This window comes from Hevea brasiliensis, chromosome 9 (assembly GCF_030052815.1).
Source record: "Hevea brasiliensis isolate MT/VB/25A 57/8 chromosome 9, ASM3005281v1, whole genome shotgun sequence".
Lineage (NCBI taxonomy): Eukaryota > Viridiplantae > Streptophyta > Magnoliopsida > Malpighiales > Euphorbiaceae > Hevea > Hevea brasiliensis.
Window position 1 is genome coordinate 30,294,859 of NC_079501.1, and position 113,891 is coordinate 30,408,749.

At 32.4% G+C, this 113,891-nt stretch overlaps 9 protein-coding genes, 1 non-coding gene and 1 pseudogene across 12 annotated transcripts; 4 read left to right on the plus strand and 7 right to left on the minus strand.

The window, feature by feature from the left end:
* Nucleotides 1–2,588: 2,588 nt before the first annotated feature.
* Nucleotides 2,589–3,151, minus strand: LOC110658531 (kiwellin-1-like; annotated as a pseudogene).
* A 3,392-nt stretch (nt 3,152–6,543) lies between these two features.
* LOC110658482 (kiwellin-1) lies at nt 6,544–7,119 on the minus strand. Its single transcript, XM_021816107.2, has one exon. The coding sequence runs from the start codon at nt 7,117–7,119 to the stop codon at nt 6,544–6,546; it is 576 nt and encodes a 191-aa protein (XP_021671799.1).
* An 8,597-nt stretch (nt 7,120–15,716) lies between these two features.
* Nucleotides 15,717–21,643, minus strand: LOC110658515 (AT-hook motif nuclear-localized protein 5). The gene is made up of 5 exons (XM_058153670.1): nt 20,475–21,643; nt 19,826–19,893; nt 19,199–19,330; nt 16,655–16,813; nt 15,717–16,151 (listed from the first exon to the last, which is right to left on the minus strand). The coding sequence occupies exons 1-5, from the start codon at nt 20,920–20,922 to the stop codon at nt 15,915–15,917; spliced, it is 1,044 nt and encodes a 347-aa protein (XP_058009653.1). The 5' UTR covers nt 20,923–21,643; the 3' UTR covers nt 15,717–15,914.
* A 17,675-nt stretch (nt 21,644–39,318) lies between these two features.
* LOC110658516 (uncharacterized) lies at nt 39,319–43,491 on the minus strand. Its single transcript, XM_021816171.2, has 8 exons — nt 43,079–43,491; nt 42,199–42,261; nt 41,231–41,983; nt 40,946–41,080; nt 40,705–40,788; nt 40,539–40,598; nt 40,351–40,437; nt 39,319–40,009 (listed from the first exon to the last, which is right to left on the minus strand). The coding sequence occupies exons 1-8, from the start codon at nt 43,415–43,417 to the stop codon at nt 39,725–39,727; spliced, it is 1,806 nt and encodes a 601-aa protein (XP_021671863.2). The 5' UTR covers nt 43,418–43,491; the 3' UTR covers nt 39,319–39,724.
* Nucleotides 43,492–47,664: 4,173 nt separating this feature from the next.
* LOC110658517 (uncharacterized) lies at nt 47,665–50,126 on the minus strand. The gene is made up of 2 exons (XM_021816173.2): nt 49,632–50,126; nt 47,665–48,643 (listed from the first exon to the last, which is right to left on the minus strand). Exons 1-2 carry the CDS (start codon nt 49,907–49,909, stop codon nt 48,061–48,063), a joined length of 861 nt encoding a protein of 286 aa, XP_021671865.2. The 5' UTR covers nt 49,910–50,126; the 3' UTR covers nt 47,665–48,060.
* Nucleotides 50,127–53,038: 2,912 nt separating this feature from the next.
* On the plus strand, nt 53,039–55,089 carry LOC110658519 (5-amino-6-(5-phospho-D-ribitylamino)uracil phosphatase, chloroplastic). The gene is made up of 2 exons (XM_021816175.2): nt 53,039–53,190; nt 53,271–55,089. Exon 2 carries the CDS (start codon nt 53,705–53,707, stop codon nt 54,839–54,841), a length of 1,137 nt encoding a protein of 378 aa, XP_021671867.2. The 5' UTR covers nt 53,039–53,190; nt 53,271–53,704; the 3' UTR covers nt 54,842–55,089.
* Nucleotides 55,090–61,803: 6,714 nt separating this feature from the next.
* On the plus strand, nt 61,804–69,992 carry LOC110658520 (glutamate--cysteine ligase, chloroplastic). Of its 3 annotated transcripts, XR_002495596.2 has the most exons (17): nt 61,804–62,116; nt 62,996–63,320; nt 63,844–63,994; nt 64,234–64,341; nt 65,288–65,380; nt 66,114–66,197; nt 66,358–66,426; nt 66,503–66,573; nt 66,664–66,732; nt 66,881–66,974; nt 67,073–67,162; nt 67,256–67,336; nt 67,823–67,915; nt 68,542–68,622; nt 68,719–68,788; nt 69,141–69,268; nt 69,644–69,992. XR_002495596.2 is itself a non-coding variant. In XM_021816176.2 (16 exons), the coding sequence occupies exons 2-16, from the start codon at nt 62,998–63,000 to the stop codon at nt 69,730–69,732; spliced, it is 1,566 nt and encodes a 521-aa protein (XP_021671868.2). In that variant the 5' UTR covers nt 61,804–62,116; nt 62,996–62,997; the 3' UTR covers nt 69,733–69,992. The 3 variants fall into 3 exon arrangements, 2 of the variants coding, with proteins under 2 accessions (XP_021671868.2, XP_021671869.2); XM_021816176.2 differs by lacking the exon at nt 69,141–69,268; XM_021816177.2 differs by lacking the exon at nt 69,644–69,992 and having other exon boundaries at nt 69,088–69,141.
* Nucleotides 69,993–72,366: 2,374 nt separating this feature from the next.
* Nucleotides 72,367–74,391, plus strand: LOC110658521 (tubulin beta chain). The gene is made up of 3 exons (XM_021816178.2): nt 72,367–73,075; nt 73,165–73,434; nt 73,541–74,391. Exons 1-3 carry the CDS (start codon nt 72,682–72,684, stop codon nt 74,212–74,214), a joined length of 1,338 nt encoding a protein of 445 aa, XP_021671870.1. The 5' UTR covers nt 72,367–72,681; the 3' UTR covers nt 74,215–74,391.
* Nucleotides 74,392–74,458: 67 nt separating this feature from the next.
* Nucleotides 74,459–74,530, plus strand: TRNAC-GCA (transfer RNA cysteine (anticodon GCA)). The gene has a single exon. It is a non-coding gene; the product is annotated as a tRNA-Cys (tRNA).
* A 5,398-nt stretch (nt 74,531–79,928) lies between these two features.
* On the minus strand, nt 79,929–87,588 carry LOC110658522 (serine/threonine-protein kinase BSK7). The gene is made up of 12 exons (XM_021816179.2): nt 87,285–87,588; nt 87,136–87,192; nt 86,563–86,859; nt 86,257–86,477; nt 85,958–86,093; nt 85,444–85,577; nt 85,249–85,354; nt 84,895–84,980; nt 82,238–82,426; nt 81,903–82,055; nt 80,891–81,004; nt 79,929–80,730 (listed from the first exon to the last, which is right to left on the minus strand). Exons 3-12 carry the CDS (start codon nt 86,642–86,644, stop codon nt 80,485–80,487), a joined length of 1,467 nt encoding a protein of 488 aa, XP_021671871.2. The 5' UTR covers nt 86,645–86,859; nt 87,136–87,192; nt 87,285–87,588; the 3' UTR covers nt 79,929–80,484.
* Nucleotides 87,589–102,314: 14,726 nt separating this feature from the next.
* LOC131182872 (uncharacterized) lies at nt 102,315–103,077 on the minus strand. Its single transcript, XM_058152220.1, has 3 exons — nt 103,069–103,077; nt 102,830–102,904; nt 102,315–102,695 (listed from the first exon to the last, which is right to left on the minus strand). The coding sequence occupies exons 1-3, from the start codon at nt 103,075–103,077 to the stop codon at nt 102,315–102,317; spliced, it is 465 nt and encodes a 154-aa protein (XP_058008203.1).
* Between the last annotated feature and the right edge of the window lie 10,814 nt (nt 103,078–113,891).

Below are 113,891 nucleotides of genomic sequence, written 5' to 3' on the forward strand. Positions count from 1 at the left end.
TTAGTAAGGAAATTGTGAGAGAGGAGGTTAAGTAGGTAATATGACTATGTTAAATTAGACTAGATAATATTAATTTAATTGGTGAAAAAATAATAAGTACATAATAAAAATTTATAAGACAATTGAAAATTTTATCTCCAATACACAAATATATTTATTTCACAAAAAAATAATATATTTACAGATATATTCTGAGGAAACAAATTGAGATTTAATTAAGGAGGCAAATATATTATGTAACACCCTAACCCTTTAATAATACCTCTTTCACCTTTTACTTTCTTAGTATTGTGGAGTCTAGCCAATTGAAGCTATAAAATCTCAAACTAATAATCAATCAACATTTATTTTATATTACTTGCAAAAATGGTGAGTTGGGAGGAGTGAGTATAAACTCATTGAGTAAATAAATAAATAACAAGAGTGAATAAATAAGGTTTTAGTATTTGATAATACCAATCTATTATGTTAAAATAAGTCAGCTAAAGAAGCATCATTTAAATCAAATCACATAGCTAAGCAGAAATAAAATCCATAATGTAAAAATATTATTGAATTAAACTTGCTGAAATATTATAAAATCTAAAATACCCTCATACACTCGCAATATGTTTTTTGTGAATAGTGTTGACATCTCAAATATATAAAATAAACTTTAACAGCTTGAAAGTAATGCTAGTATATTGGGCTTTATGATGACTTTACTAACCCAAGAGCAATAAAAATATTGGTCATACACATGTATAGAGCTACACCCAAAAAGTGACTACTTAATATAAGCCCTAAAAGCTATGTGTATATTAAACACATTCCCAAAGATAGTATAATATAAGTTGAGCTAAAAATAAATCACCTATCATCAAGATTTTATCTATTTGGTTTATATCTTGAGTGTATTCGGCTATTTATTCAACTGTAATTGAAAATCTTATATCATTTAATAATAAACACATTACTACCATTCTTTGTTCCCATTTGTATAAGGAGAAAATAATATAAATATTTTTCATTTAATAAAATCTTTGTGTTATATATTTATCCACACACCTAGTATTACAAGATACCAACTCACAAATAATATTCTTCCATTCATATAAACCATACTCAAAGTTCCTCATAAAAATACCATGATATAATTATAATCAAGTTCAACTATAAACTTCAATTTCATATTAATATCAAAAAAAATTTTGACATCATTTCCTCTTAAATTTGACTGAACTCTTTGTCACAAAACACAATCCACAACTCAATAATTATATCAATATATCCGAATTCCTAACTCATATCTCCATATAAATATTATTTTCAACACTTCATGCTCAAATCTCAATTAAAATATGCAATAATATATCCATAACAATAAAAATCCAACTAAAACATATATATTTATTTCTTAAAAATATTTCACAATCAGTTGATAATTCAACAAACTTCATATCTTATCTCAAAATAATTTTAGTTCCATCAAAATAACTTATTCAACTTAACATAATTCTTAATACCAAATCTGGCAAATTATATACTCAAATTCATATATAATATTTCATCTATCGGATAAATTTTAAATTTTAACTATATGTTCAAGACATTCAAATACAACAATTTTAGTATCAAAATATCTCTACGTTATGAGATACCAAAATATCTATCTAATTCTTCAAATTCTAGATTTTTCAGAAATGATTCTTACTTAGACAATTCATACAAAACAATTTATATCTCACAAACCACAAGTTTAAAATTAACCAAATTTTTACACAATAGCCTCAACAACCTAAAGATCATCTCTGCTAAATTTTATAATTTTCTGAATATGTTAACTATTTATTTTTCTCACATTTCAATAGTCAAAAATCTAAAATTTCAATCCAGACAGCTTAAATTTAAAAATTTATTTCTCTAAATTCAATAGTTAAAAAATTATCAAATTTTAACTATCTTTTATTCATATAGGCTTTAAACATGTTCAAAAATCAATGGTGAAAAATCTGCTAAACTCACCAAAAACAATGAAAAAGTTGTTATCCTAAATAACTTCAACTTTTGCTTCAATTCTCCTTCTCTCTCCTTCTTCTCTCTTTCTCTCTCCTCTTCTCTTTTTCGGTACCCTCCCTCGCTGAAAAGGTAGATATTTTCGGTCATCCTCTTTGCCCTCTTTCTCTTCTTTCTTTTTTCTCTTCTTCTTCTCTTCTTTCTTCCTTTCGCTTTCCTCCCTTCACTTCTTCCCAATTCTTCCTCAGTTTTCTTTCTTTTTTTTTCCTTTTCTTTTCTTTCTTTTTTTTTATTTTTTATTTACAGGAGAAAGCCTTACGTGACATAAAAGAAATGATGAATGGGCTACCAACTGCCCGTTAAAAGAAAAATATCCCTTTGGTCCTTGAATTCTCTAAAAATTCTACTTTCCACCCTAAAACTTCTAAAGTTTTTTCTTTCAAGTCCAATTTCAAATTAATTTTTTCTCCCCAAAACTTTATAAAATATATTTCCATTCTAATGACAGCCATGTTTAATATTTCTTCAAAAATTGGGGTGTTCCATATTACCTAACCATTTTCATTGTACTTTCAAACTTTGATGAGTTGAAATCAAGTATCAAACCAGGTGATATTTATCCATCACCTTCAACCATCACTTTCTTTAAACCTAATGCCCTCCAAACTGCTTTTGGAATATCTATGATATTATATGAGCACGATGGCTAATAACTATTATTCACTACCACATCCTATGGTAGAGTCACATATTCATCCACCAACAAAGCCTTGACACTCATTCCATTCCCATGAATGTTAATGTAATAATTATGGCACCTCTTCTTGTTGTAGAGCCATATTGTTGACAAAGCTACCACAAGTGTGTCATGGTACTTGCCATCACAATATGATGGTGAGACGCCATCTCCACCATCTTCAAAGTTGTTAATGGTTAAAATCGCCTTTGTATATATATGCTTGGACATAGGCCATGAAAACTAATAGGTAGTGTAATACTTGCCTTCCTCTTAGCAATCAGCACCATTATACTGGTTACATTCACCCTTTGGATTGGAGGTTTCTTTCCCTTCACCTTCTGCAATCGACATAGTAGTTGTAGCAACAAGAAGAAAGAAGACTAGGATATAAGTAAAGACGATACGAAGTTGCTTCATTTTTTATTGAGGATTGATGCTGCTTAATGTTAATAGTTAGTGTTGAAAGGAAGTTTAAATCAAAGGCAAATCTAGGTACTGATGGGTGAGGTCAAATGACCCCACTCAATCTAAAAAGAAATTTTTTATGTATATGATATATTATATTATTTATATAATTCTATTAAAATAATTTTTTTTGCCCATTAAAATCTTTAAAATATTATTATATTTAACAATTTAGACTTGTAAGACTCTTCACCTTTAACGTCTATTATTTTAATCTTTTAAAATAAATGATAAAACCTAAAAAAAGTCAAAACCTATCTGCTAAACACTAAAATATGGAGCTCTCTTTTTCTTTCTAACTCTTTCCTTTCTAACTTTATTATTTTTGGCCAATAGATATAGAATTTCATTGATAAAAAAGGCTTGCTCAGCCCATTACAAACAAATTACAAATGCAATCACATGGTTTTAACCCAGGGATCCCAATTCAACACAACCTAAAGACCAGCTCCCTTACAGAAACCCTGACCCAAAAACCCAACTCGATCATCACAAGAAGGTAGCTGAGATTTTGATTAAGATTGAGCAACGTCCAATAACGACACTAGAGATGGCCAGAAGCTTGAAGATTAAGGAAGTCAAGAACCAAGTGTAGAAGCAAAGTGAAGCTCTAAAGCCAACTCAAACTGCAACTTAAATGAAAAGAGTCCGTCCAAAAGGGACCCCTCCTTCAGAGATTGACCGAGTAGCAAACAGAGCTACATAGGTTCACATGGCCACTTAAGAGACTAGATGTTCATAGATGGAACAAGAAACATCACTAGAAGACACCAACCCCCAGAAATCAAATCCAATAAACACAAATTGAAGGACAAATATCACAGTAGTAATCCATTCTTCACCAAAGCTGAGGGAGGCTGGAAGAAGTGCATGCTCGGCTCAAACACACGGCCAATCAACACAACAAGCTAGCAAGAAACAAACCTAAAGCTGCTAATAAGGAAGGCAAATTAAGATAAGTGCCTGCAAGCCTATCCAACTTTCATCTCTTCTCCTTCTCATATTCACATAATCACAATTTTTTTTCTCTCTATTTTTTTTTTAATTTTTTCTCTCATTCTCTATCAGTTGGCTTTGTCTTTTTTGCTTTTCATTTTTGTGTCAATAAAACTAGTGGAAAAACTTAATTTCATAAAATAAATTTAGAGAATTGTTGATCTCACTCAAAAGGCTAGTACCAAAAAGAAAGTATATCCATTGGTTTATTTGATTGTGAAATTAGTAATAACATTATCTATTGCAACTGAAAGTATTGAAAGAGTATTTTTTGCAATAAAAATTGAAAAAAAAACTCGATTGCGGAATTGAATTGGTGATCAATTGTTGAATGATTCTTTAATTATATATATTGAGAAAAATGTCTTTTAATAGTATTGATATGAAGTGATAATGCAAAGCTTTTAAAAAAAATGAAAACTCATTAAGGACAATTATAAATTAAAGATTATTGCTAGAATTTATTATTTTACTAAGTTATTTTTATATGCTCGTTTATTGTTACATATTAAAAATTTACATGTATTGTTATTATTTTTTTCTTTCAATAGATAGTAGTTTATTATTGAATACAATATTTCTTTTTCCTTTGAATTAAGTAAAATAATTTTTTTTTTCCCACGCACTGGCTCAATATCTTAGCTCCACCCATGGTTTAAATTGAGGTTACATAAATAGAAAGATGGGGATAAAAGTACATAAATGTTAAACTGAAAAGTGAAAACTGTAAGAACACTGCCTGGATTTATAATTTTTTAGTAATATGGGTCCCATGTGATCCCATTATAATCAACTATTAAATTTTAATTATTGTACATACAACGGTTATATAAAATAATTATAAACTTGGAACACAAACACGTGAGTCTTACCTATTTTATATATGAATACCATCGTACATATCTACATGTGAAAATGAGCAAAACACAAATTTATTTCTCGGTCTATGATTCCTTGAATGTTGGGTTTCCGTAAGTATACGAGTCGTATCAAGTAGTAAAGTAATAAGTTAAGTATTGTTTCTATGAGAGTTTGTATTTGAATACCAAATTATGAATGAGGAGATTATTTGGGCTAATGATAATGAAAATAAAATGTAATTGCAAGTAAACTTAATGAAATTAATAAATCTAAGCAAAATAAGCAAATAGCAAAGCAAATAAATTCTTAAAATATATGCAATTAAACTAAATTAATAATAGGTAATTAAAATCAAAGACTAATTGATGGGAAAAATGATTCTAAAGTTGGGATTTATCTTGGATCATCCAATTTTAAGATAAAATAGAGTTTGAATGTAATTGATTCTAAAATATTTTGATATCTTTTTCAGGCAAACCAAATAGTATTTTAAGAAAATCAAACTAATTTTCGTACAATATTTGATTTACTTAAAACCCAATAAGTTTTGTAACCAATCAATGAATCATCTTAAATCCCTAATTTATTTCTAAATCTAAGTGTTTTTAAGTTCTAATATTTGATTATTTATTAATAATTTTCACCTTTTACTCTTTCAATCAAAGACTAAAGTAATATCCAATAGGTACGAATATTAAGTAAGTAAAATAGGCATACAAGGAACAGATTGAAACTTATATTTATATAAAATCTGGAATAAACTAGTTCAAATCCACAAATTAATCTAAAATATAGTTCACAACTCTGAAATTTAAAGATTCTACTCACTCATGTTAATTTATGTAGTTATCCTCTCAAAAGTATATATACTGCAGACAATGATCAACACCTGCAACAGTTTAAAAGAAACTAACAGCTTATTGATTTGCCTAGTCTATAAGCTATATATATTATTGCTTGCTGGTTCTACTAACTGGTTAAGTTCTGTGCAGCTGTATACATTGACTCAGTACTTGAATGAAAAGTTGAAGACCAACTTGGCTAGGTATTCTAGGAAGATTCTCTGGGGAAACTGATGATGGAGCCCCATGGAATATATATATCTTGGGTAAATGGAATTTTCTTGGGGATGTACTGCAGTCTAGCTAGTAGCAAGAGGTTAACATGGTTCATCAGCAATTAAATGAAGATAATTTGGTACAAGGTAAGCTTGTTTATAAGAGTCAGATACTGATCTGTAAAATCTAAATTCAGTGGATTTGATTTGGAAGGCAGAATACCATTGTTTTTCATTGTGATTGAAGCATTGCACTTAGATGCAATGCATGAACAATCTTATTGACACTATCATCCCTCCAACTGGGTAGTGTAAAAAGTATAAAAATACAATGATCGATACTGCCTTGCTAAGAAGCAATCTTATTGAGGCAGTCGTTAACAAAAACATTCTTTTAAGAAGCAGAAGAAAGAAAACACAGTGTTTGAAATCAAGCATCAGACCAGGTGATATCCATATATCCCCATCTGTCATCACTTTCTTTAACACCTAAAGCTTTCCAAACTGCCTTAGAGGCATCAACGATATTATTTGAACATGGTGGCTGGTAGCCATGATCGCTATCACATCCCATAGATGAGTCACACTCATCCACTACCATAGCCTTCACACTCCTTCCATTTCCACGAACGGTGATGTAATTGTGACACCTCTTCTTGTTATTGAACCACCCCGTTGACAATGCCACCACCGGCTCGTCGTCGCTGTGGTACTTACCATCACATGCCGACGGTGCACCGCCCTCTCCACCCTTCTCAAAGCTGTTGATAGTTAAAGTCGCCTTTGTACGCTTGGATACAGGAGGCGAGCACTTGTAGATGGTGTAATACTTGCCTGCCTTACAGCAATCAGAATCACCTTGATTGCATTGACCGTTTGGAGGGTTCTTTCCCTTAATCTTGCCACTTGGCTTACACTTTTGCCCATCAACCAATACAATAGCGGTGGCAAGAAGAACAATGAATACCAGGAGATAAGTAGCAAAGCTAATGGGAGCTTGCTTCATTTTTGAACAATGGGTATTGCTTACTGAATATGGGTTAGAGAGGATGAGCAGAGGATGAACAAGTTCTAGGGGTATAAATAGAGAACAATATGTTGAGAAGGCACATAAGGACGTAAATCTTGAGCTGAAACTACGAGAAGATTGCCATGTCGTATTGTGGTTAATAAATAACATTTTGTAGTTAAAATTATAGTAGTTATTGTTTTTAAGATACTTCTTTTGTCATATATGTTTCCACCTAGAAAGATTCACTCGAGATGATTGGGATCTTAGAAAAATGAAATTGGAATTTGGAAACACAGGGGCGGCTTTCGTCGTGGCCATTAAAAATTCAAGACCAAATTAATAGCTCCAATCCATTTTCTTTAGGCGGTATTCATCAGAATTTTCCCGATTAATGTTTGAGTCTCTTATTAATGTTTCATGCTCTAAGTATTTAGTCTTCGGCATGAGCAGGTGCATTAAAATCCCGCATTGATATGGAATAGGATAATGTATCTCTTATATAGCCTTGAATACTCATTTTTATTTGAGTTAACTTTTATGCTAGTTATTTTTTTCTGCACTGAATAATATAAATTAATTTAATAGGTGAAGAAATAATAAGTAAACATAAAATATTAATATTAAAAATTTATAAGTTTTTCTAAATTCATTTATTTCATACAAAATAATTTATTTGCAAAAATATGTTCTGAGGAAACAAATTTTTGTCTATGTATTTTTTTAATGATGATATCGAAAAACAACTGAAAAGTATTTTCTAATAATAACAGTCAATTTTCTACCAGTAATTTTATATGAAGAGATGTATTGTTTATGTATTGATATATATTATCAAAATCATACTAAATTATTAGAACAAATAATATTTATTGTATACTTGAATAATAATATTAAAAATAATATTATTATTTGATTAATTGTTTAATTAATTAATTTGATAGATTTATTTATTATTATTGTTATAAAATAATTCATTTTATTATGAAAATAATTAATTTATTATAATTTTAAAAGATTTTATAAAAAAAATCATTTAATATAATCATTTTATGTATAATAAATATATTTTAGTTATTAATTATAATTACACTCACATGCATAAGATTCATAGTCTTAATAAAATCATTATATATATATATATATATATAATAGTTGTGTTGTAAAATTAGTCTTTATACAGTGATTTTTATCTTAAATATATGGTATGACAACCATGTGGCATAAATAGTAGGAGGCCACCTTGGTATCTCTTGTTGTTAGACACAACTACGGCCTAATTTAGTATTTGAGATTTGGTTGAATTTATAGTAGTTTATATCGTTAAAATTTTAATTAAATTATTGTTAATTCTATTAAAAATATTAAATATTATTAATTTTATTTTAAATTTAAAATTAATTTAATTTTTAAAATTTTATTTTGTAGATAATTTAGTACCTAAAATTTAATTAGACTTATAACTTGATGCATGTAGTTTTAAAATCAAATAAAACAATTTAGTTCTTGATATTTTAATAAATTTATAAGTTAATTAATACCGTTAAAATCACAATTAAGTTTAGCTATAATAACCAAAATACTTTTACCTTTATTTTTAATATGAAAACTATTTAGTCTCTAATATTTTATTTTATTAACAATTTGCTCCCATATTCATTTTTTCTTTTTTTTTATATATAAAAATATAATGTAATATATGAAAATATTATAAATTGATATATATATATATATATATGAAAATAATAATGACAAATAAAATTTTACAAAATTATAAGGGCTTATCTGTAAATACTTGTAATATTTAAGGATCCATTTAGAAAATATATGGATGATTTTGTAATTAATTAAACTTTTAAGGACCTTAAAATAAGTAATCCTTATTTTTATTATAACCCATATTTTAAAAATACAGATACTAAATTATTAATAAAATAAAACCTTATCGATTAAATTGTTAATAAAATAAAATTTCAATGGTTAAATTGTTTTCAAATTATAAATAGAATTAAAGGCATTTTGATATTTTTTATTAGAATTAGTGGTAATTTAATTAAAATTCTAATAGTAGAGACTACCTTGTAAGTTTATTAAAATGTCAGAGACTAAATTGTTTGATTTTAAAACTATAAAAACTAAGTTACAAGTTTAACCAAAACTGAAAGACTAATTCATAGTTTACCCTAAAATCATATTGAAATCTCATAATTGAAAATAAATCGAAATTGATAAAAATTGAATTAATCAAAATTAATGTTGAATCAAATCCAAATCGATTGATTTAAATCAATATTGAATCAAATCAAAACCGGCAGACTTAATTATAGGTCAAAACTATGTTTTTTTTCCTTTTAAAAAATTATAAAAAAAAATATTTGATCAAAACTAAATTAGAATCAAAATTAAAATCAAAATCAAAATCTAGTACCTAAACCTTGAACTGAATTGATTACATCTCATGAGACTCAAGCCATAGAAAATCATTTCTCATTTTCATGTCACCATGTCATGTTATTGTTAACAGAAACTTTTAATTGTTAGAGATATTTTGGTTTGTTAAAGTTCTTGGTTAATGCTTTGTGGTTTTCTCCTAATTTTTAGTATTCAGTTTACTTGAATGTTAGTGGGTTAAGTGCTACCTATTTTATAGGAGTTATTAGTTAGTTGGTTATTTTGTAATGCCTATTTATAGGCTATTTGATATCAATTTCAGATGTGGTGTTTTGTGTTCTCCTCTTGTCTTCCTCTGCTTTATATCAGTCCTATTTTTTCTGCAATTTTAAGTTAGTTAACAGTGGTATCAGAGCCTGGTTCGTGAAATTAAAGCATTAGCTTTCTATTGCACAACTAAGTATTATCAATGGCATCTGACAATTTGTGAAACCTGCAATTCCTCGCTTCGATGGTCACTATGATCATTGGAGCATGTTGATGGAAAATTTCCTCAGATCGAACGAGTACTGGCAAGTTGTTTTGGATGGAGTACCAGAACCAGCAAGTGGAACAGCTGTGTTTGATGTGCAGAAAACAGAAATTGAGGGGCTGAAGTTGAAGAGCCTCAAAGCAAAGCTATTGATCGTTCAATCTTGGAGACCATTCTATGCAAAGATACTTCCAAGAAAATTTGGGATACAATGAAAAAGAAATATCAAGGTTCAATAATAGTCAAGCGTGCACAGCTTCAAACTTTCAGACGGGATTTTGAGACTCTACAAATGAAGGATGGTGAGTCTATTACAAGTTATTTTGCAAGAACCATGGAAACAAGTAATAAAATGCGATTTCATGGTGAGAAGATGGAAGATGTCACCATTGTAGAGAAGATCATGCGTTCTTTGACACTAAAATTCGATTATGTTGTTTGCTTGATTGAAGAATCTAAAGACATAGATGCACTCTCTCTTGATGAATTATAAAGCTCTTTACTGGTGCATGAACAAAAAATGAACCGAAGTTCAACTATGGAAGAGCAAGCTTTAAAGGGTAGAGGAAGAGGAAGAGGAAGGGGAGATCGAGCCAACAGAAATGGCAGCAAGAATTTCAAAGCTGATGATTATCAACTCCAACACAAAGGAAGAGAATGGGATCAACATTTTGACCGATCCAAAATTGAGTGCCTCAGGTGTCATAAATTTGGTCACTATCACTGCGAATGTCATATCAAGCTGCCTAATGACAAAGAAAGGGGGATAAATCAAATTTTATAGAAAATTAGGAAGCAGAAACTATGTTGATGGCTGTTTAAACTAATGAAGAAGCTGAGCCTGATGTTTGGTATGTAGATACAGGGTCCAGTAATCACATGTGTGGTAGTAAGTCTCTTTTCTCCCATTTAGATGAAAGTTTTCATTCTACTGTGTGCTTTGGTGACTGTTCTAAAGCAAATGTAATGGGAAAATGTGATATTAATATAAAAACCAAGAATGGTTTTGTGGAGACTATTTCTAACGTATTTTATGTTCCTGACTTGAAAAGTAATTTGTTAAGTGCTAGTCAATTGCAAGAAAAGGGCTATGTGATAACCATTCAAAAGGGTGCTTGTGAAATATATGATCCTTCAAGAGGAGCTATTACTATTGTTCAAATGAGAGCAAACAGGCTGTTCCTATTAAAGATTCAAGCTACCTAGTCTTGCTTGTTGGCTAAATTGAAGAATTTTGCTTGGCTTTGGCATTTCCGCTATGGCCATTTGAATTTTGGTGGATTAAAAACTCTCCAGCAGAAAAATATGGTGACGGATCTTCCTCAAATTGTCATTCCATCTCAAGTTTGTGAAGAGTGTGTTGTTAGCAAACAACATCACTCTCAATTTCCACAAGGAAGGTCTTGGAGAGCAAAAGATGTGTTAGAGCTGGTTCAATCTAACATTTGCAGACCAATAAATCCATCTTCCAATGACGGATCTTCCTCAAATTGTCATTCCATCTCAAGTTTGTGAAGAGTGTGTTGTTAGCAAACAACATCACTCTCAATTTCCACAAGGAAGGTCTTGGAGAGCAAAAGATGTGTTAGAGCTGGTTCAATCTAACATTTGCAGACCAATAAATCCATCTTCCAATGGGAGTAAGAAATATTTAATTACTTTTATTGACGATTATACTCAAAAAACTTGGGTTTACTTCTTGTAGGAAAAATCAAAAGCTTTTAGTGCATTTAAAAGCTTCAAGGCACATGTTGAAAATGAGTCAGGAAAAGCCATTAAAACTCTACGAACTGATCATGGTGGAGAATACTGTTCAAAAGAATTTGAAGCCTTTTGTAATGAACAAGGCATTCGAAGGGAACTGACAGCTGCCTACTCACCACAACAAAACGGAGTATCGGAAAGAAAAAAACAGAACAATCCTCAACATGGTGAGAAGCTTGTTGGCAAAAGGTAATGTTCCAAAGAACTTTTGGCCTGAAGCAATAAACTAGAGCATTCATGTGTTGAACAGAAGCCCCACCTTTTTTGTGCAAAATATGACATCGGAGGAAGCTTGGAGTGAACGTAAACCAGCTATAGATCACTTTCGAATCTTTGGTTGTATTGCGTATGCACATGTACCAAATGAGAAAAGGAAGAAGCTACATGATAAGGGTGAAAAGTGTGTCTTTCTTGGCATAAGTGAAGTCTCCAAAGCATACAAATTATTCAATCCAGTCACTAAGAAGATAGTGATCAGTAGATACGTGATTTTTGATGAAGAAAATACATGAAACTAGACTGAAAATGAGTCAGGGAAGCAGCCCATACCAGTCACCTTTGAAGAAATTGACAACAAAGCTAACCAGCAAGTGCAACTTCCGGTTTCAGACCAGCAACTACAAACTTCTGGTGAAAATTCAATGGCATTTCATCCTATGGGAAGTGCTCAGCCGCATCCAAGAAAGAAACCAGCCTAGATGATGGATTACGTAAGTGGAGATGATTTAACTGATGATGATTCAATTGCTCATTTTGCGTTATTTGCAGATTGTGATCCACTTACATTCCAAGAAGCTGTCAAGGATTCAAAATGGCAAAATGCCATGCATGAAGAGATGAGATTCATAGAGAAAAACAATACATGGGAATTGGTAGAACTTCCCAAGGGGCAAGAATCCATTGGAGTTAAATGGATTTATAAAACAAAGCTGAAAAAAGATGGCAGCCTAGACAAGTACAAGGCTCGACTTGTTGTGAAGGGATACAAACAAAAACTTGGTGTTGACTACAAGGAGGTGTTTGCTCCAGTTGCAAGGCTGGACACTGTTTGATTGGTACTGTCCATGGCTACCCAGAATTCCTGGTCCATCTATCAATTGGATGTGAATTGGCATTTTTACATGATGTGCTGCAAGACGAAGTGTATGTTGACCAGCCTCTTGGATATGTGAAGAAAGGCAGTGAGGAAAATGTACACAGATTAAAAAAGGCTTTATACGGACAAAAGCAATCTCCAAGAGCTTGGTATAATCGTATAGATGCCTATTTTACTAGAGAAGGTTCTCTTAAATGTCCTCATGAACATACTCTTTTCACAAAGCCTGGTGATAATGGTTCAATGCTTGTAGTACGTCTGTTTGTTGATGACTTGATATATACTGGGAATGATAGTGTCATGATTGATACATTTAAAAAATATGATGGCTAAATTTCATGTGACTGATTTGGGACTGATGCATTATTTTCTCGGTATTGAAATTATGCAGTCACCAGCTGGTATTTTTATTTCACAGAAGAAGTATGTTCTTGAGATTTTGGACAGGTTCAAAATGAAGGATTGCAATTCCGTTTGTACTCCAATTGAATATGGCTTAAAGTTGATAAAAGATGAAGGAGGGAAGGAGATAAATGCCACCTTGTATAAGCAAATTGTTGGAAGTTTGACGTATCTAACTTCAACCAGACCTGATATCATGCATGGTGTTAGTTTAATAAGTCGATACACAGAGAATCCAACTGAGAATCATCTCTCTGCTGCAAAAAGAATTTTTCATTATTTAAAAGGCACAATTGATTTTGGAATTTTTTATGCAGCTGGAATAAAAGGAAATTTGATTGGCTTCTCAGATAGTGATTTTGCAGGTGATCTCAATGATAGGGAAAGTACATCTTGTGGGGCTGTATCATGGTCATCAAAGAAAAACAAATTGTTACCTTATCAAGTACTGAAGCGGAATTTATTGCAGCAGCAACATGTTCATGTCAAGCTATTTGGTTAAGAAGATTGCTTGAAACACTCCATAATCAGCAGCAAGGTTCAACAACAATCTTTTGTGACAATGTTTCAGCAATCAAGATTTCTAACAATCCAGTTTTACATGGAAGAAGTAAGTACATTGATGTTAGGTTCCATTTTGTGCGTGATCTTTGCAACAATGGAACAATTAATTTGAAGTTTTGTAGAAGTCAAGATCAGGGAGCAGATATTATGACTAAACCACTCAAGCAAGCTGTGTTTGTTAAGCTTCAAAGAATGCTTGGAGTATGCTCTTCAATGGAAGTTGTTCAAAAGCTGGCTTAGCTAGAGTTGTTAGAACTAATTCCAAAATTGATTTCTGCAGATATCAGTTTAAGGGAGGGTGTTAATAGTAACTTTTAATTGTTAGAGATATTTTTGTTTGTTAAAGTTCTTGGTTAATGCTTTGTGATTTTCTCCTAATTTTTAATATTCAGTTTACTTGAATGTTAGTGGGTTAATTGCTACCTAATTTAGAGGAGTTATTGGTTAGCTGGTTATTTTGCAATGCCTATTTATAAGCTATATGATATCAATTTCAGATGTGGTGTTTTATATTCTCCTCTTGTCTTCCTCTACTTTGCTTTATATCAGTCCTAATTTTTTCTGCAATTTTAATTTAGTTAACATTTTTCTCATATTAAAAAGGATGTTATTTTATTTAATTTTGAGAGCAAAAAATATTTTTTAAAAGAACTTTCTAGAAAATATTTTCTCTAGTCACTTATTATTTTCTCTCACACGATATGATTTGCTCTTGCTTACTTCATACATGCTCATTTGATACTAGCATTCTTTTTACATCAAAATCGTTGATGAGGAGACTGAATGCTTCTATCATCCTCCAGAGAAGGTGATGGATCGTCGTCATCGTCGTCTAAAATTTTAATCAAATTATGTCCTCCATTCTTACAGTGCTTCTTGTTCTTGTATTTGAGATGCTCCTTGTTCTTTTGAAAGGATTCTTGTTCTTGGCATGCATGAATAATGATAAGCTTCCTAGTTCCCACAGAGATTCAGTACAGATAGGCCCCATTGAGAATTTTGAGAAACGGCACCTCCAATTTGCAAACAAACAAAAGCTTTAAAACTGGACCCCAGTTGGTTCGGTTGCATACCTTTGGCTTAACCAGCCAGACTTAGCTGTTCAATGAAAGATATAGACGGCTACGTCCCACTTTAATTTTTTTTTTTTTTTTCATATATCGTGCATGATGATTTTAGATGACTCTTCAGGTGATAAAATAATGACCCCATTGGACGTTTGAGAAAATGGCACTTCCATGGGATACCTGTAAACAACTTGCTTAGATCTGGCCCTTGATCGGTTTTGAATTGAACCACCGTTCGATTGACCATCCAGTTTGAATCGATTCCAATTAAAGTGGTTCAAGTTCAAAAAGATTTCATTTCATAATAAATTAGTTCCGGTTTAATATGATTTTGACTTGACCCTACTATTATCAAATTATAGTAAATTTATAAACATCATTTATTCAATTTTTAATGTAAAAAAATTAAAGAAACCTAAATATAAACCCAATAATTTTTTTAGACAAAAAAAAAATTTTTTTGAATCAAACCAATTCAGTTCCTACTTCACCGCTTCAAATTAACAATTCCAAAAATTCCAATTCAGGTTCGAAGAGGACAGACCGAAACCAATCCCCTTATACCCCGATTCTGGGCCAATTCATGAACCAAAACCATTGACCCCATCCCGTCCCGAATTTAACTCAGTCCAATTCACCGTTGAAACCAACTGATAGCCGGTTCTAATAACAGTTATGGTAGCATAGTAGTAGGACGATGGTTATTGTATTGACCACAGGTCCAATGATCAACAGGCCATCCTGGCACAGTGATCATACTTTGCGACTACCAGAAAAATTTTCAACGAGTTTCAATTGTAAGTTTGCAGTCTTAAAATGATGACTTCTGTTACAAACTACGTTAGCACAATCACAATGGACATGGCCATTTAGCAAGGAGACAAGGTGGAACCCAAATTGTTCAAAATTATCACCAGATTCAGTACATATACAACAACATATGTACAAAAATTTTGCCACATGTCTGTTGCAGCAGTCATCCTTGCGTCAAGTCAATATCAGTGTGTGGGTTTCTCAGGTCACCTGATCGTGAAACCGGCCAAACGTTCATTGGAGAGGCAGTGAAATTTTGCGGTAGATTCATAGTGATAGCAGATTTTGGGGCAGCTGACTTATCACCAGGCTGGGATGTGGAGTCTTTATTAAGTCTCGGGCGGCCAACCTGTTTATCCTTGCTCTTAGAACCTCCATGCACAAAACTACACACCACCACCTGCAGCAAGCAATATCATTCTATTTACTGGAGCCCACCCATGCGCAGACTAATAAATATGCATGAAACTTGATTCTCTACCAGTATCACTAAATTTATTCGTGTCACCTGTGTCACGAAGTGACAATTAGTTTCAAGTATTATCCATGGGTACCAACGCATAGGACGGCCACAACTCACATGCATTAAACTAGTACCAATTCTTTCTTATAATAAACATTAATTAAACATTTGATATCATACGATAAGTTATACCTTTAAGCCATAGATATCAGTAAAAAAATATAATTGAATCTCATAGTCCTAACACAATACTAGATCACAGGGTACTTTTCTAAAACTTTTCCCTTGCATAAACGCTATCACATAATGCATGTTAATAAGCAGTTGTTCATGGTTTTTCAATTTTACATGATATTAAAAATAGTGTGCAATTGTGTTGCTGTGGATAAATTGACAAGTTGTCAAAAGTTTAAAAAAATATAAAAAAATAAAATAGGTACCTGAACTGGCCCTGCTGCAATAAGCATTCCAATTGCACCACCAATGACATGACCATCAGGACTAGAAAAAGAAGCACTAATACCACCAGTTCGATCACGAGGGCCACCATCTTCAGAAACCAAGAACGAACCAGACAAGCATAGTATCTCAAATCGGCCCTATACAAGTAAAATATACAATATAAGTTCCCTCTTAACCGCTCAAGAGATTGTTATCAAAATAATAATGCCTAGGCTAAAGTGATGGGAGAGTGAATTGATAATCCAAAAATTGAGGTTTTGAAGCAGTTACGCAGGTTAAAGCACATAACAAAAACAGGTTTGGCATTTGCTTGCAATGCAGCTTCTTGTGTCTTGTCATAATAGTCCATTTCTGTTTTTATCTTTTAATAAATGAAACTGAATGAGGATGAACAAGAAAGGGAAGCAAGTCAGAATACACAAGCCTATGTGTGGTTAAGTTGTTTAGGAAATCAAGAAGGGACATGGCAATAAATTCTTCAGAGAAACATGGGGAATCCAATCTCAAGTACAGCCTTCCATGAAACACAACTGGCATAGTACAAAACAACAAAAACTTAAAAAAAAATTAAAAAGAAAAAGAAAAAAGAAGGCGAGAATCAGGGTAAGCTCAAGTTTGATCTCAAAGGTTCCATGGATTAAAGACTCAAGTAAAGTATATTCCTTCCATTCCCAATACCAACCCGAGCTACACAATAGCAACTAATCTCTTACTGAAATAAACCAATTAATAGAAACTAGCCCTACCATTTCCCTAGGCAAGGTGCACTGCCTGAGTTGTGTCTACCAAGGCCAAAATTGGAACATGCAGCTTTATAACTAAGATAAACCAGGGAAAAACAATTATTTAACCAACCCCATTTCAGATCATCAACCTAAGCATCATCCCACTTGCTGTCTTTTCAAAGGGTCAATGATCACCATCAAAATTCATCATTTTCCCCTTCAAACCCACTTAAATTCACTACGTCATTCTTGAAACTCACCCAAACAGTTAATCAAACCATAAATTTATCACAAAGTCACAAACAACTCAAGCCAACAATTGTCAGAAGATGAAGCCACTTTCAATCACTATTTTCAGCACAAATAATTGGGTTAATTTCACTCGTGATCATTTAAAATGTCACTAAAATTCAGTTGGTATTCAGTTGGTCATTGAATTTCAAATTATATTAGCGAAATTACTTAAAAAGTTAAAACTTTGATTCTTTTCAATGAGGTCACTATTACTAAATGTTTGTACAAATTTAGCCAAATTATATATGTAAGTAAATAACACAAAGCTTATCCCAAAGAGCTCAATTAGAAAATTTTCAATCGGTCATCATGTCAAAAATCTGGCTAAAATTCTAGCAAAAGCGTTCTTATCGAAATAAAATTACAGTAGGGAGACTTTGTTGATACAAATTGAATTTGATACGCTGAAATCCACAATAAGTTCCATCACCATGGGTGAAATTAAGCCCATATAATTAATCATGAACTTCAAACATTAAACGAGAGCTCACTTCAGCTGAATCATGTCAATGACAGATGCCCATCCTCAATAAAGAGTGACATAGAAATGTCGCAATAAGCTCATTCACTCAAAGTATAGCTCTATGCTCTTTATCATGCTCTCAAAACCCAAATCCAATAATGAATCTGACTCTCAACTTTCCTAAAAAGACTATACGTCAATCCAAAGTCATGCCTTACGATATCACATTCTTGTGATACAAAATCCTATTATGTTCCATCTTGACACCATATCACTCAATATTCTGGTATACACATCAAAAATTTATCCTGAATATTGCAGATACATTGGTTGCATACAGCCAAACAAATTCTGCATGTTTGTGACATCATCCTATGTGCATGCATTCACATGTGAAGCAAGTAATAACACTCTATATTGCAAATAGAATTTGAGATCAACATTGACATCTACATTTTGTGGTACAAATTGATGTTCCATATTAAAGACATTGACATTAGAATCATTGTCCAGAACCCACATCTAATCCATCTTGTTGCAATACAGTGTTCCACTTGAGCTACAAATTACAGTATTTAATTGCACCCTAATTTATTAGACACCATTCTTTTTTTTCCCATGCATTAATTGTACGTCTGTTCAGCTCAGGAACTACCTTTAACTGATTCCATTCATGTAAAGGTTCTCGATGCACCAATTGAGCCAGAATGCCATATAACAAGTGTTACATTGATTAGACATAGCTCAAGCACCACCATTATTTTAACAACTAAAGAACTACACAACAATATTACCAAGCTAGATAAGCATAGATGCTCAACCACAATAGACAATAGTGCATATGGAATATGAGATCAAATAAGTAAAAAAAAAAATCAACTAATCTACAATCTTGGACGTGCAAGGTTCCCCATGAATTATCTCTAGGCAAAAAAAGAGTGAATTATATCTCAATTTCAGATATAAAAACAGGGAAGATAACTAATTGAAATGCAATAGTTTCATGAAAAGAACAAAAAAAGCTATTAGATTTCTTTAACCTCAAATGTGACAGCAGGCCCTGAAGATGCTGGCTGACGCAAGGTTACTGAAGAAACTGTACCAGATCCAGACAAGACGCAAACTGCTCTTGGCCTCTGTTGAGCAAATGACAGTATTTTTGCAACAATATCCTGCCAAGGGAAAAGTTGAAAATCAACATCCTTTTGGAAAATGATCCAAGTGCATATGCGCAGAAGCATGTCCAAGAGTTTGCATGCATAAATGTACCCAGCTACCTACTTAGATATGCATTTTCCTATCTGAAACATCTATTTACTTAACAATTTTAGTTGCAATCAACCAAGTAACAGGAAACCACATCTTAAAGTATTTCAGAAACCATAATGTGAATGTGAAGGCAGGTAAAGCACAAGTCTAACTGTCATAGCATTACTTTTTCCCCTCCAAAATTGAAGAGAACAACCCATGAAGTCAATTCCTACCATGTGGAACAAACTACCAAATTCTGAAAAGCAAAAAAATGGGGCCTGAAAATGTGTTTGCAAAGGTGAACCTTTTAACTTCATATTGTATCTATTGCAGGTCACTGAACGTACATGTTTACAAATGAACACGAACTTTACCTCAAAAAGTCACAGCATTGTAGTCAAAGTACAATATCATACCTCTCCTGCTCCAATGCATATCACATGCGGTGAAAAGGCTAGTCCAGCAGAACTATTCATCCAGTCACCTATCAAAATCAATTAAGCACTTAAGATGTTTAAAAAAAAAATATCTGAGACCTCATGTCTATTTAAGGGGGAAAAGGTCAAATCAAATTGTCAACAACTACAGAATTGCATGAAAAATCAGTCACTTGCTCCCCCTTCCTGTATATCCACACTAAGCGATTAAAAGAAGAGATTGAAGTCAAGTTTACATTTAACATCATCATTTCAATTAAGTTTTTTTTTTTTTACCAAATTCTGTTCTACTTTTATAGTAATTCATGGATCCATCATTAAACCAAGAGGAAGTTGGTATGAATTAACATCTGGCGTTCAAAAAAAGGAGCACTGGAAACAACGTTGAGGAATGCTCTCAAGAAATTATGACAACAGTAGCAATAAATTGAAAATCAAAAACTAAATAGTCAATAGAACATACAATGACTTCTAGAATACAACACATCACCACTTAATTGGACATGTGCAATTTCAAATACAGAAGATGTATAGCAGCTCATGAGCAGCAAAATAATATACATTTCACCAACTTCTTATTAAACACCGCACAAAGTTGAACATATCAAATTCCAAATGAAATGCTTACCAAGAAGAGCCAATTGCTGCTTCCTCCCAGTCCCAGGTGGACGCCCTCTGGCCCGTTTAGGGGTCAATGGATCCTGCCCTGAAGAAGGCTTAGGCTTTACTGGCATTGGAGACAATCCGAGAGAAACTTGCCCATCAGGAGCATATTTCCGGGGCCTCCCTCGCTTCTTCTTCACTGGTTCACCCACTGGCACCCCAGAGGGCACAGCGATGTTAATGCCATGACCGAAATTGGCATTTGATGGCTCTATTGAAAACGCTGGGCCAAATGAACCTGGCCTGGCATTTGATTGAGCTGCTAGATTGGGGTTTGACAAGGGTCTGAACCCAGGTGGGGTATGTAATGCACCAGTTTGAGATCCAGACCCAGACCCACCAATCCCACCTCCTCTATGAATGAAATATGGTGCTGACCCACTAGCTAATGCCATGGCTTCTCTTCCATCCATGCATTTAATGAGAGCTACAGTGCAAGATTACAATAGCAATACTTCACCCCTTTTCTTCTTCCCCTCTTCCTGGTTTGGCTAAAACTTGTGTCTTTAGACCCTTTAAGCCTAACTTCTAAACTGAATCATGGGTTACAAAAACTAAACAAAGTATAGAGCCAAAGGGGAAGTTCATGAAAAAGGTTTTGCAAGGGTTTTCCCTAAATAGAGGAAAAGCTATAAAAACAAGAAGAATTTCATATCTTTCATTTAAGACTGACAAGAGACAAGGAAATGAAAGCCCTAAATCTCCAAAATATGAACATAGGATTTTCAGAAAAAGGGTTTTACAGGGGTTTTTGTGTTTGAATAGAGGATCAAAACAACTCAACAAGAAATTCAACCTAAACCCACTAAAATAAAGACAGAAAATGATGTTAAACAGCTAGCAGTTTCACCTTCAGCATCCAACAAAAGAAGTTGTTTTGAGAACAAATGTGAAGGAGAATACAAAAAAAGGACAGCTACACAAAACCAGTAAGCTTAACAACCTAAAACTATGCCATAACACCTCAAAATGAAAAGAAAATAAAACCCCAGATTATTTTGAAATCTAGGGTTTTGAGAAGAAAATTCCAGGAGCAGCTGGAAAAGAAAAAGAAAGCATAGAAAAGACAAGCGGAGAGAGAGAGAGAGAGAATGAAAATATGCAAATGCGAGCTTTTGAATTAAAGGTTCCAAGTAAAGACCTTTCTTTTTGTTTCTTTATTGTTCAGTAGCCAGGAAGGTGTGTGAGCGTACGAGTTGCAAGTATTTTGACTAAAGAGTGGGAGCGAGTGACCCTTTGACAGCGTGGTGGCCTACAATGTACCAAAAGTACTCAGCCCTATACTAGATGTCCGTATCACATATTTTACCATGTCTTAGGGCAGCGAGCCCTTTTATTTTCATTTATATTTTTTTTTTTTCTTCTTCTCTACAGCTTCAACTTGGGTTCCATCTGATTCTTGAGCTTGCTTCAGTTATGCTCTCTCTATTTTCATGTAAATTATGAGAGAGCGAAGGATGGGAGAAACGAACAAAACAATGCTCTAACAAGGAAAGGTGTAGAAATAAAAATATGGCTATAATTTTTACTTAAAAATATGATAATATTTTAATTTTAAAAATGATAAATTATTATTTAATTTTTAAAATTTGATAAAAATATGATTATATATATATATAATTAAAATTGAATAATTAAATAAATGTTCCCACTACATAAAAATCTTTAACTCCAATACCATATTAATGCTATATATAAATTTAATTTTTAAAAATAATTAATTATACTCATTATTTATATATTTTTAAGTTAAAAAATATCATGATAAATTATAATTAAATTAAAAATTTTAAAATATCAATATTATAAAAATTTATTAAATAAATGATGAAATATTAAAAAATTCAAATGTTTCACATTATCTATATTATAATGAAGTAACAAAAACTATTTGAAGGGATCAATAATTAAAATAAAATAAATTGTTCATTAATAAAATAATTTCTGATGTGATGAAATTAATAATTTTAATTATTTTTAATTTTTAATTTAATAAATTAAAATTTACAAATTACATTCTAAAATTTTGAACATAATTAATATTTAATCTACAAAATAACTATTAATTATAAAATCCACCATTAAATAATAGTTGAAATTTTATAAAATTAATTATTAATAAATCTTAATTTTTTAATTGTTTTAAATTGTATTTGTGTTTTAATTTAATTATTAATTATAAGGAAAGAAAATGAAGACTCTGGACGCTATAGCGTCAAAACGGGAGGTTCCCCTCCCTCCCCTGTTTCGGTCCAGCTTTCGCCGTCCTTGTTGACCTTCTCCGGCCAGCATAGGGAGTGTATAGATCTCTTGGGAACAATTTGATTCCATGATGTGGCTGCGTGTTCCCTCCAATACCATAAAGTGAAGCATCTTAGCATATAGAAATGGTTGCCAAATGGGTTGATCCATGAACTCAATTTCTGCGGCCATGGTGTCCATCCCGCAGAGCATTTGATTAATTGAATTGAATTTTGAAGTAACTAAACTTTTAATCAATCTTTAAAAATATTAATAGAATCGGGTTAAAATTAATAAAAATTTAAAGTTAATTAATAATATTTGATGATTATTGATTATAACTAAATTAATTAAAAATATATATAATATATTATCAATTAATTATTAATAAAAAAAATATTTTAAATCACTTTTTATATGGTGCGCGGTATTAGTTTTGATTAAGAGTCTATGTAAAAATTAGAATAAAATCTAAATTTTAATACGATTGTCGTTTAGTTTTTCATTATTTAGATTTTGTGCTCAGTATGATTCTTAGTTTTTTAATTTTGATTCTGCTTGATACATTTCTAAATTCTCATTTTTGAAATAATTTTATATAATTATTTTCATAAAAAGTTATACTTGAATTAATATTTAAGTTTTGAGGTAGTTAGTAATGCATAATATATTTTTTAATTATTTTTAAATTATATAATTTTTAATTATAAGATACATATATAATTTAAGGTTAAACATATTATACAATATAGTAGTATAAATATATCATATAATATATATATTAGCTATTTATTAATTATATAATCTTTAACTACAAGATACTAATATATTTATGAATTAAGTACACTTATAATTAATAATTATAAGATAATTTAATATATTTATAACTAAAATTATTAAAAAAAATAAAGAAATGAAATGTAATATAAGTTTGTATTTACTTCATATATATATATATATATATATAATTTCTATTTTCAATTTGGTTCTAGTTCAATACAGTTCTAATTTATTTTTGGTATAGTTTTGATTTAATTTTTAGTAAAGATCAAAATAAAAAAATAAGTTTAGTTTGATACAGTTTTTCAGTTTGGTTCGAGACTCCAAAAATAGTGTACAGTCTTAAATTTTTATTATAAAAATAATAAATTATAAATACTCTCTCCATTCCATTTCAAAATTTTTTAAGATTTTTTTATAAAAATTAAAGAAATAATTAGATTTTTTTTTCAAAAATTAAAAAAAATAATTAGATAATCTCATTTTATAAGATAATACTAATAATGGCCTTAAATACTCTTACAAAAATTTAAAAAATAATTATATAATTTTTAACTATAAGAAACATATATAATTTAGAGTTAAGAATATTATATATAAAATAGTACAAATATATCATATAATGTAACACCCCTAATTTTTAAATTTATTATTTTTGAGTAAATATTGACATTTTATTTGAAATTTTTTGGATTTTGGAAATCGGGTTCGATTTTCCGAAAATATAAAATTTTGATGATTTTTAAAAATTAATTTAAAGACCACGTGGCAAAACTAAAAATATATTTGGAGTCTACGAATTTTTTTGAGTTTTCTGAAATTTTTTTGAAATTTTTGGACCTCGTTTTCGGTCACAAGGCAGAGTAAAAAATTCAAAATTTTGTATCCTGAATCGAACCGGCCGAATCAAACTGGACCGGATCGGACCGACCAAATCGGGCCGACTCCTTTTTCTTCTTTTTCTCCTCTTCCCGCGCGCGTTCTCCTCCTCTTTCTCTCCCATTTTCTCTCTCCTCTCACCTCCCTTCGCCGGTCAGCCGCCTCCCCAGCCAACCCAGCTCGCCGACCGTCGCCTGGAACTCCGGGAATCGTCGCGCAAAGCAACGCAAAACGCAGCTCACCGCTTCGTCTTCCCGGCTGAAATCCAGCCGATCCGGCCACCATTTGGGCTGGATCTTGTGTCAAACACTATCTACACCTCGAGAGCTTTCCATAGACACCAAGAACACTAAAATCAATCGAGCGGTTTGTTCAATTTTTGTCCAGGAAATTTTAGCCCATTTTGACTTTTGGGCTAGATTTCTCACAAATCGTAAACTCCACGAGAAAACCGAGAGTACCAAAGCGGTCCACTCGTTGAGAGCTTCGCGGGAATATAAATTTCAAAATTTTCCGACACCGTTTTTCGATGGATCCCACGAAACTTCGTAGTATTTTTTTGAATATTAAATGAGTTTAGAAAATTTCGTAAAATTTATGTACTAACCCCCGTGTTGTGGGCTTCGTGTAGGTATCTTCAATTCGGGAAAATTAGACAGTTGTCCGGGTCTGTGAATTTTCAGCCAGACAGACCTGCTACCGAAAAGGTCTCCGAATTAGATCGAGATTTTGGCTACCCCACCATTGTCAAACGTCCTGAGTGCGTCCCCAAAGTCGGAATCGGCATAGGTAAACCTGAACCTTACTTTTTCGTAATTTTCTAGTACTTAAATAGGATTAAAAATCCATAAAATACTTGTGGTAGCTCATAAAATTATGATTCTTTTTGCAATAGCCTAATAATATTGCTAAGGACCTCGGGAGAAAGTTTTAGAATTTTTAGAGCTTATTTGGGTAGTTTTTGCAAAAAAATCAATTATAAGGACTAAACTGTAAATTTACATATTGTGATTGAGGACTGTTTGGATGGGCCCAGGAGGGGCTGTGTGATGTGATTGAGTTGTGAGTGTATGATTTGTGAATATAGAAGTGTGTTTTGAGCCCTTTTGCAGGTTGAGTAGGTCCTAGGTATAGAGGAGACTCTGCTGGATTTTCGGCACGATTTAGGACGTATTTGGTATTTTCTTAGTTTGTATTGAGTCAAATTTATTAAATAATTGTAATAAAATTGTCAGGTGAGCCGAGACAGCCTTCTTCCTCCGCCCAGCCGCCACAGTGACCGCTGTCAAGTCTATGAGTAAAATATTAATTTTAATTGTAATTTCGATATTATTATATGTTCAAGCATGCCCATGCATCACTTATATGTATATATCTATGTAGTTAAACTCTAGGCACATTTTGTGTTGCATTCACAACTGTTAAAGTATCATTGATGTTGTTGTGGTAATTTGGAGCAGTGTGCGTGCGTTGGCGTGCGTGTAATGTGGTGTTGGCTATGAATAGGACGGGTAGTCACGGCTTGAGATCTTCACTGGGACCCGGTCCTTCGGGGTAGTCACGGCTTGAGTTCTTCGCTGGGGCCCCGATTTGGTTTATTAAGCGAAAGTCCGGCTTTAGTTCTTCGCTGGCACAGGTTGGATTTAAGAGAGCTGTATAGGGGATCAGCTCCCATATATTATGATTGATATTACTGGGTGTGTAAGTGCTCCAAATTACCTTTTTGTTGTTATGATGTGAAAATATTACTGATGTTGCATTTCACTCTACAGGGTGCATTAGCTTTAGATAGTTATAGAGATTATGGTTAAAATTGATATTTTACTCTCTGAGTCGAACGCATACTCCTGTTCAATATTTTTCCAGGCCACAGGAGGATATTTTTGAGGTTAACCTACTTTTCTCCCTCACAAGTCGTTTATTAATGTTTGTATAAACCTGTTAACTCTAGAATTTTCGCATGTGTTAGAAATATTTATTTGATTTGGGTCTGTAATATAAATTGTTATTTTAGACCTGTAAACTTATTATTCTATGCATGTTGATGGACTGGATGAGGGAGTAAAGCTCCCATTTATTTTATGTTGTTATGAGTATGTGGAGGGTGAGCTGAGCTCCCCAAATGATTATATATTGTGTTTACAGGTCGGGTGAGTCAAAAACTCCCCGTTGAAAGGTCCATTTTATGGCCAGAATCTGTCCGGTTGAATTCTTGAAATTGGGCCTAAATGGGCCTTAGAGTTGGGTTAAGGAATAGTTAGGCTTACTACGGGCCTCGGGGGCTTTAAGCTGGCCCAGGTCCTAGTGCCGGTCTGGCCCATAGGTTGGGTCGTGACAAATATGGTATCAGAGCTTAAACTCCAGATTCATAGGGAAACATTGTCTAAAGTGTTGGGAAGAGTCTAATAGGAGTCACATGCGAAAAATAGGGTCCACATTCGTCTTGCATTATCATCTTTGCTTCTAGTTTCTGCTTATATAATTATGTATAAATATGAGTCTATAGAGTTGCGTAACATGTTGTTTTGAATTTTGTGGGCTAATGCTGCTGAATTTCAGAAAAATGTGTAGAAGCAGGAGAGCTGCCACTGCACCAGAACCAGATGTGCCTGACGAGGTGTCAGCACAGGATGAGGCGCCTGCCCCGAGGAGGTGGGTAGGAGGCCTAGAGCTACTCAAGTAGAAGAGCAGCTGTCACCAGTTCAAGATCAGTCTTTTATGGCACAGGGTCCCATGGACCCAATGGCAGCTACTCTAGCTGGGTTGCAGAGAACCATCGACATGATGGCACAGTATATGGTCCACCCTCCACAGCAGCAGTAGTCTACCATACTAAGAGAGGAGCCTTACAAACAGATAATCAATTTCAAGAAGTTGGTGCCTGGTACTTATGATATGTCAGACGATGCATATCGATTTTTGGATTCCTGCAGACAGGCAGAATCTGATTGGTGATAGAAGACTTATAGAGTGTATGCAGCATGTCATGGGGCCTATGCCTAGACAATGGATGAATGACTATATATTACCTCGGATGGAGGGTTTGTCGTGGACTCAGTTTGTGGAACTGTTCATCAACAGGTTTGTACCAGAAAGTTTCAGAGATTAAAAGCAGTGGGCCTTTGAGGCCTTAAGGCAGAATGGCAGGTCTGTAGATGAATATGCTACAGAATTTTTGGAACTGAATAGGTATGCCCCTACAGTAGTAGCTACAGAAATCATGAAGGTGAAGAGATTCCTAAAGGGGCTTGACAGGAAGTATGCAAACCTAGCCATGATGTCTGATCAGTCTTTTGATGTGGTAGTTGATCGAGCCAGACAGATTGAGATTAGCTATGCTGTGGATGACAGCAGAAGGGCAAAGAAAAATAGAGCAGAGGGTTCTTCAGGTGTTCCCCACATGGGTGCTCCAGATAGTGGTGGCCAGAGTAATTACAGAGGAAGAAGTAGGAACAAAAAGAGTGGTTTTAGACAAAAACCTCAAGGGTTCAGACCAGGGTACGGATCCAGCAGTGGTCACAGTTCGGGGTACAGCAGTTCTGGGTCTAGTTCAGGATCCTCCTTTGCACCTTGTGCACAGTGCGAAAGAGGACATTCAGGAACTTGCATGATGGGTTCAGGAGTATGCTTCAGGTGTGGCCAACCAGGTCACTTTGCTAGGGAATGCCCCGTGTTCAGCGAGCCACAGATGGGGTCACAGGGTTCTGTTGCAAATGTTCCTCGTCAGTTGTATCCTGGTGCTTCCAGCATGGCAGGAAGTCAGTTCAGTGGCCAACAGGGCCGAGGACAAGGGGGACGTGGATTTGGAGGCAGATCAGGAGGTAGAAGTCAGTATCAGAGTTCTGCCACTGAGGGTAGGGGTCAAGCTCGGGTTTTCACCCTGACCCACTAGGAAGCTCAGGCTTCCAATGCAGTTATGGTAGGTATTCTTCTAGTCTATTCCTATGAGGCTCGTGTTTTGATAGATCCGGGTGCTACGCACTCATTTGTCTCCCCTGTGTTTGCCATGAGATTGGGTAGAAACCCTACAACCTTAGAATGTCCTTTGTCTGTAGCTACCTCGCTTAGTGACAACATAGATGTAGATATGGTTTTTTCGGGTAGCCCAGTAATAGTGGATGGAAGGATCCTCCCAGCAGACTTGGTTCCTCTACCAATAATGGATTTCGATGTAATTCTGGGAATGGATTGGTTGGCAACTCATTATGCCACTTTAGACTGCAGGAACAAAAAAGTGTGTTTCCACATACCTGGTGTGGAAGAATTTAGCTTTGATGGTGACAGGAGCGTGGCTCCATATAATTTAGTGTCAGCAATTAGAGCTAGAAAAATTTTGAGGCGTGGATGTCAAGGGTATTTGGTATTGGTGAGAGACACATCTGTAGAAGGTGTCAACATGGAAAATGTTCCTGTTGTCAGAGAATTCATGGATGTCTTCCCTAAGGAGCTTCCAGGGTTGCCACCAGAAAGGGAAATAGAGTTCTGCATTGATGTTGTTTCGGGTACAAAGCCCATATCAATGCCGCCTTACAGGATGGCACCAGTAAAATTGAAAGAGCTAAAGGAGCAATGACAGGAGCGTGGCTCCATATAATTTAGTGTCAGCAATTAGAGCTAGAAAAATGTTGAGGCGTGGATGTCAAGGGTATTTGGTATTGGTGAGAGATACATCTGTAGAAGGTGTCAACATGGAAAATGTTCCTGTTGTCAAAGAATTCATGGATGTCTTCCCTAAGGAGCTTCCAGGGTTGCCACCAGAAAGGGAAATAGAGTTCTGCATTGATGTTGTTCCGGGTACAAAGCCCATATCAATACCGCCTTACAGGATGGCACCAGCAGAATTGAAAGAGCTAAAGGAGCAACTACAGGAGCTTTTGGACAAGGGTTTTATATGTCCGAGCACCTCACCCTGGGGCGCTCCTGTGCTATTTGTAAGAAAGAAAGATGGGTCATTGAGGTTGTGTATTGACTACAGACAGCTAAACAAGGTGACTGTGAAAAACAAGTATCCATTTCGTCGGATCGATGATCTGTTTGATCAGCTCCAAGGGGCTAGATTCTTTTCCAAGATAGCCCTGCGATCAGGCTACCATCAGTTGAGAATCAGGAATGAGGATGTGTCCAAAACGGCATTCAGGACAAGATATGGTCATTATAAGTTCTTGGTGATGTCTTTTGGACTCACTAATGCACCAGCAGCCTTCATGGACTTGATGAACAGGGTGTTCAAGCAATTTTTAGAACATTTTGTCATCGTATTCATAGATGACATTTTGGTATACTCTCGGACCGAGGAAGAACACGTATGGCACTTGAGGATGGTGTTGCAGACTTTGAGGGAGCACCAGCTATATGCCAAATTTTCAAAATGTGAATTTTGGCTAGAAATCATCTCATTCTTGGGACACGTGGTTTCTAGTGAAGGCATTCAAGTAGATCCCAAGAAAATTGAAGCTGTAACTGATTGGCTTAGGCCTGCAACAGTCACTGAGGTGCGAAGTTTTCTGGGTCTAGCTGGCTACTATAGGCATTTTGTGCAAGATTTTTCTAGGATAGCGGCTCCCCTAACTAAGTTAACTCAGAAGAATGTTCCATTCATTTGGACAGATGACTGTGAGGAGAGTTTCCAGAAGCTTAAGGAGTGTCTAACCACCACCCCGGTATTGACACTACTGATAAGTGGTGAAGGATATACCGTGTACTGTGACGCCTCCAGAGTTGGCTTAGGGTGTGTTTTGATGTAGAATGGAAAAGTAGTGGCTTATGCTTCAAGGCAACTGAAGAGGCATGAGCATAACTACCCCACCCATGATTTGAAAATGACGGCTGTAGTCTTTGCACTAAAGATCTGGAGATACTACCTGTATGGTGAAGTGTGCGAGATATACACCGACCACAAGACTTTGAAGTACATCTTCCAACAGAGGGATTTAAACTTGAGACAGAGGAGATGGATGGAGCTTCTAAAGGACTATGATTGCACCATCCAGTACCACCCTGGGAAGGCCAATGTTGTAGCAGATGCTTTGAGCAAAAAATCTTTTGGCAGCTTAGCGCACATTTCAGCAGAGAAGAGACCATTGATTCAGGAAGTACATGAGTTGATGGATCAAGGTTTAATCCTAGATCTTTCAGATGAGGGGGTATTGTTGACTCATTTTTCAGTGAGGCCAGACTTGCGAGACAGAGTTAGAGTTTCCCAGCACAGAGACCAACAATTGATGAAGATCATAGAAAGAGTACAGCAAGGTGAAGGTGGTGAGTTTGGATTTGCCAATGATGGCGCCCTAGTGCAAGGTTCTAGGATATGTGTGTCCGATGTGGACAATCTTAGAAATGAAATCATACGAGAGGCACACTATACACTGTACAATGTCCACCCAGGTTCCACCAAGATGTACCATGATATGAAAGATAGCTATTGATGGAATGGCATGAAGAGAGACATAGCAAACTTTGTGTCCAAGTGCTTGACTTGTCAGAAGGTGAAGTTTGAACACCAGAGACCGACAAGGAAGCTGCAAGAGCTCCCTATCCCAGAATGGAAGTGGGAAATGATTACTATAAATTTTGTGACTGGGTTGCCTCGTACCACGTGAGGATATGATTCGATATGGGTAATTATAGACCGCCTAACAAAATCAGCTCATTTCTTGCCTGTAAAGACTACATATTTTGTTGCACAGTATGCCCGGCTCTACATTCGAGAAATAATCAGATTGCATGGAGTTCCTACTTCCATAATATCTGACAGAGGGCCCCAGTTTACTTCTCGGTTTTGGAGGAAGTTGCAGGAGGCACTTGGCACACAGTTGAACTTTAGTACTGCTTTTCACCCTCAGACAGACGGACAATCCAAAAGGACAATCCAAACACTAGAAAACATGCTTCGCATAAGTGTTTTGGATTTTGGAGGTCAATGGGATGATCAGCTAGCTTTGGTGGAGTTTGCCTACAACAATAGTTACCATTCCAGCATAGGGATGGCACCCTATGAGGCACTATATGGAAGAAAGTGTAGGTTTCCTCTGTGTTGGACGGAAATGGAAGAAGTGAAGGTGCATGATATAGACCTAGTGCAGTACACTTCAGAGATAGTTCCTTTAATCAGGGAACGATTGAAAACAGCTTTCAGTAGGCAGAAGAGTTATGCAGACCCCAGACGGAGGGATGTGGAGTTTGCAGTAGGCGACTACATATTCCTGAAGGTTTCTCCTATGAAGGGAGTCATGAGGTTTGGAAAGAAGGGCAAGTTAGCACCTCGGTATATTGGACCTTTTGAGGTTACTGATAGAGTTGGAGCAGTTGCCTACCAGTTGGAGCTACCACCCAACCTTTCTCATGTTCATCATGTGTTTCACATCTCCATGCTCAGGAAATACATTCCTGATCCTTCTCATGTGCTACAGCCGGATGTAATAGAGCTGAAAGAAAACTTGACGTTTGAAGAGCAACCTGTAGCCATAGTGGACTACCAAGTGAGGCAGCTAAGATCAAAACAGATCCCTATGGTTAAGGTTTTGTGGAGGAGCCAATCAGTGGAAGAGTGCACCTGGGAATCAGAACGGGATATGCGTAGCAAGTACCCTTATCTGTTTAATGTGTAATCCTGTACTTTATTCTGCCTTGTGTAAAATTCGAGGACGAATTTTCTATAAAGGGGGAAGAATGTAACACCCCTAATTTTTAAATTTATTATTTTTTGGTAAATATTGACATTTTATTTTATTTGAATTTTAGTAAATTATTTGAAATTTTTCGGATTTTGAAAATCGGGTTCGATTTTTCAAAAATATAAAACTTTGATGATTTTTAAAAATTAATTTAAAGACCACGTGGCAAAACTAAAAATATATTTGGAGTCTACGAATTTTTTTGAGTTTTCTGAAATTTTTTCGGAATTTTTGGACCTCATTTTCGGTCCCAAGGCAGAGTAAAAAATTCAAAATTTTGTATTCTGAATCGAACTGGTCGAATCAAACAGGACCAGATCGGATTGGCCGGATCGAATCGGACCGAATCGGGCCGGCTCCTTTTTCCTCTTCTTCTCCTCTTCCCGCGCGCGTTCTCCTCCTCCTTTTTCTCTCTCGTTTTCTCTCTCCTCTCACCTCCCCTCGCCGGTCAGCTGCCTCCCCAGCCACCCCAGCTCGCCGGCGCGCCTCCCCAACCACCCGGCTCATTGGCCGCGCTGGAACTCGGAATCGTCGCGGCGGCATAGCGTCTTGATCTTTGTTTTGTCTTCTCGGCCGAAATTCGGTCGATCCGGCCACCATTTGGGCTAGGTCTTGTGTCAAACACCATCTACACCTCGAGAGCTTTCCATAGACACCAAGAACACCAAAATCCATTGAGCGGTTTGTCCAATTTTTATCCGGGAAGTTTTTGCCCATTTTGATTTTTGGGCTAGATTTCTCGCAAACTGTAAACCCCACGAGAAAACCGAGAGTACCAGAGTGCTCCACTCATCGAGAGCTTCGCGGGAATATAAATTTCAAAATTTTTCGACACCGTTTTTCGGTGGGTCCCACGGAACTTTATAGTATTTTTTCGAACATTAAATGAGCTTAGAAAATTTTATAAAATTTATGTACTAACCCCCATGTTGTGGGCTTCGTGTAAGTATCTTTAATTCGCGGAAATTCGACAGTTGTCCGGGTCTGTGAATTTCCGGCCAGACAGACCGGCTATCGAAAAGGTCTCCGAATTGGATCGAGATTTTGGCTACCTCACCATTGTCAGACGTCTCGAGTGCGTCCCCGAAGTCAGAATCGGCATAGGTAAACCCGAACCTTACTTTTTCGTAATTTTCTAGTACTTAAATGGGATTAAAAATTCATAAAATATTCGTGGTAGCTTAGAAAATTATGATTCTTTTTGCAATAGCCTAGTAATATTGCTAAGGACCGCGGGGCAAAGTTTTAGAATTTTTAGAGCTTATTTGGGTAGTTTTTGCAAAAATGATCAATTATAAGGACTAAACTGTAAATTTACATATTGTGATTGAGGACTGTTTGGATGGGCCCAGGAGGGGCTGTGTGATGTGATTGAGTTGTGAGTGTATGATTTGTGAATATAGAAGTGTGTTTTGAGCCCTTTTGTCGGTTGGGTAGGTCATAGGTATAAAGGAGACTCTGCCAGATTTTCGGCACGACTTAGGATGTATTTGGTCTTTTCTTAGTTTGTATTGAGTCAAATTTATTAAATGATTGTAATAAAATTGTCAGGTGAGCCGGGACAGCCTTCTTCCTCCGCCCAGCCGCCATAGTGACCGCTGTCAAGTCTGTGAGTAAAATATTAATTTTAATTGTAATTTCGATATTATTATATGTTCAAGCATGCCCATGCATCACTTATATGTATATATATATATAGTTAAACTCTAGGTACGTTTTATGTTGCATTCACAACTGTTAAAGTGCCATGGATGTTGTTGTGGTAATTTGGAGCAGTGTGCGTGCGTTGGCGTGCGTGTGATATGGTGTTGGCTATGGATAGGACGGGTAGTCACGGCTTGAGATCTTCGCTGGGACCCGGTCCTTCGGGGTAGTCACGGCTTGAGTTCTTCGCTGGGGCCCCGATTTGGTTTATTAAGCGAAAGTCCGACTTGAGTTCTTCGCTGGCACAGGTTGGATTTAAGAGAGCTATATAGGGGATCAGCTCCCATATATTATGATTGATATTACTGGATGTGTGAGTACTCCAAATTACCTTTTTGTTGTTATGATGTGAAAATATTGCTGATGTTGCATTTCACTCTACAGGGTGCATTAGCTTTAGATAGTTATAGAGATTATGGTTAAAATTGATATTTTACTCTTTGAGTCGAACGCTCACTCCTGTTCAATATTTTTCCAGGCCATAGGAGGATATTTTTTAGGTTAACCTGATTTTTTCCCTCGCAGGTCATTTATTAATGTTTGTATAAACCTGTTAACTCTAGAATTTTCACATGTGTTATAAATATTTATTTGATTTGGGTCTGTAATATAAATTATTATTTTGGACCTGTAAACTTATTATTCTATACATGTTGATGGATTGGATGAGGGAGCAGAGCTCCCATTTATTTTATGTTGTTATGAGTATGTGGATGGTAAGCTAAGCTCCCCAAATGATTATATATTGTGTTTACAGGTCGGGTGAGTCAAAAACTCCTTGTTGAAAGGTCAATTTTATGGCCGGACTCTGTTGGGCCCAAATGGGCCTTAGAGTTGGGTTAAGGAATAGTTAGGCTTACTACGGGCCTCGGAGGCTTTAGGCTGGTCCAGGTCCTAGTGCTGATCCGGCCCATAAGTTGGGTCGTGACAAATATAATATATATATTAGCTATTTATTAATTATATAATCTTTAACTACAAAATACTAATATAATTATGAATTAAGTACACTTATACTTAATAATTATAAGATAATTTAATATATTTATAACTAACATTATTAAAAAAAAAAGTAAAGGAATGAAATGTAATATTAGTTTTATTTACTTCATATGTATATATATATATAATTTCGATTACGGTTTTAATTTATTTTTGGTACAGTTTTGGTTTAATTTTTCGTAAAGAACTAAAATCGAATCAAAATATAAAAATAAGTTTAGTTTGATACAATTCTTCAGTTAAGTTTGAGACTCTAAGAATAGTGTTCAGCCTTAAATTTTTATTATAAAAATAATAAATTATTAATAAAATAATAATTGCAAATGAATATTATTAACAAAATTATAAAAATAATATTTATAAATACTCCCTCCATCCCATTTCAAAATTTTTTAAAATTTTTTTACAAAAATTAAAGAAATAATTATATTTTTAAAAAAAATAAAAAATAATTAGATAATCTCATTTTTATAAGATAATACTAATAATTGGCTAAAATACTCTTATAGTTGATGAAAAAAAAAAAGATAAAAATGTATTGAAAATAATAACAGATAAGTGTAAAGTTGGAAAAAATAATTATTGCTTCTGATTTTCTAAAAAAGTAAATAAAGAGGGAGATTTTTTTTTTTAAAATCATCATTTCATATATTACTAATGAAAATATAATTAATTGATTAATTAATATAAAATTAATTATTTTGGTTAGTTTGGTTGTCAAAGGTAATTAAAGCTCTGTTTGTTTCACAGAAAATATTTTTTTGGAAAATATTTTTTGTATTTTCTGATATTTGAGAGCATTCAGAAAAATTAGTCAACAAAAAATATTTTTCTGGTCAAAGGAAAACTAAGTCATTTTTAAGGAAAATGACTTCCACTTTTTTAAAGGGGAAGTCATTTTTCATTTCTTAAACTTTGAAAATCTTATTAAAATATAAATATACTTATACATATATGAAATAAATAAATATCATTAATTTAATATTATAACCAAACAACGAAAAATATTTTCATAGAAAATACTGAAAAATATTTTTCATGTACAAATCATTTTACATTAAATAAACGGAGCCTAAATATTAATCGAAAATTGAGTTGAACGAAATCACCCTTACTAAAATAATTGAATTTCATCAATTTAATTTAATTTTTTAATTATAACCAAATAATGCACACCTAATTACATAAAACAAATACAACTTCACAACTTTATGACTGGGACCAAAATTTTTTGCCCTGCATTTTATTATAAGATATAAAATATATTTAAAATTATATTAATATATTATCTTATAAATAATATGTAATAAACATAAAATATATTAACTATTTAAATATAAAATTAAAATTCAAGAGACTAAGTTTATAAGTTTCCTTAAATTTTAAGACAAATTTATTCTAAATTAAAAATAAAAATAAAAGCATTTTAATCATTTTATTGTAACTAATTGTAAATTTGACAAAAAGATCAATCATATATATAATATAATCAAATGTGAATAACTAGATGGGTGACTTTTAAAAACATAGATTTCATCAAACTTATAAGATTAAATTATAATGTATTATTTTAAAAAGTTTCAACTCACCCATAAATTTTTATAATTTAAAAAATTAAATATATAAATCAACTCTTAATTTTTATTAAAAAAAAAGAAGATATTCAATAACACATAAATTTATCAGATAAAATTTAAAACATGCTTTCAGCCAATAACCAATGCTCCAAGGAAGACACAATTGCCTAGGGTAAAATAAAAAAGTAAATAATTTGAGGGCCAATCTCCATTTTTATGCTCTTGTGTTTAGGAGGAAAGAAAACAAACAGTATAGATAATGGTTTCTTTTGAAAAACATTATGCTCACTGATTTTTATTATGCCTTCCTTGAATGTCTCATTTAGAATTTATGTCCCCATCTAACCCCTTTTATTATCCCTTGTTTTAAGTGTTTAAAAACTCAAAACCTTGTCGTTTGGTTGGCTACATTCACAACCAAGTTTAATCATCAACAATTGCTTTATTAATCACAATCAAATTATTCCTTCCTTTCATCGCATGCATGCAGATTGCCTTGCTTTTCATTTTTTTTTTATGCCTTAAATTATAATTATTTTTTAAATTATAATCCATTTATTAATATATTAATGTGTTCCTTTTTTTCTTAATATATTAAATAGGGTAAAAATCATATTAATTTTAAAAAAATTTTAACCCCAAATGAACACACCTAACACAGAGGAGGGCCTTAGTCATTTGAGCCATATTAGGGTTAACTATCCTATTTAATATATATTAAAAAAGTAAAGTCTATTAATTTTAAAAATAATTTAGAAACAATTTACTTTGAGGATAATTATGTCTTTTGGTGGAAAACTAGTTAGTTGGTATCGGTCAGTTTCAACTAGTTCGCCCATGCATTGATTAATTGACTCCGATTTAAATTGTAGATGGAAAAAAAATAATTATTTTTTTTAATTTTTATGATTAAAATATTAATTTTAATTTTTATGTTAAATTTTTTTAATTATCATATTTTGAGATAATTTTTTAAATAATATTTTCAGACAAATTCATCATGTGAAAAATGCAAATATCATTTTATGTATTAATTGGTCCTAATTGATCGTATTCGACCTGCCATGACGCGGGGAAAACGTTAAATTCATGTTACTTGCAACTATACATGAGATATTGGCATTAGTAAAAATGATGATCAACATAATTGATTCTTAAGAGTTTCCTTCACAAGAGGCATTTCTGAACAACAATTTAAGCAAAAAAGTTAAATGTCATCTTTCTTCTTAAGATAATTAGCTTTAAATTAAATTTTAAAATGAGAAGGTAAAAATAAAAAAAAAATCCATTTTTCTATATGGCCTTCACAACAAGGACTCTCAAGCAAAATTACAAAGGCTGTGTTAGTTTTATGGTATCAACCTTTAGTTAAAACATGTAACCTACATTGCACATTTGCAAGCACCAAAAATCCCAAGTACTTGTTTATGGTGAATGCAACAACACCATCAAAAGTGGTCATGCAGTGGGACTTTGCAACTTAGGTACAATGTCAATTAGCCTCCCCCTTCCTTGCTTAGCTGAAAAATACTTGCATCATTTCAAGCTCCCTATTCTAGTGCCTTCAATTTTAGCTCACTATTAACATAATCAAGGTACCTTTAGCATAATCATCTTTGGTGAAAGAAAAAAAGTAAATAAATAATAAAAATATAATATGTGAAGGTTGACAAGTCAAATAATATCTTTTAGAACAGTTAAAGAAATTAATGATTAAAAAGTCATGTTAAACGAGGTATTGATAATAATGAATTAAATAGAATTATCAATCAAAATGCATAAGTCAAATGAAACAATTGAGCAGTTCTAATCAAATAGAGACTTATCAACTCTATCAAATCAACCTCATATCTCCCAACTAAGATAAATGAGTCTATATTTAATATCTGATAGGGACAAGATGCCATCATCTACTTATCCTTATGACATACTAAAAGAAGTGTGTTAGACTACGCTTATCTCACTAACATCAAATAACTCACAAATAATTTATTATGATAACCTAATAATTGGCTATTATAAAAAGGATATCTATGTAATTTTTTTTTTTAAATTTCTGTGTATCTTCTTCCTCCTCAATTCTCTCAAACGCCATTAAAGTTAGAACTAACTTGATTATCAAAGTGTTTCTACCATATTTCACCTAGATGGCTATTTTGCTTTTCCCTTTCTCTTGTTGCAAGCTCTTTATATCAAAAAAATTCAATATTCATGCCTGTAGAACTTAAAATCTTAAGTTAATAGCATATTAGGACCCTTGGAAGTGAGAACATTGTTTACCAAAATGTTTATAGAGAACCAACATGATGAAAAAGGAGGTACTGACATGCCAAGGAAACAAGATCCACAACCTTTAAAACACCGAAGACATTCCTTTTTCACTTGTATGGGCTGCAAACGAGAGTTATCCCGTCGCCTGGACTGCTATGGGCTACAAGGACTCCAATAGCATATGAATTTCTTCACTAGTTTGGGTCAATATTCATTTCTTAAAATTTTAAGCGTCAAGCTATTAGTAGTTATTAAATGCTGCATGCCAAATTCCTAGGGAGATGAAAGAATGGATCATTCTTCCATTTGACATTTCGATTCTACCCCGCCAAGATTTGAAATCAACTATTCCGATTATAACGACAAGTTCAAGAATTCAACCGTCAACGCTCGAAAACATTAATCTCTCTTTGCTAGAACCATCTGGATTCAATCTCCGTATCACTATTGCATTTTTCAAGACAAGAAGGAAACACCATTAGGAGAACGGTATCACCATTTTTAGAATTGCTCTCAAAGCCTCCAGCCCAAGGCATGTTGAAGCTTATAAAAAGCCGGCTGGAGAAGAATTAAAATTAGTTCGTTGGCTGCAACCTCCGTTTTGGTTGTTTTCGAGCAATGTGACTGTGAAGTGGAGATGGCCCAAAGCTGGCAGAGAATTCCATTGTAAAGGGCAAAGATCTTGACGTTCAAATTCAATTCAGTAATATTCGAGCATTACAGCATTCTAGGCAGTAGGGACTACCTTCAATTCAACAACCAAAATGCCGAGGTGAGGTCGCACAATGCATCCCCTCCAAAGGATTTCAAATAAACATCACATACAAATAAAATAAACCCAGCCAACTCAACAAGCACCCTCAACTTGCAAAGATTTTTTTTTTTTTTTTTTTATCAAAGCTCAAATTACAAAGATGACTTGTATTGTATCCCACTACGAAGAAACTAACATCGTCCTACTCATGTGTAGTGTATAACCTGGCTAACTACCATACAGAGGAACTCGGCTTCAGAAACTGAGGCTACCTATAGATAACCACCCACTCACCTTTAACTGTACAAAAGGAAATTTATTTTCTATATGTATATCATTCAGCATTCTTTGCAGTTTCGGAGTTCTCTTCATTCTTGAGTTTGCTGAATGATCTCTGGGTTACCATGAGAGGTATATATGGTTCACTAGTCTTCTTGAGGACCTCAATTGCCTTCTCAGGTTCACGGGGACTGACCAGCTTCTTCTCTACCTCTTCAAATTTCGCAGTTGCCCAGGGTGCAGTGCCTACACTTCTGGCAGAACTTGGACCATCTATTGTCAGCATCGATGCTTCATCCCTGGAAGCATACCAGGAATTACCACAGGCAGTGCACTCCAGCTTAAATCCAAAAAGATGAAGATTAGCCATGAGTCAGAAATATGATAAATCACAATTAAAAAAAAAAAAAGCAATAATTTAAGCCCTCTTAAGTGAACCCAAATACAGACCAAAAGCAACAAGAAGCAGCACCAAAATGGCGAATCAGAATGTCTTAATAAGTCCTCAGATTTACTATTTCAGTCCAATTATAGCCAATTCCAACTAGTTTGAGATTAAGGCTTAATTGTTGTTGCATTAGCATTATGTTTGGGTTTCCAGATAATTTTGAAATGCTGTAATAATACAAAGATTGAGGAGAAATAAAATAGCACATTAAGGATAAATAAAATAGCACAAACCTGATAGCGATCTCCATGTCCTGCTTGGATGATATCCCTTACACCCACTTTGAACTCATTGCATCTTGCGCAGCAAGCATCCGTCATCTGCTACATAAGCAACAAGTCAGACAGTATGCACAAGCACAAATCTAAGTCACAATTAACAAGCTATCCAAAATCTGACAGTTAAAACCAATAAGCAGCACCTGCATGCGTGCCAACTCCTCAGGCTCCTTTCTCGCTGTCTCCTCAGCTGTCAATCCCTCCTGAAGTTATATTAATTATTCAGACATTTTTCCACTAGTAATCACAAGAGTGCATTGCAATTTATCTAAAAAAAAACATTATGTCAATGACTTGAGAAAATCATACCTTCAATTCATTAGGTGACATATTTAGTATTTTTGAAGGTTCCAACTCTCCATTAAGTAAGCGCCGAGCCAGCAGTGCATTATTCTGCCAAAACAGGTTCATTTTTTAGTGCTAAAATTAAAAATTAACATCTTCAGCAACATTTCATCATCTTTCTATCAGGCACATTCTACAGCTGTCTAGATAGGTATATACATATATACATATATATATACATATATATATAAGCAGATACACTAACCTTCAGGTTGAAAACCAGCTGGCGCAACTTCTGGTTATATTTCTGAAAATCAGAGGAAAGAGCTTCATGTGAGGCCTTCTCCAGAGCACTTACAGCAGGAACAGCAGCATCTGGCCAGTTAAAAGTTTTGCTACTCTGTCAAGTGCAACAAAGAATAACATCAAAAAAAAAAACCCTACACAATTGTCAAATTTCAGTTTCTAATGTTCATGCTTGTCAATCATGCTATCAAAACCAGAATTCTGATAGGATATGCCTAGACTAGGTACACAACTCACTACATACTTTAAGACTCTTTGCCTGAGATCCATTTGCAGTGCCCTGGGACTTGTGCTCTTTTTCATGGTCGGTGCCATCAGAATCACCTTTCACTTTATCACCATTACCTGTGCTGTTGGGAGAACTGCACATATATTGAATATATTGAAGAAGCCTTTCCAACCATTTGTCACGATGGGTATCTCCAGTTAGTGCATTAAACTTTTCTAAGATTGCATAGTACTCTGAAGCATTGCCTGTACAACTTCCTGGCGTTTCAGCTTTAAAACTATCAGTCCTGGTAGTTACATCTTCCTCCCTTGAAACATCAAGAGGAGTGATATTCTTTTTCCTAAGAGTTCTTTTAACCTTTGAGAGATCTTCTGGTTCAGCAAAATTATCTTCATTTTCAATGTCAGGAAGCTCCCCCAAACGTGCTAGAGTTTTCTGAACAAGAAGATCAATTTCATGCTGCTTGTTGTCTTCATAATCCTTATCGGTTAACTTCCAAAGCTTTCGTTCTACAGTGTCATACACTTTCTGGACAATAAAACCGGGATGTTGTTTGCGATTTGGAAGTTGCTTGTGAATAGGAACAAAATGCACCACACATTTGTGCATTACAGATTCTGCTGGAACCTCATCACGATGGAAACTATAAAACAGCTCCCGAGTATCACGTGACTGCCAGCTTCCTCCGCCTTTTCTTTCTGCCTCTTCAGGGCGATAAAACCACTGTCCAGTTACCATCATGCTACCATTATTGGTCCGAGCAATATCCTATATTAGAGACAAGAAAACAGTTGGTGAAATTAATTTTTTTAAAAACATAATAGCTCAACTGTGAGGAAGAAGAAATGCAAAGACAATGCAGATGGAACACTTCCAATTTGAATACCTAGTCAAAAGTTGAATGTCTGCAATAAGGGACACATTACAGAAAAAGAAGTAACAGAAATCCAGTGAAACACTGTAAAGAAGTTCCACGCAGTTACCTTGATAATTGCCACATAAGGTTTTTGCTTTTTATCCTCAGGAACTAAGAGAACAGGATCCTCCTGCAGAAAAACAAAAGAAAAAAAAAATTATGAATATGCTGTGAACAACAAGGGAAAACAACAGTATTTTACTCATGACTTCAACCATCTGATACTTAAAGCACAACAATTGAGATCATTTGTATGCTGTGCTGAAGCACATCATTTTTTTAGCTGTTCAAATCACTTCTTTTCAGTAGCTCTTGCAGGGGCTTTGTGCTGGCTAGACACCTATTCTAGTGGTTTTTTGGGAATAAATGTATCATCAATCCAAAGAGGAAAAAAAAAATGTAAAAAGCATCAACTGACCTAGGAATAGCAACGAGGAGGCGGATGGGAGCGGGTATCCCTCCCAGTCCCGTCCCCACCACAGGAGTTCGGAATTGGGACGGGACTTCCCGCTGGCGGGTCAGTTAACGGCGGGACTTTTCTTTTTATTTTTTTTTTATTTTAATTTATTAATATATAATATAAACTTTATTTATTAAAAAATAAAATATAAGATAATTTTAATAATATATTTATATTTTTCTCTAAAAATATAATATTTAAATTCATAAATACAAAACGTTATTGTGCAGAGGGTCATGGGATTCGACGGCTCAAAATCGTAGTCGGAGGAAAAATTGATCTTTTGCGATCCCTAAACTAACCAGTGTATTCATGAACCAACGAACAAAGTAACCAAAAACAAAAAGCACAAGTTAAACAAATCAAATGGTATGTTAAAAAAAAAAAACCTAATTCCTCCCAAAAGCAAATTAAATTCACAAACCCCTCAAAATTCAACAAAATACAAAATCCTAACTGCACCGATCAAATTAAATAACCAACTCACCAGATCGTATCGGTTTCCATCGAACTCAAAAGCATCGTAATGACTCCTTCGTCCTCTTCCTTTCCCCGAAAGCTTAACTGGTTCACCGACGGGCTTCGCATCCTCCTGCGGCGCAACTTCCTCCTCCCGGTCGGTATTCTCCACTGCTGTCTCTACCCTAGCCTTTTTTTTCATTTTCCCTCCCCTCAATTTCTCTTCGTCTTCATCAGGAAGCTTTATTTTCTTCCTCTTCCTCTCGTTCCCTTCCAACTTCATTGACGAACGAGTTTTCGGCGGCGGAGTTGGCTCTTCGTCTTCCTCGTCACTGGTGGAGATCTGCGCAAATCTCCGGTTTCCCATTTCTAATTACTTGTCTGTTGGGTTTTCTGCTATTGGCACTGCTGGTGACGAAGAAATTTGACGGTATACTGTTGACTCGGGTACTTATGGCAAATTGTTGAAACTACGGAAATGTGCCTCCTGGTGAAACTAAATTACGATTATACCAAGCTCATGTGCCCCATTCTCAGGGACTCGACCGAATCTGAATATAGGACCAAACTAAAATTTTTTTATATTAATATTTTGATTTAGTTTGATTTTTAATTAAAATAAGATCAAATTGAACTAAAAATTAATCTGTATTGAAAATTAAAATTAAATTAATTATATATATATATATATATATATTTTAATATTTTTAAATATATTATATAATTTTAAAATCTTTTTAATTAAAATAAGGTTGTATGATAGACTTATGAAAATTAATTTATAAATATTAACTTTAATTTATAAATATTTGAAATTTTTGCAATTATATATATGATTAAAATAATTATATATTACTGATAAGTAATTAATATATTTAAAAAATTATTTATAAATGTTTTTATTATTAAAATAATAAAAAATTTAAATAAAAATAATAAAATAAAATATTTAATTAAATTAACTTATAAATATAAGACTTATAAATATTAAAATTATAAATTTAATTTATAAATTTAAAAATTATTATAAATAAATATATCAGCTTATTTTTATAACTTATAAATTGATTATTTTTATAACTTATAAATTCTCTTTATGTAAAAATAAATTATCTTTTATAAAAAAAAAATATCTTTTTTTTCTTTATTTGTATTAATAATTACTACTAATAAATTAATAAATTTAAATAGTCTAATTAAAATTAGTTTTTTATTATAATGAAAAAATTAAATTATTTATAAATAATTATTAATATTTGAATTCAATTATTACAGATTTGGCTTACGATGTAAATTGAAGTTTTAATACATAGAGAGATAAAAATATATAAAAAGTTTTGGAGCTATATTTCAAATAACAACTAACTTTTAAGATGTGATTTAAATTTTTTTTTATTATAGAAATCGTATAAATTTTTTTTTTATCAAAATATATTAATTAAAAAATTATAAAAACTTAACATGATAGATCCACTCTAACCAAGCCAATTAATGCAAGTGAAGCTCGAAATAACATATACTCACACACAAAGTGAAATTTACCTTAATTTTATCTATTTCAATTTTATTTATTGATAAAATTGAAATAGATAAAATTAAGGCTTATTTATGAAGATTTTAATGATCACCTAATCCTAGTGGGAAATAAATCTGCTTTTTAAGAAGTTTAGATAAACTTAAATACTTTAAGAAGTCTAGACAAAATAGGAATATAACTAATCCTACTTAAAATTGGAAACATAAAAAGCAAATCCTAACTAAAATAAGAAACTACATTAAGAATATGCTTGATACAACACAATGCAATAAAATGTAATCATAATGCAATAAAATGTAATTAATTATGTAATAAAATTAAAATTATAATATAATGCAATATATTGAGCATTTACATTACTTAATTTGAAAGAACAAAAAATTAATATAATTAACATTACAATATCATGTATATATATATAATTATAAACATTTTGATGGAATGTGATCAAATTAGTAACAATATCTTATTAGATATTATTTTAATTTGAAATTATTAATATTTTCATTATTATCACCAGCAAGTAATGATAGCGGTAACTAAGTAATGATAGTAGTGAGGATAATTGAATAGTGGTGGTAGCAACAGTGGCTAAGTGGTGGTAGCAATAATGGCTAAGTGGTGTTGGAAATACTAGTGGTAATGATGGTAATATTAGTGGTGGCGATGACGATGTTGAGGTGGTGATGATGATCGTGGTAACAAGGTGAAAGTGAGGGTGGAGGCAGTGGCAGTAGCCAGGCAATGGTAGTGGTAGCGATAATGGTAGTGGTGGCAGTAGTAAGGTGATGACGGTAGTTAAATGATAGTGGTAGTAGTAGAGGTGTTCGAATGATGGTGATGGTTTGGTAAGGGTGTAAATGAACTAAGCAATTTGTGAGCTACTTGAGACTCGACTCGATAAATGTTCAACTCAATTCGACTCATTTTTTCAACGAGCTAAGCCAAAACTCAAATTTTAGGCTTATTTAATAAACAAGACGAGCTCGAACTTAGCAGTATTTGGCTCGAACTCGAGTTTGGCTCCCGAATTGGTTCGTTGAACATGTTCGTAATCTGGGTCATTAAATAGCTTGCCATCTTGCTCGTTAAATAGGCTGGTGAATAAGTTCATAGCTAAGTTTGTTTTAAGGCTCATTCATAAATTCGTGAACTGGCTCGTTTACAAAAATATTTATATTAGTGATTGTAATTTATAATATTGTAAATATATTTATTTTATTTATGATTGTTTGAAAAATAATATATAAAAATATATAATTTAAAATTATAATATATATCAATACATAAAATATAGTTTTTTGTAATTTATTTTTTTTAAATAAAGTTAATTTGTATAAAAATAAAATCAGAATATTAAATATATGATCCCAATATAATAAAATAATATATTATTAAATATTATATTATTATATAAAATTATAATATAGTCAAAATAAAAAGTGTATTTATAAAATATAATTATTTGTATTTTAAATATAATTTTTATAAAAAATAAGTTAATTTATATGAGAAATAAATTTAAACTATTATATATATATATATATATATATATATATATATATATATATATATATATATATTAAATACATAAAAATTCATTGAACTCTTTTATATGGATTAAAATATTAAATAAATCAAAACTTAATTATGCAATTTTGATGGTAATCGTACATTTACAATATAAATTCATCTCTTTCTTTCTCTTTCTCTCTATATTTTAAACTTTTAAAAGATTAAACTCGAAGTTTAATACTAATCTATCTAATGATTATTATTACTTTGTCTCTCTTTACATCTTCTCACTTTTTTTTTATTAACACTAATTAATATATTTATATATTATTATTCTCTATACTATCATTTTTCTAATATTTATTTTTATAATATTTATCTCTTTATACTGTAAACCTTTAAAAGATTAAAATTTAAGTTTAACACTATTTCATATTCTGTATATATAACTTAAATACGTGCTTTCATAATTACTATTATATTTAATATTAATTATCTACTTATTCCATTCAAATTAATTTGTTCATATCTTTAAAAGAGTATAGGCAAAAAAATATAAAGTGCCAAATATAATTTGATAAATTAAATAATTTAATATATTTAATATTTTTAAACCTATTTAAATAAATTAATATAAAATAGTAAAAAAACTTAAATTATAATATATTTACATAAAAAATTAATAAAAGTTATTCACAGTATGAATTAATTAATAATACAAAAAATATATATTTTATCAAAATCACATTAGAAAAATAAAATAATAATTTAATTATAATTACATAATATTTATAATATAATTTTAAAACTACGTAGTAAAATTATATAGTTTTGAATTAAAAAAATAAAAAATAATTAATTTTATTTGAATTGTAATGGTGTTGCAATTTGTGTTAGTTTAAAATACCTTGTAATGTGTTTTAAATTAATTTTCTAAGTATTTTCTATTATTATGATTATCGACTTATATAATAATGTATTATGAAAAATAATTGTGAATAAAATTAGATATAATAACAGTCGAGCTGTAGCTCAAGCTTATCGAAGTCGAACCGAGTTTAACCTTATCAAACTTGTATTCGAGCTCGTTTTAATAGTTTACCAAACTTGACATGAGCCAAGCTCGAATTTAGCTCGTTAATATAATAAACGAACTTAAAATGAGCTAAACTCGAATCGAACTCAAACTTAATATATTTTAAATGATCCGAACTCGAGCCTTAACGTTAAAGCTCAAACCGAGCTTGAATTCAAGTTCAAGCATGAACCAATTTTAACGAACCAAACCTGAACAAACCAAAACTTGGCTCAACTCGATTCGTTTACACTCCTATGATTTGGTAATAGTATTTATAATAAATAAATAAATCAAGACAAGTAATTATAGTTACAATCCATTTTTGTATGTAATGATAATTAATTATATTATTTAATTATCATTTTATTACATCAAAAATTTTCATATTACCAAACAAAGTAATCAAATAATGTAATTAATATACATTATACTTTTAATTACATCTTATTAAATATAACTTCAAATTCTAAATAACATGGGGAAATTGAACCTAAATCAATATAGGAAAATTAAAAATTAAGTCTACAGCCTTTTCTTGTCCCAAAAAAGATGCTCTACATCACCAACGGACCTGCTCACATACACTAGCCTAAAACCTATAATGTTAAGTGAAAATACTTGAAGCATTCATCTCAGAAATTACAATATCAAAAATAGAGCTTAGAGGCTCATTCCAAACAGATGGACAAACATTTAGCAAAGCTCCCTTTGCAAAAGTGTGAGCAGCCCTATCAGCTTATCCTTCAACCCAAAACAGGACAACCATTAACCCAAAACAGGACAAACTCGAACCCTCTCTCTCTCTAACAGCTGATGCCAAATAACCAGAGATCGACCTTGAATCTTCTCAGTCCTCTTAAACGCGATTAGGATTGACCTACTATATAAAAAATGGGACTGTCAAATTAGTAATGTTTCGAGTGCTATCATGCTCATTACTCTCAGCAATTTCCTTCAGGCTAGTCCAAGATTTTCTCTTTCTTTTACTTGATGCACCAAAAGTTCTTTCACCAGCTTCAGCAGCATTATTGCTTTCAGATTGCTCTGATGATTTAGATCCTGATCTAGTTCTCTTTCTTCTCTTTGCATCCAATAACGTCGCTCCACTTCTCACTAATGGAGTTGCTGGGCTGTTTAAAACAGAAGGATCCCCAGATGGCGAAGGCAAAGCTATTTCATCCTTGCTTTTTGTCACTTTCTCCAAGCTGGCAGACTTCTGAGCCATGGACTTGAAAGGTTCTGATTTGGCAGATGGCTTTGGCTTTGGCTTAGGTGGGCATATTTCTTTCATATGGCCTTTTGGAGTTCCTCTCTTCAGATTCTGATGTGAACAGAAATGGCACTTGTAAACAACATTATTCTGCATAGGAGTATTAGATTTCTTTTGTCTACGCCTTGCCTTTGTTTGAGTCCTTTCGATTCGCACTGTGCAGTTAAAACCAGGCTGAAGAATTGTCTCACATCTGCAACACATTGGATTTACAAACAGGCTGAAGCATTCTTACCAATCATAAGAAGATAGCATTTTGGAAAAAGAGAAGAGGTCAAGCTAGCTAGATACTTAAACCAATGAACACATGATGCAATCAATTGTTATCCTTCTAAAGGCAACGTTAAGAGCAATAACAGTATTGTCTCTCCAATCCAATATGAAACCAAAGTAAGACATTCTATGCTATGCAAAAATAACCGTAATTTATTTGCTCCCATCGATGCACTGATTGAATAATCAACATGGGTAGTTAAGCATGAAAAATAAATAAATTCACATATTCAAGAATACTGTTACTTCAGTTTTTTCATCTTTTACTCTTGTAGAAGTTTGAATGCACGGATACAGAAACCAATAATAATTCCATTTCGATGCACTGGAGAAAGCTGGCATACCAGCAACTGAAGAAGTCAATGAGAAACTTTTCAGCAACTTATATTATTGTAGCAAATTCAACTACGATTGAAAGTTTATCCATTAAAAATGTAAGCCATAGAAACTTTGATGCAAGCTATGTTTGTTGCCAGGAAGGTCCACAGTTTGCACTGAAACTGAATCATAAAAAGTTTTACTCTGCATTCCCCAAAAAAAGAGAGTTTAATCTGTAGTGATTGCACCACATTGAGATGATCCATATATGCCAAGTCCTCATTGTTTTATAACTTCAATTGACATATTTCAAGGAGTATTGAAAGATGGACACTGCGCTACCCTGCTCTAAAAGTGAAGGGACAGAAGAAGGAAGATAAAAAGAAGTTTTATCTAACTAGGAACCACATTCCCAAGAGCACTAGCATTGGCTACTGAAAAGAATAGGCAATTCTAATTCTCACCAGATGATAAAAGAAAACCACTACGTAGATTTTAGTACAAAATAATCGAAATTAAAAACTTCAGACAATTCCCAATTGTCAGCAACAATAGTAAATATGTATAGAGGGAAAGCTCAGCAGACAAACCTCTGGCACAGAATTATAGAAGGGTCAGGTGAAACTCCCAAGATCTCTCGAGCTACGGCGAATTGGCGGCCGAAAAAGGCACCGAGAGAAGGAATTGAAGCTTCTCCGCTTGCCCATACAGCGAGCTTTTGCAAGTGCTCGAGTTTCAATAAAGACTTGGGATTACGAGAGGCGCCTTTGTTTTGTATTTTACCGGTTCTTTCTTCTCTCAACGATACTGAACTCTGAGACAGAGTTGGCGTGATTGGTTGCTTTTTGGCACCACCTTTCTTGCCCATGTTCTTAAGATGCGCTAGGAATTTAGACGAACGGTTGGTGGGTGAGGATGGAGAGGACGAGAACAGGAGAGATCACGGCGTTGAACGAGGACAAAACACACTTTTTTCGGGAGACCTAGAGCTTAAGGCGTCGAAAGCAAGACTCTGCCGCCATTGGGCCTGAAACGGCAGGAGGAAACGAGAGAAACGGCGGGGGGTCCCCAGAGAGAGACCCGCGTCGTTTGATTTCCATCTCGCATCTCCCAAAGCCCTAAAATCAGCCCATCACTGTCATTGATCCAAGTCTAAGCCCAAATTTGACACGGAACGTCCACGCGGGTCGAAATTGGACGTTTCTGAAATTTGTCAACCTGGCCAACTCAAAAGCATGCAAATATAAGGCTGCGTACAGTGTACTTGTGAAAAATAATTTCTCATTTTTTAAAAAAATTTTCATTTTCATTTTCAATTGAAAATGATAAAAATAAAATAAAATAAAATGCGTTTCCAATCAATAATAAAAATAATTTTTAATTTAAAATTTAAAAATTTATTATTTTTTCATAAATATCATTATAAAATATATTTAAAATTTTATTTTTTTTGAAATTTTTTAATGTGTACTATTCATTTATTTTTATAATAATATAATTAAAACTTTAATGTAGAATTAAAAAATAATTAAAACTTTACTCTCAATATCTCACTTTCAATATGTAATTTAAAAAAAAAATTTACAATTAAAACATTAGAATTAAAATAAAAATTTTTATAATAAAAAATATTTAAAATAAAATTTTCATAATAATAAATTTATTTTATCAATGAAATAAAATTTGATATATTAACATTTTATAGTAAACTATATAGAGAAAAATGTATTATATATTTGTGATATAAAAATAAATTAATTTAACACACTAATAAAATAAATTATTGATAGTATTTATTACTCAAAGTCATAAGTTAGTGAAATAAAAAACTTTCATCTCTTTTATAGTTATTAATTATTTTATATCAATATAATACATTTTAAGTTAATAAATAAATAATTCTAATATAATTTTATAAATAAAAATTTCATAGATGTAAATTTAAATGACAATTAACTTCAAAACTTATTATGATATTTTCATTGATTTTTACAATAATAATTCTATAATTTTGTCTTAAGAATTGAAATCGAACTAAATTATTAATGAATGAAATAAAAAATTAATTTCAATTTTAGTATTAATAAAAGAAAAATAAAAAATTTTGATTTATTATTATATTTTTTTTAAAAAATGGAACCTCATCCATCCAACTCTAATGGGTGAATCAGAAGGAGTGGTGCAAGGAAGCAATCAATTGCCTTGAATCCTAATTTTGGTCATTGAATAAAGTCTTCAACAAGTGATTGTTTGAACACTATAATGGAGAAATTTATTCCTTCATAAGTTTTTAGGATTGCTTAAGCAATCATTTTCTTCACCATTTAGATAAAGAATGAAAATTTAACCCATTCTCCAAAAATAAATAAATAAATAAATAATAAAAATTTAACCACATTTATTTTGGGCCAAATATTTATATTTGTGTTTTATTTTTCTATATTATGATAACTTATTACAATATTTTTGTTGAATGAAATCAAAATCCATTATTTAAAAAGGGGAAAATGCAGTATGATTAATAATTAAAAAAAAAACTTATTGATATATGAATAATATCATAAAAAAGGTAAGGAATTTCATACCTCACATCTTTTTATTGAGGAAGTGAATGACTTATTATTAATAAAATGCCATGTAATTTTTTAGAGAAAGTAACTATAAATTCAAATGTTTATAATAATTACCAATAAGTAATTATATTTTATACATAATAAAATATTAATTAATAATTATGTAAAAATATTAACAATTTTCTTTTTTAGTTATTATAAATATTGTATGCCAACTCAAGTATAAAGTCAATGAACCAGAATTCACAATGCTTCTTAAGGGAAATTATAAAATAAAGTAAGGCCGAGTATTTGATTCAAATAGAATCGAATTGAATTAAATTATTAAAATTAAATTAATTAAATTATTATATTTTAAAAATTAAATAAAAAACCAAATCGAATAATCAAAGCTCATGTCAAATAATTAATCAAGTATACATAGCTCTCTAAAAAAAATAATGGCAAAAATATCAAATAAAGCATGACAATAAAAAAGTGCTTTTTTTTTTTAAATTCCCGATTAATTAGAGATTTCTAATGATTGTAAGTGTTATCAAATTTAAATTGCAATTTAATTATTATTTTTAATATTTAAATTGCAATTTAATTATTATTTAAATTTAATTAAAAATATTTTAAATTATTTAAATCTGTCTCATAATTTATTGTTATTATTTATATAATGCCTAAACTCATTTAACTTTATATATTATACTTACATAAAATATATTTTTATTAATAATTTATAGTTTAAAATTTTAATAATTTTATAAAATATTTAAATTTTATTTATTTATAATATTTTATATAAAATATATAAATATTATTATAAAAATATATTTTATAATTAATTAATTACTTATAATAATAAATATTTAATATATAAAATTTAAATTTAATATATAAAATTTAAATTTAATATAAACATTATTTCTTAAATTTAAAATTATTTTAAATATAATTAATATTTGAGAATATTTAATTTGACTTAAAAATTAATAAAACCTATTTATAAGTAAAAAAAGTATAAATAAATTAATATTTAATTTAAATTATAAATTAAAAAATATTTAAAATAAATTATAAATTATAAATAAAATTATATTTTTATAATTAATTAATTTATTTTAAATTATTATTTAATTAAAAAAATTAGATTATTTTAATAAATTTTTAAAAACATCAATACTATTCTAATAATTATAATATTTAATAATATATATTTTTTAATCATTTTATTAATTAATTTCCTTTTACATATCATTTTACCAAACCCCAAACACCGTTTTAAATACCTAATCCATTTATTTCATGATGAAAGGATAAAAATCAAAAAGACCTGATTAGACAGACAACACCGGCACGTGTACTTCCAGCCGGTCACTTTCACCGGCATCACCGGTCTCTTGTTAAGGCCTTGCCTGTTAATATTAACCACGAAAATGGTCATAAAAACCACGTATTTCCTTCTTGGAGAAGCCAAAACCAGAGAGAGAGATTCAGATATCTTCCCTTATGCCAAGAATCTAGTTTCTCCCTCTATTTCTCCCATCTCAGCCCTCGAATCTTTTCTCAACGATTAATTCAACTCCAGGTTCTTCATTACCTATCCATTTCATTTTCTGTATATAGATTATATAGATTATATACCTACAGTTTCTATTTTTCACGCAGGTTTCCTCAATTTATAGGCTGTAATTTGTGCTTTATTTGGAGTGTTTTCTGTATATATTGTTTTTTTTACTTCTGGGATTGTAATTTTATAGGTTTTCTAGCTGTTCATATTTCTTATTTCGGGTTATAAAATACTGGGATTGATGGGTCATGTTTAATTTGGCTTGAGAGCAACAATTATGGTGGTTTCTTTTTAATCAAGCTTGGGGTTTTTGTTTTTGAAGTCTGTTATATTCTTTCCTTTAAGCGGTTGCTAGAATATTCCAGAACATTATAGCTATCCGTAGGTATTGTTAATTAGGTAAGGCTCATTAGAGGTTGAATTAGGGAAGGTTGGATTAGAATTGCGTTTCTTCAAGAGGTGAATAGGTCTGTGTAATTTGGTTTATTGAATTAGAATTGTACTTGGGCTGAGCTGTATTTTCTTGGCAACCATGGCGGACTCGATTGCAGCAACATCTCTCCTTGGGTATAGACCCCTGTGCAGGGGATTTTCTGTCAAGAATTCTTCTTACAGAAGGAAATCTTCAAATTTGAGTAACTGTCGCTTCTTAGGATCAGAATTTATGGGTAGAAAGATTGTTTGTTTATCTCCAAGATTGAAAGATGATAGGTATGTGAATACATTAATTAAGGCCCTTGCAATGGGATTAACAAAAGAGGCATATTCATATAGAGAGGAGAAAAGAATACCACGCACTTGGAGTTATCAACCTGACAATGGTGCTGATCGAAAACCAGGTCTATGGCCGCCAGAAAATAGAGCAGATAACCCTTCACTGCACAACCCTTTGCTTCGACAAGAAAGGATGGGTTGTGGCTGGTTGGGTGCCATATTTGAGTGGGAGGGTGTCATCATTGAGGATAATCCTGATCTTGAGAAGCAAGCCTGGCTTGCTCTTTCACAAGAAGAAGGTAAATCCCCTCCTCCAGCTTTCATTTTAAGACGAATAGAAGGGATGAAGAACGAACAAGCAATTTCTGAAGTTCTGTGTTGGTCAAGAGAGCCAGCAGAACTGAGAAGAATGGCCAATAGGAAGGAAGAAATTTACCAAGCTATGCAAGGTGGTATATATAGATTACGGTCTGGCTCGAAGGAGTTTGTGAATGTTTTGATGCATTACAAAATACCAATGGCATTGATATCCACACGCCCTAGGAAGACTCTTGAGACTGCGATTGGAAGCATTGGGATTGAGGGGTATTTTACTGCCATTGTAGCGGCAGAAGATGTTTACAGGGGGAAGCCTGACCCAGAGATGTTTGTTTATGCAGCACAGCTTCTAAAATTTATTCCAGAACGTTGTATTGTGTTTGGGAACTCCAATCAGACTGTGGAGGCTGCCCACGATGCTCGGATGAAGTGTGTGGCTGTTGCTAGCAAGCATCCCATGTATGAGCTCAGCGCTGCAGACTTGGTGGTGAGGCATTTAGATGAGCTTTCAATTGTTGATCTCAAGAATCTTGCTGATATTGAATCACCAGAATTTGGTTCCCTTGAACCAGAGATGGAGTTGGAGGAGGATGAGGATCGGTCTACTGGTGTGGGAGTTGATGATATTTTCTGGTGACTCCTATGAATTGTACAGTTTGCTTAGCACTTTATTAATTTCTTGTTGGACGTTAGTCCTATATGTCTCTTGTAACATCATTGAAAACCATTAGCCCTTGTGTTTTAGGGGCAAACAAGGTTAGGAAAAAACTGAAAGGGAGGGGGGGAAAAACAAAGAAAGAAAAGTAGTCTGCATTGGACTACCTCAGTATTATCATGTACTTATTATAATCTGTACCATATATATAATTGTCTTTGGATAATTTATTTGGTAGTGTCTTCCGTGTTTGAACTTTTTAGAACTAGACTATGATATATGGGTAACGGTCATGGTGTCTTCAAGTGACATTGGCAAAGTGTCTTCATATTGACAGAGTGACATTGGCAAAGTGGTGTCTTCTTCCATTTTTGCTGTGCAGTCTCCATAAATAGTGGTGTCTTCAGTGCATGTGGTTAGCAGCTTTACAAAAGGGACCGACATTAAAATCATAATCTGCTGATCTCCTTCAATTTCAGTTTTATTGTAGTTTTGATTAAATTCAGTAGTTGAAAACTTTTTCTTTTTTTAAATAGAAAATTTAGTTCTAAAGTAAAATGATTAATTCTGATTCTAGTCAAAACCAATTTTAATCAAATTAATTAATTTTGATTTTGCTTCTATTTCAAAAAAAAAAACCGGTTTGATTGTCAATTTCAAACCGGATCATGGCCGGTCTACTCTTAGCCTCTTACCATTTTCTTCAAAACATAAGAAGAGGAATCCCAAATGAGTTCCCCTTCTTGTAGCACTAGTCAAGCTTACTGAAGGATTAATGAATTTCAGGTCCTAGTCTACACACAGCCTCCGCAATCACTCCGCTACCCGTTACTGTCATAACCTTATTCATCTTCACTACCATTGAGAAGTCTAGTGTGAAAAGAAATGATATTAATTACTCATTTTACATTAATCTTAATTTTAAGTGTTGATAATCTTTATTGTAGAATATATAAGATAAATTTTTATTGGAAAATGTGAAAAAATAAAAGTTTTAGTGTTTGTTTGATAATATTAATTGTTTTAATAACTGTAAATGATTTTATTAGCCGTTAATAATTTTTAAGGTAACTTTTGATATTTTGACCTAATCAAAATATTACCTCTATTATTTATATTATTTGATAGCATAATATTTATATTAATATTTAGATTTTGATAGAGTAATTCATATAATGTTAGCCATCTTGAGTGTTTTGAATGATAAAAAAAAAATGATACTACTATTTTTACATTTAAGAGTCAATCTAAATTATTTTTATCGAATATTTCTACTTTGAGACTTTATTCTGCAATATTAGTTGTTATGGCAGTCGTTAACTATTTTAATAGCTATCGACTGTTTTACTAACTGTTAGATATTGGCTATGTTTATATAGTTATTTAAAATAGAAGTGTTCAGTAAATATAACTATTGATTAGTTATTAAATGTAAAAATAGTGGCAATGTCTTATTGGCTTTAGTCAAAATACTCCATCAACCTCTAAAAGTTAGGAGGAATAATTTTTTATAAACCACCATCTCAATCTCTAAACACTAATATAAATAATATGACATCGAAAAATATAAATAAGAGAGTAACATTTTAACTAGAATCAAAATATTTAATTTTATCTTAAAAACTGCTACTAAACAAGGTTTTAATTGAGTTTGTAAGAAAATTTATGTGTTTGGAATACTTTTTGAAATGCTAAAATTCTTTTGAATTTTATTATATAGAATAATTAACAAGTGAAATAAATGTATTTATTTTTATATTTTAACTTTATTTATTTATAAATAAATATAATTTTACTAAGTTTTTTTAATATTTAAGATAAAATTTTATTAAATAAATTGAATTCTTATAATATTATGCTATTTTGACATGAATTTATTTCTTTTAAAATGAATTTTTTTAATTAAAAGAATTGAATCTAACAATTTAAAACTTTTTAAGCATGGTGATTAAAAAAATCAGTTAAATTGAATATTTTTTTCATTTTTAACTTTTCAAACACACCCATAAAGAATATTAATGAATTTTACCTAAGTGGTAATAGTGCCATTTTTAAGATGGTGAAATCTTGAATTTGAATTTAACTATATTATATTAAAAAATAATCTCATTGAGAATAGTAAGATATATAAAATTATTAATACTGATTAAATCATGAGTATTGGATATTTTATTTTCTTTTTTATATTTTAAAAAATCTGAATTAAAAAAAAATATGTTTCCCTTAATCTTTATTTACTGAAGGATTAAAAATATATATTTTTTATGATTACTGTAAGCACGGGTTTATGTAAAAATAAAATTAATAACTATTCAATTAAATATTTATATCTAAGTTTATATATTTTTATACACATCTTTTTAATAATTAAGTTCATTTTTATATAACTTAAACTTATATATATATATATATATATATATATATATATATATATATATGATTTAATGCTGTGTAATGAAAAGGGAATTATATTTCATTTATATTTCACTTCACGTGTTAGGCTTGATTAAAATGCGTCATTAATTAATTAAATTACACATATCGAAAAAATACAAAATCAAGACACCAATTGACAAAAATACATTGGGAAATTAAATTAGATTTTAGTGTTAACTGAATAAATGCATAGCATATACATGAAGGTAATATCAACATATAAAATAACAAAAAATAAAATAAATCAGATATTAAAATTAGAAGGCTTAATAATATATTAAGCCTATGTATATATTTTCTTGATATTTACTGGACTTAACATACAATACATATAAAATCAAAATCCAAACTTTTATGACTGAATATCTTGATTTTTTTTTTTTTTCAACTTCTATTTTAAAAAACAATTATTGTAATATTCATTGTTGTTTAAATCATATTTTTATTTTGAAATTATTATAATTAAAATATATTAATTTTAATTTTTAATTTTAGTTCAATGTTGTACCTCCTTCCATTTTTTTTTTTTTTTTGTTTTTAACGGAAAATATGAGGACATTGCATTGATGATTAAAGAGTTACATGGCCACAATCCCACAACACATAGTTTGCAACTGAAACTCCCTTCCAAGCTCTACAAACAAAAAGCTCAAAGCTTAGAATAACATGGAGTCCTAAGAATACACCGGTTAACTCATTATTTTCTTCATTGGCAGCCACCAAACCAACGTCAACATGATGATGCTTTTTACCATTAGCACCAGCCGAAGAGAAACTGAGGACGATCGAAGGGGAGCTGTAAAAGTAGGACAAGAAGCACTATGAAGGACACCAAACTGGATCAAACTCGCCATCCAGTATGTAATGTCCTAAAAAATTTTAAAATTTATTTATAATTATGAAATTTAATATTCTAATTGTTATTTCTTTCAAACGTATTTTATGGAAGTATTTTAAAGTTTACTACTATTTCAAGTATTTAAGTAATAGTATTGTTAAATGAGATTTACTATTACTATTATTATTATTATTATTATCATAATTATTGCAGTATTTTATATAAAAAACTTGATTTAAAATAATTAAAGCATATTTGGACCCATTTCAAGAATTTTAGACCTAACTGAAAAGCATACAAAAGTTTAAGGCTTAATATGTAATTAAAAGTAAAAAAAAAAAAAAAAACCTCAAAATGCAATGTAGCAGCCCTCCCCCCTCCCCGGTCTCTTTCTCCCTGACACTCTCCCTCCCTCCCATTTCTCCCTTGCCGGCGAGGAATACCGAGCCGGTAACCTCCCCCAGCGGCTCCAGTGTCGATCGACCTTCCTCCAGCAACCATGGACGTCGGTGAGAGCTTCCTTAGCCCCCGGAATGAAGAGAGAGAGAGGAGGACGCGTGTGATAGGAGCACCACCTTCCAAGGCCATTTTCGGCCATCTCCAATGATGGGAAGACAGGGCACCCCAATAGCAAGCTTCTAGCAGCTCAAGGTTCTTTCTCTGACCAATACACGTAGGTTTTAATGGAGTTTCCAATGAGAATCAAGGAGAGAGAAAGAGGAGAGAGAAAGTAATGGCAGTGGCTTTCCGACCATTTTTCCAATGATCCGACTGTCAGGTCCACGATCCGAGACCATCGATGGACTCAGAGCGACAAAACCTTCAAGATGAGACTGGCCCTGCTTTGACCGAATACCATTTGAAAAAGACAATCATCAAACGGTCCAGATCTCTTGATGCAATCGGATCGACAATAGCTCACCGGCATTAGGGACCGAGTTTTTGACCTGATATGGGTATCTGGTGGGCTGTCCTAGAAAGGGGTCATGTTTACAGTTATTCCCCACATTTTTAGACATCCCAGATGCATTTCAAGTAGCAGAATTTGCAAAGGTAATTGGTGCCGACTAGCCTTTTTTTTCCTTTTAGCCAAATCAGTTGTAATCGGGTCGACTAGTCTATGAGTAAGATATTAATTATTTTTATAATTTCAATATTAATTATATATTTGGCATACTCATATATTTTATAAATAATTAATTATGCACATAAATAGTTAATATATTAGGGACAGTTTAGTTGTTGCATATTTAATTATTGTTATTTATTTGTGATTGTAGCCCTGAGGATAATTTAGAGCGCTGTGTGTGTGTTGGCGTGAGTATTATGCGAATATTGATATGGGTAGGACGAAATAGTTACGGCTAGAGTTTGACTCACTGGGACTCAGTCCTTATATATAGATAATTCGGGGTGAGTATAGCTTTGAGTTGATCTCGCTGACCCCCGCACTTAGATTATGAAAGTCCGGCTTGAGTTGACTTCGCTGGCAGGTATTGGATTAAAAGAGTTGTATAGAATATTAACTCCCATATATATATTGATGTGATAAATTGGGTGTGTGAGTAATTCTAAATTAACTTCTCGTGTAAATATTGGGTGAATTAATTGTTATATGTGATGGACGTGTATTTCATTGTAGGATTGTACTAGTTTTAGATAGTTATAGAAATTGCACTTATAATCAATATTTAAATTCTCTGAGTTTAATGCTCATTTTTGTTCAAATATTTTTCCCAGGTTTCAGGAGGAGCGGGTTTATTTTTTAAAGTTTAACTTCTATTTTCCTTCGTAGGTTGTACTTCTTATTTTAAGAGTTTCTTACGTCTATTTATTTATTTAATAACTAGAACTCCGCTGTGATATTGAGTTATGTATTTATGGCATTAATTAATGAAAAATTATTATGATATTAAATAGTTTATACATAATGGGTATCAAGATTGAGCTGAGCTACTCTAGTTCCGATAGAAATTGGATTGTGTTGGCGTAAAATAAATTTATAATATTTTATTTTATTTCAATATGCATGTTGGGCCTTGATTTTAGTGAGACTTACTACAAATCTCAGGGGTTTTATATTAGCTCAGGTCCTGACTCAGGTCCTAATGTTGATCTGACTCATGAAATTGGATCGTGATACAGTAATATAAAATTCCCCCAAGTGAATCAATCCCAACAGCAGTCTGCTAAAATTGTCATAATTTTAGCAGCAGTCTAATTTTATCCTTAATCTGTGTGCATGTGTTCCTTCCTTTGACAAAAAAAAAATCCGAACAAACACAAGGGAGTAAGCAGCAACACACTAGACGAGCCAAAACAGACTGTGACCAGTGTCGAATAAATCGAAAAATGACATTGCGATAACACAGGCATCTTAATCTTCTTTAGCCTCAACAGACAATACCCCTACATACCCATCAGTACTATCAGGAAAGCCAGCAGACAGGAGTAACTCCCTTCCATCAGAAACAAAGACTATGCAAACCAATTTGCATTAGAGCCCTCATTATGAAGTACAACGACCGCAAATCATATGAGAAACAAATCCATCAAAACTTTACGCAACCCAACTAAATGAGAAGAGGGCAAGCCACCATTCAGCTAGTGAAAAGGGAGAAGTTGTCCCTTGTCCCCTACCCTTGTGGGTAGGGGACAACCACAATACTGGAAACTACAAACCAACACTCAACAAGAGAGAAAAGAAAACTCTCGCTAACTAGTTTTCACGTCTTTCAACAAGACAACTCAGAAAATTTTCATACGTGTCCGAAAAGGAAAATTATTTTAAATGAACGAACTTTTGAAATTGCTTATGTATTTGATGAACAAACTTTCCGAAATTGACCATTTAAATATTACAAATTTGATTTATATGATGCCGAAAATGGTGTATATATCTTATTTTTAATGAGGAATAAATATTTAATATTTTCAATAAAAAAATAACTATCAATAACTAAATATTTTATTTCTTTCACATATAAGAAAATTTCCATTTTAAGTTTTGAGTGTATTTTTTTTTAAAGTTATCTTGTTAATTTGTATTATCAAATTAATTTTTAAAGTAGGTATTTTATTAAATTACTTGAAAATATACCTTTTTAAAAGGGAATTTTTAGAAAATAAGTTATTTTTAAATTAAAGGAGGCCTAAATAAATATAGGACTTTCTTTCCATTTTAAGTGATATTTTAAAAAATTTTCTGTCCTATTTTATTTTTTTTAAATTAATAAAGTATTAATTATTTTTTTTTTAACTTTCTTCTTGATTATGTATCTCCATGTATTTATCTCTTTTTTATTCTCTTAGTCTGATTTTTCGCTCAAATTAAAGAAATAATTAAATTGTATCATTTTTATAAAAAAATATTAATAATTAACTAAAGTATATATTTTTTTTTTTTTCGGTGGACAAAGTGTATTTATAATCTTATTAGAATGTAAAAAGGTGTTAAAAAATAAATATATTGAAATAATAATTAATAAGGGTAAAATTAATAAAAAATATTAATACTTTTTTAATTTTTGAAAATAGTAAATTAAGTGGGACCGACAATGAAACAGAGAGAGTAATTTTAGTAAATTATTAAAATTTTTTTATAAAAGTAAAATTAAAAAGAGCTACAAAGGAAAAAAAAGAAAAAAAAAAAAAGAAAAAAACAGCCAGTAATAATTAGGATCGCAATGGCGCGCACAGAGTGGAATATGATGAGGGGAATGAGAATCTACAAAGTTGCTGACGTGTACTCACGGGACCTTAAAAGTAGCAATATAGTGCCCCGTCTGCTTCTCCGTCTCCGTCTCCTTCCACTCCAAAGAAAACTTTTTCCTTTTCCTTTGTACAACTTTCTACTGGCAGGAGCCTCTGGCTCTGAGCCTCAGCCCGAAGCCTAAAACCTCAGAGATTCCAACTCTCTAGCCCTAATCTCATCGCCTTCTTCACATCCTAACCTCTAATTCACCCTTTTTTTCTTCACTTAGGTATATTTTTCTCTTCTACTTCTCTCTTTGTATTGCGTTTGTTTGATGCAGAACTTGCTCATTTCACTTGTCGTAAGATTTATATGTTTTCTGTTTCGCATGTCAATTTTGAGCAATTTCTGTTACTGTTTGTGATGAATTTCTATGTGATTCCGGTTCATTTGATGCTGTTTAGTATTGTTTGTTTTGATAATCCCCTCCTTCTCTTCCTGCTCATCTTTTTCGGATTTAAAGTGTTTTGAATTTTGACTCTTACTTTGCCTTTATGTTTGTTTTCTGAATGTCTTGACAACGAATGTGCTTATGGGTTGAATAAGGTGCGTAACATTTGAATGGACTGCAGCCCATCGATACTCTGTCTAATTACTTTTTCAATTGAAATGAAACGAGTACATGGATGATTGATTGTGTAATGTAAGCATATCCTGCAATGGTGGGCATTAGGATGTCTCACGTAGTTTGTTTTATGTGTTATTGAATATGAAATTCTATGTGCAAATCGATTATTGATGTTAATATTATTCTCTATTAACGTATCCAATCATTAAAAGTTATTATTTTCAAGTATTCCATTTGATCGGCCTTGGTATTGACTATTTACCCAACATGTTCTCCCTTTACCAAAATCCACAGGGTTGTCCCTACCTTAAAGTACCATGCAGAGCATAACCAAATGATTAATATGTTTTTCAAGTACAAAATTACTTTGATTGCAGCTAAATAAGCTATTTAACTAACTTTTCTCGTGTTTTATCTTTTCCTGAAATTGAAACCCTATATATTCATGCTTTTGCTTGCTCTTGGGTGCGGGGATGGTAGTTAATTGTTGCTTTGTTAGTTTTAAATTATAATCCAAACAATGGATGTGCATTATTGCAGGTATGAAGCTTGTTTCCCAGGCGCATCCATCATATTGTGTTCCAACTGAGATAAGTAAAACAAGTCAAAATGTGGTTTTTGGTGTGACTAATAGAATAGAGGCATCTAAACAGAAGGAAAAATGTTTTAGATTCTCTTCATTGTTGTGTAACTCTATCAAGACACCTGGGGTTCCAAGAGAATGTCTAAGAATCAGAAGAGGGAATCAGTTGGTTGTTGCTGCAAGCCCTCCTACAGAGGATACTGTGATCGCTGCAGAACCACTAACTAAAGAGGATCTCGTAGGATACCTTGCCTCTGGTTGCAAGCCTAAGGAAAAATGGAGGTACAAATATGTTTTGATAAATATTGTACTATTTCATTAAGCCAATACCTCAAATGCTGTTATTTTTTTGTTTATTAGTCTTTTGAAATCTTACTTTGATTATCTCATAATTGGTCCATTTGATGTGTTCCCTTTCTTTATGGTATGGAATATGTTTTTGTTACTTCTTTTGAGGTAGATTGTTCTGTTCATTATAGGTTCCTTACGATGATACTATCATAAGTAAACAAACTGAAACTTTGAAAGTTAGCTGGTTTACCTACAATTACTTGAAATATTTATGAAGGTTAGATTGTTCTGTTCATTCTAGCCCATATGAGCTATGAAGTTTAATAAACTTATATGCTTTTATCACAAGTACCTTCTGTTGAGGAAGAGTTTCTCACTGCATGTCTGTAGTGAAAAAGCTGTTAAATACTGCTTCCATTTATTTGGTTAGTTATCGTCAACATGTTTTATGTTTAATTTGAGATTTTTCTCAAACCAGTTATTTGCTAACTTAAAAGTATGTGGTTCTTCACAGAATAGGTACAGAACATGAGAAGTTTGGATTTGAACTTGGAACTTTACGCCCTATGAAATATGAACAAATTGCGGACTTGCTTAATGGTATTGCTGAGAGATTTGATTGGGAGAAAATAATGGAGGGTGACAATATTATAGGACTCAAACAGGTAAACTGGTTGTTTTATTTATCTTCATTTCCTTTCATGAAAAATTGCATCTTGTATGCCTTCACATTTACATCTTATTCTTCTTTGCATTGTTTGTATGCCACTGAATCGCATGTGCAAGAAAAAACTTTCTTTAATATTTTCTCATTGGCATGTGTTGCAACTTGCACCAGCTATTAACAAAATTAATTCGTCATTGTCAAGAATTTCCATAATAACTTTTTGTCAACGAATGCCAGGGAAAGCAGAGCATATCACTAGAGCCTGGTGGTCAGTTTGAGCTTAGTGGTGCGCCACTTGAAACTTTGCATCAAACTTGTGCCGAAGTTAATTCACACCTTTATCAGGTAGGTTGAAATATTGTACTTCAACATTTGCTGAACAAGCTTGTTATCTTTCTTCATAATTCAAGCCATTTGGTGGGAACAATAAATTGTAGTGATTGTTATCATCTTATATTTCTCTTGTAACTAAATAAATTATTTTTGGAAAATTGCACCCATATTCTTAATATTTAATTTTTTCACAAAATCATCAGAACCAGGAGTTCTATGTAGAAGATATCTGCTAGATTCTCTCGCATGGGTTTCTTGCATGGTGGAGGAGGTAGGTGGGGTGCCAAAATCTTTTTTAGCCACTATATGGTCATTTTAACAAATAAACTCCTAAATCATCCCCTTTTGGCCTGCGTTATATTTTGCTTGTTTATCTTTAGATGCATTCAGCTTCTTCTAGATCTTATGTGATCATTTTATCAGTAATAAGTACAATGAATAAGTGTTCAACAATGGATATGTTGATGATTGTGATAGTTGTTTTGGCATGCATTGCCTCCGTTAACTTGTTTGCCTTGTGAAGCACTAGGTCAAGCTGATTATTTTTATTCTCTCTCTTTCTTTCTTCTTCTTCTTTTTTTAAATAACAAAGTGAAGGGAAAAAATGATGTGAAGAATTGTGATCTTTGAATGTGAGGTTTACTGTCCAAAATCTCCCTAGATCAGATTAGATGCGTCTTATTCTTCAGATTGATATCTTTTTTTTTTCCCTCATTTTTCATATATTTTTCCTTAATTAATCCTCATGCTATGCCTTTTTAACATATAATAAAAATGGCCTAAAGTTGATTTAAATTCAGTGGTTATTTGGTGGTGGTATTAATTTAATCGTCATTTGTTCATTGTGTTATCATCTTTGTCATCAGAACCTAATGGGAATGCCTGATGTCTTTTGAGAAGCATATATGGAATGCTGTTTAAGCTCTGTATGATCATCATATGCTATTTTTTTTACCAGGTGAAAGCTGTTGCAGAGGAAATGGGAATTGGATTTTTAGGAATTGGCTTCCAGCCCAAATGGGCAGTTAAAGACATACCTGTTATGCCCAAGGTACTATTTATTCCTTTTAAGCCATTCAAGTTAGGAAAATACGTTGATTCCTCAATTCATAAGGAAGTAGTAGACTCTGGAATGGAAATTGTGCTTTCTAATGTAAAAGAACATAATTGTCCTTAGAAGTAAAACCATTCTAGAAATATGTTGGCATCAAGCAAATGAAAGTTATATTAAAACAAATACCAAATGATTTAAATTTGTATATGATTGTCCCTTTTTTCCTCTGCTATTTTTTTTATTTTTTATTTTTTATCTTGTGTTGGGGTAGGGAGTGGTTTGGAGAAATATCAAGCTTTTTTGTTCTTGCTTATTTGACCGTTGGCAAATTTAGATTTTGCACATGGAACTTGCATTGCATGCTTTATATATTTCTTATTAAATATAACGGATCAAGTCACTTAGCTTTTAGTTGTTTGATATTCTATCTCTTGATAATTTTCTAGTTTTGTGGCTACAAGCTTGTTATTTAGCCAACCACACTCCTTTATTTCTTTTTTAAGCTCTCTAGAATTGCATTCTATATCAAAAGGAAAAATTTCAGAAACCAAGTGATCTAATTCTAGTTAGTGGAATTAGTCACATAGGTTACCTTTCCACTTTGTCCTATGACATATTGGCAGTCCTTTTCATATTTTCTGCTCTGTAATTCTGAACCCTTTTCTCTCTCAAATTATGTTTGCTTTTGGAAACTTTGATTAGTTCAATGGTGATGCATATTTTATCTCAGGGAAGATATGAGATCATGAGGAATTACATGCCTAAAGTTGGTTCATTAGGACTTGATATGATGTTTAGGACATGCACCGTACAGGTTAGATAAACTTTACATTTTCTCTGATTTGGCTATTCTGAAGCAAACTATTCTTTTCCAGCTAATATTTAGTAATTTAATCTTGAATATTTTCTTGATTCTACTAAAGTTGTTTTTTTTCTTTCATTGACTCTTGTACATCAAAATTCATTTTCAATAGGTTAATCTGGATTTCAGTTCTGAAGCTGACATGATAAGGAAATTTCGCGCTGGGCTTGCTTTGCAGCCGGTGAGAAATTTTGTGAATTGTGTTTTCAACTAAAGTTTCGCTAATTCAATTATATCTAATTAGTGCAAATTAACAGATAGCAACAGCTCTTTTTGCAAATTCACCTTTCACTGAAGGAAAGCCAAATGGTTATCTCAGCATGAGAAGGTTTATAAACATCATCTTATAGTAGCTGTACTTGCTATTTTTCTAATTGTTTCCCATGGACTTCTTAGTGAATTTTCTTTATTTATGCAGCCACATTTGGACTGATACTGATAACAACCGCACTGGCATGCTGCCTTTTGTTTTTGATGACTCATTTGGGTGAGTTTTGAATTTTATTTACTTGGGGCCTTTCCTTAGTGGTCTATCATTTCAAATATTTTCATGTATAGGAAAGCAGGTGAACCATCTATAAGCATGAATATTTCTCCCCCTCACAATAGAATCTCTTATCTATATTCTTTTGCAGGTTTGAGCAGTATGTTGATTTTGCACTTGATGTTCCAATGTATTTTGTTTATCGGAAGAAGAAGTATATTGACTGCACTGGAATGTCATTCAGGGTATCCATCTATTCTTAGTCTTGTAATTTAAGTCTTTAATCGTTGATCATTCTTTTTTACTGCATTCTTCTCCTGATATCTTATTCATTGCTTGTCAGGACTTTATGGCTGGAAAACTTCCTTGCATTCCTGGTGAATTGCCGAACCTTAATGATTGGGAGAATCACTTAACAACAATTTTTCCTGAGGTTTAGGTCATATGCATTTTGGTCCATTTGGTAAAATATCATGTATCTTGATGCTTTGGCTTGCTTAAGCCTGCTGTAACTCTTTTCATTCAGGTCAGATTGAAGCGATACTTGGAAATGAGAGGTGCTGATGGAGGACCTTGGAGGAGATTGTGTGCATTGCCAGCATTTTGGGTAGTGGCCTTTCTAATCTATCTATTTTAATACCAATTTGGAGAGATTTGAGGGTTGCTGGAAAGAGAAAATGGTAGAACCATAAAAGAACACTCAACGTACCTAGGATGTGAAACTTGAAGAGAAATCTTCAGGCCATCAGAAGTTAGCTTGTCAATAGATGTACATAGAATGGGAAACTATAGTCTTTTTGCTGATGCATCTTTGGTATATTAGAGAATTTTTAGGACTAAAGAGAAGTGTTGGTTGGTTGTGGTTGGGGGGGCCGGGGGAAGTGTTGGTTGGTTGTGGTTGGGGGGGGCGGGAGAGGAGGGATTGGTGGGGGGTTGTGGTTTGTGGGGTGGGGGTTGTTGGGGGGAGGTGTGTGTGGGATTGAAGCCTTGAACTCTTACAATACTAGACAAGCACATTTACTTCTCATAGAGCATTCTATTACTGCTTCATTTAAACATAACCAATTCAGGTTGATTTCCTTTCAAATATCAGGTAGGATTGTTGTATGATGAAATCTCTCTTCAAAATGTTATGGATATGGTAGCTGATTGGACTCCTAAAGAAACACAAATGCTGAGGAATAAGGTAATTCAAATGCCAACTGGCTGATGAACTCTAAGACTACAATGCAAAAGCATTTATCTGCAGCACATGAGATCTATAGTTTATAGAAGTGAAATTGTTTAGGATATAGCATACCTTTTCTGCTTCTTATATATATATGCACATACACACTTGTTCTAGTTATCACACTCTCCTGAAAACATTCTGGAGTGAGGTGGCAAAATGTCAAGCACTTGGCAGTTTGTTATTGGGCTTTCTGGTGTTCATTGTTGGTCTCTTTGATGTTGGAATCTGAAAGATAATCATATAAGGACCACACAATGTCAAGTTGAACCTTTTTAAATGCCTTTTATCAATTATCGTACGGCAAATGCAAGTTATTGATAGATGTTAGTAGATGTCATGGGCTTGTGGCTAGCATCTTTTACTGAGTCATGTTTTAACTGTTTTCAACCAAGTTCATTCATACCTATGGAGGAGCACAGTGCGCATATAACATAATGAGCATGTCTATTCTGTAGTTTGAATTAGGATAAATTGCTTCCTAGTAATATTTTTTCTACAACAGAATGAAGTCTGACCTTGTCCTACATCTTCTTTGTGCTGTAATTAAGACAGCAACATCTGATTTAAAAATTATTTAGTAGGTTCCAAAGACTGGTCTAAAGACACCATTTCGGGATGGATTACTGAAGCATGTTGCTGAAGATGTTCTAAAGTTTGCTAAGGTAACTTGGGTACTAAATGTTTCGGCTTTAGAAATATTCTTAAAGCATAAGCCTATTTTTCCTTGTGACAAAAAACATGAATCTATTATTCTCTAGGATGGCTTAGAAAGGAGAGGCTTTAAGGAAATTGGTTTTTTGAATGAGGTGGCTGAAGTGGTTAGAACAGGTAATCAACTCTACACAGTGCTTTTGTTTATTTCTATTTTGTCTCGTTGTATGTTAACATCTATGATTTGGCTACAAGGTTTAGGCTTCCAAATTTTAACAGAGGTTGTCACATAACTTTTCTTCAATTTGAAAAACACCATGCCAGATATCCAGTCACAAGAAGCATGAATGAGTAGATACATCTACTTGGTATTCTACCTGCTCATTATGCTTCAGATGTGTATGTGGTTTGGTGTTTCTTTTGTTATTTGTGTAATGACCTTCTCAGCAAGTTCCTTCTTGCATTCATGCTGGCAGAAATGGACTTTAAAGGCAATTAGTTTACAATTTCAACCTTGAATGATCTGCAGTCGGAGGTTTGAGCTTATGCATTGCTTGAATATTTCAAGTCCCACCAACTTGGGCTTTTTAAGTGTCTGAATGCCTTGGGGTTAGGATATGTTTGGTTCAAGCCATAGCGAGTTTCTGACTTGAACAAGTAATTGACTTGCCGTTGCCCGTGCTAATTGTTTTGATATTGTTAAAACAAATATTGAAAAGATCTTTATATCCCTCCTGATAGAGGGGCAGAATTATGTACTTTATGCAAACTGTAATTTTGATTTAAAACCATTTATATTTGTTGTCTGTTGAACTTATTTATTGCAAAGGTTATGATTGTTCATCACCATCATCATCATAGCTTGAAATGGTGTAGTTTGAAAAGTCTGTTTTCTTATATACCTCAAATATCTCTTGATAAAGCATGTTTTGTGAAAACTGTAATATTTCGAATTGCTTCTCTTTCTTGATTATTCATTTTTATCTTTTGTGTACGAGTTTAGTGGTCATGATGGTAATGTTCTCGTGGCAGGTGTAACACCAGCTGAGAAGCTTTTGGAGTTGTATAATGGAAAGTGGGGGCAATCTGTAGATCCTGTTTTTGAGGAATTACTCTACTAAGGTGAATTAGATTGCTGAGGCACTTTAGTAGTGGCCTTTTTCTGAACTGAATTGTTGGATGTAAGCTGCTTGTTTCTGTTTTCAACTCCTTTCCAATCTGTGGCTAGTGATAGATTATTTCACAGGAATAAAAATTATCATGTAAATCCTTGGTATGAGGATTCTTATGTAACTCCTTGAATATGACCATATGAAGCTTCACACAACTCATTTCCAAAATTAACGAGCTGATTATGATATTTTTAGACTTCTTATGTGTATTATCAGTCTGATTATCCTGTCTTTCATGATATTTTTATTTTCTGGAATCCATTTCTGTAATTACTCAGACTGTTCGCGGCATTGGTAAGTTTTCCGAGTTACTGTGACATCAAAGGAGCACCAGGATTTGAAAAGCTCCCTTCCCCTGAGGCAAATGGATTGTGAAATAAAAATATGGGCTAGCTCGTCACTTTATCTCAGATGACTTATCCATCCCCTGACCATGTGGCTGTCGACATGGCCATGTGCTCAGTATTCGCACCGCTGATCCCCACCACGTTGTAACCATATTATATGGTCGCTGTCCATAATCCATGCATTTTTGTTTGGTACATATTCATGTTTCAATAAATGTCTACTTGATAAGATCTGAAATGAAAATACAATAAATAAATAACACTGAAGGGATTATGTAAATATTGAGGGGATTATATAAAGTGCATATGGCTGGAGGGATTGCTGTAGAGGGAGCATTCTAACATCGTAGGGGTGATTATTTAGATGAGACCTCTCATTCTCCAGGGTAGGCCTTGAATGACTTGACAGCAATGCTCTAACTGCATATTTGTGGAAGCATCTCCATCAAATCAAAACCAATCTTTTAGGCTGTTAGGGAAGCAAAAATTATTATTATTATTATTATTATTATTATTATTAAGTCAAAGCAGTTCCCTTGCTGTGATTAGCTGCAAAGGAGGATGATTCGATGATTTGAACTGTTAAATTTGTGTTTTACCCGTATACATAAGACCTGTTTGGCAATACTATTCATACTAATTAGGTAGTATTAAAAAATACTTTAAAATTAAATTTAATAAATTTTAATTATAAAAAAATTAAAATAATAAAATAATTTTTTTCAAACTATTTTTTTTTAACAGAATTTAAAATAATATCTTTATTAAAAAAAATAGTTTTGGCCCTCCAATCTCAATGCTAAACAAACACATAGTAATTGACACATACACATCTTACGTGCATGTGAAACAGGGAGCAATTCTAAGTTCTAACTAATCCACTGGTGCAGATGATTTTTTTTTCCGTTCATTAGATTTTATCTAAATGGATTAATTAGAAGAAACAATTTCTTAAGTATTTCTATGGATATTTTTTTAATTTTCACTGCAAGCGGTGGGATAATATAGTTGATAGATAAAAAATTTTGGAGAGGGTTAAACATAGGATTCCAACATCAATTAGCCAACTAGTCCTCGTGTGGGGCTGGAAGGAATACTTATTTAAGAAGAGACAGACTGACAAGCAAATCTCATTCCCTCAATAATTGAAGCTTGCCACCCTCCATTCTCTGTTTAAGCCTTAGGTTTTATATCACTCATTAGGCACCTAATTTGATAATTAAATCATAAATGCAACCTTATATTTTGATTTATATGGTAGAACCACCATATTAGCTTTAACATGACCAAAATACCCTCCTTTGGATATTTATCATGTCTAGAAGTAAATCCCAAGTGATAAACATAGGCTAGCTTAGTTGGTTAAGTCAACCTTGGCCTAAGGTAATTGGCTCCGACATTACTTTGAGTGGAAGTGTTATGGAAGGAAGAGGACTATTTTACCTTGTTGAGTTGATGCATTGCACTTCCAAGGAAATGCATTTTACTCAAGACAATTGCTTATGATAATCAACAAATTTTATCAACCAATAGTGAGATCAAAGAGAGATAGAGATGTTATTTTGATCAATTGTTCAATGCAAGTCATGAGAATAATTTTATAAGTCTTAAGGTTTCTTTAACAGATTATGTTATGCAATCGTAATATTTTTAATAAAGTGAAAGGTAAATTTTATAAAATTATGATCAAACTAGCTATATTGTATGGGAGTAGATGTTGGATATTTAAAGTATAAAATATTCACAAGATGAGTGTGACAGAAATGTCAATGTTAAAGATGAATGTCTATTAGAAAGTGCATATAACACACATTAGACATAAAAAGAGAGCATTTTAATTAAAATGGTTTATCATATTTAACAAAGAAAATCAAATGCTCCAATATGAAAATGTAATAAAATTACTAAGAATATTCATTTTTGATGCCACATTAGATTATGTGGAAATTACTATTTCTTGCATTGAAATAGCAAGAATGAGAGCAAAATTCTTAGTCTATATTTTCACTTATAGGCCAAACTAATGATGTTAAAAGATTTTAAACAATTTCATTTAACAACTTTAGTTTTATTCTAATACAATTTTATGAATTTAATTTAAGATGTTTTAATGACATTGGCTGGTTCTATTAGACAAGAAAAGACCAGATTGAAATTCAAGGGTAGTCATCTAAAGGGCAAAAGGTAACCCAAGAAATGATTAATGGGCAATTATGGAATCTTCACTGACAGATGGGAAATCATCCTAGAGGTTGGTTGGTAATTTAGGAATGAATGAGGCCAGAGAAGCTAGAGTGCATCTTCTTGTCTCTTTTCATATCCAGCTCACAACTCTTGTTGGAGATTGACATGGCCTCCTCCTAACAAGGACACATGATGTTAATCATTAAACTTTCTATAGAATTATCATCTTCTGATACAGAAAAATATCAATGTCACAATCTTAAAATCCTATCCCTTTACATCCTACAAAAGCCCTGCACCATCCCATTCTTCTTCGCCCTCCCCTCTCTACTCTTCCAAGAAACACCCATTATCAGTATATACCAAAATGAGAGAAATTCTCCATATTCAAGCTGGTCAATGTGGGAACCAAATTGGAGGCAAGTTTTGGGAGGTTGTGTGTGATGAACATGGCATTGATGCAACAGGGAACTATGTTGGCAACTCTCAGGTTCAACTTGAGAGGGTTAATGTTTACTACAATGAGGCCAGTGGTGGCCGCTATGTGCCTAGAGCTGTGCTAATGGACCTTGAGCCAGGAACCATGGACAGCTTGAGGACTGGTCCTTATGGGAATATCTTTAGGCCTGACAATTTTGTTTTTGGCCAAAATGGAGCTGGAAATAACTGGGCTAAAGGCCATTACACTGAAGGAGCAGAATTGATTGATTCTGTTCTTGATGTTGTTCGTAAAGAGGCTGAGAATTGTGATTGCTTGCAAGGTATTTCCTTAGTTTCTCTGTTTATTTTTCCATTTTAATAACATAATTGATGAATTAATGATGGTTGATACTTGATGTTATGTGATTAGGCTTCCAAATTTGCCATTCCCTGGGAGGTGGTACTGGTTCAGGAATGGGAACTCTGCTTATATCAAAGATCAGGGAAGAGTATCCAGATAGAATGATGTTAACTTTCTCAGTGTTTCCCTCCCCTAAGGTCTCTGATACTGTGGTTGAGCCCTACAATGCCACCCTCTCTGTGCACCAGCTAGTTGAAAATGCAGATGAGTGTATGGTACTTGACAATGAGGCACTCTATGACATCTGCTTTCGAACTCTTAAGCTCACTAATCCAAGCTGTAAGTTACTGTTTCCACTTCCATCGATGAATTAATTATATATCGTTTGATTTTAAGAAAAAAAATGTTACATGTCTAATATGTGCACATGCTGACAATGTTACAGTTGGTGATCTTAACCATTTGATCTCTACAACTATGAGTGGAGTAACATGTTGCCTCCGCTTCCCGGGGCAACTCAACTCCGATCTCCGAAAAATAGCCGTAAATTTAATCCCCTTCCCACGTCTCCATTTCTTCATGGTTGGTTTTGCGCCATTGACGTCCCGGGGGTCACAACAGTACCGGGCCTTAACAATTCCTGAACTTACACAGCAAATGTGGGATGCTAAGAACATGATGTGTGCAGCTGATCCAAGGCACGGTAGGTACTTGACAGCCTCAGCTATGTTCAGAGGCAAAATGAGCACCAAGGAAGTTGATGAACAAATGATAAATGTACAAAACAAGAACTCTTCCTATTTTGTTGAGTGGATTCCTAACAATGTGAAGTCAAGTGTGTGTGACATTCCTCCAACTGGGTTATTGATGTCATCAACATTTATGGGAAATTCTACCTCTATACAAGAAATGTTCAGGCGTGTCTCCGAACAATTCACTGTCATGTTTAGGAGAAAGGCATTCTTGCATTGGTATACAGGGGAAGGAATGGATGAAATGGAGTTTACTGAGGCAGAAAGTAACATGAATGATTTGGTATCTGAATATCAACAATATCAAGATGCTGTTGCAGAGAATGAGGAGGAGGAGGGTGAGGATGAGGATGAAGAGGCTATGTAGAGTTGAAGGTGGCATTTTAAATTTTAATTGGTTTTGGTTTGGCAAAAATGTTGTGTTCTTCTTTTTCTTCATGTTTGTGGCTTGACAATGGTGAATAAGTCATGTGTATAGTTTCTGGACCTAGGCGGTGAAAATGAGCTTTCCTTATAAATTTTCGTGAGATTCATGATTATTCAAGTGCATGTTCTGTATTTGTACTTACCTGTAATAGTACTAATAATGATGGCGTACAAACGATGCATCCGGGTCCATAGCTCAGTGGTAGAGCATTTGACTGCAGATCAAGAGGTCACCGGTTCGAACCCGGTTGGGCCCTTCCTCCTATATTTTGCATTTCTTAGTTCTTATTACTCGAATCGCATTTTCTTAGGCTTGGTAGAGTTGAAATTTTAGCCTCGTTTAACTTTGCTCGGTATACATAGGGTGAAGGGAAACAAAAGAGCAAGTGTAATTAATAAATTTACATAATTATATTATTATTATTATTATTATTGAATATCCATTTTTATTTTATTTTTTTACCATTTTTTTTAATTTTATACAAAATACATTTGATTGTAATCCTTTAAATTTTAACTTCAATTTTTTACTATCTTAAATATGATTCCCTTACCCTTTGTTTGGATGTTTAATTGTGGAGGGAAAATGAAGAGAAATTAGATAAGAGAAATAAAGAGACAAGAAAGAAAGAAAAATCTAATTTTCTCTTTGTTGTTTGAATTGTTTATTAGAATATGAGTAAAATATAATTTCTCTATTAAATTAAAACATAAAAATATCTTTTATACCCTCGATAAAAGTGAGAGACTCTTTTAGAGCTTAAAGTAACAAAACTGATTTTTTTATTAAAGTGATTGAAGGGCATTGAAGTCATTTTCATGTTAACAGGAACAATTTTCCTCCATTCCCCTCCGATTTGGAGAGAAATCGTTTGGAGCAGATGTAGCAGGTGGATAAATACATTTTCTCCTCCTTTCTCTCCCTTTCCATCTTCAAATTATTGTCAAAAAAAGAGAATTGATTGAAACTAAATTTGATTTATTTTCTCTTCTACCCATTTCTCTCGTTCCAAACATAGGGTTAATATTTTCAATTGATTGTTATATTTTTTTTTTCTTCCTTTTTCCTATTGTACATTAAGATTCCATTTATCATATTTTTTTTAATGAAAAGATAGGTGATCATTCATTAAGGTCGAAACCATTATAAATATAGGCCTCCAACAACCAAGCATAATAGAAGTATAAAAGTCCAGAAGAACAACCCAAAATAAAAGCTCAGGCTTCCAATATAGAAGGAAATTCAAGAGGCCTAGCAACAGAAGCTCTCAACCCAAACTATAACCCCCTAGTCCACACAAAAGCTCAAGCCCCAGAGCCCAATTGACAGCCCCCAAACAACAGAAACACTAAGAACCTGTGTCATGGAGAATTGCACCCGTCTTCAGCACACTGCCATTCTTCTGTTTCCCAAAGCTGTAGTGTCGACTGGAACCCTAACCCACCAATAGAATACGCTATTCTAGCGCCTAGACACGAGCTATTAAAACAACCCTAACCCACCAATAGATACTCGTGCTAGCCGTTGCCAGAACTCACCAAACCCAGTAAGCAAAACAACAGAGGGTGGTGATGGGCAGCGCGCCAACGACATTTCAATCTCTTTGGGCCTTAAGGGTTGGCCAAGTACATATTAAGCTAGCACAAGGACCCAGAGGTGCTTATGATAAAATCTCGATTAAAATTCATTTTAAATTGTTTATATATATCATAAATCTGATTATAATTATCTAAATGCTACCGGCCGAACCCTCATAAATTCACTTAATTTTATAGATTTAGTTAATAACTAGCCAGGTGGTGCAATGCGCAAATTTGATAGAAATTAATTTTTTTATATTTAATTTAAATTTTAATATTTTATTTTTTTAATTATTTTTAATATTTTTATATAATTTGATTATTAGAACTTATAGCATATAATTATAATAATTTCACTTTAATATTTTATTTTTAATCTTCATATGTCCAATTTAAATTTTCAATAAATTTGTACTTTTTATCATTTTTTTATAATTCATTTTCTATGAAAAATAAATTACTTAACAACACATAATTAAAATATATCATTACTTATAAAAATAAATAAATGAAAAAAATTAAAAAATATATATATATTAGTGTTATCATAATAATCAATAGATAAATAATAAAGACGAATAAAATAAATAAAATGAAATATAGACAAAATAAGCTATTTTGGTATACATCCACCAATGATTATATTTGCTTTGCTATTATTGCTTTTTTTTTTTTTAATTTAACAACCTCTTTCTAGAATTATAAGAATTAGGAATCAATCTAAATGTAAATAAGAATTAAGATAAAAAAAATTAAATAAAAATAGTTTAAATAAAAACATAATTAAGATCAAGTGGCATATTTATTTTCAATATATATATATATATATATATATATATATATATATATATATATATATATATTATGGTCAAATGGACTTGGATACTAAAGAATATTCAAATAGTTAGAATCCCTAATTAATTTCTCCCATAATAAAAATTTAAATAAAGCATTATTCCAAGGAAAAGCATAGAATATTCAACCAGTTAGTCACTGATCTCCTTGAATATGTACTTCCACACTGTGAGGTGGCAAATTCAATTTGCAACTGAATACTTGATGAGGTTGGGACTATAGGACAAGGAAAGCAGTAGAGACATTAGGGGCTGAAAAATAATTTTTTATTTTTATTTTTTATTTTTATTTTTTTTTTAAAAATAAATTTTCTTTTTTTTTTATAGAAAAAAATATTAAAAATATATTTACCTATTAATAATTAAAAAATAATTTTCTAATTAAAAATAAAAAAAATTATTCATATATCTTTTCATAATTAAAAATAAATTATTATAAAATATATTTAAAAATTATTTTATTTTTAAAATATTTTAATATGTATTATTCATTTATTTTATAATAATATAATTAATTTTTTATCACTAGTAAATATTTTCTTAAATAATTTTTTAATTTAGTTTTGATAAAGTTATTATAATTTTAATTATAAAAAGTCATTTTTTTCATTTAAAAGATAGACTTTTATTATAAAAGAAAACAATGGTAGATAACTTAAAGCAATTTTTCTAAATATTAATTAAATTGTAAAGAATTGAAATTTTGCATTGGTTTTTTAAAAAGTTTTTTAAGAAAGTTAAAAAAAAATTCCGTGTTAACGTGTGTAAATTTTCTAAATAAAGAATCGAAAAATCAATTTTCAGTTTTTTTTTAATTTAATTAAAATTTAAAAAATTATTTTAAATTGTTTTCAGTATTTTTTTTCTCTTTATTCTATTTTTTTAAAAGAAAAATAATGATATTTTTATAATTAAAATTATACAATAATCTTTTATAATTAAAATTAGATAATTATTTAAAATTATTATTTATAATAAAAAAATTATATATAATAAAAAATTATATTATTATAAAATAAATAAATAACACATATTTAAAAAATTTTAAATAAAATAAATTTTTAAATATTTTTTATAATATTTTTTAATTATGAAAGATATGATTTTTTATTTATTTAAATTAAAAAAATTATTTTTTATTATTTACTGATCAATACATTTTTTATATTTTCTTTTTTTTTTATAGATAATTAATCAAAACTTTTTCAAAAAATAAAAAATGAAAAATAAAAATTTCTTTTTGCAAATAAACAAAATCCTAATTTTTCAATTCTTCAACAAAACCCTATTCTTCAATTTTCTTAAGTCAACATGCTCTATCAATCATAGGAGTGTAAACGAACCGAGCCGAGCTGAATTTTAACTTGTTCAGGCTTGATTCGTTAATATTGATTCAGACTCGAGTTTGAGCTCAAGCTTGATTCGAGGTTTAATATTAAGACTCAAGCTCGACTCATTTAAAATATGTTAAATTCGAGCTTGGTTAGTTTTAAGTTCGTTTATTATATTAACGAGTTAAACTTAAGTTCGGCTCATGTCAAGTTTGATAAACTATTAAAATGAACTCGAACACAACTTCGATAAGGTCAAGCTCAATTCGAGTTCAATAAGCTCGATCTCAAATTCGATAAGCTCGAACTTGAGCTATAGTTTGAATTTAATAAGCTCGAGCTCGACTGTTATTATACCTATTTTAACTAACAATTATTTTCATAATAAATTATTACATAAGTCATAATCATACTAATAGAAAATAACAAGAAAATCAAATAAAAACATATTGCAATTAATATTAAGTAAGATATGAATAAATTAATTTGTATGAAATAAATAGACAATTAATATTAAGTATAATAGTGATTATGAAAGCACATATTTAAATTATATATATGAAAGATAGATTCGTACTAAACTTAAACTTTAACCTTTTAAAGGTTTACAATTTAAAGAAATAGATATTATAAAAATAAATCTAGGAAAAAAAGAGTATAGAGAGTAAAAATATATGAATAGAGTAGTTAGTATTAATTGAAAAAAAAAATGTACGAGACTATAAAGAGAAAGAAAGTAATAATAATTATTAGATAGATTAGTCTTGAACTTATAGCTTAATCTTTTAAACGTTTAAAATATAGAGAAAGAGAGGAAGAAAGAGATGAATTCACATTTTAAATCATACGACCACCATCAAAAGTGTATAATTAAGTTTTGATTTATTTAGTAATTTAATACAGATAAAATAATTAAAAATAATTTTTATCTATTTAATATATATATATATATAATATTTTAAATTTATTTCTCATATAAAATTAACTCCATTTTCTATAAAAAAAATTATATTTAAAATACAAATAATTATATTTTATAAATGCACCTTTTATTTTATTATATCATAATCTTGTATATTAATATAATATTTAATAATATAATATTTTATTATATTAAAATTATATATTTAATATTCTAATTTTATTTTTATACAAATTAACTTTATTTAAAAAATAAATTACAAATAACTATACTTTATATATTCATTATGATACAATTTTAAATAATATATTTTTATATATTATTTTTAAAACAATTATAAATAAAATAAATATATTAATAATAATATAAATTACAATTATTAATATAAATATTTTTATAAGTGAGCTAGTTCACGAACTCATGAATTAGCTTTAAAATAAATCTATTTACGAATTTATTCACGAACCTGTTTAACGAGCCAGATCGCGAACTTCTTTAATGAGTCAGATCGCGAGCCTGTTCAACGAGCTAACTCATGAGCTTATAAACGACTCGAGCTGAAACCAAATACTACTAAATTTGAGCTCGACTCGTTTAATAAACGAGCTTAAAATTCAAACTTGAGCTCAACTCATTTATTAAACGAGCCAAAAATTCAAACTCGAGCTTGACTTATTTAGAAAATAAATTGAATCGAACTGAGCTTTTATCTAACCGAGCCTCGGACAGCCCATGAGCAGCTTGATTCATTTACATCCCTAGTCAATCTAGATTCGCCGAGGGGAAGGGGAGGGGCGACGGCTCGGTTAGTAGCTGCCCAATCCAAATACGTTTGCGACTCATCCACACATGCAGCAAACAGAAAGATTTCTCGTTTCCTAAGTTGAGATATCCGAGATGAATCAAATGCCATGAACTACAAAAGAACTTGTAGAAGCCACTGATATCCTTGCATGTATTTTTCAACTAGAAACGAAAATAAGACGACTCAATTAGAAAGCAATAATATGAATTCAAAAACTTCGGAACAGCATACCAAAAAATAAAAACCCCATTTCACCTCACCTTGACAACCACAACCAATAGCACTGTACATAAATTACAAGGATGGCAAGGACGACTTCTTCTATTCACCCTCTAAATGCAACTTTAAACAAGAGATGAATTCCTCTACAAACATGTAAAATCTATCCCATGAATGTCTTAAATTATTTCCCTAGATTGGTGTATTGGAAAAGGTCAGCAAACAGCAACAAGGGTAGATTGTTCATATGTGCATACGAGTGTCCCAATATGGCAAATACCCAGCGAACCGACAAAAACCAACCCATCCAATAATTTTTTGGAAAGAATTCTCCACGATGACAAGCAATCCAATCACATGCAGAAGATTAGTCCAAGATTTGCTGTGAGGCTTAATAACACTTGATCATCCTGCCTGGAAACTAAGTTTGGGTTTGCCCTTTGTAGTCATCTCAAGGAACAGCAATTCAAGATTTATTGAGCTTCATCATTTTCTATCATCAAGAGTTTGTTGTTTTTTTATTTTCATGCATTGAGCCCTCTTTAAGAGCTGCTTGTGCCTCGCTCTCCCTTCCCAAAGCAAAAAGAGCTGCTGCTTGTAAATAAGATGCAATATGCCAAATGGGGGATATTACTTGGGCTTGCAGTGCATCATTAAGAGCTTCCTGTGGCATTTCGCTCATAAGATAAGATAGACTTCGGCGTGCATAGACAGTTGGAGAAACCATGGTTCCAACCTCAATGAACTGCAAATTTAATGAATTGTCAGGCCAATTTCAGGATTTTTCTCATCATATATGCAAACTACTCTACTCTTCCCCAGTCAAATGCAGATGATTCCTAATTTTGTCTACTTCAACCAACCACAAGGGAAGGACTCTAGAAAATCATGGCAACCAATCTAACCTGAGAGTAGCATTCAATGGCAGCTCTAAATTCTTTATGCCTGAAGGCAACATCACCCTTTTTCTTTGAATTTAATGTTTCCTGCATCTGATTGGTCCACATCTGGAATGAGAGCTACAAGACAGGAAAACAACAGTAAGTGAAATACAATGCTCAATTCAACCAGTCTGGCATCATATCACAAATCAGTGACATAATATAATCAAAGAGATTCAAAGCAAGATGAATGTGTTCAATAAGTTCAAAGGATCAAATAACAATTCATTTACATACATGAAAAATCATCAAGGAAACAACAGATGAAACATACAACATAAACAAACAAATACATAAATGATAAGAATCCAAGTAACTAGAAGCTATTAAACAAATGCAAAATACACTTCCAACTGTGAAACACAAAGAAAGGCCTAGATGACATAGTTATTAAAGGCTCAAGGCGCACTAAGGCACCAAAGGGTCCTGGAGCCTAGGCTCAATGCGCAGAGCACAAGCGCGCGCCTGAGTGAGGTGAGGTGCAAAAGTAAAAAAATTAAAAAAATCCATAAAAGTCAAATAAATGTGATGTTTTTTCTTTTCCTTTGGCATATATCTTGAAATAGGTGTAAATGTAACATTTTAACCAAAAAAGATAATAATAAAGTAGTAGTATTGAAAATAGAAATATGGGAGGTTTGCGATTTTGTGTGTACTGATTTGATGAGATTTTGATGACTAGTTATCACCAGCGATACTAATTTCAAAAAGTTACTAGTGCGTCAATATAAGATTCTTACAGATCGACAAATATCAAGTTTAATTGTAGTTCTTTTTGCCAATAAAAATGCTCACTAGAGATGGAAATAAAGAAGGCATGTTTTTCTAGAACCTTGTGCCCAGAACAAAAGCGCATAAGGCACTAGGGTTTGAGCCTAGTGAGCCTTGAGCCTCAGGCGTGCCTTTAATAACTATGCTAGATGACAATATCAATATCAATTAGTTACACTTTCCATTTAACATGTCAGAAACAAACCTCAGTAGCCACACCCTCATCATCTTTATATCCAATCTTTTCTATGACCTCATGTATGGCAGTCAAATCCATTCTTAAGCACGCCTCACCAAGGGGTGACAGAGGCAAAGGTGCAGTACCATCTGGGATACCCATCAATACATGAGAAGGAACCTGCAGAACAAATTACTTAATATCATTCCCACTAGTGGATTAGAATTATTCGATCTTTAGTCATTTTATGATGGCTCTACAAGTACAAATAGAATTCTGCACGTGTTAGGATCAGTTTCAGAAATGGATAAGCTTGAAAGGAATAATAATTTCAGTTACCTAAGAATCAATAGATAACCAACCTCGGTATCCTTCTGAAGTGGAATCAAAGCCGCAACTAATGACTTTGGATTTGGCCGTTCACGAGGCTCATACTGCAAACATCGAGAGGCTAATCGCACCAATTCAGTCCCATCATCATTAGTAAATTGGCCTTCCAAGCAAGAATCCGTAAGCGTCTGAATATTCCTGTCCCTTATCAAGTCGAGTGCCTGAAATAAATAGCGCAACTTACTATTAGATATTAATTGCATGAGTATCCTAAACATTCAGATAAATATCACATTAACAAAAACAGAGAGATCATACTGCCAATTTAAAAATATACGTGGTCAGTCTCCTATCAGAAACAACTGCCAAGAAAAATAATTTAAATTTTAGTCATCAAATTAAACAAGAAGAACAGCAGGTGACTATTTCTGATCATACTATTGCCACCATCTACCTCTAGGTAAGGATCTGGAAAAGGTATGTAGCATACAGACTGCTCTCTTTTGGCTGATGACGTCAAACACCAAACCACTTTGGATATCCTAGACTAGGAATTAACAAGCCCTTATTTGTCTTTACATTATTTTCTTGAACGTTTTTTTTTTTTCCTCATCACTGACAGTTGGTTTCAACCCCACAAGCCAAACTACACTCCACCTCACCCATGAAAATAAAGGAACAAAAATACAAATTACAATACAAAAGTTTGTAGAGTTACTTTTCTATGAAATAGAAACACCTATTAGACAAGTCATTAAAACAGTCTTCTCGTGCGGTAAGATAAGAATGTATTCATCCAATCCAAAACCCAAGCTGATTATGCTTAAGGCAACTATAATGAGAAAGGGAACCCACCAAACCTATTCATTCATCGGTTACATAAAAATCCAACATTGAATTAAAAGAAGATAGTGCAAAAGCAGCAAAAAGTCAACAAATAGTTATGGCATCAGTAAATAATCAGCCAAAAAAAGCCAGATGGCAATGGCTCTGCCAACCAGAGTACCAGACCTGGTTTTCTTTCTTTCTCCATTTTTTCCTTTTCCTGGTTAGACTTTTAGGTCCTTTCATTTGAATATGAGCTGTCTTCTACAACTCAATAAATATGAAACAACTAGAAGCCTGAGGTGAGGGAGACAAGAGATCCCAAGGGCAATTACAATCATTTAAGTTATCGCCCTTAAAAATCATTGACATTGGAATCCCTTCCACCAATAAGAAAATTTTAGTGTGATAAATCGAAAGATATAAACAGTAACATGTAAATATCCCATCACTGTATACTCTCCGCCTCCCTCCCACCTCCACCCCTAGACGGAGGGCAGGTTGGGAGGTGTATTGATCCAAATACTTTCAGGAAGTACACGTAACATTTTAGGCATCTCCTCAAGGATAGTTGGTCCAAAGCATCTAAAGCTTCCTAGAAATATCCCCCAAGTGGTGCTAGACTTGCAGATTCTCTCCAACTTTGACTTTCCATCTTTGGGAGGTTGAGGAATCAAAAATATGTGGAGTCAAACTTCAGCTATTGCCATAGTTATTAAAGGCACGCCTCAGGCTCAAGGCTCACCAGACTCGAACTCTAGTGCCTTATGCGCCTAGGTGAGCGCCTTTGTTCCAGGCACAAGGTTCTAGAAAGGCATGCCTTATTTATTTTCATCTTTAGCAAGCATTTTTATTGGCAAAAATGACTACCATTTAAACTCAAACCAGCAAACCCAATTCAAGATATATGCCAAAGAAAAAAAAGGAAAAGCATCACATTTATTTGACTTTTATGAATTTTTTAAATCTTTTACTTTGCGCCTCACCTCGCTAAGGAGCGCGCCTACACTTTGCGCGTTGCGTCTAGGCTCCAAGACTCCTCGGCGCCTTAGTGCGCCTTGAGCCTTTAATAACTATGGCTATTGCCCATTTCAAAGTTCCTAGAAAACAAGGAATTACTACAGTTGCCTTGATTTCTACCCTGCACCTAAGCGTGTCTAAAAAGTAAGGAATTACTACTGTTGCCTTGATTTCTACCCTGAACCTAAGCTGCATTCCATTCTGCTCCTATCGAGTTTCAGGAGCCTTTCTATTCAATCACAAATTATGAAATGGAACACAATATGAAAAGCATTTTATTACTAAGTAATGACAAATAGCCCAATTCTATTACCAGAACTAAATTGAGGACTAACCCCAGGGTCAGTTTGTTTTAACATTATACAACCTCAACAACCTTTTATCAATGTTTAGCACTCCATTGTTTATTATTATTTGGTTTTTCTCACTTTTCCCCTTCTTTATAGGAGAGCTTGGGAAGAGGAATTTTCTTTAGCAAAGACAGAAAGATATAGCAGGCCTCTCCCTCTTATACTTTTCCATGTTCAATCATATTGAGCATTGTTCTAGCCATCCAAACTTCAGTCTCCACTACCACACCATTCCATCATCCAATATGCCAAGAAGGAAAAATAGGTTAGAGAGAGACAATAGAGCTGAATCAGAGAGAAAACAGCTGGGTTAACATTTTTATGCTATGTGTTAACTAATTGAATTAATTGGTTATATTCAAATTAAATGCTCCTCCTTGTTGAAGTATGGGGGTTTTGGAGCAAAATTTACACTTTTGAAAGGTACAACAAATCCAATTAATACATACTTCAAAATTCTCAGTAAAATTAATTCTATCAAGGAGAAAACTTACATGGCTGGGAGGAATATGTTTTCCACTGAGAAGATCAAGCAAAAGGGTACCAAAGCTATACATTACGCTTTCTGGTGTTACTCTCCCTGCAGAAAGAATGAAATATATGGGATTTTACTCTGGGCATAAAACAATCAATCAATAATGATTATGATATCTAAAGACTAAATGAGACGTGATTGAATATACAAAATCAAGATAACAACTTGATGGTAAATGGCAATGTGATGCACTATCAACTCTCTAACTCAGGAATCAGGATTCAACTGCCACAATAATTCCATGAGCCCAATAGATATCAATGAACCACAATAAAGGTGAAGTCTGCACGAGCAGAAAAATTGATCCAGTTACCTGTTCTCAGATACTCAGGAGGAGTAAATGCCAGGTTTGTACTATAACTTTTTCCATCCCTGCTGTTCTTCATAAGACCGAAGCATGAAAGTCGAGGGTTGCCCTCCTGAGAAATACGAAGATGCAAAGACAGTGATCTATAAGTTCAAACTACAAAAAAGAAAGGACATTTTAATTGATTTTACGCATACTTACATCATCAAAAACAATTCTATAGGCATTCAGATCATGATACAGGGCACGGCCTTTACAAGTACAATATTCTAGAGCTTGCGCAAGATGTAAAGCCACCCTAAGCCGCATTGCCCATTTCATTGGTTGTGTTTCCCCTAAACAAGCCAAGAGGCAAACATTGAGATGCAATTGAAAGTAATTGTAATGAAATACAAGATAGATATACCACAATAATCTATCTGCTCAAAAAAAAATTACCTTGTTTCCAAACCCAATGATCTAAAATAGTGCATTTTATTCACCCCATGATCTACCGTAAAGTGAAATTACAGAACATTCATATTCAATGGGAGACAAATTTAGATTTAAAAGGAGGACAAGTGATTACATATCAAATAGAAAGTAAAACAAACATAATCCATCTGCAATTGACAGAACCTGGATTACTATCCAATTATGAAGTATATGAATTTTGAACTCTCAAATAACACTACAAATGTTAAATCTCCAGCAAGGGCACAAAAAATAAACTTACAATGAAATAAGTGTTTTGCTAATGTATCATTGGGCATAAATTCTGCAACAAGTAGCCTCTCATCCCCTTCACAACAACAACCAAGCAAATTTGCCAGCCTATGGTTCCGAAGCTGACCAACAGCTCTTGCTTCTTCCTAAAGTTATAGAATATCAAAGTCAAGGACCTATCAGATTTCCATATACCAATAACTACAAGATTATCACATTAGTGATCATACTTATAAAGTGCATTGATGAGAATATTGCTTCCGCTGCAATATAATTTGTATACAATACGAAAAAATGTGCTTCACTTACCAAAAACTGTCTGGCATCAGGCCAAGCAGATCTATTAAATCGTTTTACAGCAATCCTCCTCTGATTCTCAAGCTTACCCTTGTAAACCACATTTGGAGCTTTTTCCCCATGTTCAGAAACTATATTCTCCACAGCAAATCCAGATGTTGCCATCTTGAGTGTCTCAATGGTGTATTCAATGAATGAGGGTGAATCATCAACTTCGTTCCTCTCCTCATTTTCTACCAAGAACAACCAAGTTAAAGATCAAAACAATTCTCAAACAACATAATAAATAAATAAATAACACATGCAGATTTCACTCACCCTCATTTTGGCCCTCAGGAACTGATCCATCAATCTCAGAAGTCCAACAACAGGCAGAGAGCTTTGAACACTCACAGCCCATCACGACACCAAAATTTGGAATTAAACACTAATTAGTCCCAAAGCCTAAAAAATTATAAAATCTTATCCAGCTCAATCACTTCATCCAGATTCACATACTAATCATGTCACCAAATTGCATGATAAATATTTCAAAACTTCAATTGTTGCCGAGATCAATAAAGAAAAGTGAGAAATTTTAGCCCCAGAATCCTTTTTGGAACAAGACCAGTTAACCTGTAACAAAAAACTAATTGGAATCAAAGTTTCCTTCTAGAAAAACATAAAAGCTACAGAACAGCTGAAGCAATAAGAATCTAATAAGTCACATTACTACCCTCCCAACAAAAAGATATCCCCGAATCAACTACCCCTTAACACCGAGACATCTCTTTTTGTCAAGTATAAAATTCCCACTTCCCATATGAATCTAAAGATCACAAAAAACAGCAAATTTCACTTCCTCATCCTTGTGAGCAACCAAACAAAACAAAACAACCCAGAAACGAATACCTCTTCTACAGCTCTTCTCTCTGAGTCAACCACCCAAGTCAATCAAATTTCAGCTCTCTGCAAGTTAAGTGATTTACTCAATCAAATCAGAAGAGCAAAAAAAGCAGAACGCACAAAAAAGGAAAAAAGAAAAGGAGAGAATTGAGAACCTGAACAGAGACAGAGCAAAGCAACAGCTGGATTCGTTCAAAAAGAACTGGAGAGTAAAAGGATATGATATTAAGGATTTGGCAAAATTTGTGAGTTTTGGAAGCAATGGAAGTGCAATTGAAAAGTGAATTTCAGAGGTGTGAATCTGAGATCAACTTAGAGAAAGAGAATTTTGAGATTTGGAAATAAGAATTCAAATAAAAATGGAGAAGAGAGTAGACAGATGGATATTGAAATATACTATTAAATGAGAATGAAGAAGAGGTTACGGGCTCATGGGTTTATTCTTTTTCAACACACATCTTTTCTTTGGTGAATATCTCATCTCTCTCTCTCTCTCTCTCTCTCTCTCTCTCTCTCTCTCTCTCTTTTTTCTTAAAAAAAATTATATTTTTTTTCTTTATATATTTCCACCGACATGACCCCTTCTTTCTAATGTTTTCTACACCTAAGCCTTTCCCATAGGCAATTGTCTATCCAATTAAATAATTTTGATTAACATAATTACTGAATCTAAAATTTGTAAGGTATAGTACACGTCTATGTTTATAGAAGGAAATAGAGTAATTCTTGGAAATCTTGCCTCTAATTATTGGCAAAGGATATACAAAGATGGTACAAATAGATGCCATTATTGAAGTAACATGAGATCCTTACATTTGGGATTTGCTATTCCAAAGGAAAAGAAGGGAAAAAGAAAGAGTACCACTTTTCATCATCCATGGTTTGCCTTCAATTATCAAGAGACACATATTAATATGTCACCATTTCAACCTCTAGTATTATTGGCCAATCTTCATTGAAAAAAGATGGGTTGCCTATAAAAATTTAACAAAAAAGAAAGAAAAGGAAAGATAAAGATGGGTACTAGTAATTGCCCATGATAGAATCAACAATAATCTTTTGCATTAGGAGCCTTCATATTTTCATGCATTCTAAGAATTATATCATCAACATGTGAATTTATGAGTAGAACACTCTAAAGGGCATTTTAAGAAAATAAATCAGATTTAATTCACTCTCGAAAGTTAATTTAAGGGGATGAATATATAAAGTCATATAAATAACACGGTATACTTATATAAAACAATGTGAAATATTAACATACCCTCTCACACTCAATATCAAATGTTTAGAGCGTGAAACACATAAGAGATTCTAATACTATTTTTAAAAAAATGAGAACGGCTCTAACTCATATTAAAAAGTTAACTTAAAAAAAAATGAGTATTCAAATCCATAAAATGGATAAATTATCATATCTCAAACCAGTGTGATAAATTAATAGGGCATATTAACCCTTTGGAAGGGCAATTACTTGGGAATGTATTTGATTTTGACATGAGAAGAATATACCTTGCCTAGATGATTATTATATAATCACACCAGTATATACCTCACCCAGATTAGATTATTACAACCACCTCATGTCTAGCTAGCTCATGAAGTACCTATTGGTCTTTTTTCATTTATATATAATATAGCAATACGTTTCTAAGTCACAATTGTAAGAGCTTACCTTCAATAACTTTCGGAATAGAACAATTCCCACTTAGTCTTTTTCTATGTTGTTGAAGTTACAAATCCACTAACTACCATATACAAATTATCAAATTCACTCTTGTAATGAAACAAAAAAAAAAAAAATCAATATTTAACATCTACATTTGTAAATTTTTTATCATCACAACCTTAAATTCAATGCAATTAAATATGCAAATTTATTAGGTATTTTAGTTTTATGGGATTTATAATTTTATCTTATATTATACTTTTGTCAATGAATTTTAAAAAATTAATTATTTAATCTCTAAGTTTTACACTATATTACACTTTAATCCCTGAATTTTATGAAATTAATTATTTAATCCCTGTAATTTAATATATAGAATATTTAGTTCCTATAATTTGAATATTTACAATAATTTTATCAATTGACAGAATGATTAAATTGTGTTATATATTAAAATTATAGGGATTAAATTATAATATATAGTAAAATTTATAGATTAAATAATTAATTTTTTAAAATTTAAGAACTCAAGTATAATATAGTATAAAATTCAGAAATTAAATAATTAATTTCTCAAAATTTAGAAATTAAAATAAAATAAAACTTAAATATCAAATTGTAAATTTCTTTTTTATTTTTATTTTTATAAATGGTGGTTAGTTGATAGTCATACATGATAAACATAAGAAGGATGTTATGAGCTGTATTGATCATATTACAAATAATAATAATAATAATAATAATAATAATAATAATAATAATAATTCATTACAATTCTTTCATTGTTCTCTCTCCCAATTTTTAAGAAATTTTTTTTTTGTCTTGTTCTGTTTAATCCAAAATGATTATTGGTATATATCAGTTAAGTTCTTGCAAACAAACAATTCTCAAAATCCATCATCTCTTACAAATACAAATAAATAAATAAATAAATAAATAAATAATATAATTAATAGAAAATGACCATTGAGCAAAATATTCATAAAAATAACATATGAAAACAGAGGTTACATGCAATATATATCAGAAAGTAACAGCCACAGCACTAAATTCTGATGTAGACTTTAGTGGATTTTCACAAGCACACAGACAAACAGTGACTTTTTTAAATATGAAAAATTCAATTGTCCTTGGGCTTATTAATGGCTTCATTTCATAGGCATTCTATACTCTTTGGCTTTGAAAAAAAAAATAATTATAATATTTTTTATATTTTTTATTATTTAAAATATTTAAAAAATAAATTAATAAAAAATATTTTTTAATTAAAAAAATAAATATTTTCAAATAAAATAATTTCTCTTTTTTAAAAAAATTATTTTTTATTTTTAAATTTTGATATTCTTAACAAAATATTAAAATACTTATATATTATATAAACATATATAGTTAGTTTAACATTATAATTAAATAACGAAAAATATTTTTTTATAAAAAATATTTTTTATATACAAATTATTTTTTATAAAATAAATGAAAATCAAATGAGAGAAAAATTTTCAATATATCACTAATCTTATTGAGAAATTAGAAGAAAAATTATAAATGGGATAGAAAGATTGATTGGTAATACTCCAAATTTCAACCTCTTTCTTATTTCTTTGCTCACCATATGCATGAAATTGATCATATTCATTGTGGCTTAAAAAAAAGGATAAGATGCAATTTAATAATTAGTTATTATAAAACAATGATTATGTTATAAAACATTGCAATTACCTATCAGTGTCTTTATCTCTTTTAATTTTGGAGTCTTCTTTATTGTAATCATAATCATGCCTTGGAAAGCATTAACAAATCAGGGGCTAGTAGTTAGGCCATTGCCAACCAAATTTTATTTTATCTTTTTAAAAGCCATGAATAGAGTTTATTGCATTATTACAAAATCTTTACTTTTATGTGTGTGTATACGATGGATTAATAAATTAAATTAAATTAATTAATAAAAATAAAAATAAAATTTTTATTAATTAAAATTCGATTTCTTTAAACTTTTTTTGTTCAATTCATAAAATGGAATTGAATCAAAACTTTTTTTTTTTTATCTCATCTACAAATTTAAATTTGAAACAATTTTTTTTCATTTAAATTATTCATTGAAATTTTAAAACATTTGTTATTTCACGTTAATATGAAATAAAGTGTTTATACTATATATAAGATTTAGGCAAATCATATCTTCTCAAGCTAATTTTTGAGGTTGACTTAAACTCAATTCATTTTCTCTATATAAAATTTAGGTAAATATCTTTATCTGTCGATGTGTTTACTTATAAATTTAATATTATAAATATTCGTATCCTGACGTTTTGTGTTATTTCACTTTATATGTTTAATAATGTGTCTAATTAAAAAAAATAATAAAAAAAAAATTATTAATAAAATAAATATCGAATAAAGTTAAAAATAACTTGTAAATCGATATGAACGAAGGATTACTTTTATTGAAAGTATTTTAAAAATAATAATTTTAAATGCATTCTATCAATGTAAAGAAAATAATTTAGTTTTGACAATATAATGTAACCTGAATATATCCTTAGCAGTTGGATCAGACTCGAGCAAATGATTGAGGCTTGATTTGAAATATATATATATATATATATATATTTTAATGATTTTGTATATAATTTTTTGATCAGGTTGAATTCATTAAGAAAAGGAGAATGATGAAAATTTAAATATTAAATTCATAAAAGAATTTGATTTGAATGAGTTTTTTTTTTTCTCTAGCAATATGTTATTAAAGTCATAATCATAATTCAATTATTTCAATAATTTTATTTGGTTTATTATGATATGTTAATTTAATTAATTTCATATTCTACGTGACTTAAATTAAATCATAAATAAATCATATTTTTATTATTTAAATTTGGGAAAAAATTTACCTAAATTTAGTGCATTATGAATTTAATGTATAAATATATGGGATTAATATATTTACTAAATGAGTCTCACTATAAATCTCATTTATTAGATCTATGGTAGATCGAATCTAAGCCAGAAAAATTATTAAATTATATAGTATTTATCTTAATTTATAAATTAATTAAATTAGCTTATAAATTTTAAAAATAAATATATTTTTAAATTTATAAGTTAAGCTTATAATTTAAAAAAAAATAGTGAAGATCAACTTTTTATTTTGATACTTTAAACTGATTTAATTAAGTATTTTACTATATTATTCTCATTTAATTTTAAAATTTTATCATAAATCTCATATAATGTTCTTTTTAGTCATTTTAATAATAAATATATTTATAAATTATTTTTTATTAAACTCATTAATTATTTATCAGTCACTTATAAATATTTTAACCAAATATATAACTGTTTAAAATTTTAAATACATATAAATTCAAATTAACTTGTAAACATTAGATTTTCATAAGTTAAGTTAAATAGTATTACACATTACATATTTAAATAGGAAAGCAATGGAGCGAAGAGCGGGCGGGGATCGCTCCTCCCATCCTAGTTTCACAGGAATTTCTGTGATGAAATTTTCTTATTTTTTTATTTATTAGCATATAATAAAAATTTATTTATAAAAAAATAAAATATAATTAAAAATATAAGATTTATATATTATTTTAATAATATATTTATATATTTTATTAAAATTATAATATTTAAATATATAAATATATAAAAATAAATTATTTTTTAATAAAAAATAACATCTTACTCGATAAAGTGGATTACGAAATTTCAGATATTTTCTATCTCTGTCCCATATAAATTGAGATTGAAATGAGATAAAAAAAAAATTAATCAAATTTGATAAAAGTATCTTTCTATTTTTAAGTTTATTATTCATAAAATCAATATTTTTTTTCATTTCGCATGCCTGAATATATATTGACAAAACCACTTCCCATTGAATTAATTACTATACAAACTCCATGATAATTTTGTCATCTAATGAAAAATTAGAAGAAAAAAAATATGGATATCATTTTAAATATGTTGTTTTTATTCAAAAACTGCAAGTCAAAGACCAACAAGTGTTGAGTTTGATTTTATTACCCAACAAACCAGCTTCTCGTCAAATGAAAGATGATGAACTGTAAGCGTTGTCGTTTTGCTTTATGATTTGCTTATCACGTCGGTTCTATTTAATATTAATATTAGAGCTGCTTTTTAAAAAAAGTTTTATTTGAATTGCCAAGGAATTCTATTTCTGTTGGGGATCAGGTAATTTTTTTAATAAAATTAAATTTGATGAATATTAATTTCAAATTATTTTTTTAAATAGTATTTAAAGTGGTAATTTTTATGAAAACCACTTTTTAGCCTAAGCCAAAAAGCTAAACAAATACCTAGTATTTATCCCGTGAAATTAGTGCAATAAGTAAAAATATAATTTTTTTTTTAATAAAGTTTAATTTTAATGTAAAACACTCAATGATTAATAATTTTCAATATATTGAATTAATATAAATAATACATATTTTAATACTATTTAAAAAGAAAATTTAATATTAATAAGTATATGCTGGTCAAAGATTTTAACTATAAATATTTTTAAAAAATAAAATTATTTTTGTTATATATACAACATTTATTTTTTAACTAGTTTATGCATATAGTTTATATTAATTATATATAATTTTAATATTGAAAAAAGTTTAAACTAAGAGATTTAAACGGTAAATTAACACTTATTTTAAAATAATCTTATTTTTATTAAAATAATTTGTAAGTTAATTTAATAAAAGCACTTAATGGTTGTTTTAGTTACATGAATTAATTTTTTTTTTCTTTTAAACAGGGAATTGGGAGAGGAAGGACTTAAATATGGGTTTGTCAAGTAAGAGATACTTCAACCACTGAATTAATTCAAGCTAGATTGCATGATTTTTTTTTTTTTTTTGCCAATAAATAGATTTATTCATTGATACAAAGGGTGTAATACAATAAGGTTTTAACATAGCCCATCAACAGAAGCCCAAGAAACACAGAGAGAAACACAAAAAGGGCTTGAGACCCTAAAAAACTAACCCTAAAAACAAAGCTTAAGGCTTCAAAAATAAAAAACCCTAGGTAGCTGGTTTCTTTCAACAGTGCCGCCTAAGTAGCAACCACATTGAAGAGACTTGCAACAGCTCTTGAAGAGAAGCGTTTCAGCTAGCAATTAGGGACTAAAGCCCTTTAAAAGCTTAGATCATTTCCCTGTGAACAAAAGAGAGAGTCGAGTGGAAGAGCTCAAATGCACACATCCTAAATAAATATGACATGATGCATGAAGATGATCATTAATTACTTATAACTAGTTTTCATTTTATTAAGGTTAGAGTTACTTACCTCTTGAAGCCTATCAATCACCTTACTCGAATGGAAGCTATCCTTAGATCTTTCCCTCAAGCTAGATCCTATAAAATCGGACTCTAGAATGTTATACAAGATTCTAAAACTCTATTCATATCATAAACATTTTATTCTTGACCCTTAGGAACCATGAAACTATGTTTTGAAATCTTAGAAAATAAGAGAGAAAAGTCAGGCAGACCCCACTTCGGTTACCAAAGTCCTGAACTTCTACTGCCGAACCTAGAAATTTTTCAGATTTTTTGAGAAATTGCATGCTTCGGCTGCCAAACCTTTGGCTTTCAGCAATAGTACCTGGAAATTTTCAGAATTTTCAAGTAAAAAACCTGCAGATTCCTTCTCCCAAATACCTCAAAACTCATTTTAAAGTTTCAAAACATAATCTCATCACATATACACATCTTTAGGGCCTAAAACAACTCATAATCATGCTTAAAGCCCACATAACATTAATCAAAATTTAAATCCTAGGTTTTCTCCAAACCCAACATAGTATATATATGAATTTCTTCAAATCCATCATGGAAAACTAGCCATTTAAGGCCCATAATACTTAAACATAACTATTCTAACCCCAAAACATTCAATTTTAACATAAAATCATAAAACCTTAACCTAACATACATAACTTCCCAAAACTCAATTGAAAAAGAACTTTTCATAAAATTGAAGTTATAGAAACCTCATCCCTCATCAAACTTCCTAGATTTACTCATTAGATAAAAAAGAATGGAAAATTACCTCTTCTTTGGGATTTTAAATGTGAGAGAACTAAAACTTTAAAGCTTGAATCTACTCTTCCACAATTTAAATGGAGGAATCCACCTCCAGATCTTTAAAAATTCAAGGAAATCTCTTCAAAGAGATCCTTGTATACCCCAAAGTAGAGAGAGAGAGAGAAAGAGAGAGGAAAGAAGAAAATCCTAAGTATTTTGGCAGCAAAATAAGCTTTAGACCCTTTTTATACCCTTTATGTCGAGGGATTTTTTGCTATTGAAAGTTCAGCTTTTGGATGCCAGAATCTATTCTGTCTAAAAGAGTACTTGAACAGGAAAAGGGGCTTCGGCTCTCGAAAGTCCACACTTTGGCTACCGAAACTCCTTCTACTATAAACACTTTCTTAAAAACTTTTAGGAAACAAAACCTTTAAAACATTTTTCTTTCTTAAATACATTTCGACCATTTGAAACCCACATACATGAACATAAACCCACATACATGAATATACTTTCACATATTACCACCACTCCTTTGTCAGTGAAGTTTCATTTTTTACTAGAATATTCTATCAATGATAGATATTCTGACATTAGAAAATGACGAGTATTGCATTCTCACCCCCTTAAGAACATTTGTCCTATAATGTTAAAACAAACACATAAAAAGCAAATGTAAGATATATAACCTACATAGAAAAGGTGGGGATATTATTGTATCATGAAATTACGGGTTTCCTATGCGAACTGTTCTATGTTGTGGCGGTTCCATAACACCTTGATCATAGGTGTCTTCTTGTTTCTCAGCTTCCTTACTTGAGTGTCTACAATCTAGACAGACTGTTCAATATAAGAAAGATCTTTCAAAATTTATATGTTTGGTTCATTTATAACTTTGTTTTAATCTAACACAAATTTCCTCAACATAAAAACATGGAACACTGGATAGATTTTCTCCATTTTCAGTGGCAAAGCTAACTTATAAGATACGTTTATGACCCTTTGTAACACTTCATATGGTCCAATGTACCTTGGAGTTAGTTTGCCTCTCTTTCCAAATTGGATGACACCCTTCATTGAAGACACCTTAAAAAGCACCATGTCCCCTCCTAAAAAACCACTTCTCTTCTATGGAGATTTGTATAACTCTTTTGTTTACTGACTACTGTCTTCAACCTTGTCCTAATTAAGGGCATAGCTTGATTGGTGACTTTCACCAACTTCGTTCTCACTAAGGCTCATTCACTAACTTCTTCCCAACACATAAGAGACCTATATTTCCTCCCATACAAAGCTTCATATGGTGTCATTCTGATACTTAAGTGATAGCTGTTGTTGTATGTAAACTCAACTAGGGGAAGGTACTTTTCCCACAATCCTCTAAAGTTAAGTACACACATTCTCAGCATATCCTCCAAAGTCTATATAGTTCTTTTTGACTGTCCATCTGTCTGAGGGTAAAAAGCCATGCTGAAGTCTAACCTGGTGCCTAACTCATTTTGAAGATAGTGCCAAAACCTTGATGTGAATTATGGTCCTCTATCGGAGACTATTGTCATTGAAGCTCTATGCAACCTTATTATCTCTGCCATGTAGACTTGAGCCAACTTATCCATAAAATAGTTAGCTCTCAGAGGAATAAACTGAGTAGTCTTAGTCAACTTGTCCACTATAACTCATATCAAGTCATGTCTGTTAGAGGTAATTGGTCACAACAAAGTCCATGGTCATATATTCCCATTTTCACTCTGGATTGGGTAGTGGATTGAGCATTCCTGCTGGCTTCTGATGCTCTAGCTTCACTCTCTAACAGACCTCACAAGTAGTCATAAACCATGCAATCTCCTTCTCTATGGAAGACCACAATACATCTTCTTTAAGTCCTGATACATTTTGGTGGCTCCAGGGTGCACACTATACTTAACATTATGAGCTTCCCTTATAATGTCTCCCTTGAGTTGGATGTCATTTGATACACATAACCTATTGCCATACCTTAACACTCCTTTTTCTATCGAAATGAAATTCACTGCTCTTACTTTTCTGTACCGCTTCTGCTATTTTCACCAACTCAGGGTCTTCATGTTATTTTTCTGCTATTTGCCTAAGGTACACTAGTGTCACCTCTATCTGAGCTATTTAGGTACCTTTGGCTGATAACTCTAACAGCAACCCTTCTCTAATCAACTGGTGCAACTCCTTCAAGATGGGCCATCTTTCTACGGATATATGTGCTAAATTGCTAAATGATTTTTGATTGAGGGCATCTGCAATAACATTTGCCTTTTTCGAATGGTACTGCATTGTACAGTCATAATCACTGAGCAGTTCTACCCATCTTCTTTGTTTAAGATTTAGGTCTTTCTACTTGAAAATGTACTAGAGACCTTTTTGGTCTTTGAAGATCTCACATTTCACTCTATAAAGATAATGCCTCCACATCTTTAGGGCAAAGACTGTGGCTGCCATCTCTAAGTCATTAATAGGATAATTAGCTTCATACTTTTTCAACTGTCTTGAAGCATAAGCTATTACTCTTCCCTTCTACGTGAGAACACATCCCAAACTCACTCTGGAGGCTTCGCAGTAGATAGTGAAATCTTTATTGCTTATAGGTAAAGCTAGTATTGGTGCTGAAATCAGACACTCCTTAAGCTTTTAAAAGCACTTCTCACATTCATCACTCCATTTAAACTTCTTATTCTTCTGAGTTAACCTCGTAATTAAAGCAGCTATCTTGAAAAAATTAGGTATAAATCTCCTATAATAGCTAGCCAAACCTAGAAAAATCTTGATCTCCTTCACTGTGGTTAGCCTTGGCCAATCTGCCACTGCTTTTCCCTTCTTAGGATTCACTTCTATTCCATTCTCTGACACTACATGTTCTAAGAAGGATATACTCTTTAGCCAAAACTTACACTTAAAGAACTTGGCATATAACTGGTGTTCCCTTAACGTCTAGAGAACTATTATTAGGTGCTATGCATGCTTTGCTGAACTTCTGGAATACACTAAGATATCATCAATAAAGATAATTACAAAGTGATCCAGATATTGTCTGAATACCCTATTCATGAGATCTATGAATGTAGTTAGGGTATTTGTTAACCTAAATGACATCACAAGAAATTCATAATGCCCATATTTGGTCAAAAGGAAGTCTTTAGAATATCAAACTCCTTAATGCTCAACTGGTGATATCTAGACCTCAAATCTATCTTTGAAAAACAACTAGCTTCAGCCAACTGATCAAACAAATCATCAATACAGGGCAGAGGGCACTTATTCTTCGTAGTTACCTTATTCAACAGCCTATAGTCAATGCACAGCCTCAAGGATCCATCCTTCTTCTCCAAAAACAGTGTTGGAGCACCCCAAGGGGAGGTACTCAATCGGATGAATCCCTTATCCACTAATTCCTATAGTTGTTCTTTCAAATCTGCAGGAGCCATCCTGTAAGGAGGAATATATATGGGTCTAGTACCAGACACTAGATTAATTTTAAAATCTATTTCCTTCTCAGGTGGCAGACTAGTTATTTCTTCAGTATCCATCACAAGAAATTCTCGTATCATAAGAACTGATTTCGATCCACTTCTATTCTCTATAACCTCTCTAACATGGACTAAAAATTCTCTACATCCTTTTCAGAGCATCTTCCTGGCTTGCATGGCAGATATCACCCCCTTCACTGATGATGTCTGATCTCCCTGGAAAACTACCTCTAACCCATCACTACCTTGTTTCTATAGTCTAAGGTAGCATAAGTGGCTAAAAGTCAATCTATCCTTAGAATGACATCAATCAGTCAATTTTAAGACCACCAAGTCAGCTAGAAAGCATTTATCCTCCACTATTATTGAACAAGCGTAACAAATCATCTCTGTCACTGAAGGATCACCTTTAGGCCCACTAACAAACAATGAACATTGTAGACTCAAAACTACTAAACTCAATTTTAAAACTACTTTGAGTTTAACAAAAGAATGGAATGCACCAAGATTAATCAAAATATGTACACTGAAACTTTCAATGTAAAGGTTACCTGACACCACAGTGTTGGAGGCATTGGCTTCTTGTTGTGTCACGGTAAAGATCTATACTAGTGCTGTCAAGCCCCTCCCTTGTGAGCCTACCATAGATGATGAAGAACCTCATCCTCTACTTTGTCCCCTTCCTCCGATTGATCCAGACTACTTAACCTAGTCTGCTGCTATGAAGCCACCCTTTCCATGTTAGGGCACTTCCTAGAGATGTGCCACTCCTGACCACACCTGTAGTATTGGGAGGTTCCAAACCTACAAATCTCTCGATGGAGCTTCCCACATTTAACACAATCAGAGGTATCTAAACCCAAACTAGATCCGCCTCCCATCCCAAGGCCTGACTTGATTCTGTTCTAGAACTCATTCTTGGCTTCTTGCCAAACTTCCCTCTTTTATCTTTCTTAGTTTCGGATGAGGAAATAGTCTTCGTTAAATGATCAAACCTCCCTACATCCGTAGCCTTAAAAATTACAAATTGCTAATTTTTTGTACTTTTTAACTTTAGATTTCCTTCAATGATAGCATTAGCCTCCATCTTTCTTACAGCATATACTATGGAATGGAAGTTGTGGGTTTCTATAGCCAAAATCAATTAGAATTATCTAGAGTGCAACCTCTGAGTGTATCTTTTTGCCTTCTTCTTATTCTTATTATACTCCTACCCCACATACTGCAGAAGCTCAACAAACTTGTTTGTGTACTCATCAACACTCATATCAGTAATCAGCCTCAACTGCTCAAACTTCACCATCTTCAGTTCCCTAAAGCTTTCCAGGAATGCCTAATTAGTAAACTCTGCCACAAACTAAGATGAGGTCATTCTGTTAACTCTATCAACAACATAGGACTTGTACCATTCTTTTGCCTTTTTACATTTTAAGGTAAAGCTAACCATTTGAATGGCCCTACTATCGCTGGTGTTCAATTCATCGACTATCATTTTAACTGCCCTAATATACTCAAAAGGATCATCTCCTTCTTTGTACTTAGAAGTATCCAACTTTAAGTAGTCTATCATCTTTGCTTTACCTCAACTACTTGTCTCAATCTCTTGTGTAGGAATTGTAAGAGCTGTAGGGGTTGGTGGTGGTATTTGCTGTCTTGTAACTTCCTTTATGGGATTTTGACTCCCCATAGTGGTTGAAGAACTTTGGGGGTACTGTTGTAGAGGTTACATGGGAAATGGGTTGTATGGTAGCAAGTAAGGTGGGTAGGGCATAAAAGGAGAATATTAGTAGTGGTCCATATACTCAGGGTTTCCAAAACTTCCCGATTGAGGATATTGATACCCAAACCCATACTCCGATCCTAGTTGTGAAGGAGATACAAACTCTAATTCATCTCTTCCTTCCTTAAAACTGTCTTCTCCTATCCTTCCCCCACCAGAAGACTCGGGATTCTCATGTTATGATGTCACGCCCAACCTATGGGCTGGACTAGCACTAGGACCTAGGCCAACCTAAAGCCCCCGAGACCCGTAGTAAGCCTAACTATTCCTTAACCCAATCCTAAGGTCCATATTAAGCCCAATTTCAAGAAATCAATTGGACAGAGTTCAGCCATAACATAGACCATCCAATGGAGAGTTTTTTACTCACCCGATTTGTAAGCACAATATATATAACAATTTGGGGAGCTCAGCTCACCCTTCACATAATCATAATAATCCTCAGTCAACCCAATGATCATCCATGCATACTCATATATCATGCTTATAATTCCAGTTAATTCATGCATAATAGATCCAAATGAATACATCACTAATAATAATAATACATGCAGAGTTCTAGAATAGAATAAAAGAACACAATATAATTAAATGCCGATAGTAGACCTGCTAAGAAGAGAGCAGGTTAAACTCAATAAAGGACCTCCTGTATCCTGGAAAAATAGGTAAACAGGAGTGAGCGTTTGACTCAGAGAGTAAAATACCGATTTTAAGTACAATTTCTATAGCTATCTAAAACTAATGCATCCTAAATAGTGGAATATAACACCTTCATAGTTTTCATACAAATCGTATCGTAAACAACAAAAAGGGTAATTTGGAGCACTCACACACCCATATAATATTCAAACAGTACATATATGGGAGCTGATCCCCTATTCAGCTATCTTAATCTAACCTCTGCCAGTGAGTACATCTCAAGCCAGACTTTCACTTAATAGACCAAATGCGGGGGCCAGCGAGATCATTTCGAGCCGTGCCTACCCCAACTTATCCATAAAAGGATCGGATTCCAACGAGTTAAGCTCCAGCCGCGTCTACCCTTCCTGTCCATATCCAATATCACACACCACACGCACGCCAACACACGCATACTACTCCAAATTACCATAAAATAACATTCATAACATTTTATCAAATAAAGATGCAATATAAAATGTGCCCAGTATTTAATTACATAAATATATATATTTATAAGTGATACATGGGCATGCCTGAATATATAATAATATTGAAATTATAATTAAAAGCAATATTTTACTCACAAAGGTAAACCAAGGTCACTGTGGTGGTTGGACGGAGGAGGAAGGCTGTGCCGGCTCACCTAACAATTACGTTGCAATTATTTAATACAATGGACTCAATACAAGCTTAAAAAGAATCAAAGACACCCTACGTTGTGTTGAAAATCTGACAGAGTTCTCCCTATACCTAGGACCTACCCAACCTACAAAAGAGCTCAAAAATACACTTTTATATCCACAAGTCACACAACCATATCTCAATCACATCACATGGCCCCTCTTGAGCCCATCCAAATAATCAACAACCACAATTTTGAAAAATTATAATTTAGTCCCTATAACTAACCCTTTTTGTAAAAACTATCCAAATGAGCTCTAAAAATTTTAAAATTTTTCCTCGCAGTCCTTAGCAATATTACTAAGCTAATACAAAAGGAATTATAATTTTCTAACTATCCATGAATATTTTATGAAATTTTATTCTAAACCCAGCACTATAAAATTGAAGAAACTCGGAGTTCAGGTTTACCTATGCCAATTCTGACGATTAGAATGCGTCCGGGGCAACTGAAAATAATGGGGTAGCCTATAACTTTAACCCAGTTTGGAATTGATTTCGGTAGCTTATCTGCTCAACCCGAAATTATAGATTCGGGTGATAGTTGAACTGCCAAGAAATGAAAGTACCTACGCAAAGCCCATAATACTAAGGATTAGACTAAAATATTTATATTTACATACAAAAATAATTATTTGAAAATTAGGGATGTTACATTCTCCCCCCCTTTACAGAAAATTCATCCTTGAATTTTACACAAGACAGAATAAAAAATTACAAGATTACATAGTGGACAACTACGGACACTTATTGCGCATATCCTGCTCTGACTCCCGGGTACACTCTTTTACCGATTGGCTCCTCTATAAAACCTTAACCATAGGGATCTATTTTGACCATAGCTGCCTCATCTGAAAGTCCACTATGGCTATTGGCTGCTCCTCGAAGGTTAAGTTTTCCTTCAACTCCACTGTATCGGGTTGTAACACATTGGAAGGATCAGATATGTACTTCCTAAGCATGAAAATGTGAAACACTGGGTGGACGTGAGAAAGGCTTGGTGATAACTCCAACTGGTCAGTAACTATTCCAACTCTATCAATGACCTCAAGAGGTCCTATGTGTCTAGGTGGCAGCTTGCCTTCCTTCCCAAACCTCATGACTCCTTTCATTGGGGAGACCTTTAGGAATACATAATCATCCACTACAAACTCTACATCCTTTCGCCTAGGATCTGCATAGCTCTTTTGCCTGCTGTAGTATCTTAGCTATCATCGTCATTTCACAGCAAAACTCATACCTCAAACCACTCCTTAATCTTTTTCTGACATCTTCAGTACTCACTATACCTCCACTGTGTTTGACTTGATATCTCATAACTTCCATCAGCTTTGGTGCTTACCTCTCCTTCATTGTGCCCTAACATATCTCTTAGTGACTTCAGTCCCTTTACCTCTGTTTCAACAGTCTCTGCTTCCTACAGACATGACTTATGTTCCTTATCATATAGTATCCTATAAGATGCTTTTCTATAGCACTTATCATAGGTATCTTGTTCGATATCTTTACTTGTCCTATGGCCCCAATGGTCAACACCTATGCATCTTCTCATTCCGATAATACTTCGAATTCCCAATTTACTTGTGTCATTACTAAGGTCCTCAAATTAACCCCAGTCCATCCTATGTAACTAGTTATGTAGAGCTCTATCCAAGTATTGAGCGTTCATATTCTATCTATTAATAATAAAAAGTGGGCTGGGCCTCTTCTCTATCCTGACAAAAGTTTACATATTCCTAAGCCATCCTGTAACACCCCAATATTCATCAGTTTCGTACAGTTAACTATTCCAACGCCTGATGTCTGTTCGGACAGTCAGGATGTTTAGAACCATATTTAAGCCATCTAGAAAAGCCATAAATAAAAATTAATAGAAATTATATGAAGGTGAAATGGAAATAAGAAAAACAAAGCATAATAAGTTAAATGAGCCGAGGCCACAGCGATGGGTGACCGAACTGGGAAGTGACTGTGAGCTCAGTTGCTACCTTGATTTCGTGTGGGACCCTATGGCACCTCAGGCTTAAGGAAAATTGCAAAGCTAATGGTAGTGTGAAAATCACAGAAAATAATAGAGAACCAGCTCAAATAATTGAACTAGAGTTCCGGGAGCCATTTAACATTATTGGAAAAACGGATTAGACCGGTAAGGGGCAATTTAGTCAATTCACTCTTAGAGGTGACTCTTGGCCTAAATGTCCATTAAAATGTAGAAAATTAAAACTTTGAAAAATATATTAGAAGTGAAGAGGTGTAGAGAAGAAAGAAAAAAAGGGAAAAAAATTCAAAATTTAAGTGATTATGACATCATCAATGAGGTAAGCATGACATAATAAAGATTTATAATTTAATTAAATTATTGAATTTTTTAGATAATTATCTCTTTATTTAAATAAGATAAAATGAGGAATTAAAAAGGAATTAAATCCATTTCTTCTTCCTCATGGCCGGCTCCATTCTTCCTCTCTCTTTTCTTTTCACTTCTTCCAGGGATGAACACCTCAAGCTCCTAAACCCTAGTTTTACTCCATAATTTTCATAACTATTTCAACAAAAGCCTCTAATTAGACCTTGGGTAGAAGATTGGGAGGAAGAAAGACAAGAAAAATTGAAAGGATTTTGAGAGTTGGAAAAGCTCAATGAAAGGTAAGTTTATTCCCAAGTTAATTTAGTGTGTAGTCGTTTGAATTGAGTTGAATTATAAAGAAATAACATGTAAAATTGATGAAATTATGTATGAGACTCAAGTGTGAATTTCGGCTAGCTATGGGTGTGGTAGAGTTTGATGGTGTTTAATTAAATTAAACATGAATTAGAGCTTAAATGATGATGTAAATATGATTGAGTAGTAATTGCATGAGGATTTCACGAGTTAGGGATAATGAGAAATTAGGGTTTATGGAAAATTAGGGTTTTGGTGTAAAATTAGAGTTTGAGAATAATTGACAAAATTGATGTTTGATGCTTAATTTTGGGCAATTGGAGTGCTTATGAATGTAAATTGATAAATGGAATTGAGAATGGTTTATGGTGTGGTGTTGCTGGATTTTGGACAGCCTGACCCCTATCCACTTAGGAGTTTATAAGTTGAATTGTATGAATCCAATTAGTGTGAGGCTAATTGAAGATAAAATTGGGGTCATAATGATACATTTTTTATGAAGGAACCTTGCCTCAAAAGTGACCACGAGTTGGTCTAAAATTTAGTTGAATTCGGATTTGGTGCCCTGATTCTGGGCAGAATTGATCAAATAAACAGTACATGTTCAAATGGTCATAACTTTGTGTATAGAGGTCCAAATGACCTGATTTTTGAACCATTGGAAAGGTTAGACATAGGAGCACATTTTTTATGAAGAACTCAGAACCTAGTTTGGCCTCTAACTAAATCAAATTGCCAATCAAATTTAAGTTATCAAACTTACTAGAACCAAAATTGCCCAAAAAATCTGGAAATGACCAATCCGGCCAGCGTTAGTAAAAATGGCATAACTTGAGCTACAAAACTCCAAATGGAGTGATTCAAAAAGGAAATTAAAGCTAAGTTAAGGAAAAACTTTTGATGAAGAATTGAATGAGTACTCATATTTGCTAGCTAGCCCGTGTATACCCCTTTAGCCTTTGGTTATTGGGAGAATTGGCTTTGTTGTGGTGTACAACCCAACATTGTTTATTGTCATGCTCTAAGCTGTGTGAATATTTTCAACATCCTTAAATCATGCATAATTTGATAAAAATGTGATTGAAACAAATACTTGTTAGTGATTGGAAAATGATATATTGTTTCATGGTTCAAGAAAAATATAAATATTTCAATTGCTTTATTATGAATTGGATAAATTGTTATTACTCAATCAAACGTTATTCCTCAAATAATTTGTGTGATTGAAATTATCGATTTTGATTTTATGAATTTTGAAGAATTAAAATATTTTGAGCCTTTTTGCTATGATTTGTCAAAGTATATTTTGTATTAAATTTTAATGTATTTGTTGTGCACCATTGAGTTCACTGCCCAGCGATAGCTTTGCATGTTGTTGCAGGTGAAGGAAAGGATAGAGCAGCTGAGTGAGATCACTTGAAGCTGTGACTTGACGACGTATTGGGAATATTTTTGAGTGCATTGTAGGCATACTCATATACTTTAGATTTTGATGTAATCATGTAACTATTTGTACGTAAGAACGTTCGAGCAGTTGTATAAAAACGTTTATAATATTATTTTTGGAATGTAATTAAATGCAAATTATTGTAATATTAGCCTGAGATTTTATTTACTTGTATATTTTTGTAAAATTAATTTATCACTCCAATGGATGTAATATTGAAATTTCTTTCTGAGTCTTGTAGATAATGAATCATTTTCTTGATGATGAGTTGATTGCTCGAAATAAAATGAGAAATGATTTGTGAAATGTTGAGATTGAACTGGGAACATTTTTGTAAATTACTTTTTCAGGTGATCTGAAGAATTTTTTTTCTAAATTTCTATTCGGCACTCTGTCGAAATTTTTGTAAAATTTTTAAATGTTAAATTAATTTCAAATAAAGTTTATGTCATCACCGCAAAATTTTAAAAATGTTTAATTATTGCTAAAAAGTTTTATGACAAATATTGGATTTGAAAACACTTAGTTTAAATTTTTGTCACCACGCCAGATTGCTAAATGGAATTGTTTTGCCAAAATCCCTTGTAGTAAATTTAATAGATTATCGGTAGGTGAACTACGGTAACTTATTAGGTATACTACGGGATCATGTTACATCTTACGGAGGGGTAGGACGTGACATGTTTTAGTAGTATTAGAGCAATTTTTTTATGTAAATTCAGAATTATGAATTTGAAATATTTTTCAATAAGTACAACTACTCAATATTTGATACATATAGTACATTTACATCATGAATATGAACTGATGGGGAGAAATTCCCTTGTGTTGGTTATCTAGGAAATAGAAAATCTTGTGAAAAGATATGGGAGAGGAAGATAAGATAGTAGAATAGTTGAGGAGAGCTGCGGTACAAGGTGAGGCCCCAACTCCTCAGAGCGTTGGAGGCCCAGTTGCACCAACCCCACCTATGCAAATTACCACACAAATGGCGTAGCAGATGGCCACCTTTTTCCAACAAATGGCTGATAATCTGTTGGCCCAAGCCCAAGTACAAACCCAACCCCCACAAAGGTCCCATGAAAAGGGGAAGGGTGTGAAGCCTGCTGGCCAAAGTTCGAGCAGTAGTTTGGGAAAGAGAAAAGATTTTGGGGGACCCCAAACTCATAGATATGATAGAGACTAACCAACAGGACAGAGGCCATCAGGATTCAATCGACAAACCACTAGGAGTTCCTTCCCTGTTCGTACTTGTGGCGTTTGTCATAGATTACATGGAGGGATATGCTACAAGGCCATTGGAGCCTGTTATAATTGTGGTCGAATCGGGCATTTTGCCAGAGATTGTACTCGAGCACGTCTACCTTTGCCATGTACTACACCAGAGGAATCAGTCCAAAGTTTTGTTTCTAGAGGTTCATCGATAGTTAGTAGGGGTTGAGACATAAGTAGAGACAACACTTTGGATAATCCTAGCACAATAGACCAACCTGAGCAGAGGAGTACACTAGATAGAGTGTACGCCATGCATCATGGGGAAAAAGCAGAGACTTCAGATGTAGTTGCCGGTATGTTATCAATTTTTGAAAGGAATAATTATGTACTATTTGATTCCGGCTCTACTTATTTATATGCTAGTGTTAGAATTATATGTTCTACTGCTATTCCCTTGCATAGAAATAAATTTTGATATATTAGTGACTAGTCCTTTAGGATAAGAACTACGATAATAAGGGTGAATGAAATTAGTTTTAGAGGAGTTTGCTAGCGAAAGACATCTCCTAGAATACGATAAATTATAGAACTAATTAGTGTGCCTGTTTAGTGGAAGGCAAGAGGACCTAAAGGTGAGTTATAATAATATAGTTGTCATAGATAAGGACAAATGTATTATTATTGATAGATGTCAGGGGATTCTATAATCAGAATAAGTTTAAGACATTAGTGGACTCGAGAAGGACAAAATATAAGGAAGTGTGATCTATTGGGATGTATCGTAGTAACTATGCAATATTCTTGATATTTGTGCTGTAAGCTGCAGATTATAATACTGACTTAGGATTTATTGTGTAGAGCTACGTACTATCCAATAGTGCACCAAGATAAGAATAGTTGCGAATAGCTTCTGCTTTGGTATAGTTATGCAAGAACGGAATTCTATTATAGGAAATGAGTTTGAAAATCCTGATCCGGGTTTTAAAACTCTAGAATTAGAATATCGAAGTGTCGCAGTTGCAAAGTAGCCAGAGTCAACAACTCAGTTATCCTAGCACGAGTTACAGTACATCAGGAATTACTATAAGACTAGAGATTTCAGTATGGTCAAAATTTAAAGATAACACCTATAGGACTAAGTCATCCAGTCTCTGATATGGGGTTTATAGTTGTTTTGGTATTGCAATGGATCTTTTCCCAAAGTTTAGTAAGAAATAGTATTCTATTTGTGTAGCAGCAAGACACAAGGTATGATTTTCTTCCCCTGAAAAAGACAGGATGCTATGGATGATAATCATAACTTATAAATTGATTGTAAAATGATGTTCTAATTAGGACAATAATATGATAGGAAATAGTTGGTCAGGTATTCCTTAGGAAGAGCACAATTTTATTGTGCGAATCATAAGGATTAGATTATGATTAGTGTAAAACTTTTGAATAACATGAGAAAAAGGAGAGTCCTGTAGACTCCCTTCTTAAGGTTAAAGGATTGTTTATAGTTCAATATAAGAGAAAGTAATGATTACAAAACGGTGAAAAATAAGCTATAGGATATCAGCAGATAAAAGAAATATATAAGTGAAAAATTGAATAGTTGGTTTAAACGTGATAAAGAGATATCACGAATATTGAAAGTATTGGCCAAAATAGTTAGAGGACCAATTCAGAATAACATTGAAGTGTAAAGGATTTATTAGAAATAATAAAGAGTACTAGCTCTTGACCCGACAGTTGAGTTAAGAAAAAGAATAGCGTTAAATTGTAAGGGGAGATAAGGGATTTAATTAAGGAACAAATTGAAAAGCCCATATTCGGATAAAATTGGGAAAACAAAGTAAGTAAAAATTTTAAGATGTGTAATGATATTCCGAATTGTCCTATCAGGCAAGGGAGTGAATTAGTAAATAGTAAGTTAAATAAAAGTGAACAAGATGATGCAAAATGGCACATAAGCCTAGGTCATAAATAAAGATGAAAGATAACGGTTATAAACCTATGGCCAATGATGAGATAAGCATTTCTCATATGATCGATGGAATTTCTTTATAAGAAAACATGAATCGAAATATTAGATAGAACAATAGTAAGAGAATATTAGAATTATACAAACAAATTAAGAGTTACATTAGATTGTTAGAAGTCTTACATAAACTCAAAGAAAAGAGACATTGGAGATAAAGTGAGTAGCAAGATGTTTTTAAAGATTTCTTCTAGAAATAGATCATAAAATTTGACAAGAAAAGGAAACTAAGTTCTCGTTTCATAGGACCATATGGGATTCTAAGAAGTGTGGGTTCATTAGTACATAGACTTGCTCTGCCTAGAGAATTGAAGCAATTCAAACTTAACTTATTATGAGGAACTCATAAGAATTTTAGCACATGGGGTGAAACCATTAAGAAACAAACGCATACCATTGGTTAAAGTGTTATGGACCATCATTCAGACCATGAAGCCACATGAAAATCTGAGAAGGACATAAAAAAAAAAATAACATGCACGACTATTTAAGGACTGATAGTGGGCAAAAAATTTGAGGATGAAATTTCATTTTAAGGGGGGGAGAATTGTAACACCCCAATATTCATCAGTTCCGTACAGTCTATTGTTCTGGCGCCTGATGTCTGTCCGGACAGTCAAAATGTTTAGAACCATATTTAAGCCATCTAGAAAAGCCATAAATAAAACTTAATAGAAATTATATGAAGGTTAAATGAAAATAAGAAAAACAAAGCATAATCAGTTAAATAAGCCGAGGCAACAGCGATGGGTGACCGAACCGGGAAGTGACTGCGAGCTCAGTTGCTACCCTGATTTTGTGTGGGACTCTATGACACCTCAGGCCTAAGGAAAATTGTGAAGCTAATAGTAGTGTGAAAATCACAGAAAAGAATAGAGAACCAGCTCAAATAATTGAACTAGAGTTCCAGGAGCTATTTAATACTATTAGAAAAACGGATCAGACCGGTAAGGGGTAATTTGGTCAATTCACCCTTAGAGGGGACTCTTGGCCTAAATGTCCATTAAAATGTAGAAAATTAAAACTTTGAAAAATATATTAGAAGTGAAGAGGTGTAGGGAAAAAAGAAAAAAAAAAGGGAAAAGAAAATTCAAAATTTAAGTGATTATGACATCATCAATTAGGTAAGCATGACATAATAAAGATTTATAATTTAATTAAATTATTGAATTTTTGAGATAATTATCTCTCTATTTAAATAAGACAAAATGAGGAATTAAAAAGGAATTAAATCCATTTCTTCTTCCTCATGGCCGGCTTCATTCTTCCTCTCTCTTTTCTTTTCACTTCTTCCATGGATGAACACCCCAAGCTCCTAAACCCTAGTTTTACTCCATAATTTTCATAACTATTTCAATAAAACCCTCTAATTAGACCTTGGGTAGAAGATTGGGAGGAAGAAAGACAAGAAAAATTGAAAGGATTTTGAAAGTTGGAAAAGCTCAATGAAAGGTGAGTTTATTCCCAAGTTAATTTAATGTGTAGTCATTTGAATTGAGTTGAATTATAAAGAAATAGCATGTAAAATTGATGAAATTATGTATGAGACTCAAGTGTGAACTTCAGCCAGCCATGGGTGTGGTAGAGTTTGATGGTGTTTAATTAAATTAAACATGAATTAGAGCTTAAATGATGATATGAATATGATTGAGTAGTAATTGCATGAGGATTTCATGAATTAAGGATAATGAGAAATTAGGGTTTATGGAAAATTAGGTTTTTGGTGTAAAATTAGGGTTTGAGAATAATTGACAAAATTGATGTTTGATGCTTAATTTTGGGCAATTGGAGTGCTTATGAATGTAAATTGATGAATGGAATTGAGAATGGTTTATGGTGTGGTGTTGCTGGATTCTGGACAGCTTGACCCCTATCCACTTAAGAGGTTATAAGTTGAATTGTATGACTCCAATTAGTGTGAGGCTAATTGGAGATAAAATTAGGGTCATAATGCTACATTTTTTTTTATGAAAGAACCTTGCCCAAAAAGTGACCACAATTTAGTCTAAAATTTAGTTAAATTTGGATTTGGTAACCTGATTCTGGACAGAATTGATCAAATAAACAGTACATGTTCAAATGGTCATAACTTTATGTATAGAGGTCCAAATGATCTGATTTTTGAACCATTGAAAAGGTTAGACATAGGAGCACATTTTTCATGCGGAACTTGGAACCCAGTTTGGCCTCTAACCAAATCAAATTGCTAACCAAAATTAAGTCACCAAATCTGCCAGAACCAAAATTTGTCCAGAAAATCTGGAAATGACCAATCTGGCCAGCCTTCGTAAAAATGGCATAACTTGAGCTACAAAACTCCAAATGAAGTGATTCAAAAAGAAAAATAAAGCTAAGACATTAAGGAACAACTTTGATGGAGAACAGTTAGCTAAATTTTCACTGTAGATAGGTCCAATGAAATAGTAAACCCAAGTGCCCAAAACTGAAATTTTGAAATTTCTCTTAGGGAGTTTTGAATTTTAATTGGCAATCAATGCCAATACAATTGTAACCCAAAATGTGATATGTGGGTGTAATTAGAACTAGTATACCTATTAAATATGAGAAAGTCAAAATTTTACTTAATTGGTCAAATGAATAGTAACCACCCTAGCCATAAACACAAAGATGAGTAAAATCAAATATGCAAATTTTAATTATTGGATTAATAATTAGAAATTCTTTGAATAGATAGTGAAACACTTTAAAATTATGTGTTTCAGTTAAAATTATGTGTTTCAGTTGAAAGAAGCCATCTGAGGAAGAAGGAAAAATTGGATTAAATCAAGGCGAGCAAAAGAGGTTTGTGTACAATTAGCTTATTTTTATGTTTTAAATTTATAATGGGTTTTGAATGAATTTAATAATTGTATTTTCTCTTGTGTACAAGAACTTTAATTCATTGAATGACTTTGTATGATTTAATTATGTTTTCTCCTATGCATTTAAGGATTTATCGCATGGTTTTGAAAATTATAAATTGTGAATTGTACATTTGAGGTATTGTCAACCTTGTGCATGAATTTACAATGATTAAATATGTTTAGTGATTTGTAAATACTTTTTGTGAATAGAAACTGTTTTGAATACGTTTTGAAACCACAGTCGGCATGACAATGTGATTGAATTCCTCATTGGCTTGTCTAATGGGATGAATTGAATTCCCTCTGGTTGAAGTGTTGAGGTGCGTGCCAGTTGAGGAAGAATTGAATGAGTACTCATATTTACTAGCTAGCCCGTGTTTAACCCTTTAGCCTTTAGTTATTGGGAGAATTGGCTTTGTCGTGGTGTATAACCCGATATTGTTTTAGTGTCATGCTCTAAGCTGTGTGAATCCTTAAATCATGCATAATTTGATAAAAATGTGATTGAAACAAATACTTGTTAGTGGTTGGAAAATGATATATTGTTTCATGGTTCAAGAAAAATATAAATATTTCAATTGCTTTATTATGAATTGGATAAATTGTTATTACTCAATCAAATACTATTCATCAAATAATTTGTGTGATTGAAATTATCGATTTTGATTTTATGAATTTTGAAGAATTAAAATATTTTGAGCCTTTTTGCTATGATTTGTCAAAATATATTTTTTATTAAATTTTAATGTATTTGTTGTGCACCACTGAGTTCACCGCTCAGCGATAGCTTTGTATGCTGTCGCAGGTGAAAGAAATGATAGAACAGCTGAGTGAGATCACTTGAAGCTGTGACTTGAAGACGTATTGGGAATATTTTTGAGTGTATTGTAGGTATAGTCATATACTTTAGATTTGGATGTAATCATGTAACTATTTGTATGTAGGAACGTTCGAGCAGTTGTACAAAAATGTTTATAATATTATTTTTAGAATGTAATCAAATGCAAAATATTATAATATTAGCCTGAGATTTTATTTACTTGTATATTTTTATAAAATTAATTTTATCACTCCAATGGATGTCATATTGAAATTTCTTTCTGAGTCTTGTAGATAATGAATCATTTTCTTGATGATGAGTTAATTGCTTGAAATAAAATGAGAAATGGTTTGCGAAATGTTGAGATTGAACTGGGAACATTTTTGTAAATTACTTTTTCAAGTGATTTGAAGAACTGTTTTTCTAAATTTTTATTTGGCATTTTGCTGAAATTTTTGTAAAATTTTTAAATGTGAAATTAATTTCAAATAAAGTTTATGTCATCACCGCAAAATTTTAATAACGCTTAATTATTCCTAAAAAGTTTTATGACAAATATTGGATTTGAAAACACTTAGTTTAAATTTTTGTCATCACACCAGATTGCTAAATGGAATTGTTTTGCCAAAATCTCTTGTAGTATATTTAATAGATTATCTGTAGACGAAGTGCGATAATTTATTAGGTATACTACGGGATCATGTTACATCTTACGAAGGGGTAGGGTGTGACACATCTAATCAAAATAACTTATCATATCCTAACCCTTTTCTGAAAAGAGAGTTACGTGCCTTTTGTTTGAAATTTCTTACTCTCTGACGTGCTTCTTGACACATTGGTACTTAAATCGAGGCTCCATTATTTCTTTATCTTACCATTTCACCATAATTTGTTTTAAACATCCCTTAGTGTGTCCCTAACGTACTTATTCCTTCTTATCCTCATCATTGTAACAAACTCTTATTCCTTCTTATCCTCATCATTGTAACAAACTCTACTGAGCTTTTCACCTATCCTTTGGATCTTATCCACTTTCTTTCTTTTTTTTTCTTTTTTTTTTTCTGTTTCTGCTAGAGTTGATATCTTTCCAACTTATTGTACTTATTCTTTAACCTTTGTCCTCTCTCACCTTTATGCCTTTCCTTCAAGGATATCCATCCCAACATCTACTTTGACTTTCTTTTTATCTTTTAGTTCTATCTTGATTACTAGTTCCATCTTGATTACTAGTTCCATTACTTCTGGGATTCTAACCTTACGATTGGCTCCTATCAGCACATCTTTCACATTATGTAATACTTGTAATTGGCCCTAGAAAATTCTTTTTGTGTTCCCTTTCTTAACTTAACCATTAGAACATTATCATTTCCTAG

Excerpts from the sequence above, each read along its gene's own strand:
- LOC110658521 (XM_021816178.2), top strand. The coding sequence starts at position 72,682 with ATGAGAGAAATTCTCCATATTCAAGCTGGTCAATGTGGGAACCAAATT. Across the intron at positions 73,076-73,164 it reads GAATTGTGATTGCTTGCAAG|GCTTCCAAATTTGCCATTCC; the intron begins GTATTTCCTTAG and ends TTATGTGATTAG. Across the intron at positions 73,435-73,540 it reads TAAGCTCACTAATCCAAGCT|TTGGTGATCTTAACCATTTG; the intron begins GTAAGTTACTGT and ends ACAATGTTACAG.
- LOC110658482 (XM_021816107.2), bottom strand. The coding sequence starts at position 7,119 with ATGAAGCAAGCTCCCATTAGCTTTGCTACTTATCTCCTGGTATTCATT.
- LOC131182872 (XM_058152220.1), bottom strand. Across the intron at positions 102,696-102,829 it reads TAGGGCACAATGAAGGAGAG|CTAAGATACTACAGCAGGCA; the intron begins GTAAGCACCAAA and ends TGACGATGATAG.
- LOC110658515 (XM_058153670.1), bottom strand. The coding sequence starts at position 20,922 with ATGGATGGAAGAGAAGCCATGGCATTAGCTAGTGGGTCAGCACCATAT. Across the intron at positions 19,894-20,474 it reads GCAGCAATTGGCTCTTCTTG|GTGACTGGATGAATAGTTCT; the intron begins GTAAGCATTTCA and ends TGATTTTGATAG. Across the intron at positions 16,814-19,198 it reads GGCCTGCTGTCACATTTGAG|GGCCGATTTGAGATACTATG; the intron begins GTTAAAGAAATC and ends TTACTTGTATAG.
- LOC110658519 (XM_021816175.2), top strand. The coding sequence starts at position 53,705 with ATGGCGGACTCGATTGCAGCAACATCTCTCCTTGGGTATAGACCCCTG.
- LOC110658516 (XM_021816171.2), bottom strand. The coding sequence starts at position 43,417 with ATGGGAAACCGGAGATTTGCGCAGATCTCCACCAGTGACGAGGAAGAC. Across the intron at positions 42,262-43,078 it reads ATGGAAACCGATACGATCTG|GAGGATCCTGTTCTCTTAGT; the intron begins GTGAGTTGGTTA and ends GTTTTTCTGCAG. Across the intron at positions 40,438-40,538 it reads AGGAGTTGGCACGCATGCAG|ATGACGGATGCTTGCTGCGC; the intron begins GTGCTGCTTATT and ends CTTATGTAGCAG.
- LOC110658517 (XM_021816173.2), bottom strand. The coding sequence starts at position 49,909 with ATGGGCAAGAAAGGTGGTGCCAAAAAGCAACCAATCACGCCAACTCTG. Across the intron at positions 48,644-49,631 it reads TCTATAATTCTGTGCCAGAG|ATGTGAGACAATTCTTCAGC; the intron begins GTTTGTCTGCTG and ends AATGTGTTGCAG.
- LOC110658520 (XM_021816176.2), top strand. The coding sequence starts at position 62,998 with ATGAAGCTTGTTTCCCAGGCGCATCCATCATATTGTGTTCCAACTGAG. Across the intron at positions 65,381-66,113 it reads ACATACCTGTTATGCCCAAG|GGAAGATATGAGATCATGAG; the intron begins GTACTATTTATT and ends ATTTTATCTCAG. Across the intron at positions 68,789-69,643 it reads GGCTGAAGTGGTTAGAACAG|GTGTAACACCAGCTGAGAAG; the intron begins GTAATCAACTCT and ends TTCTCGTGGCAG.
- LOC110658522 (XM_021816179.2), bottom strand. The coding sequence starts at position 86,644 with ATGGGCTGTGAGTGTTCAAAGCTCTCTGCCTGTTGTTGGACTTCTGAG. Across the intron at positions 86,478-86,562 it reads TCCTGAGGGCCAAAATGAGG|AAAATGAGGAGAGGAACGAA; the intron begins GTGAGTGAAATC and ends TGTTCTTGGTAG. Across the intron at positions 86,094-86,256 it reads CTGATGCCAGACAGTTTTTG|GAAGAAGCAAGAGCTGTTGG; the intron begins GTAAGTGAAGCA and ends CTATAACTTTAG.